The following is a 144,179-nucleotide window of genomic DNA, read 5'->3' on the forward strand; positions in this document are numbered from 1 at the left end:
TGCCATGTATTGGTGCTCCTAGACTCATAAAGGCTATACACTTTGAAGGGTTAAATACAAAGAAAATGTACTCCAGACCATGGAATTGCATATGGGTGAGCAATATAACACAGACATGGGTATATGCACACATTGAGTAAATTTTCTGCACCATTTTTGCATCTTTTAGCAGGAAAAAACCAGCTGCAAAAACAAGTCATTTTTGTGTGTTTTAGCCACAGTTTTGGGCGTTTCAGCTGTATGTTTTTACTGTAGTTGATTTGAGTGAAGTCAATGGAGAAAAGCTCAGGTAAAAAGCGCACTGAGAATTGACATGCTGCAGATTATTTTCTGCATCAAATCTGTAAGTCAAAAATAATTAACGTGTGCATGACACTTCAAGTTTTGCATTCACTTTGCTGTCATCACATTTTGCTTCAGGTTTTGTCACAAATCCACGCTGAAAAAATGAGACAAAAATGCACCCAATCTGCAACGTGTGTGACACCCCAGCGTCCGGATGTCAAAGTGACATTGCCTCCCTCTAAGGGGTAAAGTCATGCCTGGAGGCAGGAGGGGGGCCCCCATGCCAGGCAACATAGATTACATGACAATTCCTGCTGCAGGTCAGAAAGGGGAGCTTCCTTATAAATTCTGGTCAGCAGATGGGGATAGTGAGTCAGCAAGGAGTCAGCTGAGAGAGTAAACAGGGAGTTGCCATGGAAACGGGAGCAGCTGAGCTCATGACATGACAGTTAGTCAGTTGGCGAGGGAAGTTGATCTGTGAAGAGGGAAAGGACAGGGGCTGAGACAAGAGGCTCTGGGGAAGCTAAAATTGCGTATAGCTGACCCCAGAGCGAAGCGTTCATAAAGAAAGAGGATGCCAGAGTCCTAGGCTGAACAAGAGCTGTATGCCCTGATAGCCGAATCTTGAAGTACAGGGGACTACAAGTTCCTCGGAGACATTGAACACCTGAAGGCACGGCAGCAGATCAAGAGCCCGAGGCTGACGGTGAAAAGGACAGTACCCGTCATATAGGCTCACGCTGTCAGCCATACAGGTTAGAAACCATCACGCAAGAGAGGTTCGCAGCTTAGTTACAAACAGCAGGGACCCGAAAACAAAGCGCAGAAGGAAGGTCCCAAACCCCACCTGGCAGGGTGGATCCACCGAATGCCTCCAGGAGAGCCGGACTCAATCCATCATCCGGATTGCCGCCACTTGCAAGTAAAAGGTAAAGAAACCTGCACCTTACTGTGTCCTTCTCTTATTTCTCTGCACCCCAATGTTCACCGCCATCTGAACAATTAATCAAATATACTTGCCCTGGGGCCCCCGCTCTACTCGTGGGGAGCTGAACCATTCTTTGCTGCGTCACCATCAGCCCCAGAGGACCGAAACCGCAGCGTCGGCCACTCATTGCCGAAAATTACGGGTGGCGTCACACTTCAAAATCACACAACTTTCCACTATTTTATTACTGGACGCCCAGGGCCACGGACTGGGTCACTGAAACCGTGACATCCCCCATTGAAGTTACCGAGTAACCTAAGGCCCTGCGGGGTGCTCCAACTGGTGTCACGACAAACAGGATTTATCAAATCTAGCAAAGCTGGGTACAAGTAGCCTGGCACAGCTGGGTACTGTGTGCCATAGATTAAATTGTGTGCTGGAGACTTTGATGAGCTTTCAAATAAGCGCCATAACTGCATCACACAGTGCATGTGAGCAGAGAGGTGCATGCCATTGTGGGCAGAGCCAGAAGTAAAGCATGACGTGAAGCCCTGCTCGCGCTCTGATCTGACGTTAGTGGGCGAAGTGAAGCTGGAGCTGCGATCTATAGTGAGCAAGTGAAAAGCAGGAAGATCCGATTTGGAGACAAGGAAGAGCTCAATCCAGCCTGTCAGAGAGCAGCTATTGACAACAGTAAAGGTACACTGAGGGAGGAAGAAAATGCCCAACTCAGGTGGAGATTCAGCGGCGGTCGCAGCCGCAGCCTCCATAATGCCGCTATCAATGCCATATATACCAGGAGCGGCCTGGTTACCACAGTACTCAGGGGAGTCACACACCCTGAGCGATTTTAAGGAAAGACTATGTAGTTTGTTCAAAGTGTACCCCCTATCTGAGAGGATCGGTTCTAGGCCCCCTCCTCTTCTCCTTGTACACTGCCCCTATTGGTCAAACAATCAGTAGATTTGGTTTCCAGTACCATCTCTATGCTGATGACACCCAATTATACGCTTCGTCTCCTGACATCACGCCAGCCTTTCTAGAAAACACTGGCGATTGTCTAAACGCTGTGTCTAACATCATGTCCTCACTATATCTGAAACTGAACCTGTCAAAGACTGAACTCCTTGTGTTTCCTCCCGCTACTAATGTACCTACACCCGACATTGCCATTTCCGTCTGTGGTTCCACTATTACTCCCCAGCAACATGCCCGCTGTCTTGGGGTCATACTTGATTCCGAGCTTTCCTTTGCCCCCCACATTCGATCACTGGCTCGCTCTTGTCATCTGCACCTCAAAAACATTTCTAGAATTCGACCTTTTCTTACTTTTGACTCTGCAAAAACTCTTACTGTTTCTCTTATTCATTCTCGTCTCGACTATTGTAACTCTCTTCTAATCGGTCTCCCTCTTACAAAACTCTCCCCTCTCCAATCTGTCTTGAATGCTGCAGCCAGGATCATATTCCTCACCAATCGTTACACTGATGCCTCTACCTTGTGCCAGTCATTACACTGGCTACCCATCCACTCCAGAATTCAGTATAAACTTATTACCCTCACCCAAAAAGCCCTCCATGGCTCAGCACCACCCTACATCTCCTCCCTTGTTTCAGTATACCACCCTACCCGCGCCCTCCGTTCTGCTGATGACCTGAGGTTAGTATCCTCAATAGTCAGAACCTCCCACTCCCGTCTCCAAGACTTTACACGTGCCGCGCCAATTCTTTGGAATGCACTTCCCAGGTCAATACGATTAGTCCCCAATCCCCACAATTTTAAGCGTGTCCTGAAAACGCATTTATTCAGACTGGCCTATCGCCTCAACACATTAACCTAACCTATCCCTGTGTGGCAGAGCCAAAAGTTTTACCATAACCAGGTTCCCAACATCATGTTCCCACATGCTTTATGCATCCATTAGCCCTCTGTGTCTGTACTGTTGCACACTTAACATTATGGCTGGTCCATACAATCAGGGCAACTGTTACCACCCACCTTTCGTGTCTACCTCTTTCCTCATAGACTGTAAGCTTGCGAGCAGGGCCCTCACTCCTCTTGGTATTTGTTATAATCTACTGTATGTGATTATTGTTATGCTGTAATGTCTATTGTCTGTACAAATCCCCTCTGAAATGTAAAGTGCTGCAGAATATGTCGGCGCTATAAAAATAAAATTTATTATTATTATTATTATTATTATGATGAGAGTCAAAAAGTCAGTATCCTCATTGGCCAGTTAACTGGTGCAGCTCAGAGGGAAGTAAAGTCCTGGCCAGACACTGATAAAAGAACTGTGAAACAAGTCTTAGCCAGGCTGAAAGACACTTTTGATACCCGCACTGCAACACAGATAAAAATGAGATTCTTCGGGTGCAAACAGAGGGTGCAGGACAGTATATGGGACTATGCTCTTAACCTTCAGGAGGCGCTACCGGCCATAAAGCAGGTTGACCCCGAGAGCGTTCAAGATGAAGATAGATTACTAACGGAGCAGTTTATAGAGGGACTTCATTTTAACAATCAAAGGACACAGCTGCGCATAATGGCCCTACAAAATCCTGATTTGGACTTTGCACACTTTAAGGATAGAGCCATCCGAGTGCTGCATGAACCAAATCCTAGCGGTACAGAGCCCTCTAGGCATCCAGCAATTACATAACAGCAGGAGGCAGCCTCCTTTCCAAAGACCTCTATTGAGACTGACAAACCATCCCAAGATGATGATTCTGCTGCAGACTTACGTCTCCAAGTCAAGGAACTAACAAAAAGTGTGGCTGCACTTACAAAAACTGTGCAGTCCCTACAAGTGGCGCCAAAGAAGAAAATCCAGCTGGCCTCCAGTTCAGATGATGTCCCGTGGCGACAGCAGAGGAGAATCCCACCGACCAGAGGGAGAGATAGTGTTCGTTACGACGAGGACGGACAGTCCATCTGTCGCCGCTGCAACAAGGCGGGACACATAGCAAGATTCTGCCATCTTAACAACCAACCCCTGGGGCAAAGGGCCAACCCTCAGGAGTAAGATGACCAGGCCCACCAAATTGGCGAGACAAATGCGTAGGAGGACGGCTGGTCCTGCCCATCGTGATTGACAGCTTTCCGATGAACGCTTTGCTGGACACCGGCTCCCAGGTGACAATGATACCATATGTTCTCTTTAAGCAGTTCTGGGCTTATTCAGACATTGCTCACCGCCCAGATATTGCCATCTTTGCCAGCAATGGTCAGCCCTTGCCTCAGATGGGATATAAAGAGGTGACCATCAAGATTGGCCGAGTAGAATTGCAATCGCAAGGTTTAATTATAGTTGATATTGACAAACGAGAATGCCATCCTATGATCACTTTAGGCACTAATGTAATTGAAAATTGTCTTGGAGTAATTATTGTTTTGTTACAACAGGTAGCCGAGACCGCCAGCTCCAGTCAGCAGCGGGTCCTGCAAAAGGAGATCAGAGCCCTGATGCAGAGACAACAGGTAAAGCTGTCTGGTGGAGAAGTCAGCTGTGTCAGAGTAAGTGATCCTTTCCCCATTGCAGTACCTCCCAGAAGTGAAATGTTAATTTGGTATCGGGCAGCAATAGGCCTCAGGGGTCAAGATTACCACCCCTGGTAGAACCCATGTACTCTGATAGTAGGCCCACTATCCTGACAGTCAGAGGAGTAGTTGATGTCCGCAAGGGGAGAGTACCAATATGCATCTTAAATTGGGGGGAGAGAGAGGTCGATTTACCCCAGTATGCCACCCTTACTAAGCTGTTCACTGTCAGTAACAATGCAACAGAGGCACTAGAACCCTTGCTTCTGTCTGACAAGGTGGAAGAGAATGGCTCTGAAGGGCAGCAGGAGGATTGGTGTCAGCAGCTACACGTAGGCACTGACTCCACCCTTTCGCACCAAAAACATGGGGCTTACCGGGTGGCTCTAGAATTTGAACGGGTCTTCAGCAAACATCCTCTAGACTTTGGGCAGGCAAAAGGGGTCCAACACCATATCCCCACTGGAGATCATCCACCTATTAAAGAAAGGTACCGGCCTGTACCCCCAGTACACTATCAATGTGCCAAGAGTATGTTACGGGAGATGAAGGAGGCTGGGGTAATCAGAGATAGTTGTAGCCCCTGTGCAGCCCCATTAGTCCTCGTTAAAAAGAAAGATGGTACTATGAGAATGTATGTAGACTACAGGCAGATTAACAGCATTACACATAAGGACGCTTACCAATTACCTAGAATTGAGGAATCACTACCTGCGCTGAGAACTGCTAACTATTTCTCTACCTTAGATCTCACCAGTGCACATTGGCAGGTTCCTGTGGCAGAGTCAGACAAAGGGAAGACAGCGTTTACAACACCAATGGGCCTCAGCGAGTTTAACTACATGCCGTTTGGGCTCAGCAATGCACCAGGAACATTTCAGCGGTTAATGGAATGCTGCCTAGGACATAAAAACTTTGAAACCGTTCTGCTGTAACTGGATGACATCTTCGTCTTCTCCAAAACCTACGAAGACGATTTGAAGCACCTAGCCAAGGTATTCGAAGCCCTGTCAAACTTTGGCTTGAAAGTAAAGCCATCCAACTGTCACCTTTTGAAACCCAAGGTGCAGTACCTAGGCCATATGGTGAGCGTGGAAGGTGTGACACCCGACCCTGACAAAGTCACCGTTATCAGGGAGTGGCAAAGACCCAGCACTATTCATGAAGTAAGGCAGTTTCTTGGGTTAGTAGGCTACTACCGAAGATTTATCAAGGATGTCATCAAAATAGCTGCACCCCGGCAAGATCTTCTAGTGGGCCAATCCAAGAAAGCCAAGAACAAGAGTCTTCCATTCGAGTGGAACAAAAGGATAGAAGAGGCCTTCATCCGGTTGAAATTGGGCCTCACGGGAGATGAGGTCCTGGCCTACTCTGACTATGACCAACCATTTGTACTTTACACTAACGCCAGCAACGTGGGATTGGGAGCAGTGCTGCCACAAGTGCAGAAAGGCAGAGAGAGAGTGATTGCCTATGCCAGCAGGAAGCTTCGTCTCACTAAGAGGAACCCCGACAACTACAGTTCCTTTAAACTGGAGATCCTCGCCATAGTCTGGGCGGTAACAGAGTGCTTCAAGCACTACTTGGCTTCAGCAAAGTTCACCATCTACATGGACAATAATCCGCTAACCCACCTTGAAATGGCAAAGCTTGGGGCACTTGAGCAGCGATGGATGGCCCGGCTGTCCAACTACGAGTTTACCATCAACTACCGAGCAGGACATAAGAACGCTAATGCAGATGCGCTGTCCAGGATGCCCAATTCGCCAGCCGGGGGAGAAGATCCAGAAGAACTTGAAGAAATTGCGTTACCAGCCTTCCACCATCCAGTTGCAGCCCAGTGCTCCCAAGGGGTGAGGAATAAATGCTTTATCATACGAGAGGCAATGTTGAATCATTACCCCATCAAGAGTGGGCAGAGAAACAAGATAGTGAACCAGCTGTTCGCCTAGTAAAGGAGTGGCTGGCACAAGCTGATTCACACCCTGGTCCAGATGACCCACAGGAAGCACAGCAGTTATGGAAGGAGAGAGGCAAGCTGTTCATCTCTGAGGGTAAACTGTGTCGGAGGAACATCAACTCGCGCACACACAAACTATTCTGGCAGGTGGTAGTCCCGAAGAGGGATGCGTTAATGGTCTTGGAGGCGTACCACAATGGAGCAGGACACTTCGGGTGGAAGAAGTTGGAGGTCCTACTTCATAAAAGATTCTACTGGGTTGGCATGAAGAAGGCCACTGAGAAGTGGTGCCAAGAATGTGGCCCATGCAACCTGCGTAGGAAAGACCGTAACAGCCAGCGAGACCCATTACAGCCGTTCATCACAAAACAGCTGCTTGAACTGGTAGCCTTGGATCACGTGAAGTTAACTCCGAGCAGGAATGGCTACACCTACGCTCTGACCATCATTGACCATTACTCAAGGTTCTTGGTAGTCATGCCTGTTAAAGATCAAACATCGAAGACAGCAGCCAAGGCATTTCAGCAACACTTTTGTCGACCGCACGGATACCCTGAACAAGTGCTCACCGACCAAGGTCCAGCCTTTGAGGCAGAAGTGTTCCAGGAGTTCTGTAACATGTACGGTTGAAAGAAAATCAGGACGACGCCGTACCATCCACAGACAAATGGCATGTGTGAGAAGATGAACCAGGTGGTCATTGACTTATTGAAGACCTTAACTCTGGAAGAATGAAACCAGTGGCCAGAGAAGTTGCCAGATCTGGTAGATCTATATAATCATATACCGGTAAACGCCACCAATTGCACTCCGGCCTACCTGATGAGGGCAAGACCTGGCAAGTTACCCATTGATTTAGACATGGGAGTCTTAACACCTGAGACGACATCACCAGATGCAGACTGGGATACAGAGCGGCAGCAACAATACTGCAAAGTGCAAGAATGTGTGGAGAAAAGTTTGTCCCATGCAAGACAGAGGCAGGAAAGGAATTACAATCAACACGCCCCTGCAGTTCCCTTGACACCAGGAGAACAAGTACTCAAAAGAAAGAGATGAGTTCACAAACTTGATGACCAGTGGGAGGCAGAGCCATACACTGTTATACCTTCAGACTTTAATAACACCAAGGTATGCCTCATCAGCAAGGATGGAGGAGAAACCTCAGAGGCAGTCTCAAGAGACCATCTAAAGGTGTGCCCTGATCAATTGAAAGACAAAGAGAAAGTCCAAGACACTCCACGGCCCACAGTAGAGGTGGAAGAGAAGATCCATACTATCCTTGGAGAATTTCCTCGGATGTGGACACAAGTGAATCAGGCTATCGTAGTACCAGTCCTAACCTTTCACCAGCCTACTGCACCGGACGAAGCAGAGACTCTTAATGAAATGGCTCCAGTAACAGATGCCACATCTGCAGTAGAATGCGGAAATCTGTCCCCTGCTAGCAGCGAATCTGTCAATCTCATGGTGAGTCTAAGAGTCAGGAGAAGGCAGTCCAGAATACCAATATTACACAAGTCCACTTATAGCGGAGTGACTAGTGCACCAGCAGTAGACATTAGAGAACAGGTCAGGTCATCAGAGATACCTATACTGCGTAGATCCACTTGTAGTACCAGAGGTCAGATCCCTGTCCGTTATAGAGAATACATAATGTGAATAAATTAATAAGAATGTATAGTTGTAACCGTTAAACATGAGAGCCTACAGAGACTTACTGTATGAACTTTTTAAGTATTCGTATTAACCAGTTAAAGGACAATTGGGCCACAGGACTATGTGTGGTCACAACCTTATTTGTAAATAGTTACCCCAACTTGGCCTTGAAAATAAGCCGCCTAAAAACCAGGCCCATCTACAGAGTGTCCTGTAGCCACGCCCAGGGATGACACACAAAGTGGGTTAAGGCGGTTCCCACCAACCAAACCCCAGGTACAAGGAAAAAGACAATTCCTGGATGGCAGCGTAAGGACTGGTCGCTGCAGTAACTGTGTTATTGTTTCTTTTTCTTTTCTGGTTTTGATAATTTTTACATTTTTAAGACTTTGTAGATTTTCACTAATTGTTGTTATTAACAATTCTTATTATGCTTCCTCAGTCCGGGAGTACTGAACTTCACTGGGGGGGAATGTGACACCCTATAGTCCGGTTGTCACAGTGACATTGCCTCCCTCTAAGGGGTAAAGTCATGCCTTGAGGCAGGAGGGGGGCTCCATGCCAGGTAACAGAGATTACATGACAATTCCTGCTGCAGGTCAGAAAGGGGAGCTTCCCTATAAATTCTGGCCAGCAGATGGGGATAGTGAGTCAGCAAGGAGTCAGCTGAGAGAGTAAACAGGGAGTTGCCATGGAAACGGGAGCAGCTGAGCTCATGACACGACAGTTAGTTGGAGAGGGGAAGTTGATCTGTGAAGAGGGAAAGGACAGGGGCTGAGACAAGAGGCTCTGGGGAAGCTAAAATTGCGTATAGCTGACCCCAGAGCGAAGCACTGATAAAGAAAGAGGACGCCAGAGTCCTAGGCTGAGCAGAAGCTGTATGCCCTGACATTGAACACCTGAAGGCACGGCAGCAGATCAAGAGCCCGGGGCTGACGGTGAAAAGGACAGTACCCGTCATATAGGCTCACGCTGTCAACCATACAGGTTAGAAACCATCACGCAAGATAGGGTCGCAGCTTACTTACAAACAGCAGGGACCCGAAAACAAAGTGTAGAAGGAAGGTCCCAAACCCCACCTGGCAGGGTGGATCCCCTGAATGAGTCCGGCTCGCCCGGAGGCAATCCATCAACTGTATGTGGTACCCCGGATTGCCACCACTTGCAAGTAAAATCTAAAGAAACCTGCACCTTTCTGTGTCCTTCTCTGATTTCTCTGCAACCCAATGTTCACCGTCATCTGAACAATTAATCAAATAAATTTGCCCTGGGGCCCCCGCTCTACCCGTGGGGAGCCGAACCATCTTTGCTGCATCACCATCAGCCCCAGAGGACCAAAACCACAGCGTCGGCCACTCATTGTCGAACACCACACTTCTACATCACACAACTTTCCTCTATTTTATTACTGGACGCCCAGGGCCACGGACCGGGTCACTGCCACCGTGACATCCCACATTGAAGTTAACGGGCCCGGTACCGAGTCACCTAAGGCCCTGCGGGGCGCTCCATGTGCACACAGTCTAACATTTTTAACAAGTTTTTGGAGGCTTAGGGTATGTTTCCACGTATATGCAGCGCTTTGGATGCAGCTCTGTTCAAAGCGTTGCCGGCTTTTGTACGCATGGTGATTCTGCATGTGTTCAGTGAACACATGTGGACTCACCGCTTCTAATACATAGACTGTGTAATTTATCTTGCAGAGACGGAGATAGACATGCTGCGGTCTATAAAGATGGACCTCATGTCCGCATATGCAGGTCTGCCATCTGCATCTGAACTCATAGTGGAGATGGGATTTCCTAAAATCCCCTCCACTATGCTGTAACATCTGGCCACTGTGGACTAACCACTGTGGCTGTATGCAGCGCCCAATCTGCAGCGTTTCCTGACCGTGGAGACATTCCCTAATATAGCAACGAAATCTACCCAAGAATATTTTAAACGCTATGGATGAGCGATTTAATACAGATAATTTTTTTAACATTTTTTTTTGAGGCTTATAAAGCAATGAACTGAACCCAAGAAGATGTAATACTCTATGGATGAGCAATATAAGTGTGCTTAAGATAAGTGTTTGAACAAGTGTAAGGGTCTGTGCACACGCTGCGGAATGCTCTGCGGATTTTTCCACGCGGATTTAGTAAAATCCGCAGGTAAATCCGCAGGTCAGAAGACCTGCGGATTAGTCTGTGGTTTTGCCCTGCGGTTTATCATCTCTACAATGGAGCAGATGGCAAACCGCAGCGGAATCCGCAGAAAGAATTGACATGTCGGTAGCGTGGCTCTGTGAAGCAACAGAGTCCGCCCCTGTACACACCGGGTGACGATAACCCGCATGTGTTCTTATAGTATAGCGCCAGATAGCATCCGCCATTACTGAGCAGCAGGTTAACACCCCTGCACGGTGGACCCCGGGCTGCGAACGCACCTTATTACCATCTTTATTATTTGGTACGTTCCGCCAGCACTAACATTATTATAACAGTGGAAACTCCCCATAAGTGACCCCATTTTGGAAACTAGACCCCCCAAGGAACTTATCTAAATGTGTGGTGAGCACTTTGAACCCCCAAGGGCTTCACAGAAGGTTATAACGTAGAGCCGTAAAATTAAAAAATCATATTTTTTCCACAAAAATGATCTTTTCACCCCAAATTTTTATTTTCCCAAGGGTAACAGGACCCCAAAAGTTATTGTGCAACTTTTCCTGAGTACACTGATACCCCATATGTGGGGGTAAACCACTATTTGGGTGCATGGCAGAGCTCGGAAGGGAAGCAGCGCAATTTTACTTTTTTGGCTGGAATTGAGATCAGATGCCATGTTGCTTTGGAAGAGAACCTGATGTAGCTAAACAATGGAAACTCCCCATAAGTGACCCCATTTTGGAAACTAGACTCCCCAAGCAACTTATCTAGATGTGTGGTGAGAGATCTGAACCCTCAAGGGCTTCACAGAAGTTTATAACATAGAGCCGTAAAATTAAAAAATCATATTTTTTTCACAAAAATGATCTTTTCATCCCCAATTTTTATTTTATCAAGAGTAGCAGGACCCCAAAAGTTATTGTGCAATTTGTCCTAAGTACACTGATACTACATATGTGGGGGTAAACCACTGTTTGGGAGCGTGGTAGAGCTCGGAAGGGAAGCAGCGCCATTTGACTTTTGTCAACGCAAACTTGGCTGGAATTGAGATCAGACTCCATGTCGCATTTGGTGAGCCCCTGATGTGCCTAAATAGTGGAAACCCCACAAAAGTGACCCATTTTGGAAGCTAGACCCCCGAAGGAGCTTATCTAGATGTGTGATGAGCACTTTGAACCCCCAAATGCTTCACAGAAGTTTATAACGTAGAGCCGTGAAAATAAAAAAATCATATTTTTTTCCACAAAAATGATCTTTTTGCCCTCAAATTTTTATTTTAACAAGGGTAACAGGAGAAATAGGACCCCAAAAGTTGTTGTGCAATTTGTCCTGAATACGCTGATGCCCCATATGTGGGGTGGAACCATTGTTTAAGTGCATTGCAGAGCTCAGAAGGGAAGGAGTGCTGTTTTGGAATGCAGACTCTGATGGAATGGTCTGCGGGCGTTATGTTGCACTTGCAGAGCCCCTGATGTGCCTAAATAGTAGAAACTCCCCCCAAAAGTGACCCCGTTTTGTAAACTAGACCCCCCAAGGAGTTTATCTAGATGTGTGGTGAGCACTTTGAATCCCCTAGTGCTTCACAGAAGTTTATAACCTAGAGCCGTGAAAATAAAAAAATCATATTTTTTTCCACAGAAATTATATTTTTGCCCCCCAATTTATATTTTCACTAGGGTAACAGGACAAATTAGACCCCCAAACTTGTTGTGCTATTTGTCCTGAGTACGCTGATACCCCATATGTGGGAGAAAACCACTGTGATCGCCTTACTGCAATCTTTGGGAGGCAGAATGAATAAATCCACTAAAGGTGAAGAATTGGAATTATTTTTTATGCCGTTCCTCGTGCGGTATTAGTGATTAGGCGACTTTATTCTTCAGGTCGGTGCGATTATGGCAATACCAGATTTATATCCTTTTTTTTTTTGGAAGAATTTTTTGTAAGAAATTTTTGCATCGCCGTATTTTGAGAGCTATGATTTTTCTATATTCCAGCCGTCAGTGTCATATGTGGGCTTGTTTTTTGAGGGACGAGCTGACATTTTTATTGGTACCATTTTCGGGCACTTTACGTTTTTTAATCGCTTTCTATTTTGATTTTTCTGGAGGCAGAATGAACAAAAACTAGCAATTCAGGAATTGCTTTTTTTCTCCATTCTGCGTGTGGTAAAATTGGTAAGGCAGCCTAAGGCTGGGGTCACACTAACCGATGATAAATACGTTCCATACTTTCCATGCGTAATACGGAGAAATGTCCCCTAAATAGTGATCCGTATGCCATCCGTAATCAAGGTGTGGTCGCGTTTTTTGCGCATGTAAGCATCCGTATGTAATCCGCATGGCATCCATATGCCGAGATTTTCTTGCAGGCTTTCAAAATGGACATATAATGGAGCTCAATGACAGGATAAAACCAAAACGAAAGAATAGATATATACACATATACATATATATTTATATTTCATAGAGTTCTACATAGCAGAATAGCCGCTAATATAATTGCCGGCTTCTGAATAATCATTCCAAACCCCGACATAAAATGACACATGGTTTACATTCAGTAAACCATTTCATTTCAAGTATTTTTATATATGTCCCTGACTATTAATTAGATAAGGGTTTCTGTGTAAAATTTGGGACGGCTAGGTGTTAAATTAAGGGGTTAATTTGTTGGAAAAAATGCGTTGGCTCCAGCGGCAAAATCGCAACCAGAGAGGTAAAGCAGGTAAGTGAGGGCATATTTTAATAGCCTTGAGAGGGACCATTGTTTTTGCCCCCCCCAGCTACAGTAATCTGCCCTCAGACACCCCAGAAAAGGCGCATCTATAAGATGTGCCTTTTCTGGCACTTATCCTCTCTATTCCCATTGTCCTGTAGTGGTGGCCGAGAAATACAGTGGGGCAAAAAAGTATTTAGTCAGTCAGCAATAGTGCAAGTTCCACCACTTAAAAAGATGAGAGGCGTCTGTAATTTACATCATAGGTAGACTTCAACTATGGGAGACAAACTGAGAAAAAAAAATCCAGAAAATCACATTGTCTGTTTTTTTTTTTTCATTTTATTTGCATATTATGGTGGAAAATAAGTATTTGGTCAGAAACAAAATTTCATCTCAATACTTTGTGATATATCCTTTGTTGGCAATGACAGAGGTCAAACGTTTTCTGTAAGTCTTCACAAGGTTGCCATACACTGTTGTTGGTATGTTGGCCCATTCCTCCATGCAGATCTCCTCTAGAGCAGTGATGTTTTTGGCTTTTCGCTTGGCAACACGGACTTTCAACTCCCTCCAAAGGTTTTCTATAGGGTTGAGATCTGGAGACTGGCTAGGCCACTCCAAGACCTTGAAATGCTTCTTACGAAGCCACTCCTTCGTTGCCCTGGCGGTGTGCTTTGGATCATTGTCATGTTGAAAGACCCAGCCACGTTTCATCTTCAATGCCCTTGCTGATGGAAGGAGGTTTGCACTCAAAATCTCACGATACATGGCCCCATTCATTCTTTCATGTACCCGGATCAGTCGTCCTGGCCCCTTTGCAGAGAAACAGCCCCAAAGCATGATGTTTCCACCACTATGCTTTACAGTAGGTATGGTGTTTGATGGATGCAACTCAGTATTCTTTTTCCTCCAAACACGACAAGTTGTGTTTCTACCAAACAGTTCCAGTTTGGTTTCATCAGACCATAGGACATTCTCCCAAAACTCCTCTGGATCATCCAAATGCTCTCTAGCAAACTTCAGATGGGCCCGGACATGTACAGGCTTAAGCAGTGGGACACGTCTGGCACTGCAGGATCTGAGTCCATGGTGGCGTAGTGTGTTACTTATGGTAGGCCTTGTTACATTGGTCCCAGCTCTCTGCAGTTCATTCACTAGGTCCCCCCGCGTGGTTCTGGGATTTTTGCTCACCGTTCTTGTGATCATTCTGACCCCACGGGGTGGGATTTTGCGTGGAGCACCAGATCGAGGGAGATTATCAGTGGTCTTGTATGTCTTCCATTTTCTAATTATTGCTCCCACAGTTGATTTCTTCACTCCAAGCTGGTTGGCTATTGCAGATTCAGTCTTCCCAGCCTGGTGCAGGGCTACAATTTTGTTTCTGGTGTCCTTTGACAGCTCTTTGGTCTTCACCATAGTGGAGTTTGGAGTCAGACTGTTTGAGGGTGTGCACAGGTGTCTTTTTATACTGATAACAAGTTTAAACAGGTGCCATTACTACAGGTAATGGAGGAAAGAGGAGACTCTTAAAGAAGAAGTTACAGGTCTGTGAGAGCCAGAAATCTTGATTGCTTGTTTCTGACCAAATACTTATTTTCCAGCATAATATGCAAATAAAATGAAAAAAAAACAGACAATGTGATTTTCTGGATTTTTTTTTCTCAGTTTGTCTCCCATAGTTGAGGTCTACCTATGATGTAAATTACAGACGCCTCTCATCTTTTTAAGTGGTGGAACTTGCACTATTGCTGACTGACTAAATACTTTTTTGCCCCACTGTATACGGCTGATGGAAGCTGCCCCATAGAGAATCATTGGTCCGAGTGCAATGCATGGTTTTTACACCTCTCACTCGTCTGTTATTTCTCTCTAGTGTGACCCTGGCCTTATTCTTCAGGTAACTACGGTTAGAGCGATACCTCATTTATATTTTTTTTTTATGTTTTGGTGTTTTTTACACAATAACAACATTTACAGAAAAAATAATTTTTTTGGCATCACATAATTCTGCGAGCTATAACTTTTTTATTTTTCCGCTGATGGAGCTGTATTTTGCGGGGCAAGATAACGTTTTCAGCGGTACCATGATTATTTATATCCGTCTTTTTGATCACATGTTATTGCACTTTTTCTAAGCGGTATGATGATATTGCTTTGAAAAAGTATAATTCGCTACTTTTTGGGGTTTTTACAGCGTTCACTGAAGGGGTTAACTAGGGTGACAATTTTATAGATGGGATTTTTATGTACACGGCGATACCAAGCGTGTGTATTTTTCTATATTTTTTTTTTACATAAAAATGTGTATTTTTTAGGGGAATTTTTTTATTATTTTTTAATATTTTTTCTACATATTTTTTTAAAAAATGTTTTTTATTCTTACCTAGTCCCTTTATGGGACTTTCACTTTTGTTGCAATGTATTATACCTATGGAGAAAGCTGTGAGTCTGGTCTCAGTGGCTTTTCGTAGGTGGATGACCCGGTGGTGGTCATGACAACCCCAGGGTCATCATGGCACAGATCTGAGGCAGAGGGAGCCCTCAACCCTCTGCCTCCCACCTGAAGGCTGAGATCGTGCTCGATCGCAGCACTCAGGGGTTAACAGCCAGGGGCAGATGCGAACGCCACTCCTGGTCACAGTGGAAACCCCCCCAAGTGACCACATTTTGGAAACTACACTCCTTAAGGAACTTATCAAGATGTGTGCTGAGAACTTTGAAGTCCCAAGTGTTTGACTAAAGTTTATAATGCCCAGCCAAGAAAAAAGCAACTTTTTTTTCCCCACAAAAATGATTTTTTAGCCTTCAATTTTTTATTTTCCCAAGGGTAACAGGAGAAATTTGACCCCAAAAGTTGTCCAATATGTCCTGAGTACGCTGGAAACCCATATGTGGGAGGAAACTACTGTTTGGGCACATGTTGGGGCTCAGAAGGGAAGTAGTGTGGTTTTGGATTGCAGACCTTGATGGAATGGTCTGCAGGCATCATGTTCTGTTTGCAGAGCCCCTGATGTGCCTAAACAGTGGAACCCCCCACAAGTAACCCCATTTTGGAAACTTGACCCCCCCAAGGAACTTATCTAGATGTGCCTTAACAGTGACAATGCCCAACATATGCCCTCTTTTTGGAACTAATCTAATGTTTCCTGTTATGTGAATTTTGTAAGTGACCCTGGATCTCACTGCAGCTCAGCCTGGCTGGCAACAGAGCCCAGTGACAGGATGTAACTGCGGTGACTTCAGTGAGATCCTTGCTAGCACCATGAGTCATGAGCACTCATGGTGCTAGCGGTGATCTCACCAGATCTCACCACAGCTAAGCCCGGCTGGGAACAGAGCCCAGTGACCGGAGGTAACCTCTATGATGTCATCCCCGGTTAGTAACGCTGCGTTCCCAGCAGCTCACTCATCAGTGGTCCTCAGTGTGGACGGTCGCATCTTGGCACCGTCCAGATTGAAAACTAATGTTTTTATGCTTGGCTGCTGTCACACGCTAAAAGACACTTTTTATTGCAAAAAAATAGTTTTTGCATCACCACATTTTGAGAGCGATCATTTTTCCATATTTTGGCCCACAGAGTCATGTGAGGTCTTGTTTTTGCAGGACGAGTTGACATTTTTATTGGTACCACTTTCGGGCACATGATATTTTTTGATCGCTTTCTATTCCAATTTGTGGGAGACAGAATGAGTAAAAACCTGCAAATCATGAATTTCTTTTTGGCGGGTTTCATACCGATCCGTGTGTGGTAAAATTAATAAGGCAGTTTTATTCTTCGGGTCAGAACGATGACAGCGATACCACATTTATATAATTTTTTTATATTTTGGCACATTTATACAATAAAAACTGTTTTACAGAAAAATAATTGTTTTTGCATCACTTTATTCTGAGAGCTATAATATATTTTTCTGCTAATGGAGCTGTATGGTGGCTCGTTTTTTTGCTGGACAAGATGACGTTTTCAACGGTACCATGTTTATTTTTATCCGTCTTTTTGATTGTGTGTTATTCCACTTTTTGTTTGGTGGTATGATGGTAAAGCATTGTTTTTTGCCTTGTTTTTTTTATGGTGTTCACTAAAGGGGTTACCTACTGGGACTGTTTAATAGGTCGAGTCGTTATGGACGCGGTAATACTAAATATGTGTACTTTTATTGTTTTTTCATTCAAATATTTATTTAGAGATAGAATATATATTGATTTTATTATTATTATTATTATTAATTTTTCATTAAATATTTTTACAATTATTTATTTATTCATTTTTTTACTTAGTCCCACTATGGGACAATCATTTTTTGGAGGATGATCGCTCCTATGGCATGCAGATGAAGTAACATTTGCATGCCATATAAGCTGTCAGCGCTGCGCTGACAGAGAGTGACTTGCTGACCTTGCACTGTGCATGATCAGCAAGTTTACTTACCTCTGGTGACCCAGATGTCGTCATGACGACATCCGGGTCACCATAGCAATGATTGGGACCCCGCATCATGCTGCTGGGTCTCCAATTCAAAGTCAGAGGTGCTGTCAGCCCCTGTGCCAGCTCCCAAATGCTGCAATGTTGTTAGATCACAGTATTTCGGAGCTTAAAGTGCCAGGAGCGGTCACCTAGTGCCAGGTGTCAGCTGTCAGAATCAGCAGATACCCAGCCATGATTGGCCGTGCTCTCCCCGTGAGCGCAGCCGATCGCTTAGACGTACTATTCCGTCCACGGTCGAATTGTGCCTGGTCACATGGACGGGATAATACGTCTGATGTCAGGAAGGGGTTAATAAGCTTTCTAAGGGTTATATACCATGCAAATGTACTCTGGACCACAAAAAAGTCTATGGGTGATTAATGTACCATATAAACTCGAGTATAAGCTGACCCGAGTATAAGCCGAGGCACCTAATTTTACCACAAAAAATGGGAAAAGTCCCCTCAGCCCCATCCTCGTATGCATTGTCCCCTCATCCCCACCTTGGTATGCACTGCCCTCTCATCTTTATCCTGACATGTGTGGCACCCCTGAGGGTTAAGTCGCCACAGAGGTACTGCACCTCCTCCTGAGGTGTGGTGCCCCACTATCCAGGTAAGGTGGAGACACCTGACCACACTCCAACACCTACATCCCACACAACATGGTAGTGTAGCAAAGCACCCTTTGGTGGCTCCCTGCTTGGAACACGAAGCGTGCTGGGAGGCGGATGGAGTTTAGTTTGCACTAAAAGAGCAGGAAGAGGATAGGATTTAGTCAGTTAGTCAAAGGAGTCTGATGAGGTCAGTCTGTGAAAGTAGATCCCCTGAGTGGGATGGATGAAGGAAGTGCTGCAGCCGTCCTCAGTGATCTGGGTCCGCTGGCACAAGAAGGGAACATTGATAGAAAGCCTGACTCTCCATAAGAAAGAAAAGATTGATCCAGAACGTGAGGAGAATAAGAGAACAAGGACCAGGGTTAGAGGAGAACCCTTCCCAAGTTCTAAGCTCAAGGCCGGGGTCCGGTCCCCGAGGTTGTATGGATACTAATGGTCCTGCAGCAGACACCGGAGGAATAGAAGTAGTGACCACTTTATTCCCACACCAGACTTGGGTGCACAACAGCAACGTGTGTGAGCTGGGACTAGGTAGAAGGAGTCCCCGAAGCAGGCTACAGCTGTCCGCCGTACAAGTAGAATTCTTAGGAACATCTGACAGGAGGAACTCCAGTGTAACTCAGTACTGTGAGTACTTCACTCAAAGGCGCTAAGAGGGAGACGTTCAGAAAAGGCACATATGTTGGCGGAGTGTAGGAAAGGAGTACTTCATCTTGCCTGGAAGTTGGCTGAGCTCCTGAGCCGGAGGACACAGCACGGATGCGGGCACCTGTACCACAACAGACTGTGAGTAAAGTTTTGGAACTACATGCCCTGGTGTCCTCCACTTATTCCTGCGTCAGCCTACCCGACACCGCTACATCCCTCCTGCGCCTGACACCACACAATCTAAGTGTCACTTCACCTACACTGCCCTGGGACTACAGCCCTGCCTGTGGAGGGCTATAACATCATTGCTGCACTACACCATCTGTCTCCGAGGATCTGTCTGCAGCGTCGACTTAACATTTGCCGAACACCACAGGTGGCGTCACGAATCACTTATAAACTTTCACCACCATAAGCACACAGAAACAACCCCCTTTTGCAATGGAGTCCCAGGGCCATGAACCGGGTCATTGCTGCCGTGACAACTCCTGTTGAGAAGATCAACTGGCCGGTACCGAGTACCCCACGGCCCTGGCGAGTGAGGGCGCTCCAACTTGGCATCACGAACAGGATGACGAAGCCCATTGCCACTGGGTTCTGTGTGCCTGAGTTTTATTGGACTTAAAAATTGCTGAAAATGTGCAGAATAACCAAATTAATAGACTGTAAAATGGACTCTCAAAATGGCCGCCGGCGCGGTGAAGAAGGGTGTGACATGGGTGGTCCTAAGAAAAGACCGCAAACTGTCCTGGGCCTGCCCTGTCTGAACTTCTATGTGACAGCAACATGGCCCACCCCCCGAGGGATTCGTATACTGGCATGGTATGGAGGAGTAGGAAGAAGACACCGCCCCCAGAAGGAGGAGCGAGAGCCAGTGGCTGGAAAAGAGTCCAGACAGGAAGAGAAAGGAAAGAACGCCATGATGGAAGGAGAGAGGAGGCCTGAAGAGCGAAGGGAGGTTAAGGTGAACCTCCCTGGCGCAATGGCTGAAGGCTCCGATCTGGCTTCCCATGTGGACCGTCAACAGCTGGAGGATGAGATTACCCAGCTGACTCACAAACTGCGGCTGAAGCAGGAGGTGCTCTGGATGAACAAATGGCAGCACGCCCGGGAGGGGCCACCATCTGCAGTAACCCAGTCACCGGTACTCGCCACTGCTGCACCAGATCTCCTCCAGGCAAACCCTGTTGAGCTTGCGGCCGCTGCCGTACCACCAGTAGCATCTATCACCGTCGCCCCACTGTCACCATCTCTGGGAGAGGACTGCCAGGAGGAGTTGTCCGAGGGCCTGGGAGCCAAAGTGGAGAAAGAAGTAGAGCTCCCGCCTGGACCTGACACGGCCGCGCAGGTCCCGCCGGAGGCCCTTGCGGACCCGGAGATGCCATCCGCTCCACCACCGCCGACATCCGGACAGACTACCCCTGTGGATACCCCTGCAGCTGCCCACCGTCTCAAGCCTGCACCGGAGCCGTAACACCGCCAGGAGGCCCCAGGTACTTCTGCTGTCCCTGCACCTGGGAAGTCCCTGGGGTGTACGGCCGTGGCAGCGTCAGGACAGGTCATGCTGGACCTTGTCTGGGACCGGGACTCTGATCCCTGGGGGGGAATGCCTGAACCCCTAGCGGTAGTGCCCCTGTCCACCGTGGGTAGTGGCAGGCCCCGGGAAGAAGAAGATGAGACACGGGCTCATTGCCAGGAGACCATTCGCCAGCTGGCAGCGGAGCAGAGAGAGAGAGAACAGAGGAGACTAGCTGTGCTAGGCCAAGATCTGGACCGGAAAGAAAGGGTCCGTACCGGTCACTTTGGTCCCCGGGACTCGGCAGGATGGGGACAGGTACTGAATGTGAACCAAGAACGGGGCTTCGGTTTCATCGCCGACCCCAAACGCATCTCCGACCTTTTCTTTAACCGGCGGGATGTGGAGTCACACCTGAGGAAAGGACACCCTGCTAGAGATCTACAACCGGGGGAATATGTAACCTTCACCCGGCATGAAGGGTTAAGAGGTTGGTAGCCATGAATATCCGCCGCATCCCTGAGGATTTTATTGCAGCCTATAAGAAGGAGAAGGCGTATGTACCTCCAGCAGGAATGCCTCCTACGGTAGTGGTTGCACCTACCAACATCAGACAGGCTATATCTACCTCCGTCATCCACCCCATGGTACAGGTAGCTACACCCGCTGTACCACAGGCAGCAATTGCACCAGCTGCCACCACCTCGTCCTATGTGAACCAGCCGAAAGTAAGAGGATGCCCTGAAGTTTTTCCCTGGAAGCAGCCAAGGAAACCAGCTTCCACCACCCCAGGAGGGGACCACCAACATTAAAGAAAATAACAAAAACTAACTATGTTACCCAGGAGGGTATCTGCACCGTTGTGCCTTAAAGTTATTTTTGTTTATTCATCATGTTTTTCCAGTTTTGTTGCCCAGTTTTATTGGCAGCGTTTTCCTTACTGAACTGTGGAGATCATGGACACTGAATGATCCAGAACTTTAATGTATATAGTTGCACCTCTTTAGTTGCCCTCTCTTGGTTTTACATAGCCCATTTTGGAATAAGGACTACCTCACTTGGAGCATGGCTCCTACCAAAAGGACACTACAAGAGATCCCAGCTAGGAGCGGTGTCCAGCACTTACAAGAATAATGTGCCTTATGAAAGTATTAATGGTTAGCAACAGGTTTTATATAGAATCTAATTTAATAAAGAGATGAAGGATTTGAATAAAGATAAAGATTTGAAAAATGCAGATGACGAACCAGACATCAACGATTGTCGCTTAAGGTTAATAAAAGAAGGTAGAAAATATGAAAGAGGAGATGATGAAGAAATATAATGATAACACTTGAAAGTGGTAGTGTGTTTACTGCTAATAGCACTTTGAATTAGGAATCGTAGTAAGATATAGATAGGCAGTTAAAATGTTTGTAACGTTCAAGACTCAGTGCCTCCCACATTGGGATGTTTAGATAAGAACTGTTTATTAGCATTATAAAAATTTTTGTATGTTCCTGTTTTTGTCCATCTTTGTTTTCTTGCAGCTCGCGGACGTGCTATGTTTAATGGGGGGGTATGTGGCGACCCTGACGGTTCAGTCGCCACAGAGGTACTGCACCTCCACCTGAGGTGTGGTGCCCCACTATCCAGGTAAGGTGGAGACACCTGACCACACTCCAACACCTGCATCCCACACAACATAGTAGTGTAGCAAAGCACCCTTTGGTGGCTCCCTGCTTGGAACACGAAGCGTGCTGGGAGGCAGGTGGAGTTTAGTTTGCACTAAAAGAGCAGGAAGAGGATAGGATTTAGTCAGTTAGTCACAGGAGTCTGACGAGGTCAGGCTGTGAAAGGAGATCCCCTGAGTGGGATGGATGAAGGAAGTGCTGCAGCCAACCTCAGTGATCTGGGTCCGCTGGCACAAGAAAGGAACATTGATAGAAAGCCTGACTCTCCATAAGAAAGAAAAGATTGATACAGAACGTGAGGAGAATAAGAGAACAAGGACAAGGGTTAGAGGAGAAACCTTCCCAAGTTCTAAGCGCAAGGCCGGGGTCCGGTCCCCGAGGTTGTATGGATACTAATGGTCCTGCAGCAGGCACCGGAGGAATAGAAGTAGTGACCACTTTATTCCCACACCAGACTTGAGTGCACAACAGCAATGTGTGTGAGCTGGGACTAGGTAGAAGGAGTCCCCGAAGTAGGCTACAGCTGTCTGCCGTACAAGTAGGATTCTTAGGAACATCTGACAGGAGGAACTCCAGTGTAACTCAGTACTGTGAGTACTTCACTCAAAGGCGCTAAGAGGGAGGCATTCAGAAAAGGCACATGTGTTGGCGGAGTGTTGGAAAGGAGTACTTCATCTTGCCTGGAAGTTGGCTGAGCTCCTGACCCAGAGGACATGGCACGGATGCGGGCACCTGTACCACAACAGACTGTGAGTAAAGTTTTGGAACTACATGCCCTGGTGTCCTCCACTTATTCCTGCGCCAGCCTGCCCGACATCGCTACATCCCTCCTGCGCCCGACACTACACCATGTAAGTGTCACTTCACCTACACTGCCCTGGGACTAAAGCCCTGCCTGTGGAGGGCTATAACATCATTGCTGCACTACACCATCTGTCCCAGAGGATCTGTCTGCAGCGTCGGCTTAACATTTGCCGAACACCACAGGTGGCATCACAAATCACTTATAAACTTTCACCACCATAAGCACACGGAAACAACCCCCTTTTGCAATGGAGCTCCAGGGCCACGGACCGGGTCACTGCTGCCGTGACAACTCCTGTTGAGAAGATCAACCGGCCCGTTACCGAGTACCCCACGGCCCTGGCGAGAGAGGGCGCGCCACATGCATGGCTCCTCATCCCTATCCTGACATGCATGGCTCCTCATCTCTATCCTGATATGCATGGCTCCTCATTCCTATCCTTGTATGCATGTTGCCTCATCCTTTTTCTGGTATGCATGGCCCCCTCATCCCTATCCTGGTATGCATGGCTCCTCATCCCTATCCTGGTCTGCATGGCCCCATCAGAAAAACAAAAAAATAAGCCATCCTACTTACTGTCCCTATGCTCCCTCGCAGTGTCTTGTTCCTTTTCCAGCAGCTGCAGGGCAATCAAGTGTGCCCACTACTTGAAAGAATGAATATCCACTGCCCTCCATGCCCATGGGCATGGAGGGCAGTGAATATTCATTCCCTTAAGTAGTGGGCTCACGTTATCACTCGGCCGCTGCAGGAAGCCGGCCCTGCGACTACTGTGCCCACTATTAAAGAGAAATGAATATTCACTGCACAGGCTTTATAATATATAATATTGTGCAAGAGGCACACTCATTCCACATGCAGAATGCTCCTTGCAGGCTTTCTGGGATTGATGCTATGTGTGTGGATGGATCCCTGAAGCCAGTGATCTGCAATCAAGCACCAGATGAAATTGGTTGAGAGGGGGACAATGCCTGGAGGTGGGTTATGGCATGAGCAGGGCACCAGTTACCTGGGTCTTATTGCTGCACAGCGGAGCTGTCCACTGACTGTGGTGCTGCAAGTTTAGTGCCAGCTCTGCCCTCTCCAGCCTTGCTACAGTATGTACAAGAAGAGCGGCACTGCGCATGCCCGAGAGTCTCTATTGCTATAATTACACAAGCCTTCTTGGGAAATAGGGCTGTAGCATTTAGTCACCCAGAGCACAAGGTAAAAATGGCCTGGATTCCTCACTGCAAGATGGGATTGTAGTAGGCAGATGTAGTCTGTGTGTGTAGGTGCAGGCAGCCCAGCACTGATGTCCTCCCTACCTTGGTATGCCCCCCTGACTAAAACTGGCAGAAGCGTTAAAGAGTATTTGGTCAGTATTTTACCTCAGTATTTAATCAGTATTTTACCTTAGTGTTTGATCAGTATTTTACTTCAGTATTTGGTCAGCATTTTACCTCAGTATTTGGTCAGTGGTTTACCTCAGTATTTGGTCAGTATTTTAACTCAGTATTTTAGTATTTTACCTCAGTGTTTCATGAGTATTTTAATTTAGTATTTTGTCAGCATTTTACCTCAGTATTTGGCTACTATTTTACCTCAGTATTTGGTCAGTATTTTACCTCAGTGGTCAGTAGTTTACCTCGGTGTTTGATCAGTATTTTATTTCAGTATTTGGTCAGTATTTTACCTCAGTATTTTACCTCAGTGTTTGGTCAGTATTTTATCTCACTGTTTGATCAGTATTTTACCTCAGTATTTGGTCATTATTTTACTTCAGTATTTGGTCAGTGTTTTACCTCATGGTTTGGTCGGTATTTTACCTCAGTATTTGGTCAGTTTTTAGCTCAGCATTTGGTCAGTATTTTACCTCAGTATTTGGTCAGTATTTTATCTCAGTATTTGATCAGTATTTTACCTCAGTATTTGGTCAGTATTTTACCTCAGTGTTTAGTCGGTATTTTACCTCAGTATTTAATCAATATTTTACCTCAGTGTTTTAGTATTTTACCTCAGTATTTTGTCAGTATTTTATCTCAATGTTTGGTCAGTATTTTACCTCAAGTATTTGGCCAGTTTTTAGCTCAGCATTTGGTCAGTATTTTACCTCAGTATTTGGTCAGTATTTTATCTCAATGTTTGGTCAGTATTTTACCTCAAGTATTTGGCCAGTATTTTACCTCAGTATTTGATCATTGGTTTACCTCAAGTATTTGGTCAGTATTTTATTTCAGTGTTTCAGTATTTCACCTCAGTGTTTGGTCAGTATTTTACCTCAGTAGTTAGTCAGTCTTTTACCTCATGGTTTGGTCGGTATTTTACCTCAGTATTTGGCCAGTTTTTAGCTCAGTATTTGGTCAGTACTTTACCTCAGCATTTGGTCAGTATTTTATCTCAGTATTTGATCAGTATTTTACCTCAGTATTTGGTCAGTATTTTACCTCAGTGTTTTGTCAGTATTTTACCTCAAGTATTTGGTCAGTTTTTAGCTCAGTATTTGGTCAGTATTTTACCTCAGTTTTTGGTCAGTATTTTATCTCAATGTTTGGTCAGTATTTTACCTCAAGTATTTGGCCAGTATTTTACCTCAGTATTTGATCATTGGTTTACCTCAAGTATTTGGTCAGTATTTTATTTCAGTGTTTCAGTATTTTACCTCAGTGTTTGGTCAGTATTTTACCTCAAGTATTTGGCCAGTTTTTAGCTCAGCATTTGGTCAGTATTTTACCTCAGTATTTGGTCAGTATTTTATCTCAATGTTTGGTCAGTATTTTACCTCAAGTATTTGGCCAGTATTTTACCTCAGTATTTGATCATTGGTTTACCTCAAGTATTTGGTCAGTATTTTATTTCAGTGTTTCAGTATTTCACCTCAGTGTTTGGTCAGTATTTTACCTCAGTAGTTAGTCAGTCTTTTACCTCATGGTTTGGTCGGTATTTTACCTCAGTATTTGGCCAGTTTTTAGCTCAGTATTTGGTCAGTACTTTACCTCAGCATTTGGTCAGTATTTTATCTCAGTATTTGATCAGTATTTTACCTCAGTATTTGGTCAGTATTTTACCTCAGTGTTTTGTCAGTATTTTACCTCAAGTATTTGGTCAGTTTTTAGCTCAGTATTTGGTCAGTATTTTACCTCAGTTTTTGGTCAGTATTTTATCTCAATGTTTGGTCAGTATTTTACCTCAAGTATTTGGCCAGTATTTTACCTCAGTATTTGATCATTGGTTTACCTCAAGTATTTGGTCAGTATTTTATTTCAGTGTTTCAGTATTTTACCTCAGTGTTTGGTCAGTATTTTACCTCAAGTATTTGGCCAGTTTTTAGCTCAGCATTTGGTCAGTATTTTACCTCAGTATTTGGTCAGTATTTTATCTCAATGTTTGGTCAGTATTTTACCTCAAGTATTTGGCCAGTATTTTACCTCAGTATTTGATCATTGGTTTACCTCAAGTATTTGGTCAGTATTTTATTTCAGTGTTTCAGTATTTCACCTCAGTGTTTGGTCAGTATTTTACCTCAGTAGTTAGTCAGTCTTTTACCTCATGGTTTGGTCGGTATTTTACCTCAGTATTTGGCCAGTTTTTAGCTCAGTATTTGGTCAGTACTTTACCTCAGCATTTGGTCAGTATTTTATCTCAGTATTTGATCAGTATTTTACCTCAGTATTTGGTCAGTATTTTACCTCAGTGTTTTGTCAGTATTTTACCTCAAGTATTTGGTCAGTTTTTAGCTCAGTATTTGGTCAGTATTTTACCTCAGTTTTTGGTCAGTATTTTATCTCAATGTTTGGTCAGTATTTTACCTCAAGTATTTGGCCAGTATTTTACCTCAGTATTTGATCATTGGTTTACCTCAAGTATTTGGTCAGTATTTTATTTCAGTGTTTCAGTATTTTACCTCAGTGTTTGGTCAGTATTTTACCTCAGTAGTTGGTCAGTGTTTTACCTCATGGTTTGGTCAGTACTTTACCTCAGCATTTGGTCAGTATATTATCTCAGTATTTGATCAGTATTTTACCTCAGTATTTGGTCAGTATTTTACCTCAGTGTTTGCTCTGTATTTTACCTCAGTATTTAATCAATATTTTACCTCAGTGTTTTAGTATTTTACCTCAGTATTTTGTCAGTATTTTATCTCAATGTTTGGTCAGTATTTTACCTCAGTATTTGATCATTGGTTTATCTCAAGTATTTGGTCAGTATTTTACCTCCGTGTTTTAGTATTTTATTTCAGTGCTTTAGTTTTTTACCTCAGTGTTTGGTCGGTATTTTACTTCAGTATTTGGTCTGTATTTTACCTCAGTATTTGGTCAGTATTTTACCTCAGTATTTGTGAGCCAAAACAAGGAGTTTATGGATAATACAGACGTGGCGATGTGTTTCCTCTGATTGCTCCACTCCTGGTTTTGGCTTACAAATACGGATGTCAAATAATGACCAAATACTGAACGTGTGCACGTGCGCTTAAAATTAGACATCAATACAAAAGGTAAGACTATGTTCCCACAATTAGTTTTTGCTGAGTTGTTTTATGCTGCATATTCCTAAAAAAATGCAAGTAACCTATTCTACCTAATAGGTACAGAAATGGCACAGAAAATCTGCAACATCAAAAACTCATTGTGGGAACTAAACTTTAACGTTAGATATCAATACAAAATATAAACTTATGTTTCAATGATGCGTGTTTGGTGAGTTTTTGCATATTTTTTAAAAAAATGCAAGTGACCTATTTTGCTTGATCGGTGCAGAAATAGTTCAGAAAAACTGCCACATCAAGAGCTCATAGTGGGAATATAACCTCATGAAATTATCAGAATGTCCTCTTATATGGCTACATTCCCACGATGTTTGGGGGCTGTCTATAACTTTGGGGATCTGCTCTGGGGCAGTTTAGATTTCACCTTTCTGTCTTTAGGCTTAGTTAGGCTGGTTTCACATTAGCGCTTTTTAAGCGCACGTACGGCCGGGGGTAGCTCCGCCCCCGAGCCGGCTCTCTGCCCGGCGTGCCCGCCCCTTGCTTGTAGCGCCGCCTCCTAGCGGACAGCGGCGCCTGCGATCGGCGCACCCTATCTTTAGCATAGGGTGCGCAGATCGTGCGCAGGCCGTGCGCTAGTTGCGCTTTGACCTGCGCTGCGCACTTTTGATGGTGCGCCGTGCGCGCCAAAATCCGAAAAGTTCGATTTTGGCGCGCACGGCGCACCGTCAAAAGTGCGCAGCGCAGGTCAAAGCGCAACTAGCGCATGGCCTGCGCACGATCTGCGCACCCTATGCTAAAGATAGGGTGCGCCGATCGCAGGCGCCGCTGTCCGCTAGGAGGCGGCGCTACAAGCAAGGGGCGGGCACGCCGGGCAGAGAGCCAGCTCGGGGGCGGAGATACCCCCGGCCGTGCGTGCGCTTAAAAAGCGCTAATGTGAAACCAGCCTAAGGCCTCTTTCACACATCAGGTTTTCGCCGTCAGGCGCGATCCGGCGCTTTTGACAGAAACCGGATCCGGCGAAATGCAATGCCGGATCCGGTTTCCCCCCCATTGACTTGCATTTGCGCCGGATTGCGCCGGATGGCCATGCGTTTCATCCGGTTTTCGCCGGATCCGGCAATGTGTCGCGATCCGGCGTCTGGAAAAAACGGCTACTGTAACGTTTTTTGTCTCCGGCGAAAAAGCCGGACACGCCGGATCCGGCGCGTCCGTCTTTTTCACACAATGAAAGCCTATGAGCGCCACAATGCGCCTGATCCGGCGAAAGCCGGATCCGGTGGCCGGATCCGGTTTTTTTGGTCTGAGCATGCTCAGTAGCTCTGCCCACAAGACATATATAAAAGCAAGACAGTGGGACCCACAGCCACACCCAACATGCCACCCAAGAAAGCAACCAAGCGCAGCAGGAGAAGGCAGGAGACCACTGCAGCACCACCACCACCCCAAATGGAGCAGCAAATGGAACATGCTGAGGAGGGGAGGCCAGCAGCAGATGAGAGACGGTAATTATCAAATCCCCCATTACTCCAAACTAGGGCTATTGAATATCAAGATATTCATTGGCCCTTTGTTTCTCTTTATTCAACAGCCGCCCAATTGATGCAGCAGCAGCAGCAATGGCAGCAGCTGGAACACCACCCACAGGCATGGAGTGTGGCCACCAGGAAGACAGCACATCATCTTCTGGGAGCCCTCCCTCGCATCGTCAGCGTTTGACGGTAAGTTTTTATTTCCAAAATCCATCATCTCTGTAATATATGTCTATTCATTGCCTTTTATTTCAAAACAGGATTCACAAGATGAAGAGGAGCTCCCAGAAGAAGAAGGAAGGGGTGGACAGACACCTGGAGTGGGCTCACAATTGGTAAGTTTTTTGCATCAAACGCAGAAACACAACATCACACTACACACAACACATAGAAAACAATGTTCTGCAGACCACACACAGCAAACAAATGCCTACATCCAAAGACATAACATTTTTTGTTTTCTTCTCTAGTCTTCCCAATCTGGTGCTCGGCCAAGAGGTCCTCGCAGTGCCTCCCAGGGTCGTCGGCGACAGCAACGCGGCGGTCACCAGCGTGTAAGTATAAATATTTTTGCTTTGTTTTTTTGCACTTTTTATTTCATTTCTTTTGTGGAGGCTAATTATGTTATTTTTGTCTTTTTCTTTAACAGCCTTCACAGCGTGCTCCCGACTCTGACGGTGAGGATGGAGGACTCGATGTGGACCACCTCATCGATCTTGTCAGAGAAAGGGAGCCGCTCTGGAATATGGCTGACCGCCGCCACGCTGACCTTATCGTTACCCGACGACTCTGGGAGGAAATCTGTTCGCTCCTTGTGGGCCGCTGGGAGGACCTCGATGTTCGGGCCCAGATTAAAGAGCGTAAGTATATACAGTACCGGTTGCTTGATGTAAACCAGTGTTTCCCGAACTCCAGTCCTCGTGGTCCCCACGGATCATGTGTTCAGGATTTCTATTTACTATGGAAATCCTGAAAACATGACCCCTGGGGACCATGAGGACTGGAGTTTGGGAAACACTGATGTTGTATACTAACCACTCCTTTCTCGTTTCAGGGAACAGAATTGTGAATCGGTGGCGGTCTGTGAGGGATCGTTTCAAGAAGGAGTTCAATAAAGAGATGCGGGCCCCGAGTGGATCTGGAGGACGCAGGAGCAAGTACAAGTACGCACAAGCCCTGTCGTTCCTCCGGGAAACAATGGTCACTAGAAGGTAAATATTACACACCACATGTGAAAAAAAATGTTAGATGTAACTTTTTTTTTTCAGCCAGGGCCATACCATGTCAGTATTTTAATTGTTTTTTTTTCTCTTTATTCCACAGCACGGTGAGCAGCACTCGGGAGCCTGCACGATTGGACCCTTCTGAGGCGATCCCTGAGGAGACCGGCACCGAGGGACACTTCGACCGCCCCGGTACATCTGCACCTTCCCAGCCTTCCCACACATTCGACCCATCTGTCCCATCCACCAGCACAGGAGCATCGTGGCCGCCTACATTACATGAAGCTGCTGGTGAGGAGATCGCTTTCCCTTTACCCCACCCTTCTGCCCCTGCCACCTCTAGTACACCTGCGGGTACTGGGCGGCAGCGGCAGAGGGGTCAGGAAAAGAGTTATGCGCCAGAGTTCTTGCATCTGAATGCATCTTTCCAGAACTGTCTAAAAGTCTTGTCAGAGCAAATCTCCGCAGGCTTTCAGCAGATCAACTCCAGCATTCTGGAGGTGAAGACACTTCTGCAAACCATGCATTCAGAAGCAAGATCTTCGCCAAACCACACCTTTTTCAGGTCTGTTGTGGAGCGCATGGCAACACTATCTCCTACCCAGCAGATGCATGTAATGCATTCGTGCCACGGTGCTCTACAGCAGGTTACCTCCCACCACTGTAGTTCCTCCACCTGCACCCCCTCCAGCCACTTTCCATCCTCCCCCTCCTATTACATCTGCACCCCCTCCAGCCACTTTCCATCCTCCCCCTCCTATTACATCTGCACCCCCTCCAGCCACTTTCCATCCTCCCCCTCCTATTACATACCAGCAACCTCACCAGTACCAGCAACCTTCCCAGTACCAGCAACCTCCCCAGTACCAGACATCTCCCCACTTCCAGCAACCTGCCCCGTACCAAACTCCTTCCCCGTACCAAACTCCTTCCCCGTACCAAACTCCTTCCCCGTACCAAACTCCTTCCCCATACAACTTTCCATCAACATCATCTGCTCCTACAGTCCCTGCCCAACCCTCCACTCCACCGCCCACCACCTCTTCTGCCTCCCACATGTCCACCCATTCTGTAGCTTTTTCCACACCATCACCTCTAACTGTTCCTTCCCCACCACGATCCCAGTCCTCTCTCCACACTCCCATTGTCGAAGTGTCCCGCAGCCCCTCCAGCAGTATTTCCACCCCACACAACACCGAGTTATAATGTTTTTTTTGTAATAAAAATGCCCATTTGGTTGGTTTCAAACCTTTATTAAAAAAGTTTTTTTAACTTTAAAAACAGTTTACACAAAAAAAAATATTTTAAATAAAAGTTAAATTATTGTTTACACTGGTTGGCTGTCAGGTCTTTCTGCGGCGAAATATGTTTAAAAAAAAGGTTAAATACAGGGTATTTAAAAGGTAAAAAGGTATTCAAAACCAGGTATATAACTGTGGGTAAATTTTAGCTTTTTGCCACAGTTGTGTTCCTGGTTGTGTTTGAAGCAAAGTATTTCACCTGAAAAGTTGTGTTTATTGTTGGTGATTTCCTAACAATGTACACAACTTTTGTTAAAAGGTGAAATACTTTGCATAAAACACAACCAGGTACACACCTGTGGCCTAAAGCTAAAAATAGTAAGACCATGACAAGATAGCCAACTTTGGTAGGCAAAGGTATATACTGTTGGTCCAGAAGGTACACAAGTTTGGTTAGGGCACAAATCTTTCACACTCTGTCATCCTGCCAGTGTACTCTGCCTTGAGGTGACATAAAGTATAGTGCAAAATTGTCCCTCATTACTGAAACCGTCACAGAACTTCTAGTGGTAATATTTCCAATGACAACATCCATCTTCGCCAGTAACTTGCTCTTCTCTCCAACCTGCACTTTCTCCTCTACAACCTGTCAAAGAAGGGCTGTAGGAACATGCTATATATAGTTTTCCAGTAGCCAATCCCGTTCGGAAGGCCACAAGGGTCAATTTTAAAAACCAGATCCGGCGTAATCCGTCGAAAAACGGATAGAAAAACGGATGAACCGGATGAGACGGATCCGGTTTTGTCTGTCAAGAACAAGACGGATCCGGCAGAAAAACGGATCCGGCACATCAGGTTTTACAAAACATTTGCCGGATCCGGCATTCCGGCACGACGCCGGATCGCGCCTGACGCCGAAAACCTGATGTGTGAAAGTAGCCTTAGTCCTCCGGCTGTGACAAAGCGTCTAAGGCAACGTAGGAATGCTCCACAACTACTGCTAGTTGTGGTGTTAAGACCAGGGGTCTGCAATCCGCTGAGCGACCAACCTCTCTGGTGTTCTGGTGGCATAGCCTTTTGCGCTCTCCTCCTCGGTGACCCATTCATTACAGACATTGCTGTGTGTGACACACATCAGCGACCGGCCCCCCGCCGGGTATCGCTGATCGTGCAGAATCATCTTGGGCCATATTTTGATCATTGGTCTCCCATTGGCCAGCACGCATCGCTGCGTGTGGCAGCGGGAGACGAACGATCAGCGACGCTGCATGCTGGGATCTAAGGTAAACAGCGGGTTTCTAGTCGCGCGGCTCTTGGATACCCGCTGTTTACCTTAGATATCAGGATGCACGCTGGTTTCCAGGGTAAACAATGGGTATCCAAGAGCCGCGTGGCTCTTAGAAACCCGCTGTTTACCTTAGATACCAGCTTGCTCGCTGGTCCTGATCGCTGGAGGGGCTGTTTATGTGACAGCTCACCAGTGATCAGCTTAGCGATGTCCCAGCAATCCAATCCATGTCGGATCGTTGGTGGAATCGCTGGGACATCGTTATGTGTAACGGGGCCTTAAGGGGTAAGCTGAAACATTTTTTTCATAATAGCCAACAGAAGGCCACTCCACTTAAGATGTAGCGTGCTGCAGAGATAGCAGAACAATCCAAGGTCAAGGAAGGACATAAGGTCAGTGAGGTCATATGACAAATACACAAAAATGTAGGAGTTGTAGATTCATTGCTCCTCAATCCAAGTTTACAAAGCCACCAATATATTTATTGTGAGGCAAGTACATAACAGTAATGTAGATAGTTAGATTTGTAAAGAGTCAGACCTCAAGAGTGACAGCATGTATGGCACATGAGTTATAAATATAGTAGAGTTGAGCGAGAACGGGTTGAAAAAATTCAAAAGTCGCCGACTTTCGCCAAAGTCGGGTTTCGTGAAATGAAACCCGACCTTAGCGTGAGGTCGGCCACGATGTCGGCGACCATCGCGCCAAAGTCAAGTTTCAAAAGATGCTTTTGCGCCCTTTTTCAGCCAATCAGGAAGAACGGACACTGTGGGCAACGTGATGACATAGGCAGCGGTTACCACCATGTTTGTGAAGGGCATGCAAGTGATTGGCTTGCTTTGTGTGGCATCACAGGGGGTATAAAAGGGCCTGCACGCCGACCGCCATGTTACTTATGCTGATCTCAGAATAGGGAGAGCTGCTGCTGCCTGCTGATTCTGTAGGGAGAGCGTTAGGCAGGGAAGAAGATACCAAAAACTACTTCTGCTGCTAGCGATTTTGCCTGTACAACACACCAGTTACTGTGCAGTGCCAGGAGAGGCTATATTTCGGTGCATCAGCTCTGTTGGCTATTAGGCTGCCTTTTAAGGCTCCCTGATAGCTGCATTGCTGTTTTCACACTGCTGAGCAAACTGCTTTTTTCAAAGCAATCCAAATTTTATTGTTTTGTCCTGGTGAGTTACTGAGCATTTATTTTTTCACACACCGTACAGCGGTGTACGCTCCTCACACAGTACCGTGTACCAGCTGTTATCACGGCCAAATTGAAGTTATCTACATGTGTGACTCTGTAAGGAAAAGTCGAGGAGTTTGTCCGTTCTTACAGACCTACACCTTATAGTTTTGTCAGTTTTTCAAATAGTTTAGTATATTTGCTGTTTGATTACATTCCAAATTAGAGAGAGAGACAGCGTGTGTCAGTCCGTATACAAAAAAACGGAGCTTGACAATTTTACATACACCGTACAGCGGTGTACATGCACGCTCCTCTCTCAGTACCGTGTAACGGCTGTTATCATGGCCAAATTGAAGCTATCTACGTGTGTGACTCTGTAAGGAAAAGTCGAGGAGTTTGTCCGTTCTTATAGACCTACACCTTATAGTTTTCTCCGTTTTTCAAACAGTTTAGTATATTTGCTGTTTGATTACATTCAAAACTAGAGAGAGAGACAGCGTGTGTCAGTCCGTATACAAAAACACGGAGCTTGACAATTTTACATACACTGTACAGCGGTGTACGTGCACGCTCCTCTCTCAGTACCGTGTAACGGCTGTTTTCATGGCCAAATTGAAGCTATCTACGTGTGTGATTCTGTATGGAAAAGTCGAGGAGTTTGTCCGTTCTTACAGACCTACACTCTAGGGAGATTCCAATTCTACCCAATTCTATATACACCTTGTAGTTAGTCATACACTAGGCAATTTCTGCCTGTCACATTGCGGTGTAATCTGTCCTGGGCCAGAGACAATAGTTCAGCGTCTTCCACTCTACATTGAGATTCAAATTCTCACCAATACTCTATACAGCTTTTGCCTTCTCATACACTAGCCAATTTCTGCCTGTCACATAGCGGTGTAATCTATACTGGGTCTGAGACAATAGTTCAGCGTCCTCCAATCTACATAGAGATTCAAATTCTCACCAATACTCTATACAGCTTTTGCCTTCTCATACACCAGCCAATTTCTGCCTGTCATATAGCGGTGTAATCTATACTGGGTCTGAGACAATAGTTCAGCGTCCTCCAATCTACATTGAGATTCAAATTCTCACCAATAGTCTATACAGCTTCTGCCTTCTCATACACCAGACAATTTCTGCCTGTCACATAGCGGTGTAATCTAAACTGGGCCTGAGACAATAGTTCAGCGTCCTCCAATCTACATTGAGATTCAAATTCTCACCAATACTCTATACAGCTTTTGCCTTCTCATACACCAGCCAATTTCAGCCTGTCACATAGCGGTGTAATCTATACTGGGCCTGAGAAAATAGTTCAGCGTCCTCCACTCTACATTGAGATTCAAATTCTCACCAATACTCTATACAGCTTCTGCCTTCTCATACAGCAGACAATTTCTGCCTGTCACATAGCGGTGTAATCTATACAGGGCCTGAGATAATAGTTCAGCGTCCTCCAATCTACATTGAGATTCAAATTCTCACCAATACTCTATACAGCTTCTGCCTTATCATACACCAGCCAATTTCTGCCTGTCACATTGCGGTGTAATCTATACTGGGCCTGAGACAATAGTTCAGCGTCCTCCAATCTACAGTGAGATTAAAATTCTCACCAATACTCTATACAGCTTTTGCCTTTTCATACACAAGCCAATTTCTGCCTGTCACATTGCAGTGTAATCTATACTGGGCCTGAGACAATAGTTCAGTGTCCTCCAATCTACAGTGAGATTCAAATTCTCACCAATACTCTATAGACCCTTTACCTTGTTTTACAGTACCATATAGCGGTTGTTATTTTGGGTACCTTTTTCAAAAAAATGAAGAAGTATGCTGGAAGAGGCCGTGGAAGTGGGCGGGGGTTGCCAGCTGGTCCTGATGGTGGTGTTGGTGGTGGTGCTTCTGCTGGTTGTGGCAAAAGCACAATAGCACCTAAGCCAGGAGGTGGGGAGCCGGCATCATTGTCTGGCTCCACAAGGCCTCGTAGGCTCCCTTTTCTGGGAGTAGGTAAACCGCTTTTAAAGCCGGAGCTTCAGGAACAAGTTTTGGCTTACATTGCTGACACAGCCTCCAGCTCTATCGACTCCTCTTCTGAAGTTTCAAAAAATAAAAGCACTGCGTTGTCAGTGGAGGCTCCTTGTCAGGAACAACACCTTTCCTTGTGTCCTTCACCCCTACGAAAAGTGAAGGATGCGGCAGGCCACACTACAGATTACTCCATGGAGCTCTTTTCTCATACCATGCCTGGGTTATCAAGTCAAATCGTGAATTCCCCAGTCCAAGTTGAATCTGACATGGAGTGCACTGATGCACAGCCACTGCTAGATTTATCTGCTGGTACATTCACTCAGAGCACTACATTGTCCTCACAGTGTACTGAGCCAGAATCTGACCCTCATGAAACTCAGGTGCCCCTTCCCGCATACTATACAACCATACACGGTGACACAGAGGAAGGTGCACATGACATTGAAGAGGAGGTGATGGATGACCCAGTTGTTGACCCAGATTGGCATCCATTGGGGGAAGAGGGTGCCGCTGCCAATAGCTCAGAAGAGGAGGAGGAGCATCCGCAGCAGGCATAGACATCGCAACAGCTGTTATCTGGCAGGCCCGGAGCACTCCAAAAACGGGTTACAAAAAGCAAAAGAGTTGCAGGACAGCTTGGCCAGATGGTCAAAATAGCACAGCGTGCAAGGCCTCAAAATGTCTTCCATAGTAGGAAGAGTGCAGTGTGGCACTTTTTTGAACAAAATCCTAATGATCAGGCAAAGGTTATCTGTAAGAAGTGCGCAAAGACCTTTAGCCGAGGGAAAAATCTGAGAAATTTGAATACCAGTTGCATGCTTAGACATTTAACCACCATGCACTTGCAAGCGTGGACGGACTACCAAACCTCCCGTACCACATGTGCAACTGCTCCCAAAGAAGGTAGTCAGCAACGCTACATTGTTTCCCCCACTGTAAGCCCACCGTTTAGCACACCTCCAGCAACAAATGTTGAGGTGTCGTCGCAAGGCCAAAGCAGTCAGGGAATCACAATGTTATATCAACGAAAGACTGAATCTAGGCCATCAGAAAGAACACCAACTCCATCACCATCATCAACCCTCTCTCAGTCCGCCATGTCCACCGGTAGTTCCACCATATGCAGCTCTCAAGTCCAGCTCACCTTACCAGAGACTATGAGTAGGACAAGAAAGTACTCATCCTCTCATCCGCGTACACTGGGTTTGAACGCCCACATTGCCAAACTAATCTCGTTAGAGTTGATGCCCTACCGTTTGGTTGAAAGCGGAGCTTTCCGCGAACTCAAGGCCTATGCAGTACCACGCTATGACCTACCCAGTCGCCACTTCTTTTCTCACAAAGCCATCCCAGCCCTCCACCTTCATGTGAAAGACCGCATTGTCCATGCACTCAAGCAATCAGTGAGTGGAAAGGTGCACCTCACAACTGATGCATGGTCCAGTAGGCATGGCCAGGGCCGTTACGTGTCTATCACTGCGCACTGGGTTAATGTGGTGGATGCAGGGTCCACAGGGGATAGCGGTGGTGGGACAGTGCTGCCTAGCCCACGGTATAGGAAACAGTTGGCTGTAGGTGTTCAAGCCTCCTCCTCCTCCTCCAGAAGCGAAAGCTCATCCACAGAGCGCAGTTGTACGAGCACTCCATCCGCAGCTGCCAGTGTTGCACACGATGTGTCCCCCTATCGATCAGCTAGTGGAAAGCGTCAGCAGGCTGTGTTGCAGATGATGTGTTTGGGCTATAGACACACTGCGGAGGTGCTGGCCGACTACTTTCAGCGACAAACTGAGTCATGGCTGGGCAGTCTCCATCTTGAGGCAGGCAAGGTAGTAGGTGATAACGGCCGGAATTTTGTGGCAGCCATAGCCCTTTCAAAACTCAGACACATACCTTGCTTGGCTCACACCTTGAACCTGGTGGTGCAGTGCTTCCTCAATAATTTTCCGGAGTTAACAGGCCTTCTCCATAAGGTTCGAAGACTGTGCTCGCACATCCGCCGGTCACCGGTATCCTCCAGTCGTATGCAGAAGCTGCAGCGATTGCTCCACCTTCCCAAGCACCGCCTAATTATTGACGTTGGAACAAGGTGGAACTCCACCCTGCACATGGTTGAGCGGCTGTGCGAACAGAGGCAGGCCGTAATACATTTGTGGGAGAATACACCGGCAGGCACTTTGAGGGCAGACATGGAGTTGACAGGTGTACAGTGTTCGAAGCTGAAAGACCTCTGTAAAGTCCTTCAGTTTTTTGAGGAATACACACGGCTGGTAAGCGCAGACGATGCCATCATAAGCATGAGCATCCCACTTATGCGTCTGCTCATGCAAACTTTGACGCACATTAAGGAGCAGGCGTCTGCAGCCGAGGTAGATGAGGAGGAAGAGGAGGAGGGAAGCCTTGATGAGTCTGCTCCGGGACCTCTCCTGGACGAGGAGGAGGAAGAAGAGGAGGAGGAGGATGATGATGGGGATGATTATTTAGGGGAGGAGAATGCTTCTCGTGGGGCAAGAGAAAATGTTGGCGTGGCAAGGTCTGGTACAGGGTTTGTGCGTGACTGGAGGGATGTGGATTTGCGAGAAAGTGCTCCTCCACCCAGCACGCGCAGTGCATCATTGACACCGGGAACATTGGCCCACATGTCAGATTATGCCTTGCAGATCCTAAAAAGGGACCCCCGCATTGCTAAAATGATGAACGATGACGACTACTGGTTGGCAAGAATCCTGGATCCACGCTATAAAGGCAAATTCCAAAACATAATGCCACAGGAGAACCTTGACCTAATATTGGCTAACAAACAAGCAACTCTGGTAAACCGGTTGGTTGAGGCATTCCCAGCACACAGCAGTGGTGATGCTTCTCACACGAGCCGTAGGGACCGGGGGCAGCTTGGAAGAGGTGTTTGTGGTGCACACATCAGAAGTGTCATTGGAGACAGGGGTTTCATGACCATGTTGTGGACTGATTTTTCAAGTCCCGCTCACACGACTGATAATACTGCATCGATTGAAAGTGACAGGAGACAGCAGTTGTCAACTATGGTTACAAACTACTTCTCATCCCACATTGATGTTCTCCCGCACAGGTCATTCCCATTTGACTATTGGGCCGCTAAACTGGACACCTGGCCTGAATTCGCACAATATGCCTTACAGGAGCTCGCTTGCCCAGCTGCAAGTGTGCTATCAGAAAGAGTCTTCAGTGCAGCTGGATCAATCCTGACAGAAAAAAAGACCCGTCTGTCGACCCAAAATGTGGATGATCTAACCTTCATTAAAATGAACCATGCATGGGTTTCCAAGGATTTTGTCCCACCTTCCCCTGATGATACCTAGGTTGCCAGAAAAATGACTTGCTTTGGTCCTCCTCTTCCTCGCACTTGCCCAATTTCGCCTTTTGCAGCAGATGAATGTCCAACATCAACATATGCCATTTTGTAAACCTCCCTAACTGGGCTGCTCCCCCCCATGGCCGGGGTCAGCACCTAGCACATCCAACTATGCGAGTGCCGTTGCCCTGGACAGGTGGGTGGGCCGACTCTTGGGCGTGGGCACTGGCACAGGGTCCCTCATAGTGCAATCAAGTGTCTCTGATGGTGGGGGTGCACACCCGCCGTCAGACACACCGCCGTACTATGAGGGGCCCAGTGCCAGTACCGACACCCACGAGTGTGCCCCCCTTGCTTGGGCAAGACCACAGCATTTGCAATGTTTACCTCTCCCTGCTCCTCCGCTGTGTAGTCTGGGCTGTCAAATCCTTCACTGGGACTGCCACTACAAATTTGTTGAACTGATAGATGATGGTTAAGACGTAGCTATGCCCTGTCCCGCTGGCCGGGCTCTAGCTTCAGATGATCAATGGCTTCCATTTCTTATGGACCTCGACTCACAATGACATGCATTGGTGGTTTATCATCAGCGTTTCACAGTTTTCCTACTCACAGACGCGTGACATTCCGGCGAACATTTTTAAATGTGCCCTCTCATGCCAATCCCATAGAATCGCCTACGGCCTGTGGCTTCTGTGTTTTGCACTCCAAAGTTACGTGACACATCATGATAGCCAGTGAGCAACATGTTTACATCTCTCCCTGTGATTAAAATTTGATGGAGATGAGTAACGCTGATGGGATCAACGGTACTGCGATACAGCAACACTTTCTTCACAAAGTTATGTTTTCGCTGTCTCCACACACAAATTAATTGAGGGTCAGCATCGCCTCAGAGAATTGTGACGGCAGTTTTTCGCGTGATTGTTAATTCCTAGATTTCTGCAATCACTAGACTTTATGTCAGTAATTGTATGCATCTCATTTCCTATGTCGGAGAGAGGCTGGACTGTCTTACTGAGACAGAAATATATATGAAGATTTAAAAATACCACCAAAAGTGTATACTGGTGTACGCTTCAAAAACATTTCCTTTTTTCTACTTTTTAGATTGTTCTCTAATTCATACTGAGAACACGGAGATTTTAAATGTTTAAACTATGCTATATATACCTGCTATCCAGTGATAATGTACCATTAATGACCTTTGTCCAATCACGTCTATTCCATACTGGGCCTGAGACCGTCTGAGCCTGCCTCCTGATCTATAGACATAGGTTTTTAATGTGTAAACTATGCTATACATACCTGTAATCCGGTGATACGTTACCCTTTCTCACCTTTGTCCAATCACGTCTAATCCATACTGGGCCTGAGACCGTCTGAGCCTGCTTCCTGATCTATAGACATAGGTTTTTAATGTGTAAACTATGCTACATACAGTATATACGTGTTATCCGGTGAAACTGTACCCTTTATCAACTTTCTACAATGTTGTCGAATCCGTACTGGGCCTGAGAACGGCTGCCGAGCTGTTAAGCAAGGTACAGCACCTGTGGTTTGGACACGTAATTTTTTCATTTTTTCAGGAATGCCGGTTAGGCCTAATTCCATAATTGCGGTAGACCTGCACTTACTGGGAAATCATCGTTCGCGGGGAATAATTGGAATCCCAGATCCCCATCACTAATGGGGTTCAGCGGGTTATCAGCACCTGTAAGCGACAACAGATGGTCCTTTCAGAGTAGCGCGCATGCAGCCCCGGACATGTAAGGGCATGATAGACCTGTTATTGCTCGATCCCGCATGCCAGAGCCTCGCGTATCCCTCTAGTAAGCTTGACGCAAACCGCGGGGGCATGCTGGAGTCTCGGTCGTTAACGGAATAAAGCTGAGAAATCGCTAGCACAACTACAAATGGACATACCACACCACACACAGAAACAACAAAGCTTGCAATCTGTCCATCTTGTCTGTAGCTTGTATGGTTGTGGTTTCCTGGGTGGAGTCCAATTAAGCCACAGGCTCCACTCCTGGTGGTGCCCTTTTGGACATTCCTTTAAGGTTCAGCTTTGCAATCATATAGCCCCCGGAAACCAAACACTTTGCCTTCATGGACGCAGTTTGGAAGTTCGTGGGAATAACGCCGCCCCATCGGCAGTTGCCATAATTTATTGGTGGGCAGTCCGACGGTATATGATCGTGTTCGATTTCAGAATTTATTTTTTTTGGTTTGTATTTTACATTTTTATTCCAGCCTTTCTTGACTTCTTAAGGGCATGACAAGCCTATATCTGTGTCTCCTCCACCTCCTCCACCTTTTTTCTAAATGTAGTTGCTCTTTTCCATATGTTATTTTTGTCTTCTGAGCATTTTGTCTGCTTTGGGACACCTTTAAAGGTGTTTTGCAATTGTTTTCTATGTGTTTGTATGTGTTTGTGTTTGCCTGCCATTGTTTTGAATGGAGTTCGATGGTGTTCTTCGAATGTTCGACGAGCATTCGACGAACTTGCCTCCTGTGCAACGAACCAAAACACTAGCGGGGTGGCTCAACACTACTCCTGATATATCAAAGTACATTGTTAATGTTTAAACTATGTATACCTGGTATCTGGTGATACTGTACCCTTTCTGCCAAGAAGTCCTCCTCCAACCAACACTCTAAGTGTATCATTGACACCTGGAACATTGTCCCACATGTGTGATTATTTCTTGCGGATCGTCTTGTTATATTGTAGTGTGATCCATCCTGAGCGTGTGAGTGTCTATGGGTTACTCCTGCAATTTAGTTCTACATTTAAAAATTACCCCAACACTGTATACAGCTCTGCGCTTGGGATACATTACCCATTTACTGGTCTAATCCAAACTGACCAAGTGAGAGTTATTTTCTCACTGTGGAAATAAATACTGAAATTGACAGCAATGACACCTACACTGTGTACAGCTGTACTCTTGAGATCCATTACCGTTTTACGGCTTTTTAGATTGTGTTGTAATTCAATACTGAGCCTGAGAGTGTCTGCGTGTGCCTCCTCAAATATCTACGGAGATTTAGAATGTTTAAACTATACTATATATACCTGCTATCTGATGATACTGTACACTTTTTCTAATTTTTATATTCTTGTCTAATCCATACTGAGCCTGTGAGCGTCTCTGTGTGACAGATGGAATATATAGGGAGGTTGACAATTATCCTTTGACTGTATAGAGCTGCACGCTTCTGATACAGTGCCATATATCTGATGTTAATTTGGGTCTATTTTCTGCAAAATTTTGAAGTTTGGTGGCAGAGGCCGCGGACGTGGGCGTGGGGGGGCCAGCTGGTGCTGATGGTTGTGGCGCATCTGCTGGTAGTGGCAAAAGCACAATAGCAGCTAAGGCAGGAGGTGTTGAGCCTGCGTCATGGTCTGGCTCCGGAACGCCTGGAAGGCTACCTTTTCTGGGAGTAGATTAACCGGTTTTAAAGACGGAGCATCAGGAACTGGGTTTGGTTTACATTGCCGAAACAGACTCCAGCAAATATGCCCTCCTCTTCTGAAGTTTCAAAAAAAGCAAGCATTGAGTTGTCAAGTGCTGGCTCCTGGTCAGAAAGAACCCCTTTCCTTGTGTCCTTCACCCCCACCAAAAGTGAATGATGCAGCAGGCCATACTTCACATTAGTCCATGTAGCTCTTTCTATCATACCATGCCTGGGTTATCAAGTCAAATCGTGAATTCCCAAGTCCAAGATGAATCAGACATGGAGTGTGGGTGGCCAGCCTGGGCAGTGGGGTTAATTGGTACCGGGCCGGTGTCTCACAGGGATGTGTCACGGTGGTGGTGACCCGTTCCGTGGCCCTGGGCGTCCATGCAAAGGGGTGAATTACGTTTATAGGTGAATGAAACATGACGCTACCTGTCGTTTCTGATTAGATTGACTAGCGCTGCATTGTCGCTTCTCTGGGACAGATGTTGTGGTGCAGCTAAGATGTAGAAGCCCTGCACAGGTAGGGCCGTAGTGGCAGGGCAGATGAAAGAGTTGGTAGATGGTGTGCAGTGCAGGATATAGCAGAGCCATGCGCCAGGCGCAGGAGAAAGATGACAGACACAGTCATGCAGTTCCTTTACCTGTACTTGGTAAGTGCCGTCCAGGACCCAGAGTACACATGGAGAAGGAGTTGGTCAGCCTGGAAGCCAATTTGGAATTCTCTCTCTGCAGATAGGCAGTGTGGCCTCCGTTCTAGCGCTTATCTGAAGTATTCACAGTGCTGAGTTCAATGAAGTTCCCCCTGTTGACTCTCTTTTGGAACATTCTCGTATGGCAGGCAGCCGTAGCCTTTTCCTTCTGGCTCCCACACGTCGATGCTGGGGCCTCCGAGCCTTAGTTGGGTACAGAGCATTTACAACTGCTACTTCCTCCGGTTTTGGCTGCAGGAACATCAGTGTCCCTACAAACTCGGAGACCGGAATCCAGACCATGCGCTCCAGCTAGGAGTGAGCCTTAACTCTGCTCATCCTCCAGCTCCCCTTCTCACGTCCACACACTTCCCCTTCCCTGCACAGAGTGCCCTAACTTACCTCCTCCCGACCACAGAGAGCAGCTCCTCAGCAGTCAGGTTCAGAGGTCTCCCTGCTGGCCTAGAGTGTGAAATGTGTTGTGTGTTGGTTGAACTGCTAGAGAGATCCTTCGTTGCTCCCAAGCATGACATCACACTCCCTAGGAGGAAGGTAATGCCACTGTGGCGACCGTACTCCTAGGGACGCCACAAGTGCACTGATGCCCAGCCACTGCTAGATGATTCTGCTGGTACACTGACCCAGACCACTACATTCCCCTCACACTCTACACAGCCAGAATGTGACCCTGATGAAACTCAGGTTCCCCTTCCCGCATACTATACCACCTTACAAGGTGACAAAGAGGAAGGTGCAGATGAAAGTGCAGGTTCCTTGAGCAGGTGGGGGGCATACTCATGGGCGATGGCACTGGCACAGGGCCCCTCATAGTACGCAAAAGTGTCTCTGCTGGTGGAACACCCGCTGTCAGACACACCGCCACACACCGCCGTACTATGAGGGGCCCTGTGCCAGTGCCGTCGCCAATGAGTGGGCCCCCTCTGCTTGCTCCGGATCACAGCACTTGCAACGTTGAAATACTTACCTCTCCCTACTCCACCGCCATGACGTCTTCCGCGTGTCCTGACAGTGATATTCTGATCAGAGAGCGCAATGACATCACGTCTGTACGCCCTCTGCCTAAACAGCCAAGTGCAGTGAGATGGAAGATGGGGACAACAAGGAGTCCAGACTAGTACAGGGATTTCCTAGCGAGGAGACTTATTTAATTGTTTTCAATTTTGGGACAGCAATTTTTGGGGAGCACTATACTCTGGAGAATGATATATGGGGCCCACCATACACTGGAGCATTCCAAAGGTGGACATCAGACTCTGGAGCAGCATTTACAGGGCCCATTATACACTGGAGCATTAGAAATGGGGCCCATTATATATGGAGCATTATTTGGGCCCATAAGACAATGGAGCTTCATCCATGGGGACCAACATATACTGTAGCATTATGTGGAGCTCATCATATACTGTACTGTTTCAAACATTATATGGGACCAATGATTCTGTATGGAGAAATATATGGGCCTCATTACTCTATATAGCGCACTATGCGGTGCCCATAATACTGTATAGAGTAATATACTGTCCGTTTTTGGAGCTATTGGAGAATTTAAAATCGATATCAGTCATGAGATGTAAAAAGTGAAGTATTTTTCATTCTACTATACCGCTATTTCTCTACCGAATTGGAGCATCATGAGTTGTGGTATGTGTTAAAGGGGCGCTCTTTGGCCCAGGGCACATGAAAACCTGGAGCCAGCCCACCCCCCCCACAACTTTAGCCAAATAACCCCCAGTTTTCAGTGCATAACTATTATTATGAAGTAAATTAAGGTTGACAAGCTTCAGAAATAAAAATTGATGTTTTTGCCATTCAAATAGGCACTGTAGGTGTGTTTCCTGTCCTCCACTCACTGCCGACTTTGCTTCCCCATTGACTTGCATTGGGTTTTGTGTTTCAGTCGGCCTTTGACTTTTCACGATTATCGGCCGATTTCGTTCGACCCGACTTTTGAGAAAGTCGGGTTTCATGAAACCCGACTCGACCTGAAAAAAGGCAAAGTCGCTCATCTCTAATATATAGTATTTAAATATAGGAGAATTATAAAAATAAATGTGTGGTTAGTGATGAATAACTATGACAACACACTCACATTGGCTCCAGTGTTAATCCTAGAACCCAATTACGAAAATTGTTATCACCACCTAATCAAACAAATTTACTACCTTCATTTCCAGTACCCTGGACAGCAGCCAGAGCCTTGACGCTTCCTGCCTGAGCCAACATGTATCTGTCTTTATTATTATTGTCAATAATGAAACCGCATTTGTTGCATTACGTGCTTGAGATTAATGAAGTAGTAATGGCCTAAAGAGCTGTATGGCATCTAGTTCATATGAAACAACATGAAGTGACTTGAATAGATTCAGAAGTTGTCATATCTGAAAGCTAAGTGTCTAGCCACTTTCATTATTACTGTTATAAGAAGGGTGATATTAGCAGAATATACCAGTAAGGCAATAAAGATATAAAAAACCCTTAGTTGTTCTACTCTAATATTTAGCAAAAAGTCACTTTCCATATTTTACTCTACTCATTAAATCTTTTCCTGCTGCAGGTACCCTGCGCGGTACATTGATCTATAACATTTTGAAAGCCTTTTTAGCATCAATAGGGTTAAGACAAATTATGCAGCATCTGAGCAGCGGATGCCAGCGGGAGAATTTGGCATATCATTAAAGTACCTCCTGCTTTACTGAACATGTAGTAACTCTGTCTGCATTGGGAATTATCTGCATAAATTCAAATGACCCTGCTAAATGCTTGAAGAGGGATGTGTCAGATACCTAGGCTAAACCAAAGTAATTAGAAAAGGTAAAATAGCAATAATTAATGCACGGATAGAAAAAAAGGGTAGGATTTGTCCCAGATTCTTTAATTAGTCCAAATTTTATTTGTCAATTTCTAAAAATAAACGATGGCAGGCAACCGTGCCCACATCATGTGCGGCTACGTTTTTCAAAAACTCAAAGTGTCCTTTCTCAAAGCTGCCACTTCCAGGCTGAAGTATATGTTGGAGAGGCCTGTCTTTTTTAGGCTGTGTGCACATGTTCAATACCACCAAATCTAATGTAAAGACTATTAAGCAAAACTAGAGATCAAAATAGAGTTTTCCAAAAAAAAAGTACGTTTTATTAAACACAATATATAACAGAGCATAAATGCTAATGCGGGTCACAGCAATTAATAACACAATTTCACCCTAAATAGCTCATTACAACAAAGGGTTAAATAAGTGAATATATCTCATCTGTATCACAAATATACAACAATAAATAAATAGCCTCTAAACCTGTTAAAGAATATGTATAACCTAATGTAGGTGTAACTTCTGAAGAAGCTGCGGCGTAACGCGCGTAGGGCCGGCAGGTTGAGCAGCGTTATTCCAAATTACATGTAAGTGTTTCAAACCCTTTTATCTTCACTTAAGCACCTTAAAACATTTAATCTTGTTACAATATCTTCTACACCTCGTGCATTTTCTGCACCTTGTGCAATATGTATATGAAACTCATCGGTATATGGCACTAAGGCACTTTAAAACTGGCACATTTTCCTGTTTGCTAATTAAGAGGTTACACCTACATTAGGTTACTCATATTCTTTAACAGGTTTATAGGCTATTTATTTATTTATTGTTGTATATTTGTGATACAGATGAGATCTATTCACTTATTTAACCCTTTGTTGTAATAAGCTATCTAGGGTGAAATTGTGTTATTAATTACTGCAACCCGCATTAGCATTTATGCTCTGTTATATATTGTGTTTAATAAAATGTACTTTGCTTGGAAAACTCTATTTTGATATCTAGTATTGCTTAATAGTCTTTACTAGAGATGAGCGACTTTGCCTTTTTTCGGGTCGAGTCTGTTTTCATGAAACCTGACTTTCGCAAAAGTCGGGTCGAACGAAATCGGCCGATTATCGTGAAAAGTCGAAGGCCGACTGAAACACAAAACCCAATGCAAGTCAATGCGGAAGAAAAGTCGGCAGTGAGTGGAGGACAGGAAACACACCTACAGTGCCCATTTTAATGCCAAACACATCAATTCTTTTTACTTAAGCTTGTCAACCTTAATTTACTTTATAATAATAGTTAGGCATTGAAAACTGGGGGTTATTTGGCTAAAGTTGTGGGGGGGGTAGGGCTGACTCCAGATTTTCGTGGTCCCAGGGCCAAAGAGTGTCAATGGGCTCCTTTAACACATGCCACACTTCATGATCCTCTGATACGGCAGAGAAATAGCGGTATAGTACAATGAAAAATACTTCACTTCTTACATCACATGACTGATATTCATTTTAAATTCTCCAGCAGCTCCAAAAAACGGACAGTATATTACTCCATACGGCCACCGCATAGTGCACTATACAGAGTAATGAGGCCCTTATATTTCTCCATACCGAATCATTGGTCCCATATAATGTTCAATGCAGTATATGATGAGCTCCACATAATGCTACAGTATATGTTGGTCCCCATGGATGAAGCTCCACTGTCTTATGGGACCAAATAATGCTCCATTGTATAATGAGCCCTGTAAATGCTGCTCCAGTGTCTGATGTCCACCTTTGGAATGCTCCTTTGTATGGTGGGCCCCATATATCATTCTCCAGAGTATAGTGCTCCCCAAAAATTGCTCCCAACCTTTAAAACAATTAAATAAGTCTCCTCGCTAGGGAATCCCTGTACTAGTCTGGACTCCTCATCGTCCCTATCATCCATCTCACTGCACTTGGACTGTTTAGGCAGAGGGTGTACAGACGTGATGTCATCGCACTCTCTGACCAGAATGTCACTGTCACGAAATGCGGAAGATGTCACGGCGGTGGAGCAGGGAGAGGTAAGTATTTCAACTTTGCAAGTGCTCTGATCCTGAGCAAGCAAGGGGGGCCCACTCGTTGGCGACGGCACTGGCATAGGGCCCCTCATAGTACGGCGGTGTGTCTGACGGCGGGTGGGCCCTCCCACCGGCAGAGACATCCTCCGACCGGCAGAGACACTTTTGCGTACTATGAGGGGCCCTGTGCCAGTGCGTCGCCCATGAGTATGCCCCCACACCTGCTCAAGGAACCTTCACTTTCATCTGCACCTTCCTCTTTGTCACCATGTAAGGTGGTATAATATGCGGGAAGGGGAACCTGAGTTTCATCAGGGTCAGATTCTGGCTGTGTAGAGTGCGAGGGGAATGTAGTGGTCGGGGTCAATGTACCAGCAGAATCAACTAGCAGTGGCTGGACATCACTGCACTTGTGGCACCCCCAGGAGTACGGTCGCCACAGTGGCATTACCTTCCTCCTAGGGAGTGTGATGTCATGCTTGGGAGCAACGAAGGATCTCTCTAGCAGTTAAACCAATTCACAACACAGTTCCCACTCCAGGCCAGGAGGGAGAGCGCTGAACCTGACTGCTGAGTAGCTCCTCTCTGTGGTTGGGAGGAGGGAAGTTAGGGCAGTCTGTGAAGGGAAGGGGAAGTGTGTGGATGTGAGAAGGGGTGCTGGAGAATGAGCAGAGTTAAGGCTCACTCCTAGCTGGAGCGCATGGTCCGGATTCCTGTCTCGAGTTTGTAGGGACACTGACGGTCCTGCAGCAGAAACTGGAGGAAGTAGCAGCTGTAAATGCTCTGTTCCCAACTAAGGCTCGGAGGCCCCAGCAGCGACTTGTGTGAGCCAAAAGGAAAAGGCTATGGCTGCCTGCCATACGAGAAAGTTTCAAAAGAGAGTCAACAGGGGGAACTTCAGTGAACTCAGTACTGCGAGTACCTCAGATAAGCGCTAGAACGAAGGCCACACTACCTATCTTCAGAGAGAGAATTCCTAATTTACTTCCAGTCTGACCAACTCCTTCTCCATTTGTACTCTGGGTCCTGTACAGCACTTACCAAGTACAGGTAAAGGAACTGCACGACTGTGTCTGTCATCTTTCTCCTGAGCCTGGCGCACGGCTCTGCTACTTCCTGCACTGCACACCATCTGCCAACTCTTTCATCTGCCCTGTCACTACGGCCCTACCTGTGCAGGGCTTCTACATCTTAGCTGCACCACAACATCTGTCCCAGAAAAGTGACACTGCAGTGCTGGTCAATCTGATCAGAAACCACAGGTGGCGTCACATATCATTCACCTATAAATGTTATTCACCCCTTTGCATGGACGCCCAGGCCCACGGACCGGGTCACCACCACTGTGACACATCCCTCTGAGACACTGGCCCGGTACCGATTAACCCCACTGCACTGGCTGGCCACCCACACTCCATGTCAGATTCATCTTGGACTGGGAAATTCACAATTTGACTTGATAACCCAGGCATGTTATGTGGGAAAGAGCTACATGGACTAATGTGAAGTGTGGCCTGCTGCATCATTCACTTTTGGTGGGGGTGAAGGACGCAAGGAAAGGGGTTCTTCCTGACCAGGAGCCAGCACTTGATGACTCAGTGCTTGCATTTTTTGAAACTTCAGAAGAGGAGGGCATATTTGCTGGAGTCTGTTTCAGCAATGTAAGCCAAAACCAGTTCCTGATGCTCCGGCTTTAAAAGCGGTTAATCTACTCCCAGAAAAGGTAGCCTTCCAGGCGTTCTGGAGCCAGACCATGATGCAGGCTCAACACCTCCTGCCTTAGCTGCTATTGTGCTTTTGCACTACCAGCAGATGCACCACCACCATCAGTACCAGCTGGCCCCCCCACGCCCACGTCCACGGCCTCTTCCACCATACTTCCAAATTTTGGAGAAAATGAACCCAAAATAACATAAGATATATGGTACTGTATCAGAAGCATACAGCTCTATACAGTCAAAGGATAATTGTCAATCTCCCTATATATTTCATGAGTCACACAGAGATTCTCACAGGCTCAGTATGGATTAGACAAGAATATAAAAAGTAGAAAAAGGGTACAGTATCATCAGATACCAGGTATATATAGTATAGTTTAAACATTCTAAATCTCCGTATATATTTCAGGAAGCAGACACAGACGCTCTCAGGCTTAGTATGGATTACAACACAATATAAAAAACCGTAAAACGGTAATGGATCTGAATCGTACAGCTGTACACAGTGTGGGGGTCATTGTCAATCTCAGTATTTATTTCCACAGTCAGAAACAGACTCTCACTTGATCAGTTTGGATTAGAACAGAATATAACAAGCAGTAAATGGGTAATGTATCACAAGCATAGAGCTGTATACAGTACTGGGGTAATTTTTAAATCTACATATAAATTGCAGGAGTAACCCACAGACTCTCACACGCTCAGGATGGATCACACCACAATATAAAAATAAGATCCGCAAGAAATAATCACACGTGGGCCAGTGTTCCAGGTGTCAATGATTTATTTAGAGTGGTGGAGGACTTCCTGGCAGAAAGGTACAGTATCACCAGAAACCAGGTATATATAGCATAGTTTAAACATTAAAAATGTACGTCTATATATCAGGAGTAGAGTTGAGCGAAACGGGTCGAAAAAATTCAAAAGTCGCCGACTTTTGGCAAAGTCGGGTTTCATGAAACGAAACCCGACCCTAGGATGAGGTCGGCCACGAGGTCGGCGACTTACGCGCCAAAGTCGCGTTTCAAAAGTTTGTTTTGCGCTCTTTTTCAGCCAATCAGGATCCACGGACACTGTGGGCAACGTGATGACCTAGGCACGGGTCACCACCATCTTTCAGAAGGGCATGCAAGTGATTGGCTTGCTTTGGTGGGCGTCACAGGGGGTATAAAAGGGCGTGCACGCCGACCGCCATCTTACTTCTGCCGATCTTAGTATAGGGAGAGGTTGCTGCTGATTCTGTAGGGAGAGCGTTAGGCAGGGAAGAAGACAAAAAAACTGCTTCTGCTGCTAGCGATTTGGCCTGCACAACACACAAGTCACTGTGTGTGCAGTGCAAGGGGAGGCTATATTGTGGTGTATCAGTGGTGTTGGTTGTGGGCTGCCTTTTAAGGCTTCCTGACACGCTGGCATTGCTGTTTACCCACTGCTCCGCAAACTGCTTTTTTAAAAGCAATCCAATCTCCCTTATTCTCTAGTCACTTTTGTCACAGCTGTGCCATCGAGCCTGTCACATAGCGCTCAGATATCAGTGGGCCTCACACAATCCACAAGTGTCCAGTGTCCAAAAGTGCGCGCAGAGATTCAAAATCTCCATTATCCTCTCGTCACTTTGGTCACAGGCAGCTGTGCCATCGAGCGTGTCACAAATCGCTCAGATATCAGTGGGCCTCACACAATCCACAAGTGTCCAGTGTCCAAAAGTGTGCGCAGAGATTCAAAATCTCCATTATCCTCTCGTCACTTTGGTCACAGGCAGCTGTGCCATCGAGCGTGTCACATAGCGCTCAGATATCAGTGGGCCTCACACAATCCACAAGTGTCCAGTGTCCAAAAGTGTGCGCAGAGATTCAAAATCTCCATTATCCTCTCGTCACTTTGGTCACAGCTGTGCCATCGAGCCTGTCACATAGCGCTCAGATATCAGTGGGCCTCACACAATCCACAAGTGTCCAGTGTCCAAAAGTGTGCGCAGAGATTCAAAATCTCCATTATCCTCTCGTCACTTTTGTCACAGGCAGCTGTGCCATCGAGCCTGTCACATAGCGCTCAGATATCAGTGGGCCTCACACAATCCACAAGTGTCCAGTGTCCAAAAGTGTGCGCAGAGATTCAAAATCTCCATTATCCTCTCGTCACTTTGGTCACAGCTGTGCCATCGAGCCTGTCACATAGCGCTCAGATATCAGTGGGCCTCACACAATCCACAAGTGTCCAGTGTCCAAAAGTGTGCGTAGAGATTCAAAATCTCCATTATCCTCTCGTCACTTTGGTCACAGGCAGCTGTGCCATCGAGCGTGTCACATAGCGCTCAGATATCAGTGGGCCTCACACAATCCACAAGTGTCCAGTGTCCAAAAGTGTGCGCAGAGATTCAAAATCTCCATTATCCTCTCGTCACTTTGGTCACAGGCAGCTGTGCCATCGAGCGTGTCACATAGTGCTCAGATATCAGTGGGCCTCACACAATCCACAAGTGTCCAGTGTCCAAAAGTGTGCGCAGAGATTCAAAATCTCCATTATCCTCTCGTCACTTTGGTCACAGGCAGCTGTGCCATCGAGCGTGTCACATAGCGCTCAGATATCAGTGGGCCTCACACAATCCACAAGTTTCCAGTGTCCAAAAGTGTGCGCAGAGATTCAAAATCTCCATTATCCTCTCGTCACTTTGGTCACAGGCAGCTGTGCCATCGAGCGTGTCACATAGCGCTCAGATATCAGTGGGCCTCACACAATCCACAAGTGTCCAGTGTCCAAAAGTGTGCGCAGAGATTCAAAATCTCCATTATCCTCTCGTCACTTTGGTCACAGGCAGCTGTGCCATCGAGCGTGTCACATAACGCTCAGATATCAGTGGGCCTCACACAATCCACAAGTGTCCAGTGTCCAAAAGTGTGCGCAGAGATTCAAAATCTCCATTATCCTCTCGTCACTTTGGTCACAGGCAGCTGTGCCATCGAGCGTGTCACATAGCGCTCAGATATCAGTGGGCCTCACACAATCCACAAGTGTCAAGTGTCCAAAAGTGTGCGCAGAGATTCAAAATCTCCATTATCCTCTCGTCACTTTGGTCACAGGCAGCTGTGCCATCGAGCCTGTCACATAGCGCTCAGATATCAGTGGGCCTCACACAATCCAAAAGTGTCCACTGTCCACAAGTGTGTGCAGAAATTCTAAATCTCCCCTGTCCTATAGACACCTTGTACCTTGTTTTACATTACTATATAGTTTGTTGGATTTTGTCTACATTTCTACCAAAAATGAGGAAGGCTGGTGGAAGAGGCCGTGGAATTGGGCGGGGGTTGGCAGCTGGTAATGATGGTGTTGGTGGTGGATCTGATGGTAGTGGGAAGAGCAAAATAGGACCGAATGCAGGAGGTGCTGACCCTGCGTCATCGTCTGGCTACATAAGGCCTCGAACGCTTAGTTTTCTAGGAGTTGGCAAACCGCTTTTAAAGGCAGAGCATCAGGAAAAAGTTTTGTCTTACATTGCTGACTCAGCCTCCAGCTCTATCGCCTCCTCTTCTTCAGTTGTAAAAAGTAAAAGCACTGAGTCGTCATTGGAGGCTCATGTTCATGAACCACACCTTTCCTTGTGTCCTTCACCCCAACCAAGATTGAAGGATGACGCAGGCCATACTACTGATTACTCCATGGAGCTGTTTTCACATACCATGCCTGGATTATCAAGTGAAATGGTGAATTACCCAGGCCAAGATGAATCTGACATGGAGTGCACTGATGCACAGCCGCTGATGGATGATTCTGCTGGTACATTCACTCAGAGCACTACATTGTCCTCGCAGTGTACAGAGCCAGATTCTGACCCTGATGAGACTCAGGTGCCCCTTCCCGCACACTATACCACCATACACGGTGACACAGAGAAAGGTGCACATGACATAGAAGAGGAGGTGATGGATGACCCAGTTGTTGACCCAGATTGGCATCCATTGGGGAAGAGGGTGCTACTTCCAATAGCTCAGATGAGGAGCATCCACAGCAGACATCGACATCGCAACAGCTGTTATCTGGCAGGCCCGGAGCACTCCAAAGACAGGTTCCAAACATCAAAAGATTTGCTGGACAGCTTGTCCAGAGGGTCAAAAGATCACAGCGTGCTAGGCCGCAAAATGTCTGCCAAAGTAGGAAGAGTGCAGTGTGGCACTTTTTTGAACAAAATCCTCATGATCAGGCCAAGGTTATCTGTAAGAAATGCGCAAAGACCTTTAGCCGAGGGAAAAATCTGAAAAATTTGAATACCAGTTGCATGCTTAGACATTTAACCAGCATGCACTTGCAAGCGTGGACACAACACCAAACCTCAAGTGCCACATGTGCAACTGATCACAACGAAGGTAGTCAGCAACGCTACATTGTTTCCCCCACTGTAAGCCCACCGGTTAGCACAGCAGCAAATGTTGAGGTGTCGTTGCAAGACCACAGCAGTCAGGGAATCCCTCTGTTATATCAACGAAAGACTGATTCTAGGCCATCAGAAAGAACACCAACTCCATCACCATCATCAACCCTCTCTCAGTCCGCCCTGTCCACCGCTACTTCCACCATATGCAGCTCTCAAGTCCAGCTCACCCTCCCAGACACTATGAGTAGGTCAAGAAAGTACTCAGTCTCTCATCCGCGTACACTGGGTTTGAACGCCCACATTGCCAAACTAATCTCGTTTGAGATGATGCCCTTTCGGTTGGTGGAAAGCACAGCTTTCCGCGAACTCATGGCCTATGCAGTACCACGCTATGACCTACCCAGTCGCCACTTCTTCTCTCGCAAAGCCATCCTAGCCCTCCACCATCATGTGAAAGACCGCATTGTCCATGCACTCAAGCAGTCAGTGAGCGGAAAGGTGCACCTCACAACTGATGCATGGTCCAGTCGGCATGGCCAGGGCCGTTATGTGTCCATCACTGCGCACTGGGTTAATGTGGTGGATGCAGGGTCCACAGGGGACAGCGGTGGTGGGACAGTGCTGCCTAGCCCACGGTATAGGAAACAGTTGGCTGTAGGCGTTCGACCCTCCTCCTCCTCCTCCTCCTCCTCCCCCAGAAGCGAAAGCTCGTCCACAGAGCGCAGTCGTACGAGCACTCCATCTGCAGCTGCCACTGTTGCACACGATGTGTCCCCCTATCGAGCAGCTAGTGGAAAGCATCAGCAGGCTGTGTTGCAGATGATGTGTTTGGGCGACAGACACACCGCCGAGGTGCTGGCCGAGTACTTGAAGCGATAAACTGAGTCATGGCTGGGCAGTGTACATCTTGAGGCAGGCAAGGTAGTTAGTGATAACGGCCGTAATTTTGTGGCAGCCATAGCCCTTTCAAAACTCAGCCACATACCTTGCTTGGCTCACACCTTGAACCTGGTGGTGCAGTGCTTCCTCAAAAATTATCCGGAGTTAACAGCCCTGCTCCAGAAGGTGCGAAGACTGTGCGCGCACATCCGCCGGTCGCCTGTACACTCCGTTCGTATGCAGAAGCTGCAGCGATTGCTAAACCTTCCCAACCACCGCCTCATTATCGACATTGCAACAAGGTGGAACTCCACCCTGCACATGGTGGAGCGGCTGTGCGAGCAGAGGCAGGCCATAATGCATTTGTGGGAGGATACACGGCCAGGCACTTTGAGAGCAGACATGGAGTTGACAGGCGTGCAGTGGTCGAAGCTGAAAGACCTCTGTAAAGTCCTTCAGCGTTTTGAGGAATGCACACGGCTGGTAAGCGCAGACGACGCCATCCTAAGCATGAGCATCCCACTTATGCGTCTGCTCATGCAAACTTTGACGCACCTTAAGGAGCAGGCGTCTGCAGCCAATGTTGATGAGGAGGAAGAGGAGGAGGGAATCCTTGATGACATTCAGCCATTGTCTGCTCAGGGTCCTCTCCTGGACGAGGTGGAGGAAGAAGAGGAGGAGGAGGAGGATGATGGGGATGATTACTTAGGGGAGGAGGATGCATCTCGTGGGGCAAGTGAAAATGTTGGTGTGGCAAGGTCTGGTACAGGGTTTGTGCGTGACTGGAGGGATGTGGATTTGCCAGAAAGTGCTCCTCCACCCAGCACTCGCAGTGCATCATTGACACCGGGAACATTGGCCCACATGTCAGATTATGCCTTGCGGATCCTAAAAAGGGACCCCCGCATTGCCAAAATGATGAACGATGATGACTACTGGTTGGCCAGCATCCTGGATCCACGCTATAAAGGCAAATTACAAAACATCATGCCACAGGAGAACCTTGACCCAATATTGGCTAATAAACAAGCAACTCTGGTAAATCGGTTGCTTGAGGCATTCCCAGCACACAGCAGCGGTGATGGTTCTCACATGAGCCGTATGGGCCGGGGGCAGCTTGGCAGAGGTGTTCGTGGTGCACACAGCAGAAGTGGCGTTGGAGACAGGGGTTTCATGACAATGTTGTGGACTGATTTTTCAAATACCGCTCACACAACTGGTAATACTGCATCGATGGAAAGTGACAGGAGACAGCAGTTGTCAACTATGGTTACAAACTACTTTTCCTCCCATATCGATGTTCTCCCACACAGGTCATTCCCCTTTGACTATTGGGCCGCTAAACTGGACACCTGGCCTGAATTGGCCCAATATGCCTTACAGGAGCTCGCTTGCCCAGCTGCAAGTGTGCTATCGGAAAGAGTCTTCAGTGCAGCTGGATCAATCCTGACAGAAAAAAGGACCCGTCTGTCAACCCAAAATGTGGATGATCTAACCTTCATTAAAATGAACCACGCATGGGTTTCCAAGGATTTTGTCCCACCTTCCCTTGATGACACATAGGGTGACAGAAAAATGGCTTGCTTTGGTCCACCTCTTCCTGGTACTTCACCTATTTCGCCTTTTGCATCAGCTGAATGTCCAACATCAACATATGCCACTTTCTAAAACTCCCTAACTGTGCTGCCTCCCCCCCCATGGCCGGGGTCACCACCTACCGCACGACACCGTGCGAGTGCCGTTGCCCTGGACAGGTGGGTAGGCCGACTCTTGGGCGCGGGCACTGGCACAGGGTCCCTCATAGTGCAATCAAGTGTCTCTGACGTCAGACACACCGCTGTACTATGAGGGGCCCAGTGCCAGTACCGACGCCCACAAGTGGGCCCCCCTTGCTTGGGCAGGGCCCCAGCATTTGCAATCTTTACCTCTCCCTGCTCCTCCGCTGTGTAATCTGGGCCGTCAAATCCATACTGTGCCTGACACCGTCTGAGCCTGCCTCCTGAGACATATATTTTGAATGTGTACGCTATCCATACATGTTATCCGGGGATACGGTACCCTTTCTAACCTTTGTGCAATCACGTGCAATCCATACTGTGCCTGACACCGTCTGAGCCTGCCTCCTGAGACATATATTTTGAATGTGTACGCTATCCATACATGTTATCCAGGGATACGGTACCCTTTCAAACCTTTGTGCAATCACGTGCAATCCATACTGGGCCTGACACCGTCTGAGCCTGCCTCCTGAGACATATATTTTGAATGTGTACGCTATCCATACATGTTATCCGGGGATACGGTACCCTTTCTAACCTTTGTGCAATCACGTGCAATCCATACTGGGCCTAACACCGTCTGAGCCTACCGCCTGAGACATATATTTTGAATGTGTATGCTATCCATACATGTTATCCGGGGATACGGTACCCTTTCTAACCTTTGTGCAATCACGTGCAATCCATACTGGGCCTAACACCGTCTGAGCCTGCCTCCTGAGACATATATTTTGAATGTGTACGCTATCCATACATGTTATCCGGGGATACGGTACCCTTTCTAACCTTTGTGCAATCACGTGCAATCCATACTGTGCCTGACACCGTCTGAGCCTGCCTCCTGAGACATATATTTTGAATGTGTACGCTATCCATACATGTTATCCAGGGATACGGTACCCTTTCTAACCTTTGTGCAATCACGTGCAATCCATACTGGGCCTGACACCGTCTGAGCCTGCCTCCTGAGACATATATTTTGAATGTTTACGCTATCCATACATGTTATCCAGGGATACGGTACCCTTTCTAACCTTTGCGCAATCACGTGCAATCCATACTGGGCCTAACACCGTCTGAGCCTGCCTCCTGAGACATATATTTTGAATGTGTACGCTATCCATACATGTTATCCGGGGATACGGTACCCTTTCTAACCTTTGTGCAATCACGTGCAATCCATACTGGGCCTAACACCGTCTGAGCCTGCCTCCTGATACATATATTTTGAATGTGTACGCTATCCATACATGTTATCCGGGGATACGGTATCCTTTCTAATCTTTGTGCAATCACGTGCAATCCATACTGGGCCTAACACCGTCTGAGCCTGCCTCCTGAGACAAATATTTTGAATGTGTACGCTATCCATACATGTTATCCGGGGATACGGTACCCTTTCTAACCTTTGTGCAATCACGTGCAATCCATACTGGGCCTAACACCGTCTGAGCCTGCCTCCTGAGACATATATTTTGAATGTGTACGCTATCCATACATGTTATCCGGGGATACGGTACCCTTTCTAACCTTTGTGCAATCACGTGCAATCCATACTGGGCCTAACACCGTCTGAGCCTGCCTCCTGAGACATATATTTTGAATGTGTACGCTATCCATACATGTTATCCGGGGATACGGTACCCTTTTTAACCTTTGTGCAATCACGTGCAATCCATACTGTGCCTGACACCGTCTGAGCCTGCCTCCTGAGACATATATTTTGAATGTGTACGCTATCCATACATGTTATCCAGGGATACGGTACCCTTTCTAACCTTTGTGCAATCACGTGCAATCCATACTGGGCCTAACACCGTCTGAGCCTGCCTCCTGAGACATATATTTTGAATGTGTACGCTATCCATACATGTTATCCGGGGATACGGTACCCTTTCTAACCTTTGTGCAATCACGTGCAATCCACACTGGGCCTAACACCGTCTGAGCCTGCCTCCTGATACATATATTTTGAATGTGTACGCTATCCATACATGTTATCCGGGGATACGGTACCCTTTCTAAACTTTGTGCAATCACGTGCAATCCATACTGGGCCTAACACCGTCTGAGCCTGCCTCCTGAGACATATATTTTGAATGTGTACGCTATCCATACATGTTATCCGGGGATACGGTACCCTTTCTAACCTTTGTGCAATCACGTGCAATCCATACTGTGCCTGACACCGTCTGAGCCTGCCTCCTGAGACATATATTTTGAATGTGTACGCTATCCATACATGTTATCCAGGGATACAGTACCCTTTCTAACCTTTGTGCAATCACGTGCAATCCATACTGGGCCTGACACCGTCTGAGCCTGCCTCCTGAGACATATATTTTGAATGTGTACGCTATCCATACATGTTATCCAGGGATATGGTACCCTTTCTAACCTTTGTGCAATCACGTGCAATCCATACTGGGCCTAACACCATCTGAGCCTGCCTCCTGAGACATATATTTTGAATGTGTACGCTATCCATACATGTTATCCAGGGATACGGTACCCTTTCTAACCTTTGTGCAATCACGTGCAATCCATACTGGGCCTGACACCGTCTGAGCCTGCCTCCTGAGACATATATTTTGAATGTGTACGCTATCCATACATGTTATGCAGGGATACGGTACCCTTTCTAACCTTTGTGCAATCACGTGCAATCCATACTGGGCCTAACACCGTCTGAGCCTGCCTCCTGAGACATATATTTTGAATGTGTACGCTATCCATACATGTTATCCGGGGATACGGTACCCTTTCTAACCTTTGTGCAATCACGTGCAATCCATACTGGGCCTAACACCGTCTGAGCCTGCCTCCTGAGACATATATTTTGAATGTGTACGCTATCCTTACATGTTATCCGGGGATACGGTACCCTTTCTAACCTTTGTGCAATCACGTGCAATCCATACTGGGCCTAACACCGTCTGAGCCTGCCTCCTGAGACATATATTTTGAATGTGTACGCTATCCATACATGTTATCCGGGGATACGGTACCCTTTCTAACCTTTGTGCAATCACGTGCAATCCATACTGTGCCTGACACCGTCTGAGCCTGCCTCCTGAGACATATATTTTGAATGTGTACGCTATCCATACATGTTATCCAGGGATACGGTACCCTTTCTAACCTTTGTGCAATCACGTGCAATCCATACTGGGCCTGACACCGTCTGAGTCTGCCTCCTGAGACATATATTTTGAATGTGTACTCTATCCATACATGTTATCCAGGGATACGGTACCCTTTCTAACCTTTGTGCAATCACGTGCAATCCATACTGAGCCTGACACCGCCTGAGCCTGCCTCCTGAGACATATATTTTGAATGTGTACGCTATCCATACATGTTATCCAGGGATACAGTACCCTTTCTAACCTTTGTGCAATTACGTGCAATCCATACTGGGCGTGAGAACGGCTGGCGAGCTGTTAAGCAAGCTACAGCACCTGTCCAGACAAGTACAGGGATTCCCTAGCGAGGAGACTTATTTGATTGTTTTCAATGTTGGGACAGCAATTTTTGGGGAGCACTATACTCTGGAGAATGATAGATGGGGCCCACCATACACTGCAACATTCCAAAGGTGGACATCAGACACTGGAGCAGCATTTACAGGGCCCATTATACACTAGAGCATTAGAAATGGGGCCCATTATGTTTGGAGCATTATTTGGACCCATAAGACAGTGGAGCTTCATCCATGGGGACCAACATATACTGTAGCGTTATGTGGAGCTCATCATATATTGTTTCAAACATTATATGGGACCAATGATTCTGTATGGAGAAATAGATGGGCCTCGTCATGAGATGTAAAAAGTGAGGTATTTTTCATTGTACTATACTGCTATTTATCTGCCGTATCGGAGCATGATGAGTTGTGGTATGTGTTAAAGGGGCGCTCTTTCGCCCAGGGCACATGAAAACCTGCAGCCAGCCCTCCCCCCCCACAACTTTAGCCAAATAACCCCCATTTTTCAGTGCGTAACTTGTATTATGACGTTAATTAAGGTTGACAAGCTTAAGTAAGAAGAATTGATGCTTTTGGCATTCAAATGGGCACTGTAGGTGTGTTTCCTGTCCTCCTCTCACTGCCGACTTTTATTCCCCATTGACTTACATTGGGTTTCGTGTTTCGGGACGACCCCGACTTTTCCCTATAATCGGACGATCTTGCTCGACCCGACTTTTGGAAAAGTCGGGTTTCACGAAACGAAACGCGACCCTAAAAAACCAAAAGTCGCTCAACTCTAATCAGGAGTAGTGTTTAGCCACCCCGCTAGTGTTCAAGTTCGGTTCGTCGAACAGGAGGCAAGTTCGTCAAATGTTCGTCGAACGTTCGACGAACACCGTCGAGCCCCATTGAAAACAATGGCAGGCAAACACATACAAACACATAGAAAACAATTACAAAACACCTTAAAAGGTGTCGAAAAGCAAACAAAATGCTCAGAAGACAAAAATAACATATGGAAAAGGGCAACTACATATAGAAAAGAGGTGGAGGAGTAAAAGGAGGAGGAGGAGACACAGATATAGGCATGTCATGCCCTTATAAAGTCAAGAAAGGCTGGACTAAAAATCTAAAATAAAAAAAAATCTAAAATTGAAGACGATTATATACCGTCGAACTTCCCACCATAAATTATGCCAACTGCCGATCGGGCGGCGTTATTCCCACGACCCTCCGAACAGCGTCCATGAAGGCAAAGTGTTTGGTTTCCGGGGACAGTATGGTTGCAAAGCTGAACCTTAAAGGAATGTCCTGAAGGGCACCACCAGGAGTGGAGCCTGTGGCTTAATTGGACTCCACACGGGCAACCTCAACCATGCCAGCCACGGAAAAGATGGACAGATTGCAAGCTTTGTCGATTCTGTGGGTGGTGGTGCATGGCCATTTTTAGTTGTGCTAGCGATTTGTCAGCTTAATTCTGTTAACGAACGAGACTCTGGCATGCCCCGGCGGGCCGCGTCCAGCTTAATAGAGGGACACGTGAGGCTCTGGCATGCGAGATAGAGCAATAACAGGTCTGTCATGCCCTTACATGTCCGGGGCTGCATGCGGACTACACTGAAAGGACCAGCGTGTGTCACTTACAGGTGCAGATAACCCGCTGAACCCCGTTAGTGATGGGGAACTGGTACTCCAATTCTTCCCCGCAAATGAGGATTTCCCAGTAAGTGCAGGTCAATCGGAATTCTGGAATTAGGCCTAAGGCTACTTTCACACTTGCATTTTTTTGCTGCGCGTTTTTTGGCACACAAACGCATGAAAAAAAGCATCATGCGTTTGGTGCGTTTTAAAAAAAACAACGCATGCATTTTTTTGCGCATACGTGCGCATTACAAACTAAGTAAAACAGAGAAAAACTCATATGAACAATAGCAGGGAAAACTTAGCTTTAGGAAGGCAGGAACCAAACTGGAAACCAGGAGCCACAGTCAGGAAAAATCACCAGCAAGAATCTAGGGAGTTGGCTGCCTTAAATCCAATCAGAAACTCCTGATGTCCAATCGCAGTCCTCTTCCTCAGGTGGCCGGTCTCTGCCATTTAGATCAGCTTCATTACCTCCCTTCACCAACAGAGGGAGTCCAGATAGAGAACTCACTACTCCTCTGTCAGCACAGCCAGCTCCATAACCCTCACCAGAAGCCAGAGGCAAACCCGAAAATGCGCTCACAACAGCGTACTTTGGAAAGTAGGTCAGGCAAGTCAAGGTATGTTTTTAAAAACCGCTGTACAGCCAAGTTCAGCATGTGGGCCATGCATGGAACGTGCACCAGCTGGCCAAGCTTTACAGCTGCCACCAATTTACACCCATTATCACACACAACCAGACCTGCTTGGAAGTTCAGCTGGGAGAGCCACTGATCGGTTTGTTCTTTTATCCCTTTCAACAGCTCGCCTGCATTGTAAGCTTTATCACCTAAATAGATGAGCTTTGGCAGAGCTTGCTTCTGCTTTGCCAAGGCAGTGCTGCAGATTTCCCAGCTGGGGAAAGATGGGGAGGCTAGTTCCGCTGAGGATGAGGAGGAGGAAGAGGAGAGACGGGAACTGGAATATGAGGACACTGAAACCCTGATGGAAGTAATCCACGCTATTTTTGGTGGGGGTAAGATGTGTGATATCCTAGCCTCTGACTCTGTCGCAGACTGCAGCAGGTTAACCCAGTGTGCGATCAGGGAAATGTATTGTCCCTGTCCACAAGAACTTGTCCACGTCTCTTTGGTTAGGTTGACCTTCCCTGTGACTGCATTGGCCAGATCAATGCTGATATTGTGTTACACTTGCTTTTGTAAGATGGGGATGGCACATTGGGAAAAATATTGTTGGCTGGAAATCAAGTACCGTGGGGCTTCCACCGACAAGAAGTTGCGGAAAAACTCATTTCCCACAAGTCAAAACGGCAACATTTCCAGGGCTAGAAATCTAGCAATGTGGGTGTTTAGCGTTTGGGCCTGTGGGTGAGTGGTTGGATATTTCTGCTTTCTAGTAAATGTCTGGGGCAGGGACAACTGAACGCTGCGCTGGGACAACCAAGTGGACATGCTTGCTGACTGTTGTGTGTGTGCAACCGCTGGTTGTGGGAAGGAGGCATCAGCACCTGTTTCATGGTCAGCAGATTGGGAAATCCGTAACACAGGGGAAGGGACAATGCTTTGACCCTCGGACACAGATTTGGTACCCAGGCGTTCTGCCAACCTTTTGGGGTGCTTGGCTGCCATGTGCTTTTGCTTTCTGGTGGTGCTCAGGTTGGCATTGTCCTTGCCTCTTCTTAGCTTGGTTTGGCAGATGCTGCAAATTACATTGTTTTATCTGAAGGACTTTCCAAAAAAACTGCCATACAGGGAACAACGCACCCTTGGCATGTTATCTAGCCAAGTGGGGGGGGGGGCTCTGTGGAACAGTTGATTGAGTTCTACTTCTGGGCAAACCAGTACCTCTATGTTGTGAGCTCATCTGTTCATTCACCTTTTGTGTCCGAGGATCTCCCTCTTCTGGTGAAGGAAGGTAGTGTGGCTAATTTGGATGAAAGAAACCAAACACCTGATCAGGTGGATTGTGACTGGGTAACAGGAACTTCAGACTGGATATAAAGCAGCCGACGCCCTTCTGAGTGGCTGGTGATTTCTCTGCTGGATTCTTGGAGACCAGTCTGATTCCTGCTTCCCAAAGATAAGTTTTTGCTCTGCTATTGAACTTATTAGTTTTGGTTTTGTTTACCTTGTTTTTTGAGTTCAGCCATCCCCGGCCGGGGTTGTGCTGGATTCTTATTCCTTGATCAGTGTTCTCTTTTGCTCTGCTTTCAGAATATTCTGAGTGCTGATATAGGGTTTGAAGTCTAGTGACTTCAGGGTCCTTTTTGCTTATCAGTTGTGTTGGTAATATTTTTAGCAGGGTTTTCTCAGATTGCAGACAGCAGCTTTTCTGTCCTGTCCTTTTTAGTTAGCTTGGGCCCCATCGTTTGCTCAACCTGTCTTTCTATCTGTGTTAGTGTTTTCATCTTGTTTCACCATCATTATATGTTGGGGGCTGCCTATTGCTTTGGGGTCTGCTCTGGGGCAGTCAGTTTTTCCCTTTTCTCTTATTTTGATCTCTGGCTGTGATGAGGTGTCTAGGATCACCGTAGGAACACTCCACGGCTACTGCTAGTTGTGTGATAGGATTAGGGGTCTGCAATCCGCTAGTTTCCAACCTCTCTGATTTTCTGGGCTGAGCTTGTTTTGTTTTTTCCTCCTCGGTGACTCAATCATAACAGAATCACCAGCCATACCGCAGATTCTAGGGTACTCAAAAGCAGGAAGGAATTGTTAAAAAAAAAAAAAGTGTCAGAATTTAGGAGGAATATTTTTTTTTTCTGATGGAGTTTAAGCAATTGTCTGATCATGTAGAGCAGTGTGAGGAATTTCTGCCTATCTTGCTCATTCACACACTGCTGAACCAAAAACTCCCACTCCTGATGTGTTTTTTGGGGATCGGTCTAAATTTTTGAATTTTAAGAATAATTGTAAATTATTTCTTGCCTTGAAGCCTAACTCATCGGTGAGCTCTGCGCAGCAGGTTAAAATTGTCATCTACTTGCTGCGCGGCGATCCCCAGGATTGGGCGTTTTCTTTAGTACCAGATGATCCTATTCTAACTAATGTGGATGCATTTTTTCAGGCCTTGGGGTTGTTGTATGATGAACCTAATGCGATTGATCAGGCTGAAAAGACCCTGTTGGCATTGAGCCAGGGTCAAGATTCTGCAGAACTGTACTGTCAAAAATTCCAAAAGTGGGCGGTCCTCACCACTTGGAATGATGGTGCCTTGGCAGCTCTCTTTCGGAAGGGTTTGTCAGAAACCGTAAAAGATACTATGGTGGGATTTCCTGTTCCCTCTGGTCTTGACGATTCTATGTCATTAGCCATTCAGGTTGATCGGCGTTTACGTGAACATAAAATTACACGGGAAATGCTGCCACCTGTTGAACAAATGTCTGAACCTATGCAATGTGATAGAGTTTTGTCTAGGGTGCAACATCAGGAGTTTAGAAGACATAATAAGCTGTGTTTTTTCTGTGGAGATGCCTCTCATATCATTTCTGTCTGCCCTAAATGAGAGAAACGTTTTGCACACACATTTGCTGCAGGTGGTGTACAACCTAAGTTTCTTCTGGCAATTACTCTGATCTGCTCCCTGTCCACATTTTCTGCTAAAGCCTTTGTGGATTCAGGAGCAGCCTTGAACCTAATGGATTTGGATTTTGCTAAACATTGTGGTTTCCCTATGACACCCCTGCGGATGCCTATTCCTTTGAGGGGTATTGATGCTACTCCTTTGGCGAAGAAAAAACCTCACTTTTGGACCCAGGTGGTAATGCGGGTCGCCCCAGACCATCAAGAAAATTGCAGATTTTTGGTGTTGCATAATTTGCATGATACCATCGTGCTGGGGTTCCCCTGGGTTCAAATCCATAATCCAGTTTTGGATTGGAAATCTGTGTCTGTGGTGAGTTGGAGTTGTCGGTGTGCTCTTAGTGACACTCCTGTTTTCTCCACCTCTCCCCAGTCGCATGAGGTTCCTGACTATTTGGCTGATTTTTATGATGTGTTTAGTGAGAGTAAGTCTGCGTCTTTGCCTCCTCATAGGAGTTATGACTGTGCAATTGAGCTGAGTCCGGGGTGTAAATTTCCCAAGGGTCGACTTTTTAATTTATCTGTACTCGAACATGAGGCTATGCGTTCTTATATTAAGGAGTCGTTGGAGAAGGGTCATATTAGACCATCCTCTTCACTCTTGGGTGCTGGTTTTTTTGTGGCCATGAAGGATGGTTCATTAAGGCCCTGTATTGACTATCGCTCCCTCAACAAAATTACGGTTACATTTCAGTATCCGTTACCCCTGATTTCTGATTTATTCTCCAGAGTTAAAGGTGCTTGCTGGTTTACCAAGCTTGACCTCAGGGGGGCGTATAATCTTATTCGCAGTAAGCATGGGGATGAATGGAAGACAGCGTGTAATACTCCGGAGGGACATTTTGAGTACCTGGTGATGCCTTTTGGGCTCACTAACGCCCCTTCTGTCTTCCAGTGCTTCATGAATGATATTTTCCGGGACTTTGTGGATAAGTTTCTGATCATATATTTGGATGATATTTTGATCTTTTCCAGGGATTGGGACTCTCATGTTGAACATGTTCGGACTGTGTTCCGGATTTTGAGGGAAAACTCCCTGTATGTTAAGGGATCGAAATGTCTTTTTGGTGTACAGAGGATTTCATTTTTGGGATTTATTTTGTCTCCGTCAACTATTGAAATGGACCCGGCCAAGGTACAGGCCATTTATGATTGGGTGCAGCCCACTTCTTTGAAGGCTCTCCAGAAGTTTTTGGGTTTTGCTAATTTTTATCGTAAGTTTATAGCCAATTTTTCTGTTATTGCCAAACCATTGACTGATTTGACTAAGAAGGGCGCTGATTTGCTGAATTGGTCTCCAGAGGCTGTTTCTTCCATTCAGGAGCTGAAGCGGAGGTTCACTTCTTCTCTGGTTTTGCGACAACCCGATGTCTCACTTCCATTTCAGGTGGAAGTGGATGCTTCAGAGACTGGTGCAGGAGCTGTTTTGTCCCAAAAAGATCCTGTAACATCTAAAATGAACCCCTGTGCCTTCTTTTTCCGAAAGTTCTCTCCTTCGGAACGCAACTATGATGTGGGGAATCGAGAACTGTTGGCCATAAAGTGGGCATTTGAGGAGTGGAGACATTGGTTGGAGGGAGCTAGACATCAAGTTGTGGTCCTCACTGACCACAAGAATTTGATCTACCTTGAGTTGGCTAAACGCTTGAATCCGAGACAGGCCAGGTGGGCCTTGTTTTTCACACGTTTTGATTTTGTGGTCTCCTTTCTTCCGGGCACTAAGAACGTTAAGGCTGATGCCCTCTCTAGGAGTTTTTGGGCTGATTCTCCTATTGTGACCAAGCCTGCTACCATCTTAGGTGAGGGGGTGGTTCTTTCTGCCTTCTCGCCTGATTTGAGACGTGCTCTGGAGAAGTTTCAGGAGGATAAGCCTGAGAGTTGTCCCAGTGGTAGGTTGTATGTTCCTGACCAGTGGAAGAGGAAAGTGATGTCTGAGGTTCATTGCTCCACGTTGGCTGGTCATCCATGTATTTTTGGTACTAGAGATTTGGTGAGTCAGTCTTTTTTGTGGCCTGCCTTGTCTCGTGATGTCAGAAATTTTGTGCTGTCCTGTGGGACTTGCTCCCGATCTAAGCCTTGTTCTCGTTCTAGTGGGTTGTTGATGCCTTTGCTGGTGCGCAGGAGGCCATGGACCCATATTTCAATGGATTTTATTTCTGATCTGCCTGTCTCTCAGAGGATGACTGCTATCTGGGCGATTTGTGATAGATTCTCTAAGATGGTCCATCTTGTACCACTCCCTAAGTTGCCATCTTCCTCAGAGTTGGTGCCCTTGTTTTTGCAACAGGTGGTTCGCTTGCACGGGATTCCTGAGAACATTGTATCGGACAGAGGAGGTCAGTTTGTCTCTACATTCTGGAGGACCTTTTGTTCCAAGTTGGGAATTCAGTTGTCCTTCTCCTCTGCATTTCACCCTCAGACCAATGGGCAGACGGAGAGAACAAACCAGACTTTGGAGGCTTAATTGAGATGTTTTATATCTGCTGATCAGGATGATTGGGTCTCATTTTTACCCTTGGCCGAATTTGCTTTAAATAATAGAGCTAGTTCTGCCACTTTGATGTCACCCTTTTTCTGTAACTTTGGGTTTCATCCTCGATTTTCTTCAGGACAGGTGGAGTCTTCTGCCTGTCCAGGGGTTGACACTGTGGTGGAAAGAATGCAGCAGATTTGGGACCAAGTGGTGGCTAAGTTGTCTCTTTCCCAGGAAAAGGCCCAGAGGTTTTCTAACCGGCATAGGACCATTGGTCCCCGGTTTAAGGTGGGTGATATGGTCTGGTTGTCATCAAAGAATATCTCTATGAAAGTGGCTTCTCCAAAGTTTAAAGCTAGATTTATTGGACCTTACAAGATTTTGGAGATTATTAATCCGGTCTCTTTTCGGTTGGCTCTTCCTGTCACATTTAAGATTCATAATGTGTTTCATAAGTCCTTGTTGAAGAGGTTTGTTGAACCAGTGGTTCCTATGGCGGCACCTCCTGACCCTGTGTTGGTTGAAGGTAACATGGAATATGAGGTAGAGAAGATACTGGATTCCCGTCTGGCTAGATGGAGACTCTAGTATTTGGTTAAGTGGAAGGGTTATGGTCAGGAGGATAATTCCTGAGTCTCTGCCTCTGATATTCATGCTGAAAGATTGGTGCGTGCTTTTCATCGAGCTCATCCTGATTGGCCTGGTGGCTTGGATGAGAGTTCGGTGACCCCTCCTCAAGGGGGAGGTACTGTTGTGAGCTCATCTGTTCATTCACCTTTTGTGTCCGAGGATCTCCCTCTTCTGGTGATGGAAGGTAGTGAGGCTAATTTGGATGAAAGAAACCAAACACCTGATCAGGTGGATTGTGACTGGGTGACAGGAACTTCAGACTGGATATAAGGCAGCCGATGCCCTTCTGAGTGGCTGGTGATTTCTCTGCTGGATTCTTGGAGACCAGTCTGATTCCTGCTTCCCAAAGATAAGTTTTTGCTCTGCTATTGAACTTATTAGTTTTGGTTTTGTTTACCTTGTTTTTTGAGTTCAGCCATCCCCGGCCGGGGGTGTGCTGGATTCTTATTCCTTGATCAGTGTTCTCTTTTGCTCTGCTTTCAGAATATTCTGAGTGCTGATATAGGGTTTGAAGTCTAGTGACTTCAGGGTCCTTTTTGCTTATCAGTTGTGTTGGTAATATTTTTAGCAGGGTTTTCTCGGATTGCAGACAGCAGCTTTTCTGTCCTGTCCTTTTGAGTTAGCTTTGGCCCCATCGTTTGCTCAACCTATCTTTCTATCTGTGTTAGTATTTTCATCTTGTTTCACCGTCATTATATGTTGGGGGCTGCCTATTGCTTTGGGGTCTGCTCTGGGGCAGTCAGTTTTTCCCTTTTCTCTCTTTAGGCTTATTTAGATCTTCGGCTGTGACGAGGTGTCTAGGATCACCGTAGGAACACTCCACGGCTACTGCTAGTTGTGTGATAGCATTAGGGGTCTGCAATCCACTAGTTTCCAACCTCTCTGATTTTCTGGGCTGAGCTTGTGTTTTGTTTTTTCCTCCTCGGTGACTCAATCATAACACCTCTACTTGCCTGCTATCTTGCTACGTATCCACCCTTCTCTGCACTGATGTGCTCACCAGGCATGCCACCATGCCAGGTTGGATCAGTGGCCTCATCATTGACCACGTCATCTTCCAATTAAACAATCTGATCCTCCTTCTGAGCTGCAATTTGAGGCTGACCTGATGGAACTGTGCCACATGATTATCCTCCACCTCTTCAGACATCAATTAATCTTCCCCAAAGTACCTTTCTCCTGGCTGTGGGTGCTTAAATGTTTGGCATCACTGCACTCCACCTCCTCATGACCCTCTTTAATGATGCACGTTGAGAGGACTGACAAATTACAAGGGAATGTAAATAGTTACTCATAGTGCCCAGCATTGGGGTCATATGTCTCATGGGACTCTTGATGGTAGCAGGAAGAAAGACCAAGTTGAGGATTTAGAGGCCCAGCTTCTTAGGTACTGAGACTGGACCATGTGGAAGACTTTGTGGTGGTGATTGTCTGCCATCCAACTCACACCATCCTTGCACTTGTCTGGGTTCATTAGTGGTGTAGTGCACTGTGCAAATTTTGCCAGGAAACTAGAAGGAGATACAGTCACCTTCGGATCTGTCACACGGCCTTGGCTGGCACCACCACATCCACATCCCTTAACATCACCCTTTCGCATCTTGAATGTGTTGTGCTTATGAAACCAAAAAATACTGGCTTTTTTTTTACAAGTACCCTTACAAAGGTCTTATGTACAAATTCACTGTATCTAGCAATGTGTGTCTTTTTTTGGAGATCTTCTTGCTGACACACTCCAAATGCGGAGTAATGAAGATTATTGCCCATGATAAATTGTCACATATGATTATCTCTACCAAGATTGCTCTAGTAGCACAACTGTTAGATAAAGATAAGCTATTTTTTAGAACAATAGAAAACTAAGATTTTTGTTCAATCGGCTTGCTGACACACTGCAAATGTGTAGTAATGAAGATTATTGCCCCTGCTATATTGTCATGTACGATTATCTGCATCTGGATTGTGCCAGTTGCACAACTGATAGATAAATAATAAGTATTTTAACCCCTTCCTGACCTTCACCGTAGTAGTACTGTTCTTCGAGAACTGCATCTCCGCCTGCAGAGCGCCGCGGTGATCGGGTGCGGGTGTCAGCTGTATGTGACAGTTGACACCCAGCATCAATGACCATGGCATTTAACCTCTCTGATGCCACTGTCAGCACTGACAGCTGCATAGAGAATAATCACGCAGGGAGGGGGCTCCCTGAGCTCTCCCACCAGAACAATATGATGCGATGGCGTTGTTCCTCTGGTCTCCATGGAGACCTCCGGCTCCAAGATGGCTGCAGGGTCCTTCCAAGTCCTCAGTGAGGTGGCTTGTCAGCGCCTGCTGAGTGCAGGCGCCGGCAAGCCTCCTAAACTGCCTGTCAGATTGCTGATCTGACACAGTGCTGTGCAAAGTGTCAGATCAGAAGTCTGACTTTATAAAGTAATGTCCCATACTGGGACAATGTAATAAAGTAAAAAATATATATATAATGTGTAAAAATATTTTTAAAAAATCCCCAAATAAAGAAAAATTTTTAAAATATTTTACCAATAAATACATTTATTTATGTAAATGAAAAAACAATAAAAGTACACATATTTGGTATCGCTGCGTCCATAAAGACCCAACCTATAAAACTGTCCTACTAGTTAATCCCTGAACACCATTAAAAAAAAACAAGGCAAAAAACAATGCTTTATCATCATAACGCCAAACATAAAGTGGAATAACGCGTGATCAAAAGACGGATATAAATAAACGTGGTACCGCTGAAAACGTCATCTTGTCCTGCAAAAAATAAGTCACCATATAGCATCATCACCAGGAAAATAAAAAAGTTACAGTTCTTAGAATAAAGCGATGCAAAAATAATTATTTTTTTCTATAAAATAGTTATTATTATATAAAGGCGCCAAAACATTAAAATTATATAAATGAGGTATCGCTGTAATAGTACTAACCCAAAGAATAAAACTGCTTTATCAATTTTACCACACGTGGAACGGTATAAATGCCCCCCAAAAGAAATTCATGAATTGGTAGTTTTTGTTCATTCTGCCTCCCAAAAATCATAATAAAAAGCGATCAAAAAATGTCATGTGCATGATAATGGTACCAATAAAAACATCAACTCGTTCTGCAAAAAACAAGACCTCACATAACTCTGTGGGCCAAAGTATGGAAAAATTACAGCACTCAAAATGTGGTGATGCAAAAACTATTTTTTACAATAAAAAGCATCTTTTAGTGTGTGACAGCTGCCAAACATAAAAACCCGCTATAAATAGTAAATCAAACCCTCCTTTATCACCCCCTTAGTTAGGAAAAAATGATAAAATTAAAAAAATGTATTTATTTCCATTTTCCCATTAGGGCTAGGGTTAGGGTTGGGATTAGGGTTAGGGGTGTGTTGGGGTTAGGGTTGGAGTTAGAATTGGGAGGTTTCCACTGTTTATGCATGTCAGGGGCTCTCCAAATGCGACATGGTGTCTGATCTCAATTCCAGCCAATTTTGCACTGAAAAATCAAACGGCGCTCCTTCCCTTCCAAGCTCTGCCATGCGCCCAAACAGTGGTTTACCCCCACATATGGGGTATCAACATACTCAGGACAAATTGCACAACAAATTTTTGGGTCCAATTTCTCCTGTTTCCCTTGCAAAAATAAAACAAATTGGATGTGAAGTAAATTTTTTGTTAAAAAAAGTTAATCGTTCATTTTTTTAAGCATTCCAAAAATTCCTGTGAAACACCTGAAGGGTTAATATACTTTTTGAATGTGGTTTTGAGTACCTTGGTAGTGCAGTTTTTAGAATGCTGTCACTTTTGGGCATGTTCTATCATATATACCCCTCAAAATCACTTCAAATGTGATGTGGTCTCTAAAAAAATGGTTTTGTAAAATTTGTTGAAAAAAATGAGAAATCACTGGTCAACTTTTAACCCCTTCACCCCCAAGGGTGGTTTGCACGTTCATGACCGGGCCAATTTTTACAATTCTAACCACTGTCCCTTTATGAGGTAATAACTCTGAAACGTTTCCATGGATGCCGGTGATTCTGACAAAGTTTTCTCGAGACATATTGTACTTCATGTTAGTGGTAAAATTTCATTCAAATAACTTGCATTTATTTGTGAAAAAAACGGAAAATTGGTGAAAATTTTGAAAATGTCACAATTTTCCAAATTTGAATTTTTATGCCCTTAAATCACAGAGATATGGCACACAAAAAACTTAATAAGTAACATTTCCCACATGTTTACTTTACATCAGCACAATTTTGGAGCCAAAATTTTTTTTGTTAGGAAGTTATAAGGGTTAAAAGTTGACCAGCGATTTTTCATTTTTGCAACACCATTTTATTTTTACGGACCACACCACATTTGAAGCCACTTTGAGGGGTCTATATGATAGAAAATACACAAAAGTGACACCATTCTGAAAGCTTAAGCTGCTCAAAACCACATTCAAGAAGTTTATTAACCCTTCAGGTGCGTCACAGGAATTTTTTGAATATTTAAAAAAAATGAACATTTAACTTTTTTTCACAAAAAAAAATTCAGGTTCAATTTTTTTTATTTTACCAAGGGTAACACGAGAAATTGGACTGCAAAAGTTATTGTGCAATTTGTACTGAGTACGCGGATACCTGATATGTGGGGGGGAACCACTGTTTCGGCGCATGGCAGAGCTCAGAAGGGAAGGAGCGCCGTTTGACTTTTTCAATGCAAAATTGGCTGGAATTCAGATTGGACGCCATGTCACATTTGGAGAGCCCCTGATATACCTAAACTGTGGAAACCCCCCACAAGTGACCCCATTTTGGAAACTAGACCCTACAAGGAACTTATCTAGTTATGTCGTGAGAACTTTGAACCCACAAGGGCTTCACAGAAGTTTATAACGTACAACGGTACAATTAAAAAATCATATTTTTTCCAAAAAAAGGATTTTTCACCCCCAATTTTTATTTTCCCAAGGGTAACATGATCCTAATAGTTATTGTGCAATTTGTCCTGAGTACGCTGATACCCCATATGTGGGTGTATATGACTATTTCGGTGCATGGCAGAGCTCAGAAGGGAAGCAGCACCAGTTGACTTTTTTGGCTGGAATTGAGATCGGACACCATGTCGTGATTGGAAAACCCCTGATGTACCAAAACAGTGGAAACCCCCCACAAATGACACCATTTTGGAAACTAGACCCCCCAAGGAACTTATCTAGATGTGTGGTGAGCACTTTGAACCCCCAAGGGCTTCACAGAAGTTTATAACGTACAGCTGTACAATTAAAAAATCATATTTTTTCCACAAAAATGATCTTTTCACCCTCAATTCTTATTTTTCCAAGGGTAACAGGACCCTAAAAGTTATTGTGCAATTTGTCCTGAGTACGCTGATACCCCACATGTGGGGGTAAACCACTATTTGGGCGCATGGCAGATCTCGGAAGGGAAGCAGCACCATTTGACGTTTTTGCCTGGAATTGAGATCGGACACCATGTCGCGTTTGGAAAGCCTCTGATGTACCAAAACAGTGAAAACTTCTCACAAATGACACCATTTTGGAAACTAGACCCCCACGGAACTTATCTAGATGTGTGGTGAGCACTTTGGACCCCCCAGTGCTTCACAGAAGTTTATAACGCCCGGGCGTGAAAATAAAAAAATCGTATTTTTTCAACAAACATGATCTTTTAGTCACCAATTTTTTTATTTTCCCAATGGTACCAGGAGAAATTGGACCCCAAAAGTTGTTGTCCAATTTGTCCTGAGTACACTGACAGCCCATATGTGGGAGAAAACTCCTGTATGGACACATGTCGGGGCTCGGAAGGGAAGTAGTGATGTTTTGGAATGCAGACTTTGATGGAATGCTCTGCGGGTGTCATGTTGCCTTTGGAGAGCCCCTAATGTACCTAAAAAGTGGAAACCCCCCACAAATGACACCATTTTGGAAACTAGACCCCCTAAGGATCTTATCTAGATGTGTGGTGAGCACTTTGAACCCCCAAGGGCTTCACAGAAGTTTATAATGCCCGGACATGAAAATAAAAAAATCGTATTTTTTCCACAAACATGACCATTTAGTCCCCAATATTTTTATTTTGAAAGGGTATCAGGAGAAAATGGACCCCAAAAGTTGTTGTCCAATTTTTCCTGAGTACGCTGATACCTCATATGTGGGAGAAAACTACTGTATGGGCACACGCCGGGGCTCGGAAGGGAAGTAGTGACGTTTTTGAATGCAGACTTTGATGGAATGGTCTGCGGGTGTCAAGTGTGTTTGGAGAGCCCCTGATGTACCTAAACTATTGAAATTCCCCACAAGTGACCCCATTTTGGAAACTAGACCCCCCAAGGAACTTATCTAGATGTGTGGTGAGCACTTTGAACCCCCAAGTGCTTTACAGAAGTTTGTAATGCCCGGGCGTGAAAATAAAAAAATCATTTTTTTCCACAAAAATGATATTTTTGCCCCCAATTTTTTATTTTCCTACAGGTAACAGGAGAAATTGGACCCCAATTTTGCATTTCGTCCTGAGTAGGCTGATACCCTATATGTGGGGGTAAAACTTTGTTTGGGCGCATGGCAGGGCTTGGAAGGGAAGGAGCACCATTTGAATTTTTCAACTCAGAATTGGCTGGAATTGAGATCAGACGCCATGTTGTATTTGGAGAGCACCTGATGTGCCCAAACAGTGGAAACCCCCCAATTATAACTCCAACCCTAACTCCAACACACCCCTGACCCTAATATCAGCCCTAACTCTAGCCCTAACCCTAGCCCTAGCTCTAACCCTAGCCCTAGCCCTAACCCTAGCCCTAACCCTAGCCCTAATGGGAAAATGGAAATAAATACATTTTCTTTTAACTTTATTATTTTTCCCTAACTAAGGGGGTGATAAAGGGGGTTTGATTTACTATTTATAGCATTTTTTATGTTTGCCAGCTGTCGCACGCTAAAAGATGCTTTTTATTGTAAATATAGTTTTTGTATCACCACATATTGAGAGCTATCATTTTTCCATATTTTGACCCACTGAGTCATGTGAGGTCTTATTTTTTGCGGGACAAGTTGACATTTTTATTAGTGTCATTTTTGGGCATGTGACATCTTTTGATCGCTTTTTATTCCGTCTTTTTGGGACGCAGAATGAATTTCTTTTGGGGGGTGTGTTTACACAATTCCGCGTGTGGTGAAATTGATAAGACGGTTTTATTCTTCGGGTCGGTACGGTTACAGTGATACCTCATTTTGGTCGTTTTTTTATGTTTGGCGCTTTTATGCAATGAAAACAATTTTATATGAAAAATAATTATTTTTGCATCGCTTTATTTTGCGAGCTATAACTTTTTTATTTTTTTGCTGATGATGCTGTATTGTGGCTTGTTTTTTGCGGGATGAGATGACGTTTTCAGTGGTTCCATGAATATTTATATGCCTCTTTTCGATCACATGTTATTGCACTTTTTGTTTGGCGGTATGATAATAAATCATTATTTTTTTGCTTCGTTTTTTATTTTTATTTTTTAAGGGGTTTGCTAAAGGGGTTAACTAATGGGACAGTTTTATAGGGCGGGTCGGTACGGACGCGGCGATACCAAATATGTGTACTTTTATTGTTTTTTTTTATTTCCAAAGAATGAATTTATTAGGGAATTTTTTTTTTTTATTTAGCAATTTTTTTAAAATTATTTTTACACTTTTTTAACTATATTACATTGTCCCAGGGGGGACATAACTGTCATGTGACAGATCACTGATCTGTCACATCACAGATCACTATGACAGATCGCTGATCTGTCACAGGCACTGCACTTGGCTTCCTCGTGCCTGCGCTTTGCAGGCACTGAGGAAGCCAGCTCCCTGCAGGCCCCCGAAGGCCCCCGTTGCCATCTTGGATTCGGGGGCCTGCAGGAAAGGAGCCCCCTGCAGCAGCGCTGCACATTGCACTGCTGTGGGGGGCTCAGGGAAGCACGGAGGGAGCCCCCTCCATGACCGATGCTTCCATTTAACCCCCGGTACACCGAGATCGTGTTTGATCGTTGTGTGCAAGGGGTTAACGTGTCGGGGGCGGTCCGTGACCGCCCCTGACACATTGTGCCGGGTGTCAGCTGTGATAATCAGCTGACACTCAGCCGCGATCAGCGGCGCTCACCACGTGAGCGCCGCTGATTGCGCTAGACGTACTATCCCGTCCATGGGCATAGGGGCCCGGGTCCCATGGATGGGATAGTACGTCTAATGTCAGAAAGGGGTTAACCCTTCTAACTTCCTAACAAAAAAATATTTTGGTTCCAAAATTATGCTGATGTAAAGTAGACATGTGGTAAATGTTATTTATTAACTATTTTGTGGAATATGACTCTGATTTAAGGGCATAAAAATTAAAAGTTGGAAAATTGCAAACTTTTCACCAAATTTCCATTTTTTTCACAAAAAAACGCAAGTCATATCGATGAAATTTTACTGCTTTCATAAAGTACAATATGTCAAGAGAAAATAATCTCAGAATCAGTGGGATCCATTGAAGCGTTCCAGAGTTATTACCTCATAAAGGAACAGTGGTCAGAATTGTAAAAATTGGTCGGGTCAGAAAGGTGAAAACAGGGGGTTTGCAAAGATCAAAACACCCAGGTGCCTGCCTTTCACCCACCCTACCTCCCTCCTATTTTATCCCTCACTACTAAATTCCCACTTGACAAACAAAAACAAGCAATCTTGATGGTCTTCAGCTCTTAAAAGAGCTTTTAGGAATAAATAAACGCTCAGTATAAACTCCTATCACTCTCCCTACAATACTTTCACTTTCCCTATGCTCAAACTACGCTCTCCCTATGCTTCAAGATGGCACCAGTAGCCTTTTAATATCCATTCTGATTCTGAAAGGCCAGCTAATCACAGTAATGACAATACTGTGATTGGCAAGCCATCCCAGCTTGTTCAATGGCTGTAAAAGAAATCATGCTGGGTGGGTTACTTGAATATTCGAAGTGAATACCTAATTACTCGCCAAGTAATGAATAGTCCCAATAACATACTATTCGTGCAAATAACCAATAGTGCCAAATGTATTTGCTCATCACTAGTTATTACTAGAATCACTTTCATTTTTATAAGGTGCTTGGATTTTAAACTACATCTTTCTATGTGTTTTACGAAGTGTGTCCCCAACTCCAGTCTTTAAGAGCCACCAACGGTTCATGTTTTCAGGATTTCCTTAATAAGGCCCCAGGTGATAATTCCAGATTAATGTACTGCTGCAGTGCAGTGCAGCGCAACCTCCAGCAGGGTGTGCTGGTGAGGGAAGAGAGGTTATACACACAGCGTAGTAACACAGAGCAGCAGCACAGGTGTCACAGGTAATGAAAGAGTGGTTGTCACGTCGCTTTCAGATTCAGGACCTGCTGTTCTGGCTTCAGCCACTAGGAGGTGCTGGACTGGCACGTCACCGCAAGACTCGGTGCCTGTTGTTCCGGCCACGGCCACTAGGAGGCGCCGGTCTGTCACGTCGCCATCAGACTCGGGGCCTGCTGTTCCTGCCTCGGCCACTGGGAGGTGCCGTGGTTCACCCATGGGTGATGGTGGTGACAGAGAAGGGGCTCCTGCACAGGCATCTGGTGGGCACAGGCTCCGCCCCTCTGTCAGTCATCAGGGGGTTACTGCATCACCATCTGGCCTAGTCCTGGGGGCGGTCCTAATGACATCATCAGTCCAAGTACCTGTGAGGGATGACCTGATCCCTCAAATACCTTGGAACTGGTCTTGCAAGCCGCCGGATATATTCTTGGTTCCCCTGCGTGCTACTGTGGGATTTGCTATAGTTAACTCTGACCTCAGCCTGGATTTCTGACCATTCTATTGCCTGCCGTTTTTGTACCTCTGCCTCTCTCCTGATTTTTGACGCTGACCTTGGCTTGGATTCCTGACCTTTCTTCTGCCTGCTGATTTTGTACCTTCTGCCCGCCAGCCTCCAACTCCTGTCTCCGGACCACGAGAACAAGTTTTAGTTTTAGCCCCTTGACGACCGTTCTGCTCTGGTCCACTGCTCCCCTAGACAGCTACCCCTTGGGCCTTGCTACAATTCCAGATCCCTGTATAGGGGTTAAGGGTCTCGTGGTTACTCGGGGCGCTATCCTTCTGCAGCCCAGATTCGCAGATGGTCGTCACATTATATCCGGCCCCAAAAAAACTGCTTTTGTGTGTATGTCCAACATATGCAAAAGCAGTCTCCTGAACTTTTTTTTTCTTCCTTCTTCTCCTGCCTGAGCTAATTTCTTGGCCTAACACCTGCTTCAGTGCACAGCCTGAAGGAACACTCCCATCTTCCTATACCAGCATGCTGCAGCCTGGAGACTTCAAGGGAAATGCTGGGAGTCAGAAATCCACATTCCTGGGACTTCGGCCCCTGGGCAGTTCTGGTCAAACCTGCCCGGGCGCTCAGGTATTGCCCGAAAATGCGGCTAAAGTTTCTATTCTATTGCCTGCCGTTTTTGTACCTCTGCCTCTCCCCCGATTTTTGACGCTGACCTTGGCTTGGATTCCTGACCTTTCTTCTGCCTGCTGGTTTTGTACTTTTGCTGCGCTCCTGGTTTCTACTGACCTTGGCCGGGACTTCAGACCCCTCATCTGCCTGCTGATTTTGTACCTTCTGCCCGCCGGCCTCTGACTCCTGTCTCCGGACCACGAATACGGGTTTTAGTTTTAGCCCCTTGACGACCGTTCTGCTCTGGTCCACTGCTCCACTAGACAGCTACTCCCTGGGCTTTGCTACAATTCCAGATCTCTGTATAGGGGTTAACGGTCTTGGGTTACTCGGGGCGTTGTCCTTCTGCAGCCCAGATTCGCAAATGGTCGTCACAGTGGTCAGACAAGCTGGAGTTAGCAACAAACAAGAAAACGAAGTACCAGAGGTCACAGCAATGCTCATAGTCAGAGAGAAGCCAGAAGTCAGAGCCTACCGAGAATGAGGCATCCAAAACTTGACAAGTAAGACGTAGTTGGAGTACAGGCCAGAGTCAAAGCCAGTCAGGGAGCATGGTATCAGAGACGGAAAACATGAGGTGGAGGCAAGAGATCAAGCCGAGTCATACACAAGTACAAGAAGTCAGAGGCAGAAGGATTACTAGGGTATATGGGTCAGCCGCTCTAGCCTGGAAGCTTGGACTATAGCTGACACTGGCCCGCAGGCTGCAGAGGACTGAAATAAAGCCAGCTCCAAAACGAGGCAGAGGGGATTAATTCCTGCATGTCCAGTCCAGAGAGAAGACAGCTGAAAACAAACTCTGGACTGGATCATGACATGCAGTACCTGCACAGGCAATAATTCCATCACCTGGGCAATAGTAATGAAATTCTGAAAACATGTCCTGTTGGTGGCTCTTGATGACTGGAGTTGGGGAACACTGCCCTAGTGAATCATAAATATATTATGAAAGAAATTGAATACCTCACTGCTACCCCTTCCCATTATCTCTGCAGCCCATGGTCATTTGCACTCTTCTATCCCTCTTCCCTTGTCATGCAAAACCTCTTTTGCCTCTTCACTCCAAGCCACAACTTACTTGACCAGGCCTCAGACGTCACTGTGAACCATGTCATTACTCAGGCGTGTTGTCACAAAATGCATTGTGGAAAGACATCAAAGACCTGGCCATGTGAAGTCCTGTTCTGGAGTGAAGAAGTTCAAGAGAATCTAGAGAGATGGGTAAAAGAAGAGTCAATATGGGCAACAGGCTGTGAGGACAGGGAGACTGGTGCGCAGTGAGTATCATTAATTTTTTACTGATTGCTAGACCCTTTGTGATTAAATGATAGTCACAGCTTACTGCTATTTTGTTGAATTTGCACAGACAATTGCTATTTTGTTGAATTTGCACAGACAATTGAATATATATATATTTTTAAGGAAATTTAGTGAAAATTAATGAAAATAAATAAATTTCCACTCTAAGGCCGGTTTCACATTAGCGCATTTTCAGCGCACGCACGGCCGGGGGTAGCTCCGCCCCCGAGCCGGCTCTCTGCCCGGCGTGCCCGCCCCTTGCTTGTAGCGCCGCCTACTAGCGGACAGCGGCGCCTGCGATCGGCGCACCCTATCTTTAGCATAGGGTGCGCAGATCGTGCGCAGGCCGTGCGCTAGTTGCGCTTTGACCTGCGCTGCGCACTTTTGACGGTGCGCCGTGCGCGCCAAAATCCGAAAAGTTTGATTTTGGCGCGCACGGCGCACCGTCAAAAGTGCGCAGCACAGGTCAAAGCGCAACTAGCGCACGGCCTGCGCACGATCTGCGCACCCTATGCTAAAGATAGGGTGCGCCGATCGCAGGCGCCGCTGTCCGCTAGTAGGCGGCGCTACAAGCAAGGGGCGGGCACGCCGGGCAGAGAGCCGGCTCGGGGGCGGAGCTACCCCCGGCCGTGCGCGCGCTGAAAATGCGCTAATGTGAAACCGGCCTAAGGCCGGGATCACACACGCAAGGAATACGGCCGAGTCTCGCATGTTAATACCCGGCACTGCCGCCAGCACTCGCATCGGAGCGTGGGGCATAGCAATACATGGAATTGCACGCTCCGCTCCTGAGTGCCGGCTGCAGTGCCGGGTATTAACATGCGAGACTCGGCCGTATTCCTCGGATGTGTGATCCCAGCCTAATACATTTGCTCAGACATTTGAAGACATTGTACAAACATTGATGCATTCAGCCCTGCTATATCTGTAGTATGAGATACCTGCCTCACCTGCAAGATTGTGGCGTTGAAGCTGGTTTTTGGTAGAGCTGGTAAAAATGTAGCTTTAAAAAATATATACAATATTTGCCATTATAATTGGCTATTTAATTTAGGCCTCATTACAATGGCATGTCAGGGCCAGCATGTCACTCTCCACAAGGAAAAACTTTACCTTCATAGGAATTTAGACAAGTTTACAAATGTTAACAGTGTACATGTTAAAGGGGAGCAGATAAATTCAAGTACTATTGAATTCTTCTTGAATTTTATTAACCTCTTTCTGACATTTGTCGCAATAATATGTCCCTGTGCCTATTTGACCAGGGACAGATTATTACGTCATCGCGATTGCCTGCGCACACGGGCGATTACCGCCGGATGTCAGCTGATTGTGATAGCTGACTCCCAGTACTAAGTGCCAGCAGTGGTCACACAATGCTCCTGGCACTTTAACCCCCTAAATGCTGCAATTGAACGCGATCACAGCATTCCGAGAGCCGGGAGAGGGATGACAGCTGCTGCATCCCTATGCTGTATAAGCAATCAGCCTGCAAAAAATGATAGTCCCATAGTGGGACAAAGTAAAAAAAGTTAAGAAAAGTAAAAAAATACATATTTTTAAATAATTCTAAAAATGTATTTTTAAAAAATATAAAATAATAAAAAAGTCAAACGATATTGTATCCATAAATAATTGTTTGTATGAAAAACATATAAACAATAAAAGTACACATATTTGGTATCACCGCATCCACAACAAACCAACCTATAAAACTGTTCCACTAATTAACCCCTTTAGTGAGCCCCATAAAAAATAAAAAGCAAGGCAAAAATAATGCTTTATCATAACGCCGAACATACAATTAAAAAGATGGATATAAATAAACATAGTACTACTGAAAAAGTCATCTTGTCCCACAAAAAAAGTCGCCATACAGCTCCATCAGCTGAAAAATAAAAAAATTATAGCTTTCAGAATAAAGTGATGCAAAAATAATTTTTTTATAAAATTTTTATTGTGGAAAAGCGTCAAAATATATAAATGAGGTATCGCTATAATTGTACTGATCCAAAGAATGAAACTGCCTTATCAATTTTACCACACACAAAATGGCATAAAACCCACCCCCCAAAAAATTCCTGAATTGCTAGTTTTTGTTTATTCTGCCTTCCAAAATTCGGAATAGAAACAATCAAAAAAGTCATGCTCATAAAAATGATACCAATAAAAACGTCGACTCGTCCCACAAGAAATAAGCCTTCACATGACTCTGTGGGCCAAAATATAGAAAAATTATAGCTCACAAAATATGGTGATGCAAAAACTAATTTTTGCAATGAACAGTGTCTTTAGTGTGTGACAGCAGCTGAACATAAAAACCGGATATATATCTGGTATCGCTGTAATCGCACCGACCTGAAGAATAAAGTCGCCTAATCACTTATACCGCATGAACCGGTTATCAGCCATAATACATAAAAGTACAGACACTGAGGGCTATTAAAACAAAATATCAGCACAGTACACATGGCATTTCTATACAATCCCATCGATTATGCTGGATCTGTAAGACGCTGTGTTTTTTTGTGCAGTGAAACTAAGCAGAGTCAAACACTCACCAAAAACACCAATGTGTTTCTTAAAGGGAATCTATCAACAGGTTTTTGCTAAGTAAGCTGAATACAGCATGCTGTAGGGGTTAAAACACAGATTTCAGCAATGCCCCTTTTATCAAGCTCTGTGCCATTGTTTGTTTGAAATGATTGTTTTAGCACCAGGAGCTTATCATTGCTTGGAAACAGCATCACTTGCCTCCTGACCCAACTCCTCCCCTTTCTGTGATAGATACCTTCCTGTCTATGGATCTTGTATATACAGAACCTGGTGCGGGCGGTGACATCTTCCTCAGCTTTGCGGTATTACTAAATTTGAAAACTCTGATTGTGTCAGAACGGCTGCACCCAGTAATCTAAGTGATACATCATTGGATTCAACTTCTCTTTGCCTACACCAGGCTGCTCTCTGATGAGGCAGCAAAAACCTGCTCACAGATTCCCTTTAAGTAACAAGTTTTATATTTTCTTTATATCATTCATGCATTTCACTAACTGCTTTGATTTTTTTCTCCTTTTCAGTTTTCCGATCCTTAAAAAAGGTTGAATTTTCCCCACCTTTGTTTTACTAAGTTGCAGATAAGTTACATCACTATAATATTATGCAAGCACATATCAGGATTTATGAGAAAAGTAGACAACAGCCTCAGCAGTTCAGTTGCATGCATTTTAAACTGAATTGGGAAGCCAAGGGCATAAAGCTGGGTAATGTCAATGTAATTATTTCTGTTTTTGTTTCCATCTAATGTTTGTCTGTTTGGGTGTCTGTGTTTGCGGATGGTGACTGTGACACCAGGCCTTAGGTCCCTGCTTTGAATGCATCCCATGTGGACCCACTGTCTGTCCTTGTCGCCAGCAATTAAAATCAGGGCTGGCCCAAGATGGAGTGAAGGCTCTGCTGAGGCACCAGATCTTGGCCGGTGTGTTATAAAACCTGGCAGCTTGAGAGCACCAAAGCAAATGAATATTAAAAGCTCTAAATGCAGGCGCAAGCTGGAAGTGAGAAAAGAAGTCAGATGGGAGAAGAAAGAATGATCTGTGTCATCTCAAAAGAGCAACAACAAGGGTATAGCTCAGTAACAGAGGTTAACCTCAATGGTTAGTGGAGTGCGATTAAAAGTGCATTAATTCATGGAATTTCTATAAATAAAAAATAATAATTTTATTGTGACATCAAGGAAAGAGTAATACAATCAACATACAGCCTCGGTATAAACCTATAACTTTACAGGTTTGGTGTAAACTGGAACATACTGCACAAGGCTCCACAAATAGTACTGTGGTCTTGCAGTGCTAGGGTAATGGGTTCAAATGCCATCAAGGACAACATCTGCAAGGCATCTGTATGTTCTACCCGTGTTTGCGCGGGTTTTGCCTGGGTACTTCATTTTTTCCCTATATTCCAAAGATATTCTGTTAGCGAATTTAGATTGTATGCCTCATGAAGGGGCTACATTCACAGCTCCATTAAAACAAAAAAAAAGGTAAGGAAAGTGGGCATGGGTAATATTTTGGGTGAAGTATGACATATTTAGGAATGCATTTTAATACTGTCATGATTACACCCTTCACGGTGTCTTAGGGCCCCGTCACACATAGCAACTCACCAGCGATCCCGACAACGATATCATCGTGTCAGGATCGCTGGTGAGTCGCTACATGATCGCTGGTGAGCTGTCAAACAGACAGCTTCACCAGTGATCAGCACCAGCGACGCCGAGTGCACGGCATCACTGAATACTTTAGTTACCAGCGAGCTGGTGCAGGGAGCTGGTAGCTAAGGTACACATCGGGTATCTAAGGGGCGTGCGTCACTTACAAACCCGATGTGTACCTTAGTTACCAGCTTCCTGCATCAGCGTGCTGGTAACTAAGGTACACATCGGGTATCTAAGGGACGCACATCCCTTAGATACCTGATGTGTATGTTAGTTACCAGCTGATCGCTGGTCTCCCGCCTGTCACACGCAGCGATGCGTGCTGGCCAGCGGGAGACCAGCGATCAAAGAAATGTCCAGGGCTTTCCAAGAGCGATCAGCGATACCGGCAGGGGGGCCGGTCGCTGATCGCTGTCACACACAGCGATCTCGCTGGTGAGATCGCTGTTGTGTCACAAAACTTGTGACTCAGCAGCGATCTCACTAGCGAGATCGCTATGTGTGACGGGGCCATTAGGGACGCAGTGAGAGACAGCTCAGTCACTCTTTAGCATCATGGGCGTGCTGGGCTGTCAGTATTGTAACAGCTCAGCTACCCAATCAGATGCAGGGGCTTGCAGGGCTGTTAGTATTGTGAGTGACAGCCTAACCACCATTTCTGGTCATGCCTGCTGGGTTTCCACCAGAAATCACCCTTTAAGGGTGATTATCTGGCTATTTAGCTAATTCAGACCATTGCCAGTGGTAGCTTTGATCAGTGGTGTGTGTGACTTGTTCTTTGAGTCCTGCTATTTTGATCATTTTTGCCTGACCTCGGACTTTGCCTTTTGACCATTTTTTTTGTAATCCCCTTTGCTTTTGATGTAGTTTGACCTTTGCTGCCTTACCTCACACTTTGCATTCTTACCATTCTTTTGCCTTTGATGTGCTCTCCTGGTATTTGACACCTTGACTCCTTTATCTCACATGAGTAGTGTTGGAGTTAAATACATACAAATACATTAGAAAACAGAAGCACAATATCAGGAAAATAGTGGTACAGGGTGCCGAGTGTTCCAGTCTTGGTCCCAGGGACAAATATAACATAAGGAAAAAGAATCCGCAGCATTTTGCTTTAAAACTGTGATCAGACTGCAAAAAGTGAAAGTCCCCTAATGGGACAATTTAAAAAAAAATGTGAAAAGATTTAAAAAAAATTACAAAATAATAAAAAAAAAAATAAAAATATATTGTATCCATTAACAAGTATTTTTGTGTAAAAAATAAACAAAAAATATAAATTTAGTATCAACACATCCGTAACAGCCCGACTTATAAAACTGTCTCACTAATTAACTTTTTCAGTGAACAACCTAAAAAAGGAAAAAACAAGACAAAAAAAATGCTTTTTCATCATACTGCCAAACAAAAAGAGGAATAAAATGCGATAAAAAAAAAAATTTAAACAAAAATGGTATAACTGAAAATGTCATCTTGTCCATCAAAAAGCAAGTCACCATACAGCTCCATCATCGGAAAAATAAAAGTTTTAGCTCACAGAATAAAGTGATGCAAAAATATTTTTCCTATAAAAGTTTTTATTGTGTAAAAGTGCCAAAACATAAAATATTATTCAAATGGGGTATCATACTGATCTGAATAATAGACCTGTTTTATCAATTTTATCATATGCGGCATGGCCTAAAACCCTCCCAAAAAAAAGCAATTTCTGAATTGCTTGTTTTTGTTCATTTTGCCTCCTAAAAATCAGAATAAAAAGCGATCAAAAATTGTCTTGTGCCCAAAAATGAAAAATGATAACTAGAAAAACTCATCCCACAAAAAAGAAGCCCTTATATGACTCTGTCTAAAGAAATATGGAAAAATTATAGCCCTTAAAATACTGTGATGCAAAAAATATTTTTGCAAAAAAAGTGTGTTTTCTAGTGTGTGACAGCAGCCAAACTTAAGAAAAGATATAAATCAGGTATCTCTCTAATCGCATTGTGACACCCCAGAGTTCGGTTGTCACAGTGACATCACCTCCCTCTAAGAGGTGAAGTCATGCTTGGAGGCAGAAAGGGACCCCCATGCCAGGTAATAGATTAAATTACAATTTCCTGCAGCAGGTCAGAAAAGGGAGATGCCTTATAAATTCTGGCCAGCAGAGGGGGTTTGGGAGTCAGCTGGAAATCAGCTGAGGGAGTTGTCATGGAAATGTAACAGCTGTGAGCTGTGAGGAAAGATGACAGTTCAAACGTGAGGACGTGAGGTAAAGAGATCTTTCTGGAAGATCCTGTCAGATGAAGACAGGAAGCCGAGCTGAGAGGAGCTCGATAGGCAGAGCTGATCTGTGAAGAGGGAAAGGACAAGAGCAGAGACTGAGAGACTCTAGGGAAGCTAAAATATTGCATATAGCAGACCCTTGAGTGAAACGCTAATAAAGAGAAAAGGGACATCAGAGTCCTAGACTGACAGGAACTGTACGCCCTTATAGCCGAATCTGAAAGTACAGGGGATTGTAAATTCCTGTGCACATTAATCACCTGAGGGCATGGCAGCAGATAAGGAGCCCAGGGCCGACGATGAAGAGAACGGTACCCCTGGAGTAGGCTCACGCTGACAGCTGTACAGGTTAGTGAAACAATCACGAATAGAGGGTCGCAGCATAGTTATATACAGCGGAGACCCAAACACATAACGCAGAAAGGAAGGTCCTAAATCCCCACCTGGCAAGGTGGATCCCCTGAATGCCTCCAGGCGAGCCAGACTCATTCCATCACCTGCATGTGGTACTCCGGACTACAACCAATTGCCAGTAAAAGGTAAAGAAACTGCACCTCTCTGTGTCTTTCTCTCATTTATCTGCACATTTATAATGTCCAACACTTCTGATAACAAAATTAACCCTGAAGTCACTAGACTTCTCCCACTACATCAGCACTCTGAAATATTCTGAGACAGAGCAAAAAGAGGCCAATCTAATAAGGGACAAAAAGCAAATTGGCAAATACAGATAAATAAGAGTGGAAAAAACTGAATAGACCAACAAAATCAAGTGTGAACATTAGCAGAAACATTTAGCTTGAGATGACTGGAACAGAGCTGAAAACCAAGACCTGAAAAGCCAGAAGGAATCATCAGCACCAGAATAGGGCGTTGGCTGTCTTAAATCCAGTCTGAGATTCCAGAGATCCAATAGTTATCCTCATCATCAGGTGGCAGATCTCTACTAATTAAATCAACCTCACTACCTCCTGTTTTATCACCAGAGGGAGCCCGGAAGGAGAACTCACAACTGGTAGACCTTTCTGGTCTACCAGTTGTGAGTTCTCCTTCCGGGCTCCCTCTGGTGTTCACAACAGTGGGAGCTGCGGCTGTCTGACCAGCAGTAATGATTTTACTGCTGATCAGAAACCGTGTTTGCTGCCTTGTCATGTCATTCCTTGTGAAGTCCATGTTCGGTGTCTGTGCCTGAACAGTAGTTGTTCGGTACGGGCACCGAACTTTATAGTTCTGGTTCACCCATCACTACTCATGACACATCTAGATTGATTCCTTGAGTGGTCTAGTTTCCAAAATAAAGTCACCTGTAGAAGATTTCCACAGTTTAAACACATCACAAGCTCTCTAAATGCGACATGGTGTCCATTTTCGATTTTAGACATTTTTGTATACAAAAAGTCAAATGGTGCTCCTTCACTTCTGAGCCCTGCCATCTGTCCAAACAGTACTTTTCCCCCCACATATTGGGTATTGATGCACTTTGGAGAAATTTCTCAACAAATTTGGAGGTCCATTTTCTCCTGTTACCCTTGTGAATTTAAAAAATTTGGGCTAATTTTTGCGAAAAATAGTTACATTTTTTCCTTCCACATTACATTTATTCCTGTGAAGCACTTGAAGGGTTAATAAACTTCTTGAATGTGGTTTTGAGGACTTTGAGGGATGCAGGTTTTAGAATGGTGTGACCTTTGGGTACTTTTTGTGATTAGGCCCTTTAAAGTAACTTCAAATGTGATAAATGTGATGTGGTCCCTTAAAAAATGGTTTTGTAAATTTTGTTGGAAAATGAGAAATTGCTGATCAACCTTTAACCCTTCTAACTTCCTAAGAAAATAAAATTATGTTTAAAAAATGATGCAGATGTAAAGTACACATGTGGTAAATGTTATGTATTAACTATTTTGTATGAAATATCTCTGTGGTTTAAGGGCATAAGAATTAAAATTTTAAAAATTGCAACATTTTCAAAATTTTGCCAACTGTCAGATAATTTCACAAATAAACTGTAGTCATATCAAACTAGTTTTAGCACTATCATCAATTACAATATGTCATGGAAAAACATTCTTAGTATCAAGTGTTCCAGAATTATTTCCACATAAAGTGACACTGGTCAGAATTGTAAAATTTGGCCTTGTCATGAAGTTGAAAACTGGATTGGGGGCTGAGGGTGTAAATATCAATGTACAAGACAAATGTAGCAAAAATCATGCAGAAAACTCATGCAGAAAAAACATCAGCAAAATTGGACGCAAGGTCTTACGCTGTTATCTAACATTGGTGAGGTACACTGCAGTAATTTGCAGCAAATTCATCATACATGACATACCATAAATGTGGAGGGTTGTAGATGAAGTGCCTACTCTAAAGATTTGGAAGAAGATACACCATTTTTCATAATTGTGGAACAATGTGTATGAAACATGTAAGGGAATGTTTTTGATTTTTTAGAAGAATTCAAATGGAACACATATCAAAATTAAGAAATATAGCTGCAAAATTATCATGTTAGGCTAGTTTCAGACTAGCGTTCGGAGGTGCAGCCCAGGGCCGCTGCTAAGCTCCTCCCCCGGCCGTGACTCCTCCGGTCAGCTCCTCCTCTGATTGCATGACGCTGCATGCAATCAGCGTACCCTATAGTTAGTGTTGGGTACGCTGACGTGCACTGGGCTGATTGTGCCGGCGCTTGCGCCTTTTTGGCGCTGTGCCGAGTCCACAAAAATGCAACACAGTACATTTTGAAAAAGAACACAGGTCTAGTGTTCGAAACGCGTCACTCTGACATTCATGTGAACTCTGTCAACTTTGTTTTTACACAATAAATTATGGATCTTTTGGAAGCTGGGAATTTCTCCTTTTTTTTCTCTTGATAAGAGACTGGACGTTGCCCTGCTCTGTGCATTCAGCTCCGGATTTAGATAGTGTAGGGAGAGCTGCTGCCGAGACAGGGTCTGAATTGGGGATTTATTATTCAGTGTGGGATCTACTATCATAAACTACTCAAATCCAGATAAAACAGCAGTCCTTCTAAGGAGTATTTCCGGTGTATATACGTTCCAGTGATAGGTAGGCAGGGTAGTGTACGTCGCTCTATACACAGCAGTGCAAGGTCTGCAGGCACTGTATATGTGTATATAGATCATTGCATACAGTTGTGGCCAAAAGTATTGACACCCCTGCAATTCTGTCAGATAATACTCAGTTTCTTCCTGAAAATGATTGCAATCACAAATTCTTTGGTATTATTATCTTCATTTAATTTGTCTTAAATGAAAAAAACACAAAAGACAATGAAGCAAAAAGCAAAACATTGATCATTTCACACAAAACTCCAAAAATGGGCCAGACAAAAGTATTGGCACCCTCAGCCTAATACTTGGTTGCACAACCTTTAGCCAAAATAACTGCGACCAACCGCTTCAGTTAACCATCAATGAGTTTCTTACAATGCTCTGCTGGAATTTTAGACCATTCTTCTTTGGCAAACTGCTCAAGGTCCCTGATATTTGAAGGGTGCCTTCTCCAAACTGCCATTTTTAGATCTCTCCACAGGTGTTCTATGGGATTCAGGTCTGGACTCATTGCTGGCCACCTTAGAAGTCTCCAGTGCTTTCTCTCAAACCATTTTCTAGTGCTTTTTGAAGTGTGTTTTGGGTCATTGTCCTGCTGGAAGACCCATGACCTCTGAGGGAGACCCAGCTTTCTCACACTGGGCCCTACATTATGCTGCAAAATTTGTTGGTAGTCTTCAGACTTCATAAAGCCATGCACACGGTCAAGCAGTCCAGTGCCAGAGGCAGCAAAGCAACCCCAAAACATCAGGGAACCTCCGCTATGTTTGACTGTAGGGACCGTGTTTTTTTCTTTGAATGCCTCTTTTTTTCTCCTGTAAACTCTATGTTGATGCCTTTTGCCCAAAAAGCTCTACTTTTGTCTCATCTGACCAGAGAACATTCTTCCAAAACATTTTAGGCTTTTTCAGGTAAGTTTTGGCAAACTCCAGCCTGGCTTTTTTATGTCTCGGGGTAAGAAGTGGGGTCTTCCTGGGTCTCCTACCATACAGTCCCTTTTCATTCAGACGCCGACGGATAGTACGGGTTGACACTTTTGTACCCTTGGACTGCAGGGCAGCTTGAACTTGTTTGGATGTTAGTCGAGGTTCTTTATCGAACATCTGCACAATCTTGCGTTGAAATCTCTTGTCAATTTTTCTTTTCCGTCCACATTTAGGGAGGTTAGCCACAGTGCCATGGGCTTTAAACTTCTTGATGACACTGCGCACGGTAGACACAGGAACATTCAGGTCTTTGGAGATGGACTTGTAGCCTTGAGATTGCTCATGCTTCCTCACAATTTGGTTTCTCAAGTGCTCAGACAGTTCTTTGGTCTTCTTTCTTTTCTCCATGCTCAATGTGGTACACACAAGGACACAGGACAGAGGTTGAGTCAACTTTAATCCATGTCAACTGGCTGCAAGTGTGATTTAGTTATTGCCAACACCTGTTAGGTGCCACAGTTAAGTTACAGGTACTGTTAATTACACAAATTAGAGAAGCATCACATGATTTTTCGAACAGTGCCAATACTTTTGTCCACCCTCTTTTTTATGTTTGGTGTGAAATTATATCCAATTTGGCTTTAGGACAATTCTTTTTGTGTTTTTTCATTTAAGACAAATTAAATGAAGATAATAATAACAAAGAATTTGTGTTTGCAATAATTTTCAGGAAGAAACTGAGTATTATCTGACAAAATTGCAGGGGTGTCAATACTTTTGGCCACAACTGTACATCAAGAGGGTCCATTCCCTTCCCGTGTTCTGGTGCTACTGCTGCTACCTGTAGGATATATTGGCCGTATATACCTAGCCACAGGTGTAATTGGCTTTGAAAAATTTTTTTGCCATGGCTAATAGAGCTTTTTTTTATTGCAAAGCAATCCAGAGCACTTTTTTTTCCCTCCATTTGCTTTTGGACAGTGCACAATACAGCCAGATCCTTTTCCTAGCACAGCATGAAAATCCACCAATTTTAAAGGGGTCCCAAACATCCCTTTTGAGTGCGCATAGAAATATTTAATTTTTATGTGGTACGGTTGAGTAGATTTTTTTTGAGTGTCTTACACAATTTCTTGACACTATTTTGCTGAACCCCCCCCAAAAAAAAGTACATACAGACCACATATTTTACAGTGTGGTATATCTGTGACATGCCTCATCCATCCGTCAGCACTATTTAGCCAAAAAAGAAAAAAAAACAGGCCTCACATTTTCGGTGTGATATCTCTGTGTCAGTTCATATCTGTGCATGCTCAAAGTTTGGCCAGTTTACGGCAGTTTTCTTTTTTTGTCCTGGGTGTCACTGTACTTATATACAGCAGTATTTAGCTAAAAAAAAAATATAGGTCACACGTTTTTCAGTGTGGTATCTCTGTGCCAGCTCGTACCTGTGCATGCTCAAAGTTTGGCCAGTTTACGACAGTTTTCTTTTTTTGTCCTCGGTGTCACAGTACTTATACACAGCACTATGTTGAAGTATTTTAAAAAAACAAGCCACGTTTTACAGTGGGGTATATCTCTGACACGCCTTATACATCCGTGTGCCAAAAATTGAGACATTTTAGGCCTAAATTCCCTTTTTGGGTAGTCTGTCACTCTCGTTATATCCAGCACTCTTTTGCATTCACCAAAAAAACAAACAAACATATTTTACAGTGTGGTATATCTGTAACACGCCTCATACGTCCGTGTGATAAAAATTTGTGGTTTTTAGGCCGGTACTCCAGTGTTTTCCTGTCTGGTACTCAAGTTATATACAGCACTATGTTGCATTTTTTTAAAAAAACAGGCCACATTTTACTTTGGGGTCTATCTCTGACATGCCTCATACATCCGTGTGCCAAAAATTGAGGCATTTTAGGCCTAAATTCCCTTTTTTTTGCAGTCTGTCATTCTCGTCACTCTTTTTTATCCAAAAAAAAAAAAAATTTTACAGTGGGGTATGTTGGTAAAAAGATTTCTGTTTCAAGTTGTTCTGGCAGCTTCATGACTGTGTTAAATGTTCCAACTACTACCACCATCATCATCTTCAGCCTAGAGGCAGTCACTGCACAGATAGAAAGCCTGAGTAGCAGAGGGTGAACCCTTAGGCAGTGTTGTACTCTGTATTGTACTATGTCTCTGTATTACAAAGGCTAAATCTTCTTGATGAAATCATGCCTGGAAGAGCCATAGCAAGATAACGTTGAAGATCACGGGGACAGGACTCGCAACTAGAGTTGAGCGAAATGGGTCGGTCAATTTCAAAAATTGCCGACTTTTGCAAAAGTCGGGTTTCATGAAACGAAACCCGACCATAGCGTGAGGTCGGCCATGAGGTTGACAACCAGAGCGCCAAAGTCACGTTTCAAATTATGCATCAACGCCCTTTTTCAGTCCATGATGGAGGACGCACACTGTGGGCAGCGCGATGACATAGGCAGCGGTCACCACCATCTTTGAGAGGGGCATGCAAGTGATTGGCTTGCTTTGTGTGGGGTCACAGGGGCTATAAAAGGGCATGCACCCCGACCGCCATCTTACTTCTGCTGATCTCAGAATAGGGAGAGCTGCTGCTGCTGCTGCTGATACTGTAGGGAGAGCGTTAGGCAGGGAAGAAGATACAAAAAACTGCTTCTGCTGCTAGCGATTTTGCCTGTACAATACACCAGTTAGTGTGCAGTGACAGGGGAGGCTATATTTTGGTGCATCAGCTCTTTTGGTTATTAGGCTGCCTTATAAGGCTCCCTGATAGCTGCATTGCTGTTTTCACACTGCTGTGCAAACTGCTTTTTTAAAAGCAAAAATACTTTTCATCCTCTTTTCTGCACAGTTACCAAGCGTTCATTTTTCCACACTTATGTGTGCAGCAGTCCTGCTTATTAGGCTGCCTGCTGCCATACTTGGGACTGAGAGCATCATTGTCAGCTTGCTAAAATCTCTAGGGAGATTCAAATTCTCCCCAGTCCTATATAGACATTTTATACACTATCCAATTTCAGCCTGTTATATTGAGGTGTAATCTACACTGGGCCTGAGATAATAATTCAGTGTCATCAAGTCTGTAGGGAGATTCAAATTCTCCCCAGTCCTATAAAGACATTTTATACACCATCCAATTTCAGCCTGTTATATTGAGGTGTAATATACACTGGGCATGAGATAATAGTTCAGTGTCCTCAAGTCTGTAGGGAGATTCAAATTCTCCCCAGTCCTATTTACACCTTGTACCTTGTTTTACAGTACCATATTGCTGGTGGTATTTTGGGTACATTTTCCTAAAAATAAGGAAGTGTGTTGGAAGAGGCCGTGGAAGTGGGCGGGGGTTGCCAGCTGGTAATGATGGTGTTGGTGGTGGTGGTGGATCTGCTGGTAGTGGCAAAAGCACAATAGCACCTAATGCAGGAGGTGTTGAGCCTGCATCATCATCTGGCTCCACAAGGCCTTGAAGGTTCCCTATTCTGGGAGTAGGTAAACCGCTTTTAAAGCCGGAGCTTCAGGAACAAGTGTTGGCTTACATTGCTGACACAGCCTCCAGCTCTATCGCCTCCTCTTCTGAAGTTTCAAAAAATAAAAGCACTGAGTCGTCATTGGAGGCTCATGGTCAGGAACCACACCTTTCCTTGTGTCCTTCACCCCTACCAAAAGTAAAGGATGCGGCAGGCCACACTACAGATTACTCCATGGAGCTCTTTTCACATACCATGCCTGGGTTATCAAATCAAATCGTGAATTACCCAGTCCAAGAAGAATCTGACATGGAGTGCACTGATGCACAGCCACTGCTAGATTTATCTGCTGGTACATTCACTCAGAGCACTACATTGTCCTCGCAGTGTACTGAGCCAGAATCTGACCCTGATGAAACTCAGGTGCCCCTTCCCGCATACTATACTACCATACACGGTGACACAGAGGAAGGTGCACATGACATTGAAGAAGAGGTGATGGATGACCCAGTTGTTGACCTAGATTGGCATCCATTGGGGGAAGAGGGTGCCGATGCCAATAGCTCAGAAGAGGAGGAGGAGCATCCGCAGCAGGCATCGACATCACAACAGCTGTTATCTGGCAGGCCCGGAGCAGTCCAAAAACGGGTTACAAAAACCAAAAGAGTTGCAGGACAGCTAGGCCAGACATTCAAATTAGCACAGCGTGCAAGGCCTCAAAATGTCTTCCATAGTGGGAAGAGTGCAGTATGGCACTTTTTTGAACAAAATCCTAATGATCAGGCAAAGGTTATCTGTAAGAAGTGCGCAAAGACCTTTAGCCGAGGGAAAAATCTGAGAAATTTGAATACCAGTTGCATGCATAGACATTTAACCACCATGCACTTGCAAGCGTGGACGGACTACCAAACCTCATGTACCACATGTGCAACTGCTCCCAATGAAGGTAGTCAGCAACGCTACATCACTTCCCCCACTATAAGCCCACCAGTTAGCACACCACCAGCAGCAAATGTTGAGGTGTCATTGCAAGGCCAAAGCAGTCAGGGAATCACAATGTTATTGCTACGAAAGACTGAATCTAGACCATCAGAAAGAACACCAACTCCATCACCATCATCAACCCTCCCTCAGTCCGCCATGTCCACCGCTAGTTCCACCATATGCAGCTCTCAAGTCCAGCTCACCCTACCAGAGACTATGAGTAGGACAAGAAAGTACTCATCCTCTCATCCGCGTACACTGGGTTTGAACGCCCACATTGCCAAGCTAATCTCGTCAGAGATGATGCCCTACCGGTTGGTTGAAAGCAAAGCTTTCCGCGAACTCATGGCCTACGCAGTACCACGCTATGGCCTACCCAGTCAGCACTTCTTTTCTCGCAAAGCCATCCCAGCCCTCCACCTTCATGTGAAAGACCACATTGTCCATGCACTCAAGCAATCAGTGAGTGGAAAGGTTCACCTCACAACAGATACATGGTCCAGTATGCATGGCCATGGCCGTTACGTGTCCTTCACTGCACACTCGGTTAATGTGGTGGATGCAGGGTCCACAGGGGACAGCGGCAGTGGGACAGTGCTGCCTAGCCCACGGCAGTTGGGAAACAGTTGGGTGTAGGCATTCAACCCGCCTCCTCCTTCTCCTCCAGAAGCAAAAGCTCGTCCACAGAGCGCAGTCGCACGAGCACTCCATCCGCAGCTGCCAGTGTTGCACACTCGGTGTCCCACTATCGAACAGCTAGTGGTAAGCGTCAGCAGGCTGTGTTGAAGATGATGTGTTTGGGCGACAACAGACACACCGCGGAGGTACTGGCCGACTACTTGCAGCGACAAACTGAGTCATGGATGGGCAGTCTACATCTTGAGGCAGCAAGGTAGTTTGTGATAACGGCCGGAATTTTGTGGCAGCCATAGCCCTTTCAAAACTCCGACACATACCTTGCCTGGCTCACACCTTGAACCTGGTGGTGCAGTGCTTCCTCAATAATTATCCGGAGTTAACAGGCCTGCTCCAGAGGGTCTGAAGACTGTGCTTGCACGTCCACCGGTCGCCCGTACACTCCAGTCGTACGCAGAAGCTGCAGCGATTGCTCCAACTTCCCAAGCACCGCCTAATTATCGACGTTGCAACATGGTGGAACTCCACCCTGCACATGGTTGAGAGGCTGTGTGAACAGAGGCAGGCTGTAATGCATTTGAGGGAGGATACACGGCCAGGCACTTTGAGGGCAGGCATGGAGTTGTCGGGTGTGCAGTGGTCGAAGCTGAAAGACCTCTGTAAAGTCCTTCAGTGTTTTGAGGAATGCACACGACTTGTAAGCGCAGACGAAGCCATCATAAGCATGAGCATCCCACTTATGCGTCTGCTCATGCAAACTTTGACGCACATTAAGGAGCAGGCGTCTGCAGCCGAGGAGGATGAGGAAGAGGAGGAGGGAAGCCTTGATGACAATCAGCCATTGTCTGCTCCAGGCTTTCTCCTGGATGAGGTGGAGGAAGAAGAGGAAGAGTAGGAGGAGGATGATGATGGGGATAATTATTTAGGGGAGGAGGATGCTTCTCATGGGGCAAGAGAAAGTGTTTGCGTGGCAAGGTCTGGTACATGGTTTTTGCGTGACTGGAGGGATGTGGATTTTCCAGAAAGTGCTCCTCCACCCAGCACTCACAGTGCATCATTGACACCTGGAACATTGGTCCACATGTCAGATTATGCCTTGCAGATCCTAAAAAGGGACCCCTGCATGGCCAAAACGATGAACGATGATGACTACTGGTTGGCCAGCATCCTGGATCCACGCTATAAAGGCAAATTCCAAAACATCATGCCACAGGAGAACCATGACCTAATATTGGCTAACAAACAAGCAACTCTGGTAAACCGTTTGATGAGGCATTCCCAGCACACAGCAGCGGTGATGGTTCTAAAACGAGCCATGGGAGGAAACATGGAAGAGGTGTTCGTGGTGCACACATCAGAAGTGGCGTTGGAGACAGGGGTTTCATGACCATGTTGTGGACTGATTTTTCAAGTCCCGCTCACACGACTGGTAATACTGCATCGATTGAAAGTGACAGGAGACAGCAGTTGTCAACTATGGTTACAAACTACTTCTCCTCCCATATCGATGTTCTCCCTCACAGATCATTCCCCTTTGACTATTGGGCCTCTAAACTGGACGCCTGGCCTGAATTGGCACAATATGCCTTACAAGTGCTTGCTTGCCCTGCTGCTAGTGTGCTATCGGAAAGAGTCTTCAGTGCTGCTGGCTCAATCCTAACAGAAAAAAAGACCCGTCTGTCGACCCAAAATGTTGATGATCTAGCCTTCATTAAAATGAACCATGCATGGGTTTCAAAGGATTTTGTCCCACCTTCCCCTGATGACACCTAGGTTGCCAGAAAAATGACTTGCTTTGGTCCTCCTCTTCCTCGCACTTGCCCAATTTCGCCTTTTGCAGCAGATGAATGTCCAACTTCAACATATGCCATTTTGTAAACCTCCCTAATTGGGCTGCTCCCCCCCCATGGCCGGGGTCAGCACCTAGCACATCCAACTGTGCGAGTTCCGTTGCCCTGGACAGGTGGGTGGGCCGACTCTTGGGCGCCGGCACTGGCACAGGGTCCCTCATAGTGCAATCAAGTGTATCTGATGGTGGGGATGGACACCCGCCGTCAGACACACCGGCGTACTATGAGGGGCCCAGTGCCAGTACCGACGCCCATGAGTGTGCCCCCATTGCTTGGGCAGGGCCCCACCATTTGCAATATTTACCTCTCCCTGCTCCTCCGCTGTGTAGTCTGGGCTGTCAAAAACTTCCCTGGGACTGCCACTACAAATTTGGTGAACTGATAGATGATGGTTAAGACGTAGCTATGCCCTGTCCTGCTGGCCGTGCTCTAGCTTCAGATGATGAATGGCTTCCATTTCTTATGGACGTCGACTCACAATGAGATGCAGTGGTGGTATATCATCAGCTTTCACAGTTTTCCTACTCACAGACGTGTGACATTCCTGCCCACATTTTTAAATTTGTCCTCTCATGCCAATCCAATAGAATCGCCTACAGCCTGTAGCTTTTGTCTTTTGCACTCCAAAGTTACCTGACAGATCATGATAGGCAGTGAGGACCATGTCTACATCTCTCCCTGTGATCACAATTTGATGGAGATGAGTAACGGTGATGGGATCAACAGTACTGCGATACAGCAACCCTTTCTTCACAAAGAACCGTTTTCTCTGTCTCCACACACAAAGTAATTGAGAGTCAGCATCGCCTCTGAGAATTCTCCAGGGAGTTTTTCCCGTGATTATTAATTCTTAAATTTCTGCAATCACTCGACTTTATGTCTGTACTTTTATCCAACTCGTTTCTTCTTGCGGAGAGTCTGGACTGTCATACTGAGACAGAAATATATATGAAGATTTAAAAATACCCCAACAGTGTATACTGGTGTATGCTTCAAAAACATTTCCTTTTTTCTACTTTTTAGATTGTTGTCTAATCCATACTGAGGCTGTGAGTGTCTTTGTCGGACTCCGGAAATAAACACGGAGATTTTAAATGTTTAAACTATGCTATATATACCTGTTATCCGGTGATACTGTACCCTTTCTCAACTTTCTGCAATCTTGTCGAATCCATACTGTGCCTGAGACCGTCTGAGTCTGCCTCCTGATTACAGATGAGTGGTGTTTGAGTGGAACTGTTGGCCAAGATCAAATTCTAGCTGTTTTGGGCGGTGTTAGATCCGTTCGTCGAACTACAACACTTGGATTAAAATTCGGCTGTTCGAGTTTCAGTTCGAGAACGTTTCGTTAAACAAAAGCGTATCTTTTTTTCACATTAATAATGGTTTTCAATGATAATAGACAGTTTTAGGGCATAGTAGCGGTGTCTGGTAGCCAGCGGTGTAGTACACCCGTGAAGGAGCTACACCGTGTGTGTTTCTAATAATTTTTTACCGCATATTGTCCTGAAAATCCTTTTGGGCCTAGTAACTGTATTTGCTACTCTGAAGAGGAGCCCACCCGTGAACTGAGCTATGCCGCCTGTTTATGAAAGAACCAGTTTTTGACTGCATTTACACCACTTAATACTTTGGGCCTAGTAACTGTGTATGCTACTCAGCAGAGTTGGCCACCCGTGAACCAAGCTATGCCGCCTGTTTATGTAAGAACTGTGTGCTACTCAGCAGAGGAGCCCAGCTGTTAAGTAAGCTGCAACACCTGTGGTTTGGACACTTAATTTTTTCACATTCTTTCTGGATTGCCGTTTAGGCCTAATTCTGGAATTACGGTTGACCTGCACTTACTGGGAAATGCTTCTTTGCAGGAAAGAATTGTAATCCCAGATCCCCATCATTAACGGGGTTCAGCATGTTATCCGCACCTGTAAGCGATACACGCTGTTCCTTTCATTGTAGCATGCGTGCAGCCCCGGACATGTAAGGGCATGACAGACCTGTTATTGGCCGATCTCGCGAGTCCCTCTAGTAAGCTGGACGCGGACCGCGTGGGCATGCCTGAGTCTCGTTAACGTAATTAAGCTTGCAATCTGTGCAGCTTTTTTGTGGATGGCATGGTTGAGGTTGCCCGTGTTGAGTCCAATTAAGCTGCAGGCTCCAGTCCTGGTGGTGCCCTTCTGGACATTCCTTTAAGGTTCAGCTTTGCAACCATACCACCCCCGGAATCCAAACACTTTTCCTGACAGTGACATTCTGGTCAAAGTGCGCGATGACATCACGTCTGTACGCCCTCTGCCTAAACAGTCCAAGTGCAGAGAGATGGAAGATGGGGATGACGAGGAGTCCAGAGTACAGGGATTCCCTAGCGAGGAGACTTATTTAATTGTTTTAAAGGTTGGGAGCAATTTTTGGGGAGCACGATACTCTGGAGAATGATATCTGGGGCCCACCATACACTGGAGCATTCCAAAGGGGGACATCAGTCACTGGAGCAGCATTTACAGGGCCCATTATATACTGGAGAATTAGAAATGGGGCCCATTATATATGGAGCATTATTTGTGCCCATAAGACACTGGAGCTTCATCCATGGTGAACAATATATATTATAGCATTATGTGGAGCTCATCATATACTGTATGGAACATTATATGGGACCAATGATTCTGTATGGAGAAATATATGGGCCTCATTACTCTGTATGGCGCACTATGCGGTGGCCATACAACTTTATGGAGAAATATACTGTCTGTTTATGGAGCTATTGGAGAATTTAAAATGGATATCAGTCATGTGATGTAAGAATTGAAGTATTTTTCATTGTACTGTACCGCTATTTCTCTGCCGTATCAAAGGATCATGCATTGTGTCATGTGTAAAAGAAGCCCAGTGACACTCTTTGGCCCTGGGCCCATGAAAATCTGGAGCCAGCACTACCTCCCCCACAACTTTAGCCAAATAACCCACAGTTTTCAATGCCTAACTATTATTATAAAATAAATTAAGGTTGACAAGCTTAAGGAATAAGAATTGGTGTTTTTGGTATTAAAATGGTCACTGTAGGTGTGTTTCCTGTCATCCACTCACTGCCGACTTTTCTTCCTCATTGACTTTCATTGGGTTTTGTGTTTCAGTCGGACTTCGAGTTTTCACAATAATCGGCCAATTTCGTTTGACCCGACTTTTGCGAAAGTCGGGTTTCGTGAAACCCGACTTGACCCGAAAAAGGGCAAAGTCGCTCATCTCTACTCGCAACTACTGAAGGCTGGTGTTCCTGGGCAGGATTCTGACAAGCCCTCACCTACTAATACTGAACTGGTTGGACAATGACGTTTAAAAGGAGCCCTTGCGTTTTCTATAACTGAAGCTAGAGATTTTGACATTTCGGATGCATTTCCAGAGATGTCAGTTGAAGAGTGTGGTGGTCGGAGATGTGACTTCTACATCACCACAAGAGCTGCCACCTCTCCACCACCTGAGGTGCCACACCCTCCACCTTCTGTCTCTTTCCCATTCTCCCGCAGAATGAAAGTCGGCAAGGACAAGGTCCTCTCCCCTCTGTAACAGTCCATCATTGTAAATTTTTTGGGGGTAAACGATATCTATTACTATGTATGTAACCCCTTGTCATGTACAGCATCATGGAATTATTGGCGCTATATAAATAACTAAATAATAATAATACTATATGGGTGTTTCCACAAGACAATCCATCAAACGTGTTATTGAAGCAAAATCTTGTTTTTCTGACAACTCTGTTCAGCTGTGCACAAACTATGTCAACTTGGCAGCTATACCCTAGTGGGTGTTGGCACAGTGTCATGTTGACTACTGTCCCCCAATGTTATGTAGGTCCCTATTCTCACCTCTACTTCAGCAGCCTGATGAATTAATAGGAAAAGCACGTGGTAGCTGTTGTTTTTTTGACAAAGAAACTCAATAACATCAATGACGTGGTTAGCCGCACACGGAATGGAGAAATTGTAAAGATGACAATTGACAAGTAGTAAAACACACTTCAACAAGTTGCTTTAACTCTTGCAACATTATATTCCAAAGCCTTGAAGAAAAAGATGAAAATATTGTGAACCAAATAGGTATGAATAATTAATCACACAAATGATGTAACATAATTCTAAACATACACAAGCTATCAGTGGGTAAATTATTTTAGGCTATAAATATCAGCCCTCAGCTGTTTGCATAGCCTTTACTGGCTATTAAAATAGGGGGACCCCCCAAAAAATGATGTGGGGTCCCCCTATATTTTATAGCCAGAAAGGCTACGCAGACAGCTGTGGGCTAATATTCATAGCCTAGGAAGGGGCCATGGATATTGCCCCCCCAGCTACAAATACCAGCCTGCAGCCGCCCCAGAAATGGTGCATCTCTAAGTTGTACCAATTCTGGCACTTAGCCCCTCTCTTCCCACTGCCGTGTAGCGGTGGAATATGGGGTAATAAGGGGTTAATGTAACATTACTATTTTAATTAAATAAAACACGACACATTTTTTCCAAATTTTTATCGTACACCTATCCAGTCGAAGCCATCGATCACCTGCAAAAAAATAAAAAAACAAACCAACAATATACTCCCTGTCTGACGTAATCCCATTGATAACGATTGCCCCATGACGATCTTCCCTATAGAGCTGTCACATCAGCAGCAGTGTCGGAGCAAACGCAGTTAAAAATTTGTCCAGTTTTTCGATGTAGACAAAAAACGTTCCTATGTCCGTTGAAACATAGACAAAAAATGAGCAATGACTGTCTACACTCAACCCAGAGCCAGGGAAGGCTGTGTGCAATTACGGTGCAGACCTGGTGGCACCCCAACGCCGGGCCAACCTTACACACCTACCTTGCATGGCTCGCATCCTTAACCTGATGGTACAGCAACTCCTCCGCCACTGTCCCAGCCTGAATGCACTGCTGCACAAACCACTGTCGTTGTGGGCTCACTTTCACCATTCCTCTTCAGTTGGTATAGAGATCTTTTGAACTACTGGTTAACCGGTTGATACGGGATGTGATCATACTGTGGAATTCAACTCTGCACATGTTGCAGCGACTCTGGCACCAGCACAGAGACCTGGTGCAGTATGACATTTTTCATAGCCAGGCACAACGCAGTATGGTCATAGTGCAATTCACACTTGCGAAGTGGACAAAGTTGAAGGACCTTTGCACCCTTCTGCACTAAGATGATTAGCGGTGACTAGTGTTGAGCGATACCACCCGATATTGAAAAATATCAGATCAGATTGGATCGGCCGATATCCAAAAAGAATCGGGTGTCGCCGATTCCGATCCAGGAAGTCCCATTCAAGTCAATGGGACAGAAATAACGGAATTTAAAAAAACCCTTTCTTTCCTTGTCGGTTAATTCTACATGAAGAAAAACAACTAATAATAATGTTTAATGTATTGTGGGAGATGTAAGAGACAATAAAGCCATAGAGGTTTAGCCCAATCAAATGGAATAGCAGGAATTATTTTTTTTTTTTAAAGACGTTCGGCGTTACAAACATATTGACTATGTTAACCTCTTTTATATTTTTTTGTCAGATATGTATGTTTAACTACTTCCATGCTCTTCACATTCTTTTTTACTTCTCCCACACTTTCTCCTTCATCATCGTCAGCAGCAGCATCTTTTTCATCAACTTCTTCACCTTATTCATCTTCTTCTACTTCACCATCTTCCTATTATTCTTTTTTTTACATTCTTCATATTCTTCTTATTCAACTATTATTCTTCTTCATATTCTACTTCTTCATCTTCTTCCTATTCTTCTTCTTCATCATATTTTTATTTGTGACAGGCATTCCTGTAGTTGTTATCGATAAAAGTTTGAAGATTACACCTTCCGTTCTGCCTGTCACAAAAGATTTACAACAGGATTTGTCCGCGTTCAGTTTGACCTGCAGCAGCAGGCATTTTACAGGGGCACCACGAGGAGGAACGGACTCACCCCCATACACTACTTAGTCTTTTTCTGCTTATAATATAGATAATATCATTTGCTCTGATTTTTAGTCTTATGCTTAATGTTCTTCTTCTTTTGGTTTTTCTGCTTCTTGGTCTTCTGTCTCTTGTTGTTCTGCATCTTGGTGGTTGTCGTCATGTTCTTTGTCCTCTTGGTCATCTTCTTCAGGGTCATCTTTTTGGTCTTCATCGGTGTGGTCTTCAGGGTCGTTGTCTTCAGGGTCGTCGTCAGGGAGTTCCAGAGTGAGAACCAAAAACCATTTTCACAAGCTCGAACTTGGAAAAGTAGCAGAAGGTACAAGAAGGCTGAGGAACTGCTGAGAACCAGCTGACGGTACTGGAACCCAGATGGTTAGCAGAAGGAACAAGAGCAAACGGAACTAGCGAGGACCAGCTGACAGTGCTGTAACTCGGAGGGGCAGCATAAGGAACAAGAGCCAAAGGCACAACCATGGACCAGCTGACGGTGCTGGAACACGGTTACTAAGCAGGAGGTACCTGTGCTACAAAGCACTACCAAGGACCAGCAGATGTTGCTGGAACTTGGATACCGAGAAGGAGGCACCTAGGCCAAAGGCACTGACGAGAACCAGCTGACGGTTCTGGAACCCGGATGGGTAGCAGAAGGTACCCATTATAAACAAAGTTGCAAGGCCGCCAGCAGGCCGCAGTTACCAAAACCTACAGTCCTACAGGGGGTGCTTGTCCTATTGGCACTACGGAACCAGCCTTTATTACCAGAACCCGCAGCCCACATAGGAAGCACCTAAACTGCAGGCATCGTAGACTCGGCTAACCCGACCGCAGCACGACCGGACAACGAGTTGGTGGCAAAGTGACGTTGACACTACCCGGAAACAGCAGGCGTGCTGGAACCAGGATGGGCAGGAGGGAGTACCCGTGCCAAAGACACTGCCGAGAACCAGCTGACGGTGCTGGAACCCGGATGGGTAGCAGAAGCTACAAGAGTCAATGGAATTACCGAGAACCAGCTGACGGTGCTGGAACCCAGAGTGGCAGCAGAAGGAACAAGAGCAAATGGCACAGCCGTGGACCAGCTGACAGTGCTGGAACACGGTTTCTAAGCAGGAGGTACCTGTGCTACAAAGCACTACCAAGGACCAGCAGACGTTGCTGGAACTCGGATACCGAGAAGGAGACACCTCGGCCAAAGGCACTGCTGAGAACCAGCTGACGGTACTGGAACCCGTATGGGTAGCAGAAGGTACCCATGAAAAAGACAAAGTTGCAAGGCTGCGAGCAGGCCACAGTTACCGAAACCCACAGTCCTACAGGGGGTGCTTGTCCTATTGGCACTACGGAACCAGCCTTTATTACCAGAACCCGCAACCCACATAGGAAGCACCTAAACTGCAGGCACCAAAGACTCGCTAACCCGACCGCATCACGACCAGACAACGAGTCGGTGGCAAAGTGACGTTGACACTACCCGGAAACAGCAGGCGTGCTGGAAAAAGGATGGGCAGGAGGGAGTACTCGTGCTAAAGATACTGCCGAGAACCAGCTGACGGTGCTGGAACCCGGAAGGGTAGCAGAAGCTACAAGAGTCAATGGAACTACCGAGAGCCAGGTGACAGTGCTGGAACCCAGAGTGGCAGCAGAAGGAACAAGAGCCAATGACACAACCGTGGACCAGCTGACGGTGCTGGAACCAGGTTTCTAAGCAAGAGGAACCTGTGCTACAAAGCACTACCAAGGACCAACAGATGTTGCTGGAACTCGGATACCGAGAAGGAGGCACCTGGGCCAAAGGCACTGACGAGAACCAGCTGACGGTACTGGAACCTGTATGGGTAGCAGAAGGTACCCATGAAAAAGATAAAGTTGCAAGGCTGCGAGCAGGCCGCAGTTACCGAAACCCACAGTCATACAGGGGGTGCTTGTCCTATTGGCACTACGGAACCAGCCTTTATTACCAGAACCCGCAGCCCACATAGGAAGCACCTAAACTGCAGGCACCATAGACTCGGCTAACCCGACCGCAACATGACAGGACAACGTATTGGTGGCAAATTGACATTGACACTCCCTGGAAACAGCAGCAACTGGTGATGTTGGAGCCCAGGGTCAATCAGGGTGTAGGCTGAGGCCTAATTTCATCAAGTTTAATATCTGTTGTAGACTACTACTGATTTTAAATGTGCTCCAACTAGGCTTCTGGCTCCACCCTGTCTCTAGTATTTCCCTTGGCCTCCAACCCCGCCAGTTGCTGCTCAGAAGTGGCATCTGCACAATCAACACTTGTTCCTGTGTTACTGGGGTTCAGTAACGTCTGCTGTTCCCCTGATGTGTCTCCGGCAATGTCTCCTGCTCTGTCCACATTCCCATTACTAGTAGTGGGAATGTGGACAGAGCAGGAGACATTGCCGGACACACATTGGGGGATCAACTGACGTGACTGAGCCCCAGTAACACAGGAACAAGTGATGATTGTGCAGATGCCACTTCTGAGCAGCAACTGGCGGGGTTGGAGGCCAAGGGAAATACTAGAGACAGGGTGGAGCCAGAGGCCTAGTTGGAGCACATTTAAAATCAGTAGTAATGTGAATGTGTAGGCAGCAGGAGATATTGCTGTCCACAAAGACATTTGTGGCGGGCACACAAAACTTTGCCACATTTTGGCCATACTGGTCTTGCCTTGTGCTGAGGCGCTGCCTCTGCTCCCTCTTTGTGCAGAGCTTCCTCCACTGCCTCGACGCACAGAGCTGCTTTGTAAAGCACTAGCAGCACTGCTGTCGGATGGAATGGAGAACATGATGGACTGCACCAGTGTGTCTTGGTACTTCCGCATTTTATGCTCCCGGTTCAACGGTGGTATGAGGCTTTGTAAGTTGTCCCCGTAGCAAGGATCTAGGAGGGTGTACATCCAATAATCAGCCGTGTTGAGAATGTGGGCGATGCGGCGGTCGTTTCTCAGGCACTGCAGCATGAAATCAACCATGTGCTGCAGACCCCCAACTGCCAAAGAAACGCTGTCCCCTGCTTGAGGCATCATCTCTGCCTGCTCTGCATCACCCCACCCTCGCTGTACATACTGGCTAGAGCATTGTGTACCTCCCTCCTCTGGAGAAATGTCTTCCTCCTCCATTGACTCCTCCTCACAAAGTGTCCCCTGCCTAGGCCTTTGTGAGGAACCACATAGCGCAGACTGTCCAGAAGCAGATGGCATTTGACTCCTCATCCTCCACCTCTTCCAAAACCTCCTCCCTTAGTGCTTGCAGTGTTTTTTGAAGCAGGCAGATAAGGGGGACAGTCATGCTGACTAGTGCATCATCTGCACTCGCCATCCGCGTGGAATCATCGAAGGCATGCAAAACGAGACAGATGTCCTTCATAGAGGCCCACTCAGTGGTGCTGAAGTGTGACCGGCGTACAGTGTGGCTTGTTTGCGCCTGATGCAGCTGGTACTCCATTACTGCTGCCTGCTGCTCACACAACCGCTCCAACATATGTAATGCTGAATTCCACCTGGTGGGTAGGTCACATATGATGCAATGTTCCGGAAGGCGTAATCGGCACTGCAGAGCAGCAAGGCGCGATCTTGCCATGCTGGAATGCCGCAAGTGAGCGCACTCTATGCGGACCTTGTGCAGCAGTGCATCAAGATCCGGATAGTCCCTCAGAAAGCTCGGCACGACCAAGTTCAGCACATGTGCCAGACATGGGATGTGAGTGAGGTTGCCTAGGCCCAGAGCTGCCACCAGATTTCGGCCATTGTCACACATTACCAAGCCTGGCTGGAGATTCGCTGGCAGAAACCACACATCGCTCTCCTGCTTGATGGCATTCCAGAGCTCCTGCGCTGTGTGGCTTCGATTCCCCAAAGAAATTAATTTCAGTACGGCCTGTTGACGTTTGGCCATGGCTGTGCTCATATCGGTCATAACAGGCTCCTGCAGCGCTGTTTCTGAGGAACTTGAGTAGGAGGAGGAGTCAATGTGTACAGACTGGATTCCTGCAATCCGTGGAGTTGGCAGAACACGTACAGCGCCACTCTTCAGATCTGTACCCGGCTCCACAACATTGACCCATGGGCAATGAGGGAAAGGTATCGCCCCTGTCCATGGTTACTGGTCCACGCATTGGTGGTCAGGTGGACCTTGGTACTGACGGCGTTTAGTAGCGAGTGTTTTATTTTTCCCTCCACATGCTTTTGCAGGGCAGGGACGGCTTGCCTGCTGAAATAAAAGCGGCTGGGCACGGTGTATTGTGGGACTGCCAATGCCATGAAGTTCCAGAAGGAGTCAGTCTCCACCAGCCTGAATGAGAGCATTTCAAGGGCCAGTAGTTTGGCAATGCCAGCATTCAGAACCTGTGCTCGGGGATAGTTTGCCGAGTATGGCCACCTTTTATCCCATGCCTGTGCTACCGATGGCTGTAGAGTGGCCTGGGAGTGTGAGGATGACTGGGAACGTGGTGATGTGGGTGGAATGTCACTGGGTCTCCGGACAACAGTGCCAGAGGTTCTTCCTTGGCGATCCTGTGAGGAAGCCGAACCAGCTGTGTGTGAGCTGGAGGAAGAGGCCCCAACACGAGCTGAAGAGGTGGTAGGTGGTGCTGTACGTTGGCCTACGTCTTCAGGGTGTCTGTGTAACTACACCTCGTGCTTGGTCCGCACATGTTTCCACATATTTGTGGTATTGAGGTTGCTGACATTTTTCCCTCTTTTGACTTTCTGATGACACAGCTTTCATTTGACAAAGCAAATGTCATCTGCAACTGTGTCAAAAAAGAACCACACACTGCAAGTCTTGGGAGCGCCCGTTTTGGCTTTGGGAAGAGGAATGCTCCTAACAGGTGCCGAAGTGGAGGCTACAGGCAACCAAGTCTGCCCCCTCCCTCTCCCTCCTGTTTTGGCCGTTCGGGGAATCTCTTCCTCAGAGCTGCTCCCACCACCTTCCTGTTCCTCACGCCATGATGGGTCAAGGACCTCATCATCTACACTCCCCTCTTCAAACACCTGCTTCTCCTGGGTAGTCTTGCCAGCATCGTACGCAACAGAAAGTGGCACCTGAGTCTCGTCATCATCTGATGCGTACTGAGGTGTGCTGACCATAGGCACTGGCCCGCCCGCCTCTTCAGATTCAGAGGGACAAAGAAGTTGCACATCACTGCATACTCCCTCTTCTTCACATTCTTGAATGCTGCTTGGCTGGCCCCCTCTTTCCAAGCCAACAGATTCAGAGAACAGAAGTAGAGACTGTGATGGCTCCTGTCCAGGGCTCTCTGACTGAATGGGGACTTTGGCAGGTGGTGAAGAGACAGATGGTTGCTCTTCAGTGCTCTAGCCCTGAGAGGACGTGGAAGTCATTGAAGTCGATGCGTTAGCTGCCATCCATCCGACAGCGGCTTCAATTTGTTCCTCCCGCAGCAGTGGGGTACGGTGAGGTCCTACAAAGCTGCGCATAAAGGACTGTTGCCTGCTAAAACTGGGGGATGCTGACTCACTGGTGCCCGCAGCAGGCACAGAATCCCCATGTCCTCTCCCTGCAGAAACCCCACGTCCACTCCCTGCAGAATCCCCACGTCCTCTCCCTGCAGAAACTCCACGCCCACGCCCACATGCTTTACTCCATGCCTTCTTCATCTTGGTAGACTGATAAAGATAGGCAGAAAAGTACAAAGGGGGGGCTTAGTGTGCTTATTCCTGAACAGCTGGTAACAGGTATAAGAAACACTAATTTTATGAAGTGTGTGTGTGGACAACACTTTAATATGAGCTAATGTGGCCTACACAACTGTCAAATGGAGTGTTTGGTGAACTTTATTTTGTTTTTGTTTTTTCAAAAAAACTAAAAGGATGTGTCCAAAGATTTGAAAGTGATAGTATCACAAACTTTTTGGAGCTATTACAATGCAGGAAGGTAACCTACAATGCAAAAGATGAGGCTCCAAAAATAGGGTAATACTAATCTGGCTGCAGCTGAAGGGCACAAGCCAGAAAAAAGGCTCCTCTATCTACTCCTATTTAGTGTTTGCAACCAACCAATGTAGATTGATACGGATGGATGCACACTAATAGGAGAATGAAAAATGAGCTGCAATAAAAGAAAAATATGTGTGATGCAGTGACGCACGCTGAGCGGCCTACAAGCAGACGTAGCTGTAGGACACAGTACAGTGTGAGCTGCACTCACACACAGAGACCTCTCAGACAGCCGTGAACAGTGCAGATAAGTGGGCACTAGCACTGAAAGGCTGCAGAAAGGCTCCGCTGTCTACTCCTATAGTGCTTGCAACCAACATATATGGATACGGATAGATGCACACTATTAGGAGAATAAAAAATGAGCTGCAATAAAAGAAAAATATGTTTGAGGCAGTGACGCATGCTGAGCGGCCTACAACCAGACGTAGTTGCAGGACACACTACTCAGCGTGAGCTGCACTCACACACAGAGACCTCTCATACAGCCGTGAACAGTGCAGCAAACTGGGCACTAGCACTGAAAGGCTGCAGAGAGGCTCCGCTGTCTACTCCTATAGTGTTTGCAACCAACGTATATGGATACGGATGGATGCACACTAATAGGAGAATGAAAAATGAGCAGCAAAAAAAGAAAAATATGTATGAGGCAGTGACACATGCTGAGAGGCCTACAACCAGACGTGGCTGCAGGACATACTACTCAGCGTGAGCTGCACTCACACAGACCTTGCAGACAGCTGTGAACACTGCTGCAAGGCAAAAGAAAGCTACAGTGGTGGATTATGTAGCCTGGGTAAAGCACACTATGATTGTGAAAATCGCTATCTCTAACTGTCCCTCACAGTCTTGAACAGCAGCCTGTCCCTAACTGAATTCACAGCAGAGTGAACCCGAAATGGCGGTGGCGGCGGCTTTTATAGTGCATCATGACATCATTTCAGCAGCCAATCACAGCCATGCCATTAGTTAACATGCCTACATGCCTAACAGGAAGTGCCCACACTTCTGAGGATTGTTATTGGCTGAATCAAATCAAACTGGCTCATAGCATTATGGGAACTTCCGATTCCGGTATTCGATATGCTAAAAGTATCGGAACTCAGTATCAGAATTCCGATACAGTGAATATCGGCCGATACCCGATACTTACGGTATCGGAATGCTCAACACTAGCGGTGACTATACCATCATCAGCATCACTATTAGGCTGTGTGAACACGTATGGAATTCCCGCAGATTTTATGCGCTTTTGCCCCTTTTTTTCTCTGCAAAAACGCTGCAAAAATGCATAAAATGCTGCGTATTTTTCCGCGGCAAAATCGCATCACGGAAAAATACGCAGCATGCCTATTCTTTTTGGGAATTCCACACACTTAAGAAAGCATTTTTCTGCTTACTTTCCGCATGTGGCTATGGCCACCATGCGCAAAGTAAGTGGGAAATGTGCGGATGGTACCCAGGGTCTGGAAGAGAGGAGACTCTCCTCAAGGCTCTGGGTACCATATCACTGTAAAAAAAAGAAGAATTAAAATAAAAAATGGTGTTATTCTCACCTTCCGGGGGTACCACGCAGAGTTCCCAGGCCTCAGCGATGCTCCCGGCATCTTCCGGTCCCAGTGATGCCTTGCGACAATGACCCGAGATGACGTAGCATCTTGCGAGACCGCTACGTCATCAAAGGTAATTGTCGCAAGGCATCACTGGGAACGGGACTTGCCAGGAGCATCGCGAGGCTCGAAAAGGCTGCAGGGGCCGCTGGAAGGTGAGAAAAACAAGATTTTTTATTTTTTCATTATTTTTAACTTTATACCTTTTTACCACTAAAAGGCAGCCTCAGTAGAAAAAAGTTGCTCACACTTGTCAAACACTATGTTTGACGAGTGTGACCAACCTGTCAATTAGTTTGCTACAGATCGCTTGGAAAACGCTAGCATTCTGCAAGCTAATTACGCTTGCAAAATGCTAGTTTATCATGGGAAACGCGTGGGAATTCCTCATGTGGAATTCTAGCGTATTTCCCGCAGCCCTGAGTTGCGGAATTCCTGGGAAATTTCCGTGGCAATTCCACAACATGTGCACATAACCTTACAGTCATCTACATGCTGGAGCACACTTTAAATAAATAATCTGGGTGAAAAGGTGTTGGTCCCAGGGGAAGAGGAGGAAGCAGAGGAGGATGCCTTTTAAGGTTATCAATATCTATAAGTTCAGATCTGTCATCTCACAGGTGGCTGCCATGGGAGGAACAAATGAGAAGAACCATAAAAAGGACAAAAAGGAAGAGGTGATGGACACACAACAGTTAGGAGATGAAAACAAAAATGATTCCTCTCTGTTGTCCCTGGTTGTCAGGAGGGGATGGAAGAAGAAAACTTGAGTTATATCCCATCACCAAGACAATGAGGAGTTGGACCTCATGAAAGAGACCAACCCAAGAGGGCCTTCTTGCAGAACTATCTGCAACATGATAGTTACCAGTATAGTTATGATTCAAAATAGTGCTGACTACTGGGTTGCCAGTTTGTTCTATCCACAATACAAAGTAAATTTTACCAGTAGCTTCACCCACTGGAAATTGATGCGCCCATGCTGCAGTATCAAAACATGCTTGACGACAATCTCAACAGTAGTTTTCCCCAAGACAGTAGAGAGGCACACAGTTTGCATCGCAGTGATAGGCTTCCAACAACTGAAACGTTCAGTCGTCAACGCAAAAAGATTAGTAGCCTTACAGTACTTGATTCCTGTGTTCCAACCCCACCAAGGACAGCATCTGCAAAGAGTTTGTATATTCTACCTGTGTTTGCGAGGGTTTACACCCAGTAATTATTTTTCTATCCACACTTCAAAGTCATACAGATATTAAATTTAGAATGTGAGTCTCAATGGTGAAAGTGCTAGTAAGGCTTGCAAATGTGTGTAAAGAGAATGCAAATTGCCTCTTCAGAGAAGAAGAGGACTTGAACTCTATTGCGCCACCTGTTGGTAGTAGTGATCCTACAAGACACAATCAACCCTTTAACGAGTCTTGTAATATGACTTAGGATAAAAGCCAAATCAGAATCTCAATTTGCAGACACGGTGTTTCAGGCTATTGGCCCTCGTCAGTGCAAAGTATGAGAACTGATTTGGCTAGGTGAGAGGCTCTGAACTGAGGTCTAAGGGGTAAGGTTTCTCCTTGTGGAGAGTGACATACCAGCTCTGGCTTGTCAAGGTAAGGAGACTTATTCGCCGTGCAATGCTCCTCTGGGAAAATAATATGCAAATTGCCTTTTCAGAGAAGAAGAGTACTTGAACTCTATAGCGCAACCTGTTGGTAGTAGCGATCCTACTAGTCACAATCAACCCTTTAACGAGTCTTGTAATATGACCTAGGATAAAAGCCAAATCAGAATCTCAATTTGCAGACATATATTTGCGCTAAAGAGTTCAAATACTCTTCTTCTCTGAACAACCTCCCCACAGATCCATCACCCCGTTCCCTCCAATTCGAACACGCAATTATCACAAAAGACAATACAAAAAGATACGATAAATTTAAAGGTAATTAATTTATCTGATACCCCCTTGTCCCCTGCACAAACCATGGTGTTAGAGAGAGGTCTCACTTTTTCTCCATCAGTTAAGTTTGATTACTTCACCATGATTAAAGATGTAGAGTTATTTGCTAGGAAATTGGCTTTTAAGAAATATTTTGCTAATCAATCAAATAATATCTTTCCTACAAATTTAGAACAACAAGCTCTGGCCGATTTGGAGGCGTTACTTGCTGAACAGACTGATTCGGAGGATGTACGATTTCCTACGTATTTGCATGCCAGGTCGCAGCATTTTCCCCTTCAGGTATCTGTCCTAATATTGATATTTTCACTAAACTGGTTAAAAAGGATTTACTGTTGATACCAGAGAATAGATCATCATTCAATTTAATGACCATTGAAAACAGGGCTATTCATGAGCTCAGAAATATGAAGGACATAGTTATTAAGTCAGCAGATAAGGTGGGGAATGTTGTGGTCTGGCCATGCATTATGTATGAGCGTGAGGCTTTCAGGCAATTGAATGATCGACAGTGCTATAAGAAGTTGGACTCCAACCCACTAAAAACATTTAAGTTGGAATTGGATTTCATTCTGTATCGAGCACAACAGGAGGGCATAATAATGAAGAGAATGTTGGAAGGATTAATCACCACATCACCAGTGGTTCCAACGTTCTATTTGATGCCAAAAATCCATAAAAATCTGCAAGACCCACCGGGTCGCCCGATCGTCTCGGGGATAGGGGGTTTGAACGAGAGAGTTTGTAGGTTTATTGATTTCTACTTACAGCGGTGCGTGGAGACCTTGCCATCATACATTAAAGATACAACTGACATCTTGAAACGACTCAATGGTGTACAATTAGAACAGGATATGTTCTTAGTAACATGTGATGTCGAGTCTTTATATACATCGATATGTCATGACCATGGGATTGCGGCATCGAGGTCCTTCTTAAATATGACTGATTTAGATAATAATTTGGTTAATTTTATTTTGGATTTATTAAAATTTAGTTTGACGCATCATTTTTTTACTTTCAAGGATAGATTTTTCCTACAGCTCCAGGGCACAGCAATGGGGGCGACTTGTGCGCCCTCATATGCTAATTCGTTCCTAGGGCTGTGGGAAAGAGAAATTGTATATAATTTGGAGGACTTCTCTGCCGTAATCTCATGGTCTCGCTATATCGATGATATAGTGTTTATATGGCAAGGTTCGGAAACCTCCTTAAATTCATTTATGGGAGAATTGAATGATAATCAATTAAACATCAAATTAACCTTCAAATATAATAAAGAAAAAATTGAGGTTTTGGATGTTATGTTGGAGGTTGATCAATTTAACTTTATTACAACTGATGCTTTTCGGAAAAGCACAGCAACGAACTCTCTCCTTCACGCCACCTCGGCACATCATCCGCAGATGGTTAGGGCGATACCGGTGAGTCAATTCCTGCGCATGAAGCGCATATGTTCGGATGACGCCAAATTTCAGAAACAGGCTAAGACTCTTTCTTCTAATCTTCAACAAAGAGGGTACAACCATAAAACAATTAGGGCAGGATATAGGAGAGCCCAATTTACACCCAGAAATCAGTTATTAGTACATAAACGTAAGATGAAGACAGCAGAACAACCAGTACGCCTTATAACTACTTTTAATTCAAGGTGGACAGATCTTATGGATATACTCCGGAAACATTGGCCCATTCTTAGAGCCGATGAAGACCTATGCAAAGTTTTACCCACCCATCCAAGTGTTACTTGGAGACGATCAAAAAATTTGAAGGACCTCCTCAAAAGGAGCCACTATGTGGCCCCACAGAAATCATTTTTTTCAGAACGAATTGGTCCTAGGTGGGGAAGTTTTCAATGCGGCAATTGTTCTGCCTGCAAATATGTTGAGAGGGCATTTACTTTTAGCAATAGTGAGGCCACGAGGACATATAACATCACACATCACGTTACATGTACTACAGACATGGTTGTATACTATGCATTTTGCCCTTGTGGGCTCATATATATTGGAATGACAACTCGACAATTGAGAATTAGGATTCTTGAACACGTGAGAGATATTAAAAATGCAGCGGCGGTACAAGATCTGACCATTCTAAAAACTATACCTAGACACTTTCATGCATGTCATAAAAGTGACTCCAAATGGCTTAAGGTGAAGGGAATAGATAGGGTACAATTGGGTACTCGGGGGGTGACTATAAGAAGGAATTGCTCAAAAAAGAAACTAAATGGATGGTTGTGCTCGATACATGTGCCCCGAAGGGCCTCAATGAAACATTGAGCTTCAAGTCCTTTTTATAGTAAGTGCGAATTTTATTGGTTTTTGTCTTTTGAGTGTGTTCAGTGTTAATTTTATGTTGTTTTAACAATTTTTTCTAGTACATATCAACACACTGAAGTTCTGATTTCTGTATCACACAAGGGAGTTTGCTTCTTAGTTTATGGATCTACTACTGGCCCTATGGACCTAGATGGAGCAATATGGCTTTGGATCAAAAGAAAATAACATCAAGCAAATTTGTATATTGCACATTTTTTCTTATATTAGCTATGATAATTTGATGACTCTATGCTAAATGTATATTTTTTGTACAATTGTATCTGTATGTAGTCATAAATTGCATGATATCCTCTATGTATCTGCATATGGAGATTTATGTATATTTATAAATGTAGCTAAAATTATGTTTGATTTTGATCCAATTATAGGTTATTGATGTGGTATGTGTTCACTTACATTAATTATCATCTAGTCCTCATTGTTTTTTCCCCTTTTTTATCTATCATATGGGGGTGTTTTGAGGTATAATTTATCTCGATTATAATATCTATAGTGAACGGATCTAGATATCTTTTGACTTTACAGGTCTGGTATTTAATCCTCTCTGTCCCTCCCGTCTATTTGTGTGATGTTGGTTTTATATGGGGGTGTTTTTGAGGTATAGCCTATTTCCATTGCAATTTCCATAAGGAAGGAACTTAGATATCCTCCGTTCCCACAGGCTTGAGCGCGCACCACGCATGCGCTGTGCTGCGATAGGGCAGCTGGTGCTCTGTGGGGCATCGCGTCGCATAGCAACATGCCCGGTCACATGACCGGACCATGTGACTCTGTGACGCGTGTCTTGAGCGCCGCCTCCCTTGCCGCGTCACAACATGGCGGTGATGCGCCGCACACAGCTGTGGGCGGTTAGTGATCCATGTAGGAGCTATATTAGGAATCAGATACGCTGCTTACTTACCTCCTGGTGAAACAGCAGAGGCGGTGAAATGCGCGTCGGGGTGTGTTACAGGTTCCCTCCACCTGGGTGGCAGCATGACTACAGGTACACTGGTAATTTTCATATGGTGATTCTTTCTGTGTACCTCCTGTTATGGTAATTTGTTGCATCTTGCTGGTTACCTTTAGGCTGCACATTCAGTACAGTAATATTAAATAGATCTGTGCTGCGCCTTATTTAGGTGCAGGGTACCTCTATACAGTTCGTCTCCAATCCACAAACTATGAGTTGATTGGTATTAGGGTGAGTTAATTTTCTCCCCCTTTCTATACTCTGTATTGTATTTATTAAGATATGGTGTTGTATGATATATACTTTTTATCTATGGTGTAATAAAATTTGTTATATTTTGGGATCTTGTTCCTTCATTTTTCTCTTTTGGTACATAGACCTAAACACCGTGTCTGCAAATTGAGATTCTGATTTGGCTTTTATCCTAAGTCATATTACAAGACTCGTTAAAGGGTTGACTGTGACTTGTAGGATCACTGCTACCAACAGGTGGTGCTATAGAGTTCAAGTCCTCTTCTTCTCTGAAGAGGCAATTTGCATATTATTTTCACAGAGGAGCATTGCACGGTGAATAAGCCTCCTTACCTTGACAAGCCAGAGCTGGTATGTCACTCTCCACAAAGAGAAACATTACCCCTGTAAAGAGTATGTTAAATTATTGGCGCTATATATGTGATAAAACAAAAAAAAATGAAATTGATGATCAACCACACTCAGGTGGGACACATATCAATTTTGTAGATTACAATTGTCAGAAGAATGTAAGGATAGTTGTTACGGGCTGGTGGAATGCATCAAATAATAAAGGTGCGTTCGTTGCCCCGTGGTCCACCGTGCAGAGATGGAAACCTGCTGCTCAGTAATGGCTGAGACTATGCAGCAAATAATAAACGAACACTCGTGGGTTAGCATCACCTGGTGTGTACAGGAGCGAGTTTTGTTGATTCACAGAACTGCGGTGCCGCACAATGTAAATGCCGAAGCCTGTTAAACTCACATGGCTCGGCCGGATGAGTGCTAGTATACAGACACAGAACTCCACCCCAATGACACGGGGTTAGAGTCCCTCTATTCCACTAGCTCTCGGCGCCGCTAAAATGGAGCCAGAAAGAGAGAAACAATGAAGTAATACACTAATGTGCACTGGCAGAAGCGATTAACCACCAAGACTAAGGAAGAAAGCGCTAGACCTGCGCACGGCGCCGCACTGGCAGATGCAGCCACTAGGTGCCTTGTGCTGAATAACACAATATGGCTCTGAGAGAGGTGCTGTAACTAGGGAGCACTATGGCACTAGACTTAGCCACTACAAGGCACTGAGATAACCCTACAACATGAGTATCAAACGGAAGGGGTTTCATAATAAGCTATTCACCAGATCTATGCGTCCATCATCACACACACAAGTTATAACAACTGTCTATACTAGCGCATGGCCGAGAGTCCATGTGAACCTTCTATAGCAGCGTCCTTCTGGGACCTTCCTGATGGTCCAATCCGAGCTGGAGAAGGACCTGAGCATGTGACCTCCGATCTCCAATGAGAGATCGTCCCACGTTCATGCTCAGTGGACAAAAAGGAGGACTTAGTTCCTGGAGTAGCTCGCTGCTGACCAGCATGCGTTGCTATAGCTGGACCAGAGGTGGCAGCAGCAACCAAACCCACAGTGCTAGTCTGAGCAAAGCGTGGGGAACGACAAGACTGCTGAGCAGCCTCCTCTGCGGCCAGACAGGAATGGAAGACTGCTGCCGAAGGCAAGGCTCGGGATTCCTGCTGTGCAGCGACAGGAACCCGACTCCTAACAATAGTAATACAGGTAGTTGACTCAAAGAGAGTGGAGGGCTACAAGTATCGAAGTCTTTATTGTATTTATTGTCAGACACCAAAAAAATAGACATCGATTTCATCACAGTGAATTAGAAATATTATAATAGGGACTGACAGGTCTTATACTACACCCAACCAGGAGTGCTCACACTTCCAAAAATTTGTGGCAGACACTAACAAAGTGGCATCACTTTAACCACAGTAGAAATAGTATAATAGGGACTGACAGGGCTTCTACTACACCCAACCCAGCAGATGGACACCCAATCAGGAGTGTTCACATTTCCAAAAATTATTGGCAGACACCACCAAAGTTTTATGAGGATATTATCCTATCTCAAAGGGAGAAAGCAAGGATAACAGCCACATGAAATGTGCGTTGGGGTTGGAATCACTTGATTTTGTGCACTGTGCTCTCTCCTACTATAAGGTAAGGTGTCTCTATACTCTCTATATTAATTGTGTCATGCTGTTATGTTGTGCTTTACATAGTCAATTAATACTGGTTACCATTATTTGTACAGCTTATAGTGCTTTGACTTTACTAAACTGTCCAGCACTTTATATACTTTTAATGACCATTGGCTCTACCCTGTTCCTCCATAGTGTGAACATCACCTAGTTGGAGATAACTTTGATAATGCTATAATTGTATGTTTGTCTTTTTGCATGCATTTTTCAATTTTTGGCTACTTTGGTCACCAATAAAATTTAGGTGTTTTAACAAATTTACTCCATGTTTTGCCCTATTTTGAAAGACTGATAAGGGGCATGGAGTTTCTTAGTTATGAGGGTAAATTTAAAGAATTAAATTTATTTAAACTTGCGAAGAGACTGCTAAGTAGGACATAATTAAATATGCAAAACTATAATAAAAAGCTGTTCCTAACAAAAGCTCCTCAAAATATAGTTGGCCATTTACTTTATCTGGAAATGTTTTGGCTCGCTCTCCCATAAACATTCGTTCAGCTGAATGCTCCTGTGTTCTCCATGAGAGAACTATCACTAGAAATGTCTGGCTGTGGCTTATCTCTGAGGGAACATAGTGATCAGCAGTCCAAAATTAGACATACCAGATTAATATCTCCTCTGACAATCAGTTGTTCAAAGCCTCCATACACATTAGGCTGTCGGTCAAACTGGTTAATGCTGGCATATTAATTTAACATTGGCCTAATGGGTATGTGGGACTTTACAGTTTAATCAAGATTATATTAATATTCTTTGATGCTAATATCAGGAATGGGATTGTAACAAAGTAACGGAAAAAGTACAGTGGTCCCAGAACAAAATAATAATGGAGTTCATAAAAAATAATCCTCCAGTCAGAGTCCACCAAAGCCATCAGAGGAGGCCCGGATGGGCTTAGCAGCAGCAGAAGACAATCCTATAGTTGAAGTTAACTTTGCACTCAAGGGTCTTTTTCCCATGGGTTAAATTACAAACAACCTTTTAGATGTTATTGATGATCTGTACTACAAGTGCAATAATAGCAAAAGTTATGATGTAATTGAATTTGAAATTGTAAATGTTCCTTATAGAGAAGGTAGCCCTGAGTATTTCATGATACTATGTTTCCTTTCGCATGTATTTTTTAAATGAACCAATACAACACTATTGTTGAAAAAAAATTGCAAGAATTTGGGAATTCCCAGCCTCAGGAGGAGCCCGAGCAGAAACATAATCATCAAGTTATATTCTGTGCTTTAATATAAAAGAAAATGTGTTGAATAATAGAAGTGGGTTGTGTAATCATTAGCGTTTCTCTTTTGTTGTTAAATGTTTTAATTGTCCCTTTAGGATTTCCCGCTGCTTAATCTTGACAGCCTAACAGCACACTCATCAACATCTTAATGCTACAAGACAACCCTATTAACTTCCATTCAGCTCTGTCTCCTGAGACTTCAGCCTACTTATTCCCTTGTGACTGCGCCAGGAACGGCACAAAAACAAAATTGTTCAAAGAAGCCAAGAACTGTAAAAATACTGTTATTTTTTACCCCTGAAATATATTATGAGACATGTCTGTGCCTATAAATTTAGATTTGATAAATGATGACTTCAACAATTTTTTCCAACAGAAAGCCATAAGAACTGCAGTGTGGTATAAGTAGGTCATTTCTCGAATATGTTTAATATACTTGCATTGCTGTGTGTACGAAAACTTTCCAAACGACTGTACTGTGGTCATATTACATCCAGCTCTGACTTCTTTTTGCTATAAACCATTTTTATTTGACAGCAAGCTCATTAGTAGAGAGCAGAGAAATTATTTTGCAGAATACAAATACAAAGTTCTTAGGGGTTTGGCACCTAAGGATTTACTAATTATTATTAGCAATATTACAAGTCAACAAAAGTTCACAGAATTATTTAGGATTTTATTTAAATTAGGATATTGAAAAGATTTTTTATAGAAGGAACAAGATACCATACTTTCTAAAATAGGGGTGCTACTTTTTACATTAGGCTTTCATGAGATAATATGTGATGCCCACCTGTATTGCTCTCACTATTGCCATGCACTCTTCCACCTGTTTTCAATTTTTTTCTGCACTTATGGTTGACATTAGTGATGAGCATGCGTGCTTGAAGTTGTCACTGCTCGTGACTCGCTCGAGCATCAGCGTGCTCAGGATGCTCGGTACTTGGCGAGTATTTCTTTAATGTTTCAGCGGGAAGCTCGAGGCCCCGCCCCGCATGTTTGGTGCTTTTTAGACAGCCAATAAACATGTGGAGATTGCCTGCCAGTAACGTCAATGCCGTAGCCATCTTGGGTGTGGCATAACTGTGATTGGCTGGCCGCACAGCATCATGAGGTCTTTATAAAACCTGTTTTACTATGCTAGTCACACTGTACCCCGGATACAGGCAGAGTATGGAGAGGTGCTGGTGAGAGAGGGACAGAAGTAGAATCATAGAATCATAGAATCGTAGAGTTGGAAGGGACCTCCTGGGCCATCTGGTCCAACCTCCTGCTCAAAGCAGGATTCGCTAAATCATCCCAGTCAGATGTCTGTCCAGCCTCTGTTTGAAGACTTCCATTGAAGGAGAACTCACCACCTCTCTTGGCAGCCTGTTCCACTCATTGATCACTCTAACTGTCAAAAAGTTTTTTTTAATATCTAATCTGTGTCTCCTCCCATTCAGTTTCATCCCATTGCTTCTAGTCTTTCTTTGTGCAAATGAGAATAAAGATGATCCTTCTACAATGTGAAAGCCCTTTAGATATTTGTAGACAGCTATTAAGTCTCCTCTCAGTCTTCTCTTTTGCAAACTAAACATTCCCAAATCCTGCAACCTTTCCTCATAAGACAGTGTTTGCAGACCGGTCACCATTCTGGTCGCTCTTTTCTGAACTTGCTCCAGTTTGTTGATGTCTTTTTTAAAATGTGGTGCCCAAAACTGGACACAATATTCCAGATGAGGTCTGACCAAAGAGGAGTAGAGGGCAATAATGACTTCAAGTGATCTAGACTGTATGCTTCTGTTAATACATCCTAGAATTGCATTTGCCTTTTTTGCTGCTGCATCACACTGCTGACTCATATTCAGTCTGTGATCTATTAGTATACCCAAGTCTTTTTCACATGTGCTGTTGCTTAGCCCTATTCCTCCAATTCTGTATATGCTTTTTTAATTTTTATTGCCCAGATGTAGTACTTTGCATTTTTCCCTGTTAAAAACCATTCTGTTAGTTGCTGCCCACTGCTCCAGTTTATTTATATCTTTTTGAATCCTCTCTCTCTCTTCTCTAGTATTAGCTATCCCTCCTAGCTTTGTGTCATCAGCAAATTTAATCAGTTTATCCTCAATTCCTTCATCTAAATCGTTGATAAAGATGTTGAACAATACAGGGCCCAGGACAGAGCCCTGTGGTACCCCACTTGAGACATTCTTCCAACTGGATGTGCAGCCATTTATGACCACTCTTTGGGTCCGATCACTAAGCCAGTTTTGAATCCACCTAACAGTTGCCTTGTCCATTCCATACTTAGTCATTTTTTCAATAAGGATTGTATGAGATACTTTGTCAAATGCTTTGCTGAAGTCAAGATATACTATATCTACAGCATTTCCTTGATCCACCCAATCAGTGATTCCGTCATAGAAGGAAATTAAGTTAGTCTGACATGACTTATTAGTTACAAACCCATGCTGACTCTGTTTAATCACTTCATTCTTATCCAGGTACTGACATACATGTTGTTTAATAATTTGTTCAAAGATCTTTCCTGGTATAGAAGTCAGACTCAGCGGCCTATAGTTGCCTGGGTCCACCTTCTTCCCCTTTTTGTAGATAGGAACAACATTTGCTCTTCTCCAGTCTTCTAAGACTTCTCCTGTTCTCCAAGAATTTTCAAAGATTATGGAGAGGGGTTCAAAAATTTCTTTTGCTATCTCCTTCAGTACTCTGGGGTGTAATTCATCTGGACCTGGAGACTTGAATTCATTTAGGTTAGCTAAGTATTTCCTCACTATCTTTCTGTTTATAGATATCCTGGATTCTTCTATTCCCTTAATAGGACAGTGAAGAACAGTTGATGTTACATTTCCTTTCTGAGAGAAAACAGATGCAAAATAGGAATTTAAAAGTTCGGCCTTCTCAACATCCTGTCTTACCATTTCATCATTTTCATCCTGTAAAAATCCTATAGCATCTTTGACTTTTCTTTTACTTTTGACATATCCCCAAAATCCTTTATTATTGCTTTTGACATCTCTTGCAAGCCTCAATTCATTGTCAGCTTTAGTAATCTGATTTGTGCCCTGCAGGTTCTGCAGACATCATTATATTCTTCTTTAGATATGCCTCCCTCTTTCCATTTTATAAACATTTCTTTCTTCCTTTTTAGCATGTGCTTAAGTTCTGTGTTCATCCATCCAGGATTCCTTAAATGCTTCCTATTCTTCCCTCTTTTCGGAATTGTTAACAAATGTGCTTTGAGAATTTCATTTTCAAGTAGCTACATATTAAGCAGGAATTCAACCACATTTATAATTCTTTTAAGTAAAATAACAGCCCTTCTTAGAGCTAATGATAATCAAGAGTAATACTGCTGTCAGCAGCACTTAGGGAGAGATTGTGCTGAAAGGATTGTGTAGAACAGTATTGGTGAATTGCAAGTCCTTAATGCTGCAGCATACCACTGGGTCAGTTTTCTCAGACTCTCCCATCACCCAGGCCCTGATGCACAGGGGACTCTGACATGGAGGGAAAAGTTTTGAAAGATGCTGAAGAAGTACCTTGGGTCTGTTTCCCCAATATAGTGTACAAAGTCCGGTTACTAAAAATTGACTAATGTCTTTCTACACTTTCATTACGCAAACATATGACTAGTGTCCTTTCCGATTATTTCTAGAGTTTTAGTTTTGGATTTTAGCAGATTTGCTTTTGTAAAATTCTGCCTCTCTGGGCAGAAAATGCAGTTGACATTCCGTGCGGTTTTTATGCGATTTTAATGCGGATTTGTATGCGTCTTTGGAAGCTAAATAAAGATATATTATTTAACAAAAAAAGAGTTGTGATGTCATATCCTTGTCCAACTTCTTTTTCATTCTCCACTGAATTTCCTTCTCCATTGAAGACCATAATATCATTACATACCATGTTCAAATATAATGTTTCCACACAAAACAAATATAAGTGAACATGTGTATGTGTCAGCCAGATACCATCATTAATAAAATGGTACATAAAGCATTAAATAAAAGACACACACAAAGTTTGCTTGAAACGCAATATCTGTTTATGTTTGAAATTTTTTTTTTTTTAAAAATTGCGTGGGCTCCAGCGTAATTTTCATAACCAGAGGAAAAGCCGATGGCTGAGGGCTGATGTTACTATTCTGGAAAGGAGCCAATAGCCATAAAGGTTCCCAGGCTATTTATATCAGCTCACATATGCTTGCTTAGCCTTTACTGGCTAATTTACAGGGAACCCCAGAAAAAAAATTGACATAGGGTCCCCTTATAAAATCAAACCAGCAAAGACTAGGCAGAGAGCTACGAGCTGATATTAATAGTCTGGGAAGGGGACATGTATATTGGCACCCCCAGGCTTAAAACATCACCTCTCAGCCACCCCAGAAATGGCGCATCTTATAGATGCGCCGATTCAGGCACTTAGCCTTGCTCTTCCCACTTGCCTTGTAGCAGTGGCAAGAGGAGTGATATTTGTGGTGTTGATTAGTGTTGAGCATTCCGATACCGCAAGTATCGGGTATCGGCCGATACTTGCTGTATCGGAATTCCGATACCGACTTCCGATATTTTTTCAATATCGGAAGTCGGCATCGGAATCGGAAGTTCAAAGTTGATTGACAGCCTGACGTCATCATGATGCGCGGTGTGTGCGCATCATGATGCGCCGTCATTTCGGGCCTTCCGGGGGTCTCTGCCGGCCTGCCAGGGGGCTGTGTGGACTGCCCGGGGTCTGTACCGGCCTGCCGGGGGGCTGTGCCGGCCTGCCGGTGGTCTGTGCACCCTGTGGGGGTCTGTACCGGCCTGCCGGGGGGCTGTGCACCCTGTGGGGGTCTGTACCGGCCTGCCGGGGGGCTGTGCCGGCCTGCCGGCGGGCTGTGCTGATGTCCGGGGGTCTGCGCAAGCATCGTCCGATGGGACTACAAGTCCCATCTGGCGATGCCTGCTACCATGACAGTGATTGACACATTAGCCAATGATGTAGTAGTCCCATCATCCGGCTAATGTGTTAAATGTTAAAAAAAAAAAAAATACTACATGCATGCTACATACATACTACATACATACCACATACATACTACATACATACTACATACATACTACATACATACCACATACATACTACATATATACATACATACTACATACATACTACATACATACTACATACATACCACATACATACCACATATATACGTACATACTACATACATAACACATATATACTACATGCATGCTACATACATACTACATGCTACATATATACTACATACATACTACATACATACATACTACATATATACTACATGCATGCTACATACATACTACATGCTACATACATACTACATATATACTACATACATACCACATACATACTACATAAATACTACATACATACTACATGCATGCTACATACATACTACATGCTACATACATACTACATATATACTACATGCATGCTACATACATACTACATGCTACATACATACTACATATATACTACATGCATGCTACATACATACTACATACATACTACATATATTCCATATATACTACATGCATGCTACATACATACTACATGCTACATACATACTACATATATACTACATGCATGCTACATGCATACTACATGCTACATACATACTACATATATACTACATACATACTACATACATACTACATGCATGCTACATACATACTACATGCTACATACATACCACATACATACTACATACATACTACATGCTACATACATACTACATATATACTACATGCATGCTACATACATACTGCATGCTACATGCATGCTACATACATACTACATACATACTACATGCTACATACATACCACATATATACTACATACATACTACATACAATACATTCATACAATACATACATAGACATACAGTACATATAACATAGAGTAGCATACTTACCAATACTTGTCACATTGTTCCCCGAAGCCATTGTCTTTTACGGAATAAATATTAACATAACAAACTACAAAAATACTCACCCACGATCCGAAGCAGTCCACGAGTGTGTCCCACGACGATCTTGGGTAGAGAACTGCAGCATCAGCTGTTGCTGCCGTTCTCTACGGGCTGCAGGAATCCAATGACGGAAGGTAGGTATCCTTCCGCACTGTATTCCTCCGCCACTTAAAAAAAAAAAAGTCCCTAGTCTCACTTTATGCCATTGCTGTGTGGGAATTTCCCACGCAGCAATGGCATAAAGTGAGACTAGGGACTTTTTTTTTTTAAGTGGCGGAGGAATACAGTGCGGAAGGATACCTACCTTCCGTCATTGGATTCCTGCAGCCCGTAGAGAACGGCAGCAACAGCTGATGCTGCAGTTCTCTACCCAAGATCGTCGTGGGACACACTCGTGGACTGCTTCGGATCGTGGGTGAGTATTTTTGTGGTTTGTTATGTTAATATTTATTCCGTAAAAGACAATGGCTTCGGGGAACAATGTGACAAGTATTGGTAAGTATGTTACTCTATGTTATATGTACTGTATGTCTATGTATGTATTGTATGAATGTATTGTATGTAGTATGTATGTAGTATATATGTGGTATGTATGTAGCATGTAGTATGTATGTAGTATGTATGTAGCATGCATGTAGCATGCAGTATGTATGTAGCATGCATGTAGTATATATGTAGTATGTATGTAGCATGTAGTATGTATGTAGTATGTATGTGGTATGTATGTAGCATGTAGTATGTATGTAGCATGCATGTAGTATGTATGTAGTATGTATGTAGTATATATGTAGTATGTATGTAGCATGTAGTATGTATGTAGTATGTATGTAGCATATATGTAGTATGTATGTAGCATGTAGTATATATGTAGTATATATGTAGCATGTAGTATGTATGTAGTATGTATGTAGCATATATGTAGTATATATGTAGCATGTAGTATATATGTAGTATATATGTAGCATGTAGTATGTATGTAGTATGTATGTAGCATATATGTAGTATGTATGTAGCATGTAGTATATATGTAGTACATATGTAGCATGTAGTATGTATGTAGCATGTATGTGGTATGTATGTAGCATGTAGTATGTATGTAGCATGCAGTATGTATGTAGTATATATGTAGCATGTATGTAGCATGTAGTATATATGTAGTATGCATGTTGCATGCATGTAGTATATATGTAGTATGTATGTAGCATGTAGTATATATGTAGTATGTATGTTGCATGTAGTATATATGTAGTATGCATGTTGCATGCATGTAGTATATATGTAGTATGTATGTTGCATGTAGTATATATGTAGTATGAATGTAGCATGTATGTAGTATGAATGTAGCATGTATGTAGTATGCATGTTGTATGTATGTAGCATGTATGTAGCATGTAATTTTTTTTTTTTTTTTTTTTTTTTTTACATTCAACACATTAGCCGGATGATGGGACTACTACTGTCCCATCATTGGCTAATGTGTCAATCACTGTCATGGTAGCAGGCATCGCCAGATGGGACTTGTAGTCCCATCGGACGATGCCTGCACAGACCCCCGAAGCCTGCACAGCCCCCCGGCAGGCCGGCACAGCCCCCCGGCAGGCCGGCACAGCCCCCCGGAGCCTGCACAGCCCCCCGGAAGGCCGGCACAGCCCCCCGGCAGGCCGGCACAGCCCACCGGAGCCTGCACAGCCCCCCGGCAGGCCGGCACAGACCACCGGAGCCTGCACAGATCCCCTGGCAGGCCGGCACAGCCCCCCGAAAGGCCCGTACAGACCCCAGAGAGGCTGTACAAGGGAAAAACAGGATTTTTCTTATTCCGATACCGGAAGTCCCATAGACTTGAATGGGACTTCCGGTATCGGAATCGGCGATACCGATACTTTTTTTTAAGATCGGCCGATCCATTCCGATCCGATACTTTGAAGTATCGGACGGTATCGCTCAACTCTAGTGTTGATGTCACCTTTGTATTCTCTGGTGACATCAAGCCCAAGGATTAGTAATGGAGAAGCGTCAATAAGACACCTATCCATTGCTAATCCTACAGTTACACAGTAAATAAAGACACAGCCAAAATAAAGTCCTTTTATTGAAATAATCACACAGACTCCTTTATTGAATCTTAACTTACCATACTTACTGCATCATCTATTCCCTGACTCCTTCGATCTCCTGCAACAAGAATAAAATATAAATACTCCCTCCGGTGATACACTTACAGGAGATAATCACTCCTGCAGGGCATCACTGAGAGTTCACCAGAGTTTTGCTCTCACATATGGCCCAGCTGCGTGAGAATTTTCTCACACAGCGGTGCTGCAAGTGACAGCATGAACTCTGTTGAACTCTCACGGCGGCGCAGTGATACACTGCAGGAGGATCGCTTCCTGTCAGTGTATCACCAGATGCAATAAGAGCAATAAACTAAGAGCGCAAAATGTGTGAAACCAAACCTGGTGATTAAACGGATTATCAAACATGGGCCAAGTGGACACTCACCTAATGGGGTTGTGCACCTCTGCACAACCCCAGTCTGAGCTTGAAGGGATGATCCCTGAGGACCATTGGAAACTGCTGTGCACTGCCACTGCTGGCCAGCACTTCCGGGCTCTGGTCACGTGATCAAGGAACAGGATACGTGTCACCACAGGTCCTTAAGCTGAGAAGTGTGGATCCAGCATTGCCTGGATACCGCAGGTCCTTAAGCTTCTCAATGGAATTGACTATGCTCATAGCTGCTCCTGCCGCAAATGCTCAGGAGGAGGGATATAGAATGATGAAGGAAGAAAAGTTGTAACTGTCTGTGAAGTGCTGAGATAAGGGATAATTATAGGGACAGCAATCTGGTTAACAAACTTTTATTAACCCTTCGATTTCCACAACGTGCTTTGTTAGCATAACACTATCTTCATCAGGTGATACAAAGGGAATAAACAAGGAAATGACATCTTTATAGGGGAGGTGCATAAGGGAGGTACTCTTACCCAATCCATTATGGACCTCCCCTATAAAGATGTCATTTCCTTGTTTATTCCCTTTGTACTACCTGATGAAGATAGTGTTATGCTATCGAAACGCATTGTGGAGATTGAAGGGTTAATAAAGGTTTGTTAACCAGATTGCTGTCCCTATAACTATCCCTTATCTCAGTGCTCCACAGACCACTACAACTTTTTCTCCTTCATCAGTGTATCACCGGAGGCCGGGTAGAGCAGTCACATCTCTTGATGTGACTGTTCTACATGGGAGATCATCATGGGACACTCCTTTTTAAATGGACTACAGCAAAAAGGTGAGCATATGTTGGTTTATTATTTTATTTTTGTTGCAGGAGACGTGGGCGTCGGGGATTAGGTGTTTTGTGAGTATGAATGTTTTTTTTTGCTTTAGAATTGAACACAGTCGCCGGATGATGGGACTACTGTCCCATCATCGACTCATGCTGTCACTGTTATATGTGACAGCATACATTGCTGGATGGGAGCAGTAGTCCCATCAGATGACGCCTGGCTACACACACCCACAGACAGACACAGACAGACGTGCACATATTCTCCACTCACACATATTCTCCACCCACACACATATTCTCTGCCCACACACTCGTTTTTGATTGACTCAATGGAAGTCAATGGGTGCAGAGCCACTGCAAATCCGCAAAAAGAATTCAAACACTGTGAATCAGTGTGGAATTTTCCACAGCATGTGCATGTAAGGGGTTAACGAGACTGTCCTGTATTGATGTGCATATATTAATGTATTGTTATACAAATGTATATTGTTATATGGTAGGGAAAGCATAGTACTGCAGTTGGTCTTCTAGACGGGGTAGTGTGATGCTCAGAATCTAGTAAAGTCGTCCAGTTAAAAGTTGCAATGGACTGTGCCTCAGTTTGTGTGAAATCGTCTGAAGAGAGTCCCCTGCAGCAGAGAGGAGATTCTGAAGAAGTTGGACCTAGAGCTACAGTTATGCTGACAGAGTGCTGTCATGTCTATGTGAGGGAAGACCAAGGCGCATCTGAGCCGTGTATCTCAGCCACGACTACTGCTCTGGCCGACTCTTACATGCACACCAATTCTGGATTCCCACTGATTAACATTGCTTGAGTTTACCTTTACGGATCTGGTGAAATTCCGCGTGGATTCGCAAAAAAAATCTGCAATGTGTGCACATACCCTAACTCTTCACTTTTCAGGGCAACTGTATACAAACAAATATATATGCTGCAGTATACGTTTATTTTAATGGAAGGTAATAGCAGATGTATGTATGCTTCTTTATAAGCATATAAAGATGGGGTAAACGTCCAAAGAAAAAATTTATTAACACCATGAAGTGCTGAACGCAGATTGCTCTTAGCTTGGCAACTACTACATAAAAATACCATCTGACTCTAGAATAATGGTAGCATAAAGATTATTATAATAACATATCTTATGTTTCATATCTGCAAAAGTAGCAATGCAGCCAAGCATATACACAAAACATTTATACACCCCCTCCATGTTCGGTTAGGCCCCAAATACCACTGTGAGAGCAATTACATCTGGAAAGGTTTTGATAAATTACCGTTCTAGCATTTTAGGTAATCCCAATTTAATTACGCGCATGAAACCTATAAATAATTGGTCATTCAGGTGCTGTTAAATAGAATTGATTTCTGGGATGACTTTTCTCCAGTGGAATGGCCTACTATAATCATTTATTTTTGGAAAACCCTTATAATGAAAAGTGAATTAAGTTATGGAAAATTTTTAAAAGGGTCCTCTTTTCATGTTAGTATCTGAAACTGCTATATCAGATTTCTGTGAATAAGTGCTGTCTCCCGAAAATACTGTATCATGCTGGTAGTAGTCTAGTTATATTGAAAAGGCCTTAGCTGTCATGAATGTTCCAAAGTCTTAGTTCAGTTATAGCATATCTTAAATACATACAGTACATATTGCTCCAATAGGTGGTATACCGTAAGGGTATGTTCACACTGGGCATTTTTGCTGCTTTTTTTTTTTTCTGAGGCAAAACCTGATTTTTGGGGCAGGAAAGAAGCTATGGCAAAAACACAGGTTTAGGTGCGTTTTTGGTGCGTTTTCGTGTGTTTTTGGTGCTGTTTTGGTGCGTTTTTTGGTGTGTTTTTTGGGCTAACTTGTGTCTCTTTGTCTATGCAAATGTCCATGACTTTTCAGCAGCAAAAATACTGCAAAAAATGATACCTGCGTTTTTGCTGTATTTTTTCAACACCCATTCAAGCCAATGGGTAAAAAGCACTGCAAAAACGCTGAAAGAAGTGACATGCTCTATGTCCAAAAAAGCAGCAAAGCACAAAATCCTAATGACACAAAAACCCAATGTGCATGCTTGAGATTTCTGAAATCTCATAGGCTTTGCTGGTACTGTAAAAAGCAGCTGAAAATTAGCATAAAAAAAGCAGCACAACCTTTCTTTTTTGGTCCAAGGGCCACATTGTCATACTGAATCAATCCAGGGGCTGCATCTAAATTAAAGGGTATTACATTCTCTGACATTTGTGGCATACCAAAAGTATATACCATAAATTTCCAATAAATACACATTTTATCCCCTTTGACGTTTTAGACCTTTTATTTTATTGAAGCTTTCAGAAAAGGATATAAGCATTTGGGGCTATAGTGCATATTGTAACTTCTAACCCACGTTTAGTGCTAACTTCTGTAGAGTCCTACCCTTAGTTGTTCCTTTCAGCCTGGCCTAGCAGATTGCTGATATTCAGAGTGTTTTATCGCCCAGCTCTGAAGTGCCCCTTTTCAATTAGCCAAGTGTATAAGGACAGTATCAGTATGTCTGTTATGACAAATATTAGTAGACCTTGAGGCTTAAGACCTACAAATATAATGTAAAACTGTCTCAACACTGTAATTCATTTGTAATTGCAATGTAGAAATAGAACATAAACATAGTATATAACATTTTTTGAAAATTAGAAACTTACATTTCACTTGCTTTTCTGTTAGTGAAGCAAGCTAGAGTGTTAGAAAATCTATCTATCTATCTATCTATCTATCTATCTATCTATCTATCTATCTATCTATCTATCACAACTTGTCTGTGATTTGCTGTTGCGTGACTATTTTAACCCCTTCATGACATGGTGATTTTCAGGGTTTTTTTTGTTTTCGATTTTTTCCTCCCCTTCTTTCAAAAGCCATAACCTTTTTTTATTTTTCTTGCAATATAGACTTATGAGGGCTTCTTTTTTGTGGAACAAGTTGTACTCGCGACTGACACCAATCATTTTACCACATAGTGTACTGGGAAACGGGAACAAAAATCAAAAGGAACTAAAATTTTTTTTTTTTTTTTTAAAGTGCAACTCCACAATGGTTTGCTGTGTTTTTTTTTTTAGTTACCATGTACAATATATGGTAAAAGACACCTAGAAATATGATTCTCCAGGTCAGTAGGAGTGCACACATACTATATATATATGAATATGAATATTCTGAATTTTGTAAAAAAAAAAAAAATGCTATTTTTGTAGCCATTTTCCATGTCCCGTCACATTTTCATTCTTCATGATATGGGGCTGTGTGAAGGCTTATTTTTTGTGCCCTTACCTGATACTATTTTGGCGTAAGACGTATAATTGCCTCTTATTGCATTTTATTACAATGTTGCAGAGGTGAAAAAAATTGTAATTTTGGCATTTTGAATTTTTTTCTCATTAGGCCATTTACTGATCTGATTACACTGTGTTATCAAGGTTTTGTCCCTCGGACTATTTTGAGTGTTCCTGATTTTTTCATTCTGATTTCAGAAATGACTTCAGATTTTTCCTATCACGTAAGGTTTTTGAGAAATGATACAAACCATTATAATATTCTGTTATAATTCTTAAAACTCATATGAACTTTTTCTGAAACAGTATATTCTGAATTCTCCACTGAAATAACATAAATCGCTGAGCTACACATATGCAAGCACTTATTATGCGAATTCTGCACAGGCGCAGTGAATCATTCATCTGCCCGTGTACAGTGCAAACCACATCTCTTGGGCAGGAGAGGAATCAAAAGACAATTCTGACATACTTAGAGCATGTATGAATGTATCACGACCTTCAATGCCATTCGCTGTCCCAATGATATGGAGAGAGCAGAGAGATCATGTAACAGATTGCTACTTCTGCCTTACAAATTTGACTGGATATTCATTAAAGAAGAAGAAATCAATAGAATATCCTAATCTTCCTTCAGCCATAAGACCAGTGCTACATGATGAAAGTCTTCGTGTTCCAAAGCCGCCCAAAGTATGGACAATGGAGGACGACAAAGATGGACTAACAATGTCAGTGGAAAATGAAACTGCTGCAGACCCAGACTTTGAGCCTTCTACAGCTAAGGCCGGTTTCACATATGCATTACAGGCCGCAGCGGCGGCCTGCGCATGGCCACCGCTAAGCCCCGCCCCCTGCCACGCCTCCGGCGGTAGCTCCGCCTCTGGGCGCATGACGCTGCATGCGTCATGCATCCCTTATCTTTATCACTGAGGACGCAGGCCGTGCGCAGTATGCATTTGGCGGCGCCTGCGTCCTTTTGACGGTGCGCCGAGCGCAACCAAATTGCAACAGGTTGCGTTTGGCGCTGGTCGGCGCACCGTCAAATGGACGCAGGCGCCGCCAAATGCATACTGCGCACGGCCTGCGTCCTCAGTGATAAAGATAGGGGACGCATGACACATGCAGCGTCATGCGCCCGGAGGCGGAGCTACCGCCGGAGGCGCGGCAGGGGGCAGGGCTTAGCGGCGACCGTGCGCAGGCCGGCGCTGCGGCCTGTAACGCAGATGTGAAACTGGCCTAATCCACATCTGTTCAGTCAAGCTGATCTGAGTGACTTGGTCAGAGATTTGAAATTGTCAAAGAGGCAGGCAGAATTATTGGGATCAAGGTTACAAGAACGGAATCTCTTATTACCAGGAACAAGAGTTTCTGTTTTTCGCAGTTGTCAAGAAGACCTTAATCAATTTTTTAACCATGTCGACAGTTTAACCTTTTGCAATGATGTCTTGGAGTCGTTTGGCACTCTTGGATGTGAACATGTCCCGAAGGAATGACGACGGTTCATTGACTCATCAGTTTTAAGTCTGAAGGCTGTTTTACTACACAACGGAAATATCTGTCCTTCTATACCTTTTGGACATGCAGTAAACATGAAAGAAATGTATGAGAATATGGAGTTACTGTTGACCCACATTAATAGAAATTATAACTGGAATGCTGCGATTGTACGCGTATATCGTCCGAGACTCTCCAATGCAAACCTATGGGTGTAAGAAAAACTCGGATACCACACGGACCATCCATGTAGCTTGCAACAAATATGCACACATTTTCCTCATTTCAGCCCACAGCCCACGGAGCCATTAAATTCAATGGGGAAAGTCAGTGAGAATTGTAAAGCCATACGCATGTCATACGTATGTCATACGGATACATAGGTGAGAGAAAATTGCATCATAATATTGCAAACGCATTACACATGGATGACCATACGGAGAACACTTGTGTGAGTCTCAGCAGGGAGACTCAGTCCGATTTTTCATACATTAAGTGTGACCCCGGCCTAAATGCGAGAGTGCCAGACAGGTTCAAAATGCTATTAACTTGCAGATTAACTCCATATCCCCTTTACTGTCTTGACATCCATATCTTTGCTGTCTAAAATATAGGATATCACTATACCTGGATGATAATTATATTTCAGCTACCCCTGCATACTTTTTTTTCTTTTATATACACACATGATAAGATAACATCTGTGGCAAATAGCCTTTTTTGTTTTTTCCTTTTCTAAGTTTGTACTTATCAATTTATATTTAACTTACGGTAACAAAGCTACCGTATATGCTCATATAAGCTGAGTTTTTCAGCACATTTTTTTTTGTGCTGAAAACGCCCTCCCTCAGCTTATACACGAGTCATTTACCAGAAAGCCAGCAGGGGAAGGGGAGCGGCGGAGCAGCAGCAGGAGTCGGCGGCTGTGGCTAAAGCCTGGGCCACTGCTAAAGAGCACGCACAGTGATAGCTGCAGCCGCCATTTTCCAGAAGACATCACACTCACCCTCCTCTGCACTGTCACTACATTTCCATTGCTCCCGACGCCAGCAGCTCTTCCAGTGCTAAGTGATCATGTGGCACCGCTCATTAAGGCAATGAATATGTACACGTCTCCACTCCCATAGGTGTGCAGCGCATATTTATTACCTTAATGAGCAGTGCCACGTGATCGCTCAGCAAGAAGAGCTGCTGGAAGCCGGCACTAGCGAGATGCTGCAAGGGCAAGCTGCAGGAGGGTGAGTAGGATGTTTTTTTTTGTAATAGCAAGCATGCATACCAGGACGGGAGGTGGGAGCCATGCATACAGCGATGGGACGGGGGGAGCCATGTATACAACGACGGAAACAGGGGAGCCATGCATACAACGACAGGGTTGGGGAGCCATGCATAAAATGACGGGATGGGGAACCCATGCATACAACGATGGGATGGGGGGAGCCACGCATACAAGGACAGTGACGGGGGGAGCCACGCATACCAGGACAGCAACGGGACAAGCCACGCATACCAGGACAGCGACGGTGGGAGCCACGCATAGCATGACAGGGATAAGGGGACAATGCATACCCGGCTTATACTCGAGTCAATAAGCTTACCCAGTTTTCAGTGGCAAAATTAGGTGCCTTGGCTTATACTCGGGTCGGCTTATACTCGAGTAAATACGATATATGTTTTTATATATTTCTGGCATTAGGGATGAGCGAATGTGCTCGGTGATACTCAGATATCACTGAATATATAAATCACCAGTATATATACAATCAAAAATATAAACAAATACAGACTCAGAAAGATCAATCGAACATGTGTCATAATGTATCTCAAAATATAAATATTTTACTAAGGGTAGACATTTACCACATAGACTAAATACAAATACATATAATTGAATGTAATAATATAGTGTGATCCCAAAAAATGAGTAACAGTCACAGGGTAGATCAAGATGACATATTATGCTAAAAAGTTACATATACATGTGGAAAGCAATGCATTCAAGCAATCTAGCATAAACAGTTGGAACAAACAGTTAGTCACTTGTATGTACCAAGACTAATCAGTTCCACCTGTAACCACCACCGCGTTTAGCGCTAACATGCATTGATAACACCATTACAATATATCAAGCATGAATAGCATAATGTATAGATAAATTAAGGGTTAATTACCCATGCTATGTCTCCTGTTGTCCACGAAGTGACTGCAATCTCGACACGCGTTTCGCGAGTATAGACACTCGCTTCCACAAGGGGGCGTGGTCTAATGGGCTAACTCACTGGTCTTAAATACCCACGCCATAAATATATTTAAAAAATGGATAAATATCCAGAGCATATAAAGAAAAAAGAAAAACTATATTTATTTTTAATAGGGTTCCTCAGAAAAGACTACCTTATGTATGGAGCAAAGTTTTCTTGAATGTTAATTAATATCATACAATTCAATATATTTCTCTTTGCAAACAGTGCTTTTGGACTTATATGTCAGTAAAATTTGGTATTCAATATAACATTCATAAAGCATAGATACATAAACAATGAAAAAAGTTCACTTGTAGCGCTATTTAGATGCCCATATAGCTTATGGCTCTATATAAAAACCTTTATGGCTCCTCACAACAAAATTGTCTACATATATATTCTCTCTCAAATTGCTTGCTGTCTCTGCATCCAAAGGCAATAAATAAATAACATTAACGTGTATAGTGCTAAATAATGTTCGAAACTTGTGCTAAAATGTACTTATATTACTTGCAGAGACAAAACCATATAATAAGGTGCAAAATAAGCTACGAAATATAGCTGTAATCAGATAGGGATGACGTAAAGTTATGTTAAGGTGCAGTAGTTAAAGTGGAAGCATGCTACTAGAGGTTTACAATAGTCAGCTAGACATGAAGGAGGAAGCAAATCAACTAAATACAAGGGGTATGCATATGCTTCAGTTTATTTGTAGGTAGTATAAAAAAAAATCTTAAAGAAAAATGACTATATTGAATTTGTCATCCATACTTTTTACCATGCTTTGTGTTAAATTACAGTGGTATTAAATTAAAAAACTTTAAAAAATGTACTGTATTGAATTTGTCAGTTGTCATTCATACAGTTTACCGTGCTTTGTGTTAAATTACGATGATATAAAACTTGAAAAAAACCCTCAAAAATTTTTAACTATATTTAATTTGTCATCCATACAGTTTACCGTGATGTGTGTTAAATTACGGTGGTATTAAACTAAAATAAACCTTCAAAAAATGTACTGTATTGAATTTGTCATCCATACACTTTACCATGCTTTGTATTAAATTGCGATGGTAGTAAGCAAAAAAACCCTTCAAAAATGTTTTCATTATATTTAATTTGTCATGCATCAAAAAAAATCTTCAAAAAAATTTACTGTATTAAATTTGTCATCCATACAATTTAACATGCTTTATGTTACATTACAGTGGTATTAAACTAAAAACAAAATCTTCAAAAAATTTTACTGCATGACATTTGTCATCCACACAAATAAATTTTGGAGGTATTAAATAGAGATGAGCAAACTTTTCAAGGTTCAGTTCGGATCGACGAACGTCTCAGTGTTCAGCAAACATACCCGAACCACTGACTTCAATGGGAGGCAAATTGAAACACATAGATAATACCTTCAAGAGTGCCAAAAAGTTGCCAAAACAGCTAAAATTAGGGGCAGACACCAGGAATATTTACATCAATATTCTCATCAATTGCTCTATAACTAAAAAACTTTAAAAAAAATTGATGAGTGTTTGCCTGTATTTTTGATAACCAGCCAGGCAAAACTGTAATCTGCAGGCTCAACCCGCAGTTCTCAGCGTTAGCAAGACTGTTTATCAAGAATAGAGGGGTCCCCATGCTGTTTTTTTAATTATTTTTAAAAAATAATTTTTAAAAATGGCTTGGGGAACCGACAGTCAGAAAAAGTCTCAAGGTGCAGCGCTGATCTCACCGAGATCTCCTCAGTTCAGGGGCCCTGCTGGGAGTGCAGCTTCAGTGACCACCTTTAACCTCGATAACGTCACAGCTAGTCACTGAGGATAAGTTCGCAGCAGCTCATTCTTCAGTGGTTATCAGCTTGGATGGTCGTCTCGTCCAGGTTGAAAACTGTTTTTCACCAGACATGAATTACAGCATGGGACAGAACGATGGACAGGTAAGGGATATGGTTGCTCTTTATTTTTGTTTTATTACAGGAGATCATGGCTTCAGTGAAATGAGTGATGATGTGAGTATGGTTTAATTAAATTCATTAAAGGAGTCTGCGTCATTCTATCAATTAAAGGAATTTATTCTGGCTGTGTGTTTATTTACAATATAACTATAGGATTGGTAATGCATAAGCGTCTTATAGACACCTCTCCATTCCTAAGACATGGGCTTGATGTCACCGGATAATGAAAAGGTGGCGTCAGCCCCACAAATATGAACCCCACTTGTCACCGCCACAAGAGATGCTATTTTAGGCTGGGGGGGCCCAATATCTATGACCCCTTTCCAGCCTGAGAATACCAGCCTCCAGCTGACAGCTTTAGCTTGGCTGGTTGTTAAATATAGGGGGATCCCATGCCTTTTTTTTTAAATTATTGATTTAAATAATTAAAAAATACAGTGTGGGGAGCCCTTGCTGAAGTTGACACCTGAGGTTTGCAGTCCACAGCTGTCAGTTTTGTCTGCATGGGTATCAAAAATAAAGGGGAACCCCAGGTCATTTTTTTTTAATTTATTTATTTATAGCACAGCCGGCTGCTGATGAATACTCCCATCAGCCGCCACTTGCTCTCTCTGTTAAAAGTTGAATGCAACTCTCAATATTATCTCCAGCTAGCGCTGATTGCAGCGGGACCAGGGTACCGTGATTTGAGCTTTCTTCACTTCAGCACCTGGCGCCAGGGAACAGTGCAAACAATACCACTGATTTCCAGGTGCCGCTACAAGTCACACTGATGATGGGGGGATGTCATCCGTGTGTCAGTTTGAACATGTGTGGGATGTTTTGCTGCTACTGGAAATCAAAACATCTTTGACTGACTTTTGCAGATTTTTAGGAAAAATGATTGGGAATCCAAACACGAATCCGAATGAGCTACGTTCGTGCCAAATTTGAGCTTGACGAAGGTTTTCCGAACAAATTTGCTCATCTCTTATTGTGGCCTCTCACCCTGCATTTTCCAAAAAGGGACAGGAGGACATGCTGCTTATGCATACAAAAAACTTAGAGTAGTCACGGACACAAGAACATGATGGTGGGGACTGGCAAATATTGTCTAAGGAGATAGATGTTGATGAGACACAGTTGCTGATAAGTCATGTTGTTGTTAATTCACAAAGTCAGGGGAACCAGTGTGCGATGATGGAAGATGAGGTGGTAGATGATGAAGTCACTGACTCAACCTGGTTAGCTGGCATGCAGAGCGATGACAGCAGCACTGAGGGGGAGGGATCGGCAGTATCAAAACAAACAGGAAGAGGCAGTGGGGTGACTATAGAGAAAAGGTGGGCAACTGTTCTGCAATGCATTGAAACTCGTGAATTTTACCATCAAAGAGTTAGGAGTTCCCCAGTCTGGGAATATTTTAGAGAATGTTCTGTGACAAAAAAAAATTGCAACCTGTGCCATGCCATGATCAGCAAGGACCTGACCACTAAGAGCCTAACTGACATGATCAGGCACATGTCATCTATGCGAAAGCCTAGGTCCACGATTATTGCCAGCAGGTCATACCACTGCCTGCATCCATGTGCTAGGTGATTGCCAATCCCCTGTCCATGACACTGGTGCAAGTACCTTTCACCTTGCACCTGACCTTGCACATTCTGAGACACCATTATCAGGCACTTCCAAATCCTTGTCCCGGCACAAGTTTCAACTGTCCCTACCCTTGGTCTTGGAATTTAAAAGAGAGTTCCCACCCACCCAACCACAGGCTCAAATGATAAATGGGCACATTTCTAGTCTGCTTGTATTAGAAATGTTCCTGCTTAGGCTTGTGTACATGGAGGATTTCCACCGACTCATGGCAGCAGCTTTTCCTTGGACTCGGTCCCCAGCCACCACTATTTCTCCCGGAGTGGTGTCCCTGCTTTGTACCAGCACATGTCCAGGAACATCACCTGTGCCCTTACAAATGCAGTTGCTATGATTGTTCAATCAATGACCAACACGTGGATAAGTGCTTGTGGCCAGGGATGCTACATTTGCCTTACAGAACACTGGGTGAATGTTGCGAAGGCGAGGGCAGAGTCCGATCCTTGCACAGCACATGTGCTACCAATGCCGATGATTGTTGGCACTACTCCTAACAGGCTTTCTTTCACCTCCTAGACCATTTCCTGCACTCTCTCCTGTTCCTCATCATCCTACATCTACAATTTGTTTTCTCATGTTTTCTCAAATTACGTTGCCCACATCAGCTGGAAGCTGGAAGCCCTGCAGCACTGCCTCAGCTAAGTGGCAACAGGTTCTGCCGAAGCTAATTTGTCTAGCAGACAAATGGCAACAGACCAGACAGATCTGTGGCTATTGCCACTGAACCTTCAACAAAGCATGATCGTGTGTGATAAGGGCCGTAACCTGGTGGTGGCTGTAAAGCTTGGCAAGTTCACACACTCACCATGCTTGGCCCATGTGCTCAACTTAGTGGTTTAACAGTTTCTGAAAACCAAACCAGGTTTGCCAGAGCTTCATATCAAAGTATGCTGCGTCAGCACCCACTTCCGCAAGTGCCAGCTCACTGACTGGTGTGTGATGTGAACATCTGCTGGAACTCCACACTGCACATGCTGACAAGGCTTTATGAGCAGCAGAAATCGTTTGTTGAATGCCAGCTTCAACACGCCCATCAGTGTTGTGGTCAGCCTCAGCATATAACAACTGAAGAGTGGGCATGGATATCTGACATTTGCATTGTTCTCTAAAACTTTGAGGACTTCACAAAGATTGTGAGCGGCAATGATGCCATAATCAGTGCAACGATCCCGCTTCTGTAACTACTTAAACAGTCACTGCTCACAATTATACATGAAGCTTTGCATGCATACCAGGTGGAGAAGGAAGAAGACATGAAACATGGAGGTACTACCCATACCAGTTTCATCTCATCTGCTCAGCGCGGTTTGGGTAACAATAAGGAAGTTGAGGAGGAAGAACAGTAGCTAGTTGCTAGCGCAATGGGGCTAGTACCCACACAAGCTTCATCCTGTCTCTCCTACATGGATGGGCTGAGGAGGGGAATGAGGAGGAAGAGAGTGAGGAGGAAGGGATGGAGAGTAGTTATCATGGTGGAGACAGGGAAGTGTTGGCTGTAAGGACCTTGACCCATATGGCCGACTTTATGTACAGCTGCCTTTCCTATGACCCTTGCGTTATGTTCATCTTGGACAAAAAAAACTACTGGTTGTTCACCCTCCTAGACCCATGCTACAAGGAGAACTTTGCATCTCTTATTCCTGAAATGGAGAGGTCTACTAAAATTGTGCTATGCCAGAAGGCCATTGTGGAAAATATGTTGAAAAAATTCCCATCAGACAATACTAGCGGCAGGGGGTAAGCTTCTTGCCCAACCGAGGAGAAAGGGCGAGAGAGACATACACTAGGTACAACAGAGGCAGGATTCACTGTCAAAGGCCTGGGCCAATTTCATGTCAAGTATAGCGCGGCACTAATACGAGGTGTACAAGTAGGTTACCCAGACCGAAGTGAATAATAAAGTAACTTGGCACTCAACTGAATGATCCTTTATAAATTAAGTTTTTATTAAATGCAGTCCTAGAAAACGTTTCGGCCTACAATCGGCCTTCGCCAGTCTGCTATAAAAATGCAAAATAAATACAGAAACAAGAAGTCATAACAAGTCCTCATGATTAATACAATAATATTTTTTCATTTTTTTGTTCGGACGTACAATACAAGTCTCCAAGAATTCCATCTCATAGAAGCAATCACAGAACATACAATAACAATGAATGTCTCAGGAGAACCAGGTGAAAAAGAAAAAAGAAGAAAAAAAAGAAAAAAATTTTAAAAAAATTCATTGAATGATGAAAAAACCTACCCGACTGCTAACACGGTATAATAACCCGGTATAAAACCAAGGATTTATGTGGATTCCTATAATAAATTAAGCAGGGTGGTGTAAGTATCTTGCGTCATATAGTGGTGATAGTCACAAAGAAACAGTGGTGCTATAGTTATACCTGCTTTAAGGTATAATGCAGATTTGTATTGTGCTTCCAGCTGTCACTAGAGCATGCTGAGCTGTATTGAGATGGACATAAAATGATAAACTATGAGACACAAAGTGTGGGTAAAAGATAGTATGTGGCAGAGAATAAATATATACCTGGTAAGCCAATATGAGATTGTATTAGAGGTATTAGGTATAGAGTACGTCTCCTTAAAGTGTTTGCCTGTAAACAATGCGTATGAAAAAATCAGAATGTAGTCATAAACACATCGCATGTTATTTACTGTTTCTCTCTACCTGTTTGTGATATACAATGTCTGCAAAATATGTTTTCTGTTGGACTGTGCTAGAAATCCTCCATCCTAGGACATTGTAAACTGTCAGTAGTAGGAATTGCTCCCCCCCAAGTGTCATCAACCCTGCCACTTCCTCTGGCAGAGCAGGAATGTTAATTAGCTAGGAGACCCCCTGCTGTTACAACCATTTGGCTCCTCTTCTCTCAGCTGAAAGAGAAAAAATGCGGGAAAAAACTCTTTGTTTGAAATCAGGAGTTAGAAGTAAACCTTTAAGAGCCTGCCCTGCGAAAACCGTACCAAGTAGAGATATGAAAATCATATTTTTGTAACCTGAGCGGTCCCAGCTTCGATACCGCGTATCTTTCGAAGTTCTAACCTGTCCAGAACCTGAGATATGATTTGCGCCCAAATGGACGGTCATATCGCATAGATGTTTGATGTTTTCTTGATGGGCTCATTACGCTGGGAAACATGATACCACTGATGAGTCCATACCAGCTTCTCCCATAAAGTTATAGCTAATCTAAGTTTTGTAGCCAAAACATAACTTGGATGAGAGAGGTGGGATAAACCCAGAATGCATCTCTCCGTGATGTCACAAAGCAAAGCCTATAAGGCATTCCCTTGGCAAAACCAGCTCAGAAGAGCTCCAATCCTCGTGCTGACAAGAACTCCAGATGAGTGGAGATGTGTGGCTCCGCCTTCTTTCTCAGCCGCATGGGTTTGCCTAACGAGTCATGAACAACCGTGAGTGTACCTCTGTTTTTAATCCCTTTATTTTATATCTGTACTGTACATAATTAATGTCTCAATTTTATAGCAACTTTTATCTGTAACCACTGCCTTACTTTTCGGGGAATAAATGATAAAATTATTTAGTTCTGTCTCTATGCTCTAAGAATCGAACTATACGCCTTTGATAGATAATCGCTACTAATTCAAGGGGTTTGCCACGGACCCTCTTAATTTAACACTGTGAATTAAGTAACCGTGACTGGTGGCAGCACTTTGTGTACGGCTATTGCGGCTTGCTGGCAGTCCAGAAGGGTCTTATATAGCTGAATGAGGGGCTGCGGCCACAGCATTGATAATTCCCTTACTGCAGAAGCCTAATTGCCGGTTCACAACAGGCAGCCCGTCCGGCGACTAATTATCCTAGGTGCAGTTCTCTGACTGACCTGAGGGTAAGGGGGGCGCTGGAGAGCTGCGAGTTCCAAAGTGGAACTGAGAAAGTG

The 144,179-nt window shown here is 44.6% G+C and overlaps 1 long non-coding RNA gene across 1 annotated transcript; it reads left to right on the forward strand.

The window, feature by feature from the left end:
- The first annotated feature begins 24,198 nt into the window (after positions 1-24,198).
- Positions 24,199-117,166, forward strand: LOC141091399 (uncharacterized). The gene is made up of 3 exons (XR_012232502.1): positions 24,199-24,324; positions 113,701-113,810; positions 115,912-117,166. It is a non-coding gene; the product is annotated as an uncharacterized lncRNA (long non-coding RNA).
- The last annotated feature ends 27,013 nt before the right edge of the window (positions 117,167-144,179 follow it).

This window comes from Dendrobates tinctorius, unplaced genomic scaffold, assembly GCF_039654945.1.
Source record: "Dendrobates tinctorius isolate UK_male_01 unplaced genomic scaffold, ASM3965494v1 ptg000051l, whole genome shotgun sequence".
NCBI lineage: Eukaryota > Metazoa > Chordata > Amphibia > Anura > Dendrobatidae > Dendrobates > Dendrobates tinctorius.